The 144,179-nt window shown below is 39.8% G+C and overlaps 1 protein-coding gene across 1 annotated transcript; it reads left to right on the top strand.

Moving 5' to 3' along the window:
- The first annotated feature begins 52,614 nt into the window (after window positions 1-52,614).
- Window positions 52,615-129,106, top strand: ADGRL4 (adhesion G protein-coupled receptor L4). Its single transcript, XM_049808966.1, has 16 exons — window positions 52,615-53,294; window positions 54,805-54,954; window positions 92,396-92,548; window positions 98,896-99,051; window positions 99,577-99,647; window positions 101,255-101,422; window positions 101,515-101,698; window positions 103,944-104,060; window positions 105,179-105,372; window positions 106,565-106,735; window positions 108,251-108,454; window positions 109,490-109,710; window positions 109,805-109,871; window positions 125,018-125,109; window positions 126,682-126,850; window positions 127,374-129,106. Exons 1-16 carry the CDS (start codon window positions 53,273-53,275, stop codon window positions 127,434-127,436), a joined length of 2,202 nt encoding a protein of 733 aa, XP_049664923.1. The 5' UTR covers window positions 52,615-53,272; the 3' UTR covers window positions 127,437-129,106.
- Window positions 129,107-144,179: the final 15,073 nt, after the last annotated feature.

Below are 144,179 nucleotides of genomic sequence, written 5' to 3'. Positions count from 1 at the left end.
CCGACTCCCTTGATTTGTCACACTAGCTAGTGTGTGGCTGCTTGCATTAAAGTCCATTACCTTGTTCATTTATCCATGCCTCTGCTGCTCTGCTTCTGGAGGTCTGTGCTGTTGGCTGGTGCTCCTTGCGCAGCTGTTGGCAGTAACTCTGCCTGGATGTTGCCCACCTGCTTGTCTGTCCATAGATGCCTGATATTTCACCTGCTGTCACTCTGGCTATATCTTTTCTTTCTTCTGTGGCAGCTGGCCTGGTTGCGGGTTGATTTGTTGCATGCAGTGCTTTTCCTCCCCTGACTGCATACCTTAGGCTACAAATTACACTCTGAATTTTCCATTCCACAAGGGTGCAAAGCAAAGCCTGTTGAATGCAGCAGAAATCTCCTGCTGACTTCAATGAGACACCGAATCATATCCTAAATCACTGATGCTATGGAGTTCACCATAGAGTTTAGCTCTTTGCTCAAAATACTGCACGTCTGGGAATAGTTTCCAGAGAATTATATTTTCCTAGAAATGTCCCTGCTCCCTTATAGAAGTTTCTTAACATTTCTGCTTCTAGGCCGCTCCTTCTCTTCTTTTAAGTACCAGTCCCGAGAATGTGTCTTTAACAATTTCAGCCTGACGAATGTTCCTCATAAAGTGTCTTTGTCTGCATTTTGCTTTGCCATTTTTCCAGTGCAAACAGTTTCCTGCTGCTGAAGAAAGTGCTCTTCCAAGGAACACATCCTTCCTTTAGTCTCCTGGGAATGGATCCGATTTTATTGAAAGAGGGAAGTTCTCTGTTGGACCTTTTAAAAGAGTTGCTGGAGTTTCCAGACATCCCTGGGGCTCCTTGGTCCTCCCAGTAGATTTCACAAATCAATGAGGCACTCAGCATTTTTTACTCTCTCCTCTTTATTTCACTGCTTCACAGAAGAGCTTGAGATACTGGGACAGTGTCCACAACTAAGCCCCTAGTGGGTAGAGGTCCATTAACAGTATTTCTTAAATAATTACAGTGTTCTATTACGCAGTCTTGTACCATGTGTGCCTTTGTAGTGGCTGCCTTGTGAAATTCTTTCCGCTTTAATTAGTGGAGTGTCAACATTTGTCTTCTAACCATGGCTGTAGAAGAAGTTTAACACTGTTATAAAACATCATCTGAAAACTGACAGGTATTTTAGTCTAGAACTGTGTTTCTCAACTTCATTGTGATGAGTTTGCTGTGATTAGGTTAGAGGAGAAAGCAAGAGGGACATCATACAGATTCAGGTATTTGTTTTCTATTTCAATAAAGAAAAGAATATATGACCAAAGTTAATCCATTACAACATCAGCCTTGGAGCTTTTGGGATGTGTCCCATCAAGGCTGGAGGAAGGCAGAAATAGGATGCCAGGATGGAGCCTCAGGACATGTGTTGGGGGCTATCCGGCCAAATAGGTGGGGTAGAACAGCTTTGTGATGCTGATGCCGTGCACACACCCCAGCTCCTCCTGCATTGCAGCACCACAGGCCACGCAGAAAGCAACACCACTTACATTGCACTCTCAATTTTGAGGATGTTGCTTCCCAGCAGTCTCCATTTTCAGACCACCTAAGCAATAAAATAACTTGCCTAAATAGAAAAGGGCAAGTCTCACTTGCAAATAATTGTAATGAAGTTTGAGACTTTCAGTTCTTACAAGTAAGAAAATTTCTAGCAATTGAATATAAACAGAGGTGATCTATGCTAAATCAATTTTATGTTCGTAAAAGTCACGCATCATTAAACTTCCAGCAAAAAATGACATGGGTTTTTGGCTTCTGCTCTGCTATCTGCTTCATTTCTTTTGGGGGACACACCTTGCCTCAAGGTCATGACTTATAGAGATTTTTCAAGGGACTGGTGCTGATTCTCATTCTTGAGGTCTGGTGGCCAAAATGTTCCCAATGTGTCAATATTAATTATGATGCTGAAATAGATGAGGTTTGGTTTGGGGTTTTTTTCTGGTTGAGTGGTTGGTTTGGGTTTTTTTTTTTGCACTGCGAGGTTTTGCTGGTATGTTTACTAATTTAAAAAATGTGATGATGAATATAGTGTCAGATAACAGCCTCAACTGATACCCTCTTTTTAAGATAGGAAGCACATAAAAAAATGAAGCTTCTACAGGTATGCTATTGAAAAGCTGATCTAGAGAGTAAAGTACCTACAGGATGGATTAACTGTTGCTCCGTATCTAAAAACAGGCTTGCACTGTTCCTAATTACAGGAGGTTCTGCAGAGTGTGTGACTTCCTTCACAGGTTAAACAGTTTGAATATATTGCCTCAGGAGCAAAGGGTCAGTTCTGCCAGTTTTGTGAAAGACAGTTGTTGGGAATCCTGTGGACACAAGCTCTAGTTCATCCATGCCAGTCAGGAGAGAAATTTGGTGGTATACTCCCAAGACTACACTAAGGAATTAGGATGAAGATGAAGGAGTTAAAAACAGAATTTATGAAGCTAAAAACAACAACAAAAACCCCAAACAGGTTAAGTTGGACCTATTCCTTTTCAAAGAGCTCCTAAAATGGGTGATTGAGGGATAGAAAACCAAAGTCCTTTTCTTCAGCTATAGATTGACTTTATCACTGGAAAAACATACAAAGTTCACTGTAACTGGAGTCAGGTTAAAAATAATTGATATGTGTATGCTAATATGGAAATCAGGCTTTCTGAAACTATTCTTTTTAAAAAACAAAACTCCTCCAAAAATATTTATTCAATACTTTAGGAAAAATATGGGATTCTAAATTCTAAAATATGGAATTCTAAAAAAAAAAATATTCTAATGTAAACAGCTTCAAAGGCTGTTTTAACCAGTAAGGTTAGATATCCCCCTTGTTTTCTAGATATTCCCCCAATAACAAGAGAAGAAAACAGAGGTCCAGTACAATGGCTGATGAATGAGAAAGAAAATCAAAAGTAGGGCAACAAGACTTATGCACAATTGATGAAAAATTTACCTGCTTCACCTGACACTTCGCTATTGACTTTTTATAATGTGGAAAACAATCATAACAGAAATAGTAATATACAGTATCAGTAACTGAAAGCAGCACAAATTGAGTGCAAACAACATGAAAAGAGAAAGTCACCAGTCCAGTTAGTCAATAAAGATCAAAATTTTCAAGGACCATGCTTGAATCACTGTTATTAATCAGGCTCCCAATTTACAACAGATGATATTGTGCAGCCAGTGATTGATAATCCTTTCGGGCGTAATGTCGGTTCTTCCTTGAACCATGAAGACACAGTTTGTGTGTGTTTGAGAACTCATAGATTGGTGAGCTCCACAGTTCACCAGCTGCCCAAATTACTTTCTGTTGAAAAAAGTGCTTTTATTTGGGGGAGGGGAGAAGAGGAACCAATTTGTAAAATTTCTCTGTGTTTTTTTTTTTTTGTTAAGGTATGGAGGTGAATTTGCAACACTTTGAACATAAACATAAAAGCTATTAGAAGCAATTGTTCTGTAATAAAACATGATGTTGCTAGAGCACAAACATCTGCCACTCATGCAGACATCATCCTGTAAACCCATCTAACTCCATTTTCCTTTCTGATTGTATCAGGGTAGCTTGCGGCATGACAGTGATTTGAGTGACAGACGTCCAACCTGGAACAGTGCTATGCATACTTATGTTTGTTTACAGGGCCTCATCAGTCCTGAAAGATGTAAATTTTAAAATTTGCTTTTACTGAGAAAAAGAACCATGAGGAAAAGGTGGTTACCTTGGAACACAGAGTCAAAGTTATTGTAGGGCTCTGGTTTTCATAAAAATTTTACCAAGTTTTGAAATTGACTTTTTGATTTTCTAATGAAAAAGAGCATGAATAATTTAAATGTAGAGCGTGTTTTCTGTATTAGAACCATACTATAACAATACAACGGAAGAGACAACACTCAAGACACAGCTTAACTTAATCCTCTTCTTCCTAGACTTTGATTACAATCTTCAAAACAGCTATAGAACCTCTATATTAAATGCAGAATTTCCCTATCTTCCTATTTAAATTATTGTTAGATTTCTGGAATGCAAACTTAATAAATTTAATCGATGAGATTTTAATTTTTGTATGTGTCCTTAGCACTGTAATGAAAATTGGCTAATTATTTAACACTTCTGGATGCAGAGCACTGGAGACTTTTGCATTTCAAGATATTAAAAACCCTTTCTATGTAAAATGTTTTTCAGTTTTTCTGTTACGCGTCTACTATAACAAATCAATTCCCAATTCTGACATGCTTGTGAAGAATCAGACAGTTTTGTTTATGGTATGGGCATGACAATCTGAATACTTACACTTCCATTTCAGTCCTGTTTGACCATATCTGTAGTTTCTTTGCAGTGTACCAGATGTAATGGGTCACGTATCCTGTACAAACAAAGCTTTCTGCCCTGAGATCTGCGATGTAGGCGAAATATGGTCCCTCGCCAATAAAACCATGCTCTCTCTTTAATGATACCAATCTGTAAGTTGGCATTTTGCATTATGTGCTTATTTGTCAAGCAGTAAATTGATTTGTTCGAGTGAGAAGGAGAATAATGTGCAACCTAATAATCTTGAACTACTGTAGTGTATGACAGAAAGGTTTAGGTGCTTATTTTCCAAAGGCCATGCTCTCATTTCAAATCTGTGCTCCTTGACCTGAAATAAAAAAGAAGGGGAAAGAAAGGTAATTTCTACCCAATCATTGTTTCCCTATCCTGGGTCCTCTGATCTGATGTCCATCAGGCAATCAGCACAGTCAGCTGACTTCTTTCAAAACTGCATCCATTTTCTCTTTCTTGTTCATGGCTTTCTGCAGACGTAACCTGTGAAGACCAAAGAAAGGTAGGTGAAGTGTTGGTGAATATCTTGGGAAGGATCTCTGGATGGAGTTTTCTACAAGGCGGGAGAGAAAACTGTCTTGATTAAAGTTACTAGGGAAAAAGTTAACTGAATGATAGTAATATTCAATTGGGTTTTAACTGTCAGTTTTAAAGAAGAGATGCAATCTTTATACACTGAGGCAGAATATTTCATCATAAACATTTGTCCAGGATACTGGACCAACAAATATTCATAACTGACTATACTTTTTTCTGATAACCACTGATTCTGTGATAACAATGTTCCTTTTCACAGAAATAAAAAGCTTCTGTCTTGAACAGTTTTTCATTGTGAAGCCTGTGTTACCTTAAATCAGGTACTAAATGACTAGTGTCTGAACTTTCCATAGTAATAATAAAACAGCCTTCCCCAGTGGCTTCCTCCTCCCCAGATCTCCCTGATTTATGGCCAATTCTGGAGTGCAGGTTTCTGTCATGTCTATTACTTATTTTATTTCTTTTATGTTATTGTTACTGTTGTGATAGAGCACGGAGTATCTTGTTGGGAACCCTATGAGCACTGGTTAAAAAAAGAAAAGACTGTCCTTTCATTGGCAAGCTTAACATTTTTCCATCCAAAGATAGAAACTGCGTGAGGAAAACTAAAACCATTTCAAGAAATAACAACATAATAGTGAAATGATTATGCTTCCCATCAGAGAGGTAGCCCAAAATGTGAAAATGTCATCAAGTATCTTGGGAAGGACATTTTTTTGAAATTACAGCCACATCTGCACTTCAGCCAACAGAACTGGCAAAATGAGAGGTACTCTGACTCTGTACAGAGAAAAATGGAGGTCTGTTAAATATCTTCTAGTCTGAGGGGGGAACTATGGAACTGCAATTTCGTGATTGAATTAAACTGTTCCATTTCCTAATTTTATCACGGGCTTTGTCAGAGGAATGGCTAAATGTCTGCTTATTAGTCCTGATCTCAAGCTTTATCTCAGGAGACTTTTATCATAATGAGTGTTAATTCTATGAAATTAATTGAGAGGTTGTTATTTTCATCTCTAAATGGTGTGTATTTTTGATTGACTGGTCAATGACAAGTCTCTTCTCATTTTCCACTATAATAAGGCTATACAAAGGAAAAGAAGTGGAATAGTTGGCCAATTAAGTTATACAATAATGACAAGGTCAGGCCAAAGAGAGTACATTGTGGTAGTTTACAAATTACTAAGACATTTGGGTTTTTCATGTTCCTGACAGAAATTGTAATGAAAATAGAAAGTGACACATGAATCCATTAATGTGACAGCACAATAAAAGGGAGGAGAAATAATTTTAAGCATACAAGTATACATCAAAATAATTTGAAGGGATCAGAGACAAACCCACAAGAGAATTCTAACTCTTCCAAAATAAGATGATAAACCACAGAAAATATATATTTCCCATTTTCTCCTAAATCCATGTCTTTTGCAGTTAGTTTCCTGTATTTCAGGAAAGTTTTCCCTTGCTTTATCTCTTCGATCTGCCCTATCTCTGAGTAAGAGCTTTGAGTCATGCAAAGATGATTGTATTCATTGAAATCTTGTGATGTTGGTGTAATGAATTTGTGTTGCTTTGCCAAGGAAAAAGCAGCTCTCATCATCAAAAATGTGTGAAGCTGTGCCAGTAAAAAGTGACATGTTTATAAATAAGGAACAATGTAGTCATATTGAACCTATGCCTGCGAACATCCTGCATATTACATCATTCTGGTTGAACTGCTTTACCCAATAGTCTTATGGGACTCATTTGTTCAAAAAGAAAGAGCAGGGCTCCTATCTTAAAGTTTAGCAGAAATAAAAAAGCTTGGAGGAGATTTTTACCACTAGCTGTTTCCAGTGTTTCCTGTGGCTAAGGTACAATCATACATTCTGTTAAACAACAATCATGAAGGGTTTGTTCTGTTCTACCTTTATAAAACCAGAAAATAAGATATTTCATCTGAACATGTTATTCAAATTATGTATATGACCTCTTCAAACATTGTGGGTACTCTGGGTTTTCTAACAATAGAATTAGTATTGTCCACTATCCTGTACCATACCTGCATAGAAAGCTCATGTGAACAGATGACAATGATCTAGCCATAATGTATTAAGTGCATGGTCAAAGAAGGAAGAAAGTGGGCTTCATGCTGACTTTCCCCGAGATCCTTGCTTCAAATGAAGATGATCCCTAAACCACATAGGAAACAGATCTTTTAAAGTACGCTGCATGGGAGAGATCCTTCTGAGCCTGCTCTGCTATACCAGCACAATTCACTCTGCACCTGCCCAAAGCCTTTCTTTTGGGCCCACCCTGCAATGTTCCCAATGACTGTGGGCGGCATAGCACTGCCTACATCAAAGAAATCTCCAGCTGTCCTGTTAAAATAGCTCTTCATTCTCTTGGCACTGATGGCACAGTACAAAGGAGACAGCCAGGGTCAAACTTCAATACTGTGTTGAAGAATATTCTCACACTGATGCTCAGCTTATACAAGTACAGCAGCCTTATCCAAGGACCTTAGATTATTTTCCAAAACCAGAGCAAAACAAACTTTTTCATTTGCAGATCTTGACTCCATCTGATGCAACTAGGTGCTGGCCAAGGTCGAGTTCCCAAAGAAGGGATCTCTTACGTCTGTTCTTGCCAGGGAATCTGCATGGTCTTGCACACCACATGGCCACTGTGCCAACAGCCAGTTGTTTTCTGAATACTCTAGACTGATATAACCATTTTCACAGCATCATTGCTCTCTTTTGATGCCTTATGTAAATGTGATGAATTAGGCTTGCTGCTACTGTTGCAGTGGTTTAAAATAATAGAATACACAGCTTTCTGCAAGCTGAGTCTGTAACACATCCCATGGAAACTGACACATTAGGGTGTCAGGGTTCAGACTGTTCAGTTATCTCCTGTTCTTGTGATAGCAAATTTTGTGGGATTTTGACACCTTGCCTTTCAGTCTCTCTCTCACTCTCATCCTTTCTTGCCTTGTGGGAATGAAGAAGAAACTTTCCATCCTATGTCTCTGAGCAGATCACAGCAGATCTCTGAGTGGTTCCCTCAAGACAGCTCGTGAGTTCTCTGGTAAAGGAAGAATGACATAATGTGCATTTTTTCCCTCGTTTAATATTAAAAAAGCAATACATCTCTTTATATATCATCAGCAAAATTCATTGTCTTCATCCAAATTTTGTGTGTCTTTTCACAGAAGGCAGTTGGTACCCTCAGTATTTGATAAATCTGTTCTTTTAGAAAATGGTGTCTTTGTCTTTCATTATGAATTTTAGGACCTGATCAGGGTAAAGTTCATCAAGCATCAGAAAAGTTTACAGCTGCAATAAGTCTAATTTTTTTCACCTAGGAAATTTCTGGGAGGTTTTAAAAGATGCATGGTAAGTTCTGGTCTCTGGACCATAGAATAGTTGAGGTGGGCAGGGACCTCTGGAGATCATCTAGTGCAAACACCTGCCCAAAGGAGGGTCAGCTAGAGCTGGTAGCTCAGGGCATCATCAGTTAGATTTTGAATATCTGTAAGGATGGAGACCCCCTAACCCTTTCTGAGCAACCTGTTCCTACATTTGATCGCCTGCACAGGAAATAGAGGGGTTTTCTTATGTTTGAATGGAATTTCCAGTATTTCAGTTTATGCCCATCACCTCTTGTCCTGTCGTTGGGGACCACGGAGAACAGTCGTCTTTACTCCCTCCCATCAGGTATTTACACACATTGGTTAAGTCCCCCAAGTCCACTTTTCTCCAGGCTGAACAGCCCCAGCTCTCAGTGTATATTCATACAGCAGGTGCCCCAGTCCATCAATCAACTTCATGGCTCTTTGCTGATATTTATTAATGTTAGGGATCTATGTGTTGCCAAATTAGAGACCAGTTAAGATCACATCCCAGGCATGTTTGTCTTTGGAGAGAAACGGACATCCCTGGAGCTTTTTAGATTGCAGAGGATGGAATTTCTACATTGGAATGGGAAAATTTTTCTGCGAACAATTTCCATGTAAATGCTGTTCTCAGAAAACCACGATCTATACTCTCATAAATGAATTCACCCATGCTTTCCCCAGAGTAGAGAGGCACAGATCAGGTAATATTTTTACCAATAGCTTATTTGTTTGTATTTTAGAAGAAAGCACTTTCCCCTCCAAACAGTAGAAGAATAAAAGATGGATCGCAAAGTCAGCCTGCAGGGGTAAAGTAAGCTTCAGCTGACAAAAGAGTTGGTTTGCAGTGTTCCTAAGCCATATACTGATGGCAATAATGATCTGTCACAACTTATATCTTCAGAGTAATTTCCCCCATACTCATCCAGATGTCAGGAACCTAACACAGAAAAAGAAGGTGTGAGTAGAACAGTAGATGGCAGAATCACTTACACAACCCAAGTTTTCAAACCCTTAAGTCTTCCTGCTGAACACTGCCCTCTTGTAAGCATTCTTTGAATTATTTTTTCATAAATAATCTTAGATGCTTACTGAATACTCAGTTGTGTTTTCACATCTAAAGGACTGCAGTAAAGAATATTTTTCTCCCAGGCAAGGTTGATAAAGAATACAAAAAGGCAGCGCATCTCAAGTCTCTGTCACTGCTGGCTTCTTGAGCATGAGCTGATGCAAACCATGGACTTTGAAGATACAGTGGTTGAATCTGTGCAGAGTGGAGGGAAAAGATGCTGGAATTCTATAGCCTAACATTGTCCTTCACAGTGACTAACACAGGACGTAAAAATTCACCATGAATGAGAACTCATGGTTAAATGTGTTAAAGTTGTTTTTTTCTCTGAAATGTGTTTTATTGGATTTTGTTTATAAATAATAACATAATACAGCATAAAACAATGTTGCAAGCCAGTGTCACTGTATAGTGTGAAGTATAATTGATGCACTGTGACAGAGAAGGCAAAAAGTATGCCCAAGGATAAATTTCTCACTATATTGACTAACAGGACAGGAAAAGCCATGGAAAAAACTGGAAACACTGCTTACAATAGATATTTTATTTATATTCAAATATGCTGCCATTTTTGTACTCTCACTAAGCCTAACACACACAATATTTGCGAAAACATCTGTTTCTCCCATCCTTCAGCTTAGTATTCTTCATTGCTATTTTCTTGTCCCCTGTACAATCAGTAATTTTAATTATTTCCATTATCATGTACTCAGCTAAGAGTTTAGTTTCAGTAGATTAGACTGAATCCAGTTTGCCTTCATTATTTTCTATTTGTTCCACTTATTGCAAATTGTTCTCTTTGGCTGTTATTATTTTCCATTAAGTTCTTTGAATTCTATGAATCCTTTCTTGGAATACCCAGCAATGCACGTATTTAAACTAAGTTTGTTTTCACTAGTTATTCTATGCCTTTAGTTTTCACTGAAAAAAACACAGCCCAAATGACAACGTGGTTTAATTCCTCTATTCTGAAAACTAATACCCAGTAGCTATTTTCCTTAAACATCACTGGGGGGAGGGAGTTGCCTACCTTCCTCATGCAACTGTTCCAATATCTTTTTTTTTTTTCCTCCTCTGCCACAATAGAATTTCTTAACATTGGAGACAATGCCTTTTTTTTTTTTTGACATCCTTATGCAAAGTTTACATATGCATTACCTACCTCTTGCTTACAAAGGGGCATAAGCCTGAAGAAATTCATCTGGTTCCCTTAGCAGGCAAAAGCAGATGTGGGGCTCAGCCATAAGCCCTGCTCCAAAAGGCAACAGAAGACCCTCAAGCAAAGCAATATCCCTTTTGAGCCCACCACGTGGCATGCCCAATAAACAATGTAAAAACAGCTGTGGATCTTCTACTTTTCCCCAGGTATGTGAGATACACAAACCTTTGATCCTGTCTGTGGTTGTCCTCTTCCCTTACGTGACTGTTTTCTGAGTGCTGGTAGCTGAATTGCTGTGTCTATACAGCCTGTTCCGTCTGCTCTTGAAGTACAGTGGGCCTCTATGCACCTGCTGCCTACCTGCAAAAGTCTCTGTCTCGGCAAACTTTCTAGATTTCTAGATCTTGATGTCTCACCCTCTTGAACTAGTCTAAGACAAGGGTCCTGGCAGTCCCCCTGCATCATAAAATGTAGCCATAACTCACAGCCTAAGCAGGAGTCTCTCCAGACCAGGTTGCATTCACATGAGAGCTGGTTCCTCAAATCAGACTTCTATAAACAAATTACTCCACGAACTATTGCAACTCCCTTGCCAATCCTATAAAAGATCAAAATTCCCAGCTTAGCTGCCATGTTTTTTTCTTAGCATAACTGACTTCTTTCAGTCTCTTTATCACAAGCTTTACATCTACTATTTAAAACAGAATTTCAACTACACAGGTTGTTTGCTTATAAAATACATTTTCCAAAGATGGATCCAGGAAGGCTTTGGTGATTAAATACTGGGTCATTGCTTATTCTTGTTCTCTAAGCACTGAAACTTTCTGTGAGGTACAGCACCCGTTGTCATAGCTGTCGTGGATTTCTTGCATCCCATATAATAGTAATTTAATCTCTGTAATAAGAAATAACAGGAAAAGATGCAATATATGTACACTCAGTCTAAGAAACTCCTCAGGAATAATCGGTTTCAGTGATTAAAGGAGTTGAAAGAGTGCAATAGCAATTCGTAGCTTTGCATTGCTTTGCAGTAAAGACAGCATTGATTGGCTGGGGTTAGCACTGCACAAGTCATCTCGGGTAGATAAATAATGAATGTCACCATTAAAAAAATATCTTCTGTGTGACAGTCAACAAAGTATGAATGGAAATTCAGTGTAATAAAAATGGAAGAGAGCAGATTCAAGAGCAGAGAGGCATTTCCATGCAGATATTGCTAATCTTTTGATGTGAGGTAATTTCAAGCAACACGTACTGGGTGTGCCAGTAATGATTCAACTCAGTCCTTTTCCTGTCACACTGCAGAATGAGGTCATTGGAAGCAAGGAATGGACAAATGACAAAACTTCCCTGCAAATACCAGTGAATCTTGATTATACTTTCAGCTCAAGGCACATTCAAACTTGTCAATGGGCTGAGTCCTTGAAGGCGGGTTGGCTGCTGCAGACACATGCAGAACTGCCCAGTGGTTGCTGTGAGGTGTGCAGGGGAAAGCACCAAATGCCACACATCAGCATCTTGTTCATACATATGTAGAGTAAATATACACGTTTTTATGCCTGTTTGAGATATCTTAGCATCGCATTGACATTCAGTAATTAACGTTAAGAAGAATCTCTAAAATTTGGAAACAGTGTTCTTTTTCAGATATAATACTTTGCTGGTTCAAAAGCACACGACGGTCATTTTTTCTGATCCTACTCTTCCTCCTTGAAGGTCCGCTGTTACTGTTTCTTTTTAATCATCTGCATCTATTGGCTTAAAAGCTAAACATTGGTCTTTAATATATAATATCTAACATCAAAATTCATAACTAATTGCAACATTACAACATAATCATAACGTAGCAAGAACTGGCAAATTTGCATTAATCAGATCAGGTCAGTGTTGTATAGCTGTAAGCAAAACTCACATCACTTCTCGCAGGAATTACTGCTTTGTTGGCAGCAGCTTGCACGCAAGAAAAACTGATCGGTACATGTTTGTTTTAGCCAGGCATGCCGTCGCACTGCAATCAAGCGTGCTGCTAAAAAGAAGTAGATGGGTCAGTGTTGTCTGAAGGACCAGGCATAAACATTAACCTGCAAATTTCCTAAGTGAGTCAAAACAGCTTGTGATGGGCTAATTTACAAATGTGAGTTTCTGACAAGACATTCAATTTATGTCCCATAAACCGTGCCACTTGGCAAGAAGAGAAATAGATGAGAAAGGGCAGGAGGGAGTGTTTAAGTTTCCATGTCTCTTTAAAGGGGAGGAAAGGGCAATTTAACTTTGAGAGTGTGCTAAGAGGGTTAATTCAGGAGAAGTTCTGCAATTTATTCTCGTTCTCTGTAATGTTGGACCTTAGGGCTTAATGTAATGGAATGTGATTTAGAGTTCTGAATGTGCTAATTTTGTAATTCAGGTGTCCTGTGGAGAGGCTGTGTTCATGCCAGCTGTCTGGGGAATTAAATGCAGCTGATTTGTGTTGGGGAAAATGTGTGGTTTGCTTCAGGCCAAAATTGTTGTAAAATTTAAACCAATGTATTTTTCTCTCTCCTTAATTTAAAGTATGGGATACAGGTGGGCCTGAGGGAATTACCAAGGGCTCCCATGTACTTCCTGGTGTTTAGTATAGAAAATTCTCATATTGTTAAATTATAGAACTTGATAACCAGCGTAAACCAGTTTTATTTACAATATTGCTTTTCTGTTTTCCTTTGCTTTTTCCTTGCTTTGTGTGTTCCATGTTCATCAAACACTAATTACAGTAGGATTTTAAGTTTCATGCTCTCTGCAAGCATGAGATGTCGATCTAATGGCCAATTTCTTCAGAAGAAATTCTTGTGTTAAGTATCAGTTTGATTTTCTACCGTCATAGGGATCTGGGGTGGGAAAATGGTTTCCATAATATTCTCGAGTCAAACTGAAGCTTTGTCAATATTGCTGTGAAATTGTGAGCTAACAGCGCCTGCCTACCATAAGGGGTATGCTCAAGTGTTAGCTCAACAAAGCAAGCCAAGTTTGCCAGGTGAATAACACAGACCTGAATTATTTATTTATTTCAAAACATATCCTCGGGATATTACAAAATGTGGTTCTGAGAAATAAAGGACCATGTCTTCAGCTTATGTAAATCAGAGCTGCTCCGTTTGCTTCAGTGAAACCGCGCTGATTTATGCCAGCTAAAGAGCTGGACCACTGTTCCTTAGGCTATAAAAATGCTTGTTGCTTTACAAATGGCTCTGCATCTAAATGGCATTATCACACCATAACACCTGACCTGAGAGGTGAAATTGGTTACTTTTATTGAAATAAAAACAATTATATTTCTATCTTTACTGGTTTCCTTCAGCTGCCTTGGGAAAACATTTTAAGAAACCAGGAAGGTGAAGTTGTCTTTTCATACATTCTTGCAAGAGTACTGCCTTTTTGAAATACAGTGAAGACTTCTTAAATAGAAATGCTGGTGGTTAGCAAATGAAAGGTGCCTGGTTTGTTTTTTCCTCCACCTCCATCTTAGTCCCTTTACCATGTCCTTTTGGAGATAAATGTAGGTCAGTTACTTCAGGTCTCTTAATATTAAAAACAAAATGCTGGGAGGACAGAAAACTCAAAGATGCTAAAAGCAAAGCACAGTGAATAAAAGGATTTACCCAAACCAGCTTGTGGAAGTATGCCAATTCAGCCATTCCACACGTGATACCTACGTACATCAGCACAACGTTTTCAGATCCATGTGCTTTTGGGTATGAATATTCTGTATTTGATGGTTTTGCTAGAGGGGAGATGGAGTCTGCAGAAAATCTAAAGGAAGCAGTGTGCAGAAGTGAAGTATGTGCTTCAAAGTAAAATTAAAATCAGTTTCTGTTATACACAGAATAGATACAAGCTGATGTTATTTTGTTCTGTTTAAGCATGGCTTAAAATATTTTCCTCACAAAATCATTTTGAGAATGCTAGTGTATATGTGGTGTGAAAATGTGGGTACACACTAATATTCCGCTAATATCTGATAGATAAAATTTCATTTCTAAAAGGGCAATGCCTGACCCCATGATACAAACAGCTTGTTTCAGAGTGGATAAAATGGAAGATGAAAGTTGCCCTTAATGGAAATCAAAATTGTTTAAACTTGCAAAATGATCATGCTCTGACTTGACCATACTTCAAAGCTTTGCATGTTGATACATTTAGTTCCTGCCTTTATTTTTATTCAAAGTTCAACAACCTTGTGATAATTCATCTACTTCCTTCTATATTGCCCATGAATGTTGAACTTAGTTTTGGTTTAAAGTAATCTGGATGTAATCCTCTTGTTGCCGCTTCCTAGTTAAATTATCTAGTTAATAGATAAAGCAGGTAACTGGTGCAAGCCTTGCTCATCCTTATGGGCACTTCTTTCGCAACTTGGAGCCTCACACTTTTTTTTTTTTTTTTGGCTGAAACGTTTTTCTTCCAAAGCTGCAGATTCAACCCAAATATTTGGCAAACTCATTTTTTGTATTCAGAGAAGAGGAGAATTCTAAGAAAGCTGTATAATTTCACTTTGAAAATAAAATATTCTAGTGTTCTGTAGGGGAAAAAATCTTTATTTTAAAAAAAAAAAAAGAAAATTCAGAATAAGAAATGCTATTTCAATAGAAACAAAATGCTTTGTTCACTCTCTAGTGATTTATTTGACTTTTTTACTCATAAATATACAGGCTTGGCCAATAAAATAAGAATTTCGGTGGGTTTTTTTTAAATCAATAAGAAAAAGCAGTTCTTTCCAAAGCTTAAACATAACCAAACTCTCTTCACATGTCACATTTGTAATGAAGTGAGAAGTGAGAAGACTGTCAATCAACTGCTATTGGATAAAAGCTTACCTACATGATTACGGGAAAATTAGCCATTAAAATAGTAACGCTAAATCACTTTAAGAATGTATTGTGGATACTTGTATTAAAAATTAAATTGGAGTTAATTTTATTTGATTTCCTTCATAATATGATAACACTTTGTTATGCCACTTTCTACTGTAATCCTAACAGACCTTCTAAATGGGCAAAGAAATATGCTGTAGGAAGTGGTACTGGTTATTCAATGAGCATCACTTCAGTATTTGGTTATCATTAAATTAAAGACACAGGAAAGTATTTGGGATAATAAGTTATTGAATGTGAATCAATGCAAAATGTGTGAAATTGAGGTCTTGACCACTTTGCATGAAAGTATGTCCAGACTATATCTCCTAACTGCTATTGCCGTTTCCACTGGAGAATAATCTTCCCACCAGATTACCTTTTAGCAGGTTGTTCCTGCGTTTCACACCAGGGACAGTTTTATTTCAGTTTGTAATTATCCATTCCTTGTTTGTTTGAATAAGTGAAGTAATGTTTGTAAGTCATTCAGGTGCCTTCAGGGGAAAGTAGCTACAGAAGTACAAACTCTTATTTATCTTCTTCCAAGATGGACACTGGGTGTCATGACAAAACAATCCGATAAAAGAAAAAAATGGCCATTCTGGCATGTGAGTTCATCAGAATATAATTGTGTTAGATGCTTCATCTGCAAATCAGATCATAAACTTAATCCAAGCCTTTTTATAAGAGCTAAAACATTTTGCCTTGAGTCAGAAATTTGCTGTTGCTACCATTGGTTATGCCCAAGGATTATTAATGTTTGGCATCAAGTTCAATTTCATTCAGTGACTGTAACAGAGATCAACCTTGTTTGATCCCTTGCTTTTTCTTTGGGGAAATTAATTCCAAATGATGCAGCTGGATTGAAGAACTGAGAATTTAAATTTATCTTCTCTGCTGGGTGAAGGAGGATGCATATTTATAACACAAATAGCAAACTCTCTACATTCTGGCTTCCTGTATTTTATTACTTGCTACCAGTAGCAAAACTTCATGCTCTCAGCAACATCATTTCTAAAGGGTTTTTGCATTTTTTTTGAACTCTCATATCCAAGAGTTAATAGTCCAGCCACAGAATTTGATAAAGGCATATTCTCCTGCTTTTTATAAATGAATTTAATTTTTATCTTGAATTGTGTCATAAATGGGTAAAAGAGAAATGCGTCATCTGTTCCCCATTATTTCTCTCTGTTCTTCCTGGCTTGTTCAAAGAGTGTCCAGGCTCTTCAAGTGTATAGTTGTTGTACTGTTTCTTTGCTTTGTCTGTATGTCAGATACTGATAGAGACCGCCTTTGTAAATCTCCTTGAAAGCTACTAATGAAAAAAGACAACAATGAAAATTAGTTGGCAATATTAACATCACCTCATTTGGCCTGAAACATCAAGGCTAATTTGTTGAAGGCTTTGTACAACCTGCCCCACCAAAGAATTTTTTCTTCTGGTGAGCTGCATCAATTTCCTTTGGGTCAGCCTGGTAGACTTTTCCACTCATTGCCTTCTTCAGCCCCAGAGAGTCACCACCTTTGCTTGCCTGTTAGACTGAACAGTATAGAGCAGAGTGTATATTCTCAGCCTCCTATGCCAAGCTAAGTAGCTACCTTAGTTGCTTTTTTGCTTCTCTTTCATAAATGTTTTTCCATTCATCCCCTAGTCCCTGGTTAGGCATACAATAAGCATCACTCTCTTACCTTTTATGCCACCTCTCCTACAAACAGAGCTTCTGGAAATGCACCTAATAAGGGGAAATCAGGAGACAACTGTCCTGCAACTCAGGTGGGAATATGGAAAGAATGCAGAAAAGCCCTTCCTTCTGGTCCATCTAGACTTGTATTTTCTTTCCCACAGTGACTCCCAGGTTCAAAGTAGGATTAGCTGTAGAGGTATATAGCAGAAGGCAAAGTTCCTCAGCACAACAGGACAGGGGTGCCTTGAGCATCTCCTGGGCATGACGGTTCTGCATAGGTCCCCTATCCTGCCCATGTAGCTGGATAGATAGAGCTGGACAGATCTGCGCTAGCGCAGAGAGGACGTAATTCCTGCAGGAAAGTTTATCTACCTGGAAAGGAGAAAGCCATCGCCCTGGTGTGTGCTGGAGGTTGATGAAGGGATTGTGTTCACCACCAGCTCCCTTAGCATGCTCCCTTTGCTTTCATCCTAAATACAACAAATGCAACATTCTGTCCCGACTCACCATAATTAGCTGGGCCAGCAATGAATACCACTAATGAATTTAGGGACAAGATTGTTACTATTGATTAGAGTACTTTCTGCCACCTTCCCTCTCTTGGCAGCATCATGGGGAGAAATATATGGTTATTTTGAGGTCTTTTGATGGTGGGCTTCTACAAAACATTCAGGCATTCTGAGCAGCTGACCCCTATTGTACTTTCTTGTTCTTACAGGGCCTGTTTTGGTCAGAATTACAAAACATTTTAAAAGTCTATAAAATTGATAGGACATTAAAATGACATGTTTCCAGGGTGTCTTTTTATTACTGCTCTGTGTCGGCCATGGCCATGCCCACTGTGTTATGGAACTGTTCAGCAGATCTGCCCGGATGATGATGATGCTTTTACAAAAAGCACTTTGGATTTAGAATAATAACCACAATCTGCTACAAGACAAATGTTGATGAAAAGAGGATGCCAGCAACAGAAAATGTGACAGAGCTGGAATTTCTAACAGCAAAGCTGTGTGCAGCAATGTTATTCACACTTCGAAATGCATTCTCCCTCAGATAGCACTGCCTTCTGATATGCAATATGGGCCTGATCCAAAGCCTATTTAAGTCAGTGGACTGATTCCCAATGACTTTAATGGGCTTTGGATTACACCCTAATTGCACTGATGTTCCCTTTACTAAAGCTCTTAGTTATAATGAAGCTCAACAATGCTCTGTTTGTTTTTCCCTCATTTCCAGGTGTTAATATTTTCTCTCTCTCTACCTAAGTCAAGCCTCAATTATCAGGGAGGAGAGGAAAAAGCCCACACCTTCCACCGACTGCAGTGATCTGCTGCACATAGATTCCTAATGCTCAGTGCTGAGTCACAGCGACCAAGATGATGATCATCATGTAAAGGCAGTTAATAAAAGCAAAAGCGCAGTGGCATTTCAAGCCTGATTTGGCAATAAATGTCTCCATGCATGAATGGCCCGCTCTAGTGAGAGAACCAAAAGTACCTATGAAATAGGAAACTATGGAATATCAAATGGGACCAGAGTTCAGCAGGAGGAAAGGTCTTAGGGGAAGCAATGAGGGAATTTCTCTTTTGATGTAAAAACAGAAAGAAAACAACTCAGTTCATAGGGACGTTGACAATTTCTAGAACTTTTCTCTAAAAAGTATAAACAGCAAAAAAAACCTGCCCAGGTATGCCTTTTTGAGCGTGCCTTGTAAAACGGTGGAGTAAACTGCCCTTCCCCTCTCTGGTGGGCAGCTCCCATGAGGACATGACTGTCTATCCTTTCACTATAAGCAAAACGTAGATACAATGTCCTGTGCCTATTCCCATGATGTAAAGCAGGATTTCTGACAAAACACCAACATTTACGTCATTAAATTCTCATCTTGTGTGAGAACTAAAAATTATCTTCCCACTAGTCCCTGGCTGCCTTGCCTTCTTTAGTAAGATGGGATACTCCTGTGACAGTTACTTGCTAACTAAACAGATTGACAGAAGCTGCTTATAAATTAATTAACTGCTTAAGCAAATTAAACAGATGGAAAATGGGGAATCAGCTATGAGGGAGAGATGGATGGACAGTCAGGGGGACACACACTGCTGATGACGGCGTCCCCTTTCTCTCCCTACCGTTTTCTCCTTTTTAAGCAGAGAAAATAGAGGATCCTAAGTTTTGCTTATTTGATAAACACTGTGGTCCAGCTGAAGTAAAGTGATAGAATCCAGTGAAAGTGAATGGACCATAGTATTTATTTCAGGTTCTGACTATAACTGAGTATGCCACAGATTTAACAGCAAACTAAAAATTACAGAAAAAGTATAGGCCCAGGAATACTGAAAACATTCCTTTTATTTCTTTAAGACAAGCAAAAAATTTCTTTTTTTTTTTTTACCCCAAGAAAAATATTCGCTCCCCCCCCCCCTTCCAGTTTATTTAATCCCTTTCCATTTTAGACTGTTTCAAATGAAAAATTAATTTTGGAATAAAAATTCAGAAAGGTTCACTTGAAAAATGTCAAAGTGAAAGATTTTGGCATTTCCAAAATGGAACATTTCAGTTTCAGAAGATGTCAAAACAAAATGTTTCATTTTTTGGCTGAAACTGTTTGCGCAAGTCAGCCTGAATTTGCTAATAGGTTCTCTCCTCCCACTCAAAGAGGGTTTTTTGTTTAGTTCATTTTTTTTTTAGCAAATTTATTATTTGACATATTTTTTTCAACTCCAGATTTTATTCCATGTGTGTGTTTTTTGGTGAGGAAAATATTATTTTACTTAACAAGGCAAAAATAAGCTATCACAAGGTAGAAAGCTTGATTTGAAAAAGACAATAGGTGAGATGGGCTAACAGAATGATTTGATTATTTGATTATGAGCAGAAGCTATCTTACACATACGGCCAGACAACTAGCTCTTCGACAAGTTTGAATTTCCATCTCTCAGTAGTTAAAAATTTGCCCATAAAAGATATATATATATTTTGTACACAATTTCTACCCTATAGATTTTATAGCATGCTAAGGTTTCTGTGCACAAAAGAAAAACAAAAGTTCCAGAATTTGGAAAACATTAGAAAAATTTAAAACTCTTTTTAAAGTAAACATTACTCAAAAATCCCTGGGAGGTAAAAAGTTTCATGAAGATTTACATCTTCAAAACCTTTATGGGACAAAAAATAGCAGTAAAGCATGTTTCAGCAGCTGAGCATCTCTCTGCATGATGATGTGATGCCTTGAATAAAGGCATGAGAAGGAAAACTTCACTGTATCGCTGTAGTGATTAACTTTTGCTTGCTTGAGCAACTTTGAAACTTCGGTATGTACGAACAAGATAAGAAAACCTCGAGCTCTGTCAATGGTATGCGCCAACAGACAAGAGGCCTTGGGCCCTGATGATAAGCCTTGGGTCCTGCTGAGTTTTTGTAATTAAAACCTGCCAGGTCCAGCTAACTAGGAAGAAGAGATGAACCACCTGGAATGACCTGCACTGCGCATGCCCTAAGAGAGTTCAGTTAGTGGACACCAAGAAAATGATCATCAGAGGGTTTCAAAGACCCCAAAAGACCACTGACCTATATAATAGCACATGCTCAAAAGGGTGGACACTATGTAAATGATTTCTGGGAAATAACATGAATATGTATGACAGTTTTGAGAAATGTAATGAATATGTATATTATTAGAACAATATAAGCTTTGTTTGCTGTAGGTAACGGTATGCATTCTAGGAGGAATTATCCCCCATGCATCCAGCGCTGCAATAAAGAATGCCTGTTTTCTAAAACTCCACAATCGAGTCTTAGAGAGTTTCTTCGACCAGCTTTTTCGGTAACAGATGAACCGCTGGTATTATTTTGTTATTGTTGCTCTTATTGAGGGAAGATGCAATATCTGATGCAAAGTCCTTTCCAGTATTTTGGGATTTCCACCTACCTGTTTTTAGCTGTGTGAAATTCCTGTATTTAACTGACAGTTTTTCTGGTTCAGCTCAGGAATTGTGTAATATTGATTATTTAATAGTAACTTTTTCAGGTTACAGGTTAACACAGTTGTTCCTATAAGACAAACAAAATGTTTATTTATCAGTAATGTTTTATAAGACTACGAAAAATTATATTTAAAAATTTGTTTAGTTTTTAGGTACTTTAGAAGAGACACTGACTGTCTCTTTTCCCACTTTTCATAGGGAATTTCCCATCTCCTAACCTCTACTTCTTTGCTGTACATACTCTGCAATAGCTGGGTAAGCTACACAAATCTCAGTGAAATGTTCTTCAGGCTGTAAAATCCGACATATAACTCACCTTGATCTCTTAAATTTGTATCATTTAGCTCCTTGTGTATGCCACACCCTTTATGGCCCTAATCCTTCAAATATTAAGACAACTATGCACCATCTATTCATTTTAGTTTTCTCTTTGGTATGTCATGCTGGACAGGAATTAAATTGTGAGCTCTTAACTAAATAAAGGCTTCAAGACAAACCTATAGTGCCATTTTTGTGGCAGCCATAATAATTTTCAAATGTTTCCATTAAAAAAATTTTAAATTGTTACCATGGAAATATTTTTTTACAGCCCTGGGTCTAAATATTCACTGCTTCGGTTGTCTAACACTTTGTCTATACTATATTATCGGGCTCTTTTCTGAGAGTCACTTGCTTTCCCTTCCATGACCTGCAGCACTTCATTGTCACTTGTGCTCATATGAAGTGCACCAGCAGTGTCTCTTTTGCAGCCAATTAGGGTTCCCGGATGGATAATTTACATGTGTTACTCATTTGCTTGGCCTGGTAGCTTTTCTCTTTAAATGTTGTTGTATCAGTGGAAGCAATGATAAATAATCAAAGGCTTTCTAGATTAGAGATAGCTGATATCTTAAAATTTCTATTTGATTTTAAAAGCACAAAAATATTTAGGTTAGTTAACATTGATAAGCTATATTTCCAGTAACACTGAAATGAGTAAAGGGCCCATGGTGAATCATACACTGATAGTATGTTTTGTGTTTGATCTTGGTCATAGATGTATTATTTTCTTCTGAAGTCTGAGTGTAATTTATTTGACAGGTTCAATGGTCAGAGAGAAAGTTGTTCATTGACCTGAAGAAATGTATGGTGTCTTCATGATGATGAAGAACATAAAAGAGTCTCCTTCTTGGGAAATACTAGAGTTGATAGGGAGTGTTTGAAGAAGAATGTGTCAAAGAGACTGACAGCAACATGAACAAAAGGAGGAAGGGAAATAGAAGATGAGAGGCTGAATTTGTTCTCTTTGGGATTTCACTTTTAGGAATTTTAACAAAGAAAGGGTCATTATCTGGGCAGCATAACTTCCTGAAGCCAGCTTTTATCTCTTCTTGTCCTTTTATGTAGTTGAAAAAAAGGGCCTTTCACACAGAAGAACAGTGGAGGAACTGGAGGACACATAATGGACACAGGAGAAAATCCCTCCGGCACATGGCTTTTCAGTGCTGCTTCTCACAGGGCAGTATGCGGCAACCTCTCACTTGCACCCTATGTTCACTGCTCTTTGGGGGCTGGCTGTCTCCCTCTCCCTCTGAAGTCAGGAACTATATGTTGTGCTCTTTCAATGTTCTTCTCTCATGTTTTGCTCGTTGCTATGCTTCTCAAGAACTGCGTTAATTCTTTCCGCAAGCTGTTTGATCTGAGTCTACTTCTTTACTAATCCAGCTCTACTTAATCAAAGAGAAATTCCAACCTTCATTCCTAATCCAACTGTAATATTATACATTAAGCCAAATATTTGCTATACTGTATGAAGTCCACACAGGTCTGTTGTTTGTTTTCTTTTCCATAGATGGGGTTATTAGATTGTACATCCCAGTAATGCAAGCTGTGAAAGGCAAATAAGCTCTGAAGTTACCTAATATTCTACTGTCATCCGATTTATTATTTCTCTCCTTGGCCTCATGCTTAACCCTCCCCACCTTAAACCTTAGATTTCTTAACCTAGCCTAACACAAATCCTCACCTCTTGCCTGGCTTGTGTCTGGTGAATCTCTTCCGGCTTAGTACATGGGAAACAACTCACGTCGGAGTGATGAAGCCCACTGGATAGGGGCTGTCCTGCAGCGGGGAGTTTGGCCATTGGGCTAAAAAAGGGGAATAAGTGAAGGAGATACAAGGCTAGCGGTCGGTCTGCAAAGAAAAGCTTCAGAGCAGGAATGATGAACTACATGATTGACTCAGATTCTATCCAATTTCACAACGCACTTTTCCAGTCCTTATGATTAGCTGGGGGTCAGTTCCCTAATACTGTCACCTTGCTATGCATCTCTACAACAAAACAGAGTGTTATTTTCCCATAACTCTTATGATTGCACCATTTTTTTGTGGATCAAAGTACACAATCATAAAAATCCATGCTTGTAACAGCAAGCTTTAATAAAAAAATAGTAATATTATATATCTGATGAGCTGCCTGGCTCCACACAGAAAAAAAGGACTAATGAACCCAAGGGACAAGGGCCTTATCTTCATCAGAACAAGAGCCTGGATGAAGGGTCTCGTCTACATACAGCTCCAGTAATTTGGTTAGTTTAGCAGTTTGTGCTTAATTCAGGATTTCTAGAATGGTCTATGTTGACGGTCAGTTATCAGGTAAAAGATACGTGAAGGGATGCAAGGTGTGTATGTGCACATATATGCATTTACATATTTGGGAGGTTTGCTGGGCTTGAGGACTGTAAAACCCAAGAAAATGAGACACAAAAGAAAAGCTGTTTCCTTTGCAACTCTCCTTTGCAAATATTTAATAACTATGTAGTAAATATTTACTAAAGAAAATAACGAGGAAAATTCTCCTCTGAAGTTTACTGTGCCAAATTTAGAGGATACTCAACCATTAAAGTGTGAAACAAGGGGATTTCAGCCTTGATTTAAATGCAAATCTCAACCCAATCTTAACTTGGAGTCATTAGCAACATGCCATTATAAAAGAAACGATTCAGTGTATTTACAGTGCTCATTTTTCCTGCCATCCTTCCTCCTTCAGTGTACCATTCACCAGGAAGGAGAGCTTTCTACTTGATAAGGCACTGGATACAAGATGCTACTGGCCAAAATCCAATCCTATCGTTTATACAGGTTTTACATGAAATTCTCCTGTTTCTTCTGTTAGATATCTTTTTAACTGTTATATATATATGATAGCATAATTCATGCTGGCACGTATGTAGTATTTATATATACTGTGTACCTTTAGAATTGCCAATATTTATGCAAAAACTAATACACTTTGTGTGAAATGCAAGCTGGTTTTGCTATGACATGTTAACAGTTCAGAAATGGTCATGACAGTCAGATGCTTAGCTCTTTCTTTTGTCTGAAGTTTTGGCTACAGGTTGTTTTAGGGCAGTATTTCAATGATTTGCTGAATATTTAAACTCAGCTCCACAGTGTTGAGGAATCAAGACACTTTAGTTTCTACTCCAGGTAAACAAGATGTGTAAGAATTCCCCTGACTTTCAGAATTGCACTTACAGATCTTTTTACTCATCTTAGCTGAGCAATGAAGTGCAAACTCTTCTGATTGATTGCAAGTTTCCATTCATACGATGGACCATCATACCATTTCTGAGGGTCTTGACTATTTGCTATAGGTCAGACCAGGTGTAAAACCAGCTGGCATGAAGGCAAGACTTTAAACATAGATTTTTCAGTTTAATGCCCAATCAATTTCATATGACAGTCTAATGGACTCTGCTATAGTTTTTAGTGGACAGAGGAGCAGTTTCAAGGATTGTTCATGAAATAAAAAAGAAATACTTTAATGTTACGACAGAATGGGACTTGATCATCAAGCTACACATTCCAGCCCTGATCTGATGTACATGAATGCTCCAAGGTCTTCCAGGAAAGTGCTTTTAGGGCTTAATTATCTCTTATAAGGAGCTAAATTTGGTATCAAAGCAGGATGGTCACAGTCAAGACAGGTGTAAGCACTTAACCTCACTCTCAGTTTAATTCCTGGGATTCAGCTCTTGTGAGCACAGAAATACCATTCATTGAAAACACTGAGATGAGGTAATTCAGTCTCCCATGCTGCTGGGTTGAGGTTTGAATCAGAGTTAAGTTTTCAGAAAAAACACCAGTACTAGTATCTATCTGTCATATAACACATATACGTATGCACATGTATAAGGTAAAAAGAATGAAAGGGGGTATCATTATTTCAATGTAACTGAGAATAGCTGTCAGTAGAGTTAAATAGAATCTTAAGGTAAATGTTTGTGTTCCTCATACATTGCCTGCACTGGAATATAAATTTTGGCTTCTTTTATAGTCAGATTCATTATTTGAACATATTTATTCATTTTTAATCAGTGTGCTTCCATTTTAAAATAGTTTGAACTTTCCTTCCATGCTAACACTTTATACTTTATTTAAAAGTGAATGATAGACGTGAATATCTGATCATGGAAACTCACTGCAAAACTCTGCCCGCCTACTCATTGTAAAAACAAAGCAAACATCCAAACATGATTTTTAATACAGCTTTGAGATCAAAGGACAGAGTAGTTATGTTCTTTGGAAAACAGCAAAGAATCCTTATTTTAATGTATTTGAATAGGGCAGGTGGCACTAGCAAATTACATTACAGTCCCTGGGTAATGCAACAAGGAAAATAAGCAGTAAGATACACCTTATTTGAACTCGCTGCTACAGTGAATAGTTGGTTTTGTTTTAAAAAGCTCTGTCCTTGTCACTGTACTGTCATTAAAGACAAAAATTGCTTGGCACCTGCTCACATTTTATGACCTTTTCTTTTCAAAGAAGGATCCTGTTTCTCTGATCCCAACCTTAGTTTCTTCAAGGAACAAACACACAGCTGTATCTTAGCTAAATCGTATTTAAACTGTTGTATGCAGGAGGCTGCCCATTTAGCAAGGCTTCCAGGTAGTAAGTAGATAATAGGTACTGGTTTCTTATGGGCCCCTGAATTGATTTAGGGTGTGAATTTTGATTTGTAGAGCTCCAGAGAGTTTGGAATATTTCTAATGTGATGCATGATCCACCACAGCTATCGCTGTGGTCAGTGACATTTCACCACCTGCATCCCCAAAAGTTTCAAGAGGGGTGGATGCGAGTGGAATAGGCTTCCGAAAACCAGCCAGAAGAAGGTGAAGTACCCACCACGTCAAAAATTGCCCAAGTTGTTGGTCTTCACAGCGTGCGAGTAGGAAGTCTGGGGAAAGAAGGGAAGATAGGGTAGTGTCTGCAGAGAGATAAATATACTAGGGGTTAAATTCATGATGGGGAAGGAAATCGTGTTCATTTTGTTGTAGGCAGAGTTCTTCTGGGAGACTGAAGTAAAAGACTAAATTATTTTTGATCATTGCTTGTGCCAGGACTTCAGACTCTTTATGCATTGGAGAGACAATGGTTCCAAATAATTGCCATAAATTACTTCTGGCTTGGGGTGCGGGGTGGGGAAGGGGAGGAAGGCATGTCAGAGTTTCATGGCATTTCTATAGTTATTAGTGGAAATATTAATGCATATTACTTATATAAAATTCCCCCACATATGCCAGATAAAAATGTGCTACAAAAACACTGGGCCATAAAACTAAATAAATAAAAAAATAGAAGTCAGTAAAATTGTGCTTGATAAAAATGAACTAAAGCCAGAAAAATCTAACTTGACTGAGAGCCAAAACACTTCTTTTCTTTGGATTTGGCTCCTAATTGAAGATGAAAATAAAACAGATGCTAGAAATGTCAATTAAACACATTTTTCAATCTGTTTTATATAATCTCTAGCTCTTTATACACAGATAGACTTCTGCTTTTCAAATCATTACTAGTCCTTATTTTTATTTATTTGGGAAAGGAATTATGTTGCTTTGATGGAGCATGACTCAGTGTATCTATGGCTAGCATGTTCTTATAAGCCTGTTTTGCATGCCACTTTCCAGCATTTAAAAATTTATTTTATTTAATAATAAGAGAACATTGAAATTAAAATGTGGAAGTATTTCCACAATGGTTAGTGCAAATTATTATAACCTCTACTGATCACCTACTTGCTCCTGTTTTATAAATATGAATTATAGAGTTGGATGCTGTAATATCTGCTACGCAGACTCATTGGAAGATGACAACCTGAGGAAGTTATACCTGAGAAACTTCAAAAATTTCATTTACTTTTCCCTGTTTATTCTGTCAGTTTCCAGTTTTCTTGCACTAAACAATATGACCTGAGAAGTCTGGTTTGTTGTTTACTTCCCTCACAGGTCTTGTGAGAAAGTTTTGCCAGAGTTTTCTCAGGAATTTATACATCAAAACCTTAGAAAATATATACAAATTGCTCTTTTATTTTTTGGTTGGGTCTTTTTTGTTGTTTTTTTTTTTTTTCTAAAAAAGGACTCTTACAAAGTGTCAATCAGGAACTGTATTTGATCTTTTCATTTTCCTAAAGGAAAAGTTTACTTCTTTGGTAGAATGGTTTGCAAGGTTTGACGTTCAACATTTTTACAATCTGGCAGCTGTTTGTGTAAACACGCGGCTGAATTTGGCACTTCCCTGCCATGTGATGGGAACTATGCGTGGTCTGGGGTGCTAAAGAGAGGGAGGAGAGGCTGCACCTCCTTCCTTCCACCACTCCTGTGGGGAAAATGTATTGCAGAGCCACACAGCAATCCACTACAATATGTTGTAGCTCTGGGGAAAATTGGCCTGGACCTTCAAACTATTATTTGCAACTTGACTATTCACAGCTGGAATAGCTATGGGTTTGTTATTTGTAAAACATCCATGAATTTCACCACAGGCCTTTCTAGCAATATTGAAGCATCTGTGAATCAAACTGTTCCCCAGCTGTTCATTCACTACCTGCCGACTCCTCCAGCACCACAGCCCTATTAATGCTGATGGTTACACCGCGCTCCTAGTGAGCTCCTGCCACACGGCCTCTCTCTTACTGCAGCTACAGGCGTTAATTCCCAACAAGAAGATGAGTGTTATTTCTTTCAATAAAAAGTTCTTGCCAACGGTCGGAGACCTTGCCTATGTTTACTGGCAGCTATTGATATTTAAATTTCAACCATTTTTTGGTCTAGTCTTTGCAAACCAGGCAGAAACCCTCAAGTTGATTTTCTACCTTAAAAAAAAAAAAAAAAAAAAAAAAAGAAAAAAAGAAAGAAAGAAAATGAAAAAGAAAAAGTATTTCCATTAGGAAGGGGAAAAATGAGCTAGAGGCTGTGAAGAATATAATGAATATCCAACAAATGTTGTTCAGAGCTTATCTTCAAAAGAGCAAATCAGCTCAGAAGGCCTTAATAAATGGCCTTATCAATAAACCTCAGAAACTAATTTCTTTTTACAATGAGGATATATTTTAGGTTTTATTTAAAAGCTTTTAGTGGGAGCTAAATCATCATAATCAGTTACTTATTTTTAAGAAACACATCACATTTACAGATTGGTGAAAACTGTTTGAACCTTTATTTGGTTGTTTCTTTGTTAGATGAGGGCACTGGAAAAAGAGATTAGAGACTAACCAGTGTCTTCACACTTGGAGAGAATTCCTTGGCTTTTCAAGAGTACATAGTGTTATTTAAAACTACTAACACATGATATCTGAAGATTGTGGTGCTCAGATAGGAATTCAGAGGCTTAGGAGCTTTCCCAAGTTTCATCTGAGTATCCCTAAGGCCAAATCTTACTGCAAAATGCCCATGACTTTTGTATGCTTGATCCTGAAAGACACAGGGAAGTTCTATTTTTAGAAAGCTTAAACAAAAATAGTCTGTGCTGTTGATCAGGTAAATATATGGCCTTCCTCTATGTGATGGAGAAGTTCTAGTGCCTCCATGCATTGGAGCAGAAACTTGTAATTTTATGAGGAGAACGGCCATGCCTGAAATGTAATGCGTTCTTACTGACTTTAAGGGAAGTTTGGCATTTGACCATGATGGAGTTGTCATTTTCTTTATTCCTAAGAGATCTGCAGACTTTTTTCAAGGAAGGAGCTCATACCCTATATGCTAATTCATGATTTAAGCTACCTTAGACTTCTCAGGTGGCAGTGAAAGTGTAAAAGCAATTAGTGAATTGCAATAAGGTGGGATTGCTTTTTCATATTTCTTTTTTTTTTTAATCTTGTTTTCTATCAAGGTAGTTTTGTCATGGGAGGTAGCAGCATCCTCTTGCTCTTCATCTGTCTACCTGGGTGAGGAGGAAAGGGGGGAAGCTGAGATGACATATACATCTTGTCTGATACAGCCTTTGAAGACAGCCATCAAACAGTAGTGACATGCACCCTCTGGCAGACATGGTTGCCTGGAATCTGAAGCAAAATGGGGTGAATACATGCCCAAACACTTCACAGGGACTTAGCTGAGAAAGATCTTTTAGCTCTGTTTTACAAAGAAACTGTGCCACTGATATGAAAAGTTAGAATTTCCTAGATTAAGGTGTGTGATTTTTTTTCTTTTTTGTATGCGACCAAATCAATTTTTTATTATTATGATTATTGTTATTACTACTGACAATGATGATGACAAAGACATTTTTTACTACCACTCGGGGGGGATACGTTCACAAAAATATTATGCTAATCATTTTATTCTGGGCAGTGAGCTTCAAGCTCTCGTTAAGGGAACCTCACACAGTCTTCACAGATTACACTAAAAGCGTTGGTTCTTTACTTAAGATATGTCCCCAAGTATTTTCTCTATGAACATTTAATATCTTCAGGAAGGACCATGCTTTAAAAAAAAAAAAATAATCCTCTGTGTCACTTTTTGGAACTTCCTTTCTGATAGCATATGACCCAAGAAGAGGTTTCAGTCCTTAAAATTCATAGAGAAAGAACTGACCAGCTGTGCAAAATCTGCTATTTTGGTTTGAATTATTAAAAAAACCCCAAACCCAAACCTCACTTAATGATTACTATTTTATTCCAGTTTTGCTGTAATTTGTCTTTGGTATTAGGATATCTAGATTGATTGGATCATCTCAGATCATCTAACAGTGAAGCAGATCTATTTATTTATTTTGAAGTGGTCACTTATTTCTTTTTCTTTTCCATTCTTCAGGTTTGTGTTCTGGCCTTCCACAGCTAAAGGTGCTGCATAGTTTAGCTTCAGTTCTCTGAGGAAGTTTTTATATCAGTTTGTTTATCAGAGGCAATATCAGAGAATTCAAATCACTTCATTTTCATTTCAAAGATTTTTAGCAAGCTAAAATGTTACAGACATGTGAGAACATTTGGCATTCATGTGGATTTTTCCCCTCTGTAACATCTCTGCTATACTGATATAAATGAAGATATACTGTAAACAAGGGAAGATATTTTTTTTTGTCCCATTGTCTTGCAATGCACTTTGATGTATAGATTTAGTAGAGAAAATAGCAACAGAATAGCTAAGTGGTAGCCATGCTTTCTACCATTAGCAAAGTATATTTGTGCAGGTTTTATCCATGGCTGCCCAGCGTCCCAGCTCTGATGCAGCACCCCCATCCACAAACTGCTGCTGGACCAGCTCTGATTCCTGCAACAGTCCGCTCATACGCCAAAGCCCCTCTCCAGGTTCAGCTAACAATTATTAATGACTATGCTCAGCTGTGTGTCTGCAGTTCTTGTCTTAACATAATATCTTGGAAAAGTTTTTCTTTTTTCTGAATGAATTAGTAAGCATTTCTGCTCACTCCATTTAGAAGCTGAAGATTAAGAGGAACATCATACTGCAGGTATTATTAGACAAAAACAATGGATATTAAGCCATTATTTGTACATTAGCAAGTTTTCCCCAGGTAGGTTTTATCATTTCAAGACATTTTGTTTTGTGTTGTTCTTCTTTTTTTTGTCTAATCACCTCTAAAATTATGAACACTCCAAGAATAAAACATCCTGAATAGCAAAGCAGCTTGAAATATTCATAACTAAGAATGCAACTGGTAATACTCATAAACAAAGTTGTTTGGAGACCCCTTTATTAATTTTTAATTTATTTTCAGTCAATTCCTTATTACTTCCAAATTCCTGTAGGGGATTCTGTTAATTAGTCATGTGTAAAATATTCATTAAAAACAGCTTCCTATTTTCTTCTTTTATTGCAAATTTACATTTCTAATCTTATAACCAAAATAAATGCCATTGGGTAGAGAGACCACATTAATTTTGATGAACCCCTTGAAATAGAAACCCAGAGACAAAAGATATGGTAATAAAATCAGAGTTACATTGTGATTCCAACTCACTAGAAACAGGTATGCATATTTCAAACTGTCGTTTACTTGAGATATAAACAACAGATATTTTAGATTATTTTACGAATTATTTTTAGGGGAGGAAAAAAAACCCCAAAATCAAGCAGAAATCACAGTCTTCCATTGGCACTTTCCATGGTCATTTACCCTTCTGAATTTGATGCATGTAGGTATAAAAAAAAGATAATACTTTTGAAATCTGGCCCAAAAATGGATGCAAAAATTATTCCAAACAAATTGAAGTTAAGTTTTTCTTCAATCTCGCTTTTTATCTGATGATTAAATAGAGGAAATGTGCTCTTGTGATTTAGTTGGATGACTGGGTCTCAGAGGTCTGAATTCAATTTTACTTCTGATATATAGTCACTTCCTGGCAACTCACTTAATCCCTCTGGACCTCAGTTCTCTCTGTGTAAACCCTGACTCATATTTCTGGCCTTGTGAATTCTTTGGTCTTATACTCAACTTTAAATATGTGATGAGGCCAGTGGAAAGGATTGATTACTCTTAGTAGTAGAAGTTAAACATGTGCACAACTGCTTCTGGGGTCGGAATCTTTGGATTGTCTATTCTCATGGGTAGGAAAAGGAGATGTTTCTGTCTTTCAGCTGTATCAAGAAATGTGGAACATTACCTTGGTTTGGACCATAAACTTGTAATATTATGTTCATATTATGTTTTTCCATTTTTATTGTACTATATTATATAATGTGTCAGTTCTATGGAGGTAAGGCTCAAGCAACGTTTCTTCTTTTTCTCATCTGCTTTGGTATTTATCAGCATAAGCAGAGAGGAAAAGTTCCGACAAAGCTGTAAGCATCGATAAAAGTTCTGTGTGCAGATCAGAAGCCAAGCCCATAGACTGGCAAAGTTCTCCATAAAATCAGGGGCTATTCTTTTCTCTCAACAGGGCGCATCTCCCACTGATGTCAGGCATATGGTTAATTTGCTAAAATAAAGCCAGCTTGGTTTCTTTCTTTTGTTGTCAGGATGGCAGACACTCCAAAACAAAATGTTATTCTTCTTCATTTTCCTGGAGAAAAGACACTAAAAAAGCAGGGAGAAATACTCTGGAAATGGTACCTACTGTCGAGTAGCAACCTCTGAGAATGTAAGTCATGGCAAAATATTGGCTAAAGTCACAGTCTTTACTCCTTAATCTCTTTTTACACTAAATACAGAGAGGTTGATGTGGTTTCCTGCCAGGCAGAGGAGACTGGAAAAAGTAAAACCACATCCTGTTAGAAGAATGGGAATACAAAAATTTGTGTATACAAAGGAAGAATCAAGACATCAGGCAACAAAAATTAGTATTCAAGTTCCATATGGACTGGAACCATAATGACTGATTTCTGAATGAGCATATTGAGGCAAATCAGCATAACTTTGCTACTGCCAGTATTTCTGGTTTTGAAAGGGTTTTTTTCCCCCCATCAAACTGATCCAGTCGTAAGAAAGCAGGGCTGGTTCAGAGTATCCATGTGGCGATCGGTGTCTCCTATGAGCTGTTATCTGCTCTGCAGGGGGTACTCTGCGCACCAGAAAGGTGACCAGCATGGGAAACGATAAGACCAACAGCCCAGAAGGCAGTTTCCTACCTGGGGAGAAGCATCTAAAGCCCACCGCAGCAGTAACAACATCAGGGTGTTGCAAGAGGCGCTGTTGAACCTTCCCCCTACACAAGTGCAAATTAATTATTTCACTCTCCAAGTAGTGATACACTTTGTTCTTCTCTAACTCCCAGCCTGGGCATTATAGTGGGGGATAAAGGATAGGGCTATGTGGTATGGTGTTATTGGCAGGCAAAGCAGAGCTTTTGCAGGGCTGTTGTGGAGACGGAAGGCTCGATTCCATCTCGACTAGGGAAATCTGTATTTCATGTTAAATTTCCATTTCATGAACCGCTTCTCCCTTTGTGATATCACTTACAAAAAAATCCACTTGGACATAAAATGCATAGTTTGTGGTATTCTAAATATAATTGAGGCAATTTAGAATTGCTTTGAAGCTTCTCTCTGGATCAGGAATGTTGCTGACCTGAATTCTCCCACTCGGTATCACAAGCAGTCTGTCACGCTCCTGAAAGTGGTGAGAAACTGCAGGCATTCCTGCTTGGTAGCGTTTTGTACTCAGCTCGTGCAGGTACACATTACTATGCAATAAGCATAGCTTATGTCCCCATGTATTCATCCCACTAGAAAACTGGCTTTTCAATGGCCTTTTTATGTGCATTCTTCCCCTACTTTATCCACTGCTTTCTCCCCATCATTATCTTTGTAATCATTTTCTAAATAACACTTAAAAAACGGATTTATAAATTGTGACTCACCACCTCTTCCATTCTTTGACATAAGACCTCATAACTGGTGCTCGGTCAAGACCCAGAATCCTTCTCAGATGTATTTAATGTATGTAACATCAACTCTAAGGAAATAATTATTTATTGCTGCTCCCGATTCCAACAACAGATTTGATCAAGACCAAATTAATCACTGCCTTAAAAACATTAGAGATTGTGTAATACAGTGCTGGCTGAGCTGAACCATGACTCAGCCCGATAATACTCTGTCTGAAAACTAATCACCATCCACCATATCATCATCTTGAGCCAGCAATTCATCTCCATTATCTCAGTGGTTCCTCTGATTGCAACTAGATCACAACATCTTGCTGAAGTCTAGATTAATTTTACCTCATCCTTTTTTGCCCAATTTAGTATGTGGAAAAAGTCGATCGGTAATGTTAGCCTGGGTTCAGCAAACCCAGGCCAACTCCGCTGAGATGCTTTCCACTCCATCAGTTCTCATAAGTTAATTCCTCCGTGATCCTTTCAGGTTCTTCACCTGGAACACAAGCCAGGTTAAAAGTTTATGTGTCCCGGGCACTCATCCTTTCCTCTCTGTTTAAATTCGAGCACTACATTTTGTTCAACGTTTGGGTAGTGGAGCCTGGTCTGCAAAATCTGTCAGATGCTACCTGCTAATGTCCCTGCTCATTCCTTGTCCCCAAGGAGCAAAGCCCTTCAGATCCTGAAGTCCTCTTTGGTTAACTTTTCTTAACTGTATGTTTACATTCCCTTTACTCAAGATCAGTTTTACATTTTCCCTTTGGTTTCTTAGATTTTGTTCCCAATACATCTCTGCTTCTGATTCTTTCCTATTAAAAGTACGAAGAGAAGTATTTACACAGGAATTTTGCCACGCCTATGTCCTTGGTGGTTGTTTCCCTTTCTACGTTATTCAGAAATCTTACTTAGTATTTCGTCTTTCTTTCCCCTGGACATTTTTGAAAATTCTGTTCTTTTTATTTTTCTTTATTACTACAACATACAGGAGTTCATTATATTTTTAAGCATCTGAATTTCCTCTTTTAGTTTTTGACTTCTAGCATGTATTTCAGGTGTGTTAGGGGCATTTTTAATCACACACTCTCTCCTTCTGAAGGAGTCTTATGCAAATCTGTTCTGTACTTAACACACTTCTGTTCTGAAGAAGGGTTTTAATGTTTTAGTCAAAATTCTTCAAATACAAAATCCACAATACTAAAATGTTAAATAATGAAAAGTGTGACTTCACATCAGAGCAAAAGTTTTAACAGGGGACTTTCATAGGTCTCAATGAAAGAATTAAGAAAGGAACCGTGAAATATATTATTCCTATGGCAAACTTACAAAGTACATCTCTTTTGAGGCATTGTGTATGTGTTTGTACAGGGACTGAGATCATTTCCAAGTAGGCTTATATTTTGATTCTTTTGCCTCATTAATCCTGTCAACCAGTACAGGGACAAGTTGGTAGGGTTGAGTGCAGGAATGGCTGCTTTAATTCTCTGATTGGGGTTTAGTGAAGATTTTCCATTTTAAATGTTTCCTTAGTATTGCTCATTCCTTTTACCTACCTCTTCATTTACTATTGATTTCATGCTAGTTTACTAAGAGGATAATTGTGCTAGGAATTGTATACAAAATACATGTTAATTTTTTTCAAGGATATTGTGCGTACGCTGTAGGCTATAATTGTTTTGGAAGATTGCACTGAATTAGACAGAGTACTTAGATTCAAAATGAGACGATATTGTGCCCCCTAGGACTCTCAAAATGTATATTTAGATCCTGCCTTGACAAAGACTTCCTGCGTAACCTTGGCATGTCCCCTCATCTCTCTGTTCTTCAGGTTCCCAGCTACCCAGCCGAGACAGGAATACTCCCCATCTTTCATCTTTTTGGGATAGATTGTAACATGCTTATGTGTTTTCCTTGATTTTTTTTTCCCCCAGAACAGTCACCTTGATTTTAATGGGATAACTTCAGTACATGAAAACTCTGTCAAAGGCAATTTTTTTTCTAGCACTAGAGCTCATCAGCTGTTTAAGAGATATATAAAGCTTTAACCAAAATAATTGTAATGCTATATGAATTACGTTGTCTTCAAAAAAACACTAAACATTTTTCTAACTAGTACATCCAAATTACAAAGCTGGAATTGAATAGCATTATGTTCTGAAAAGAAAACTAGCTAATAATTTCATTATACTTTGTACCAAAGGCATAAATTTTGAAGTTTTCCCCTGTAAGCTTAATTCCCTTCATTTAGCCCATAAGACCACTGCCCGGTTGTTTTCTTTCAAAAGAGTATTTCCCTGTTATGAGAAGACATGTTATTTTTATCTGAAGAGCTTAATATACCATATTGTAGAATATTTCCCAAAAGAATCAATCTTCAGCCTTAAAGGTTATTTCACTTTAGTGCACAATATACCACAGTTTCTGCTGTGTTTGATCCATTTGAGCTGTGGAGTTGGTAAGATTATACATGGTTTATATTGCATGGATTTTTAATGTTTCACACATAGCTTTTAAAAATTGCCTTCATATTCCCTATATTGATTTTTGTGGGTCCCAACGCACAGCACCCGCTGCGTGGCTTTGCCAAACACTGTTGCTGAAAAGATGGTACAGGAATCCTCAGCAGGGGCAAAGACAACCACGGATTAAAAAAACTAGCACCCAACTGACCATTTTTCTTAAGCCTCATTGTATTGTAAGCCTTTTTTTTTTTTTTTTTTTTCTTTTTATGATGGCATGCACAGTATAGCTGCCTAAGGGCATGCTTATTATAGACTGTATTTTAAAGCTGATTAAAAAATACATTCTCCATGCCTGTCTGAAACTTATTCCACAGAGAATCTTGTTTCATATCGGACGAGTAAAAGGATCTGTTGCTTAGTTAACTAAGTTCACCTTTTACCTCAGCACACATTTAAAAACTGATATCAAATTTCCATTACACTTCATTTATTATCCAGCCTTTCTGCTTTCATCAGAGAAAGCATTATAATGACTATGACTTTGAAAAGTTTTATAACTAATGTGTGCATGTGTATATATATATTTATATATTATTATATTTTATTTATACTCCATATAAAAATTAGGCTATCAAGTCTGACAGAAAGATCTTGATACCATAATAAACAGCCTTGTCTTCACAATCACTCTGCAGCACACAGGACTTGGCAAACTGTCAGATGGCAGGATGAAGAGGTAAAGTGCAGAATCTGCAAATTCTGGCCGTGCACGTGGGAATAGGTTCTGGGCTTTCCAAGAACTTGTGGAGAAAATGAAACTTGGCAGGATCCGTGCGGAAATTCATTTCATCTGTTTTCATTTTACACTGTCTGTCATCTAGTTTTTGATCACTAAATGAAAAAGAAAAATGAAATTCTGCCATATGCATTCTATAAATTTCAATTTAGCTATCAGGTGTCACACCTGCCACAATTTTACTTTTTTCTGCATTTCAGACAACAGACATAATCGTTTGTTTGTGTTACCGATGTTGGTTTGGGAAAGTTTATTTATGGTAGTATTTGCAGTAAATCTGCTCATTTCCAACCATTGCTGTATAAACCTACCACTTGAAATATAGACAGTTATGTCAGCTTGTATAGGAAACATATTGTATAATGTTAATTAAATGGCAATATTTATGCTCTCTGCTCCTCTACTGAAATGTTCTGAGCCCTGAAACTGGCTGTTATGACATTTTAAACAAAGTCACACTACACAAGTTTCAGGCCCTGATTCCCCTAAACAGGGAGGGATGGGTTACGTTTCACATTTCTGGTTCGTCTGGCCCCACCGAGCATGTGTCGCCCTGCAAGGACGGGTCGGCAGCCAGGTATGCTGCCCAGCACATCCCCGTGGGACTCATTTTCCCCAACCATGAAGGGTTCCTTTGGGTGAGGTCAGTGATGGGCTGTTGGGTGCGTGGCCGTTCAGAAATTTCGTGTTGCTGCCATCGTTTTGGCCGTGAAGTGGGGGCGGGTCCAGCCCCTCACCACCCACCCACCATGGCTTTGGGCTTTGGTCCCCAAGACGTTGCCCGCACCTTCCCCACTCCCACAGAGCCTCACTGCACCTGTATGGTAACAAGTCACTCCCTTTTTGCTTAGTCTCTCCAAACCTAACCGTTCATACCCTCAGAAGGAGGACTCTGTGCAGGGTAAATTTATGCTGTTATTAGCCAGCAGGATTAATGGCAGCAAGTTATCTCTCCATGAGCTGTCAAATATGCTTATGCTGGCACTTCTTTCCCAATTGTGGGGGCTTTTTTCTAGAAAAACAAAAAACAAACTTGAAAAATTCATAAATAAATTAATCTCCTTGCCAAGTATCAGGAGAAAGCTAGAGGTAGGTCAAATTTGGTTGGAAAACAGTGATTGGGTGGCAATGAATTTTTCCTTGTTTCCATTTCAATTTCTCTGAATTGTTTGTGTCAAGAAGAGATGGATGGAAATTTAAATAAAAACTGAAACAGAAGTCAAAATGCTTTGCTCTGATTCAATATCATGATATTTCAGTATTTTAAATTGAAAGGATTTTTCCATTTGAAGATTTTTTTCTTTACCGTTTTAATTTTTAAAATGACATGTTTTCAGGCTGTTCATGCTTTCTCATTTTGACTCAGTCTTTTTGGAACTGTTTCAGGCTTTTTGGATGTGTTGGAAAATCAGAAAAGCTTCATGTGGTTATACACAGAGTAGAAACATAAGCCTATTGATTTACCTTTTTTATTTCCTCTTTTCATATTCTCTTCTTTAAAGAATAAATCTCTGAGCTATGATGTGAGACCGGGTATGCAACACAAAATGAAAGCATAATCTATTAAATATTATTCCAGCAATAAAACACAAGTCGTATAGCAGTCATATTAATGAAACAACATGATACCATACATCATCCTAGATACCTGAGTTTTGTTATTTTGGATTACAGGATCATGAAGTCTTTTTTTTTTTTTTTTTTTTTTAATTGGGCATTGAAGGGAAGATTAGCAAATGCATTCTAGTTCAGCTTTAATTTATACCATAATTTTTAATGACACTTCATTGCAGGATTTTATACTTGCCCTTGGATAGGTAAGGATTTTACAGGCTTTCCATTAATTACAGTAATTTTGGAAAGTTCCGATTCGTGCTCTGCTAAATGTTGGTCCGGGATTTGAGAAAAATATAATTCACTTTGAGGAAATAAGGGAGTGGATTCATAGGGTGAAAGTGAACATCTGTAGAGTGACTTACTGGATATATGATTTTTGAAACTAACCCACCTGAGTTATAATGAGAAAGCAGCTGTGGGGGAAGTTGTCACGTCGCATACTGATAAGCATTGTGCAGATGGGCCAACATTCTACTTGCACACATATACCCATACACTCTGTCACACCCACCAAAGGTGAGTGCATCACTCAGTATGTGATTCATAAATCTGTTAGCTTCTTAGAGCAGAAAAATTGGAAAAATATCATCATATTAGTGCTAAAATTTATTTGGCAATGAAATTTAAACAACAATTAGCTTACGGTAGTGCTTTTTTTTTTTCCTTTCTCTTTGATTTCCTGGTATTTCACAAGCTTACGTATAATACATTTTATTGTAATTTCTTTCATGGAACAATGGCAAACCTCAGTACTTCAAGGATATTCAGTTGCTGCCAGCCCCACCTCTTGCTACCTCAACAGTTCGGCTGGTGATGGCAGTGCCAGCGCCCCATTGCCAGGCACGTTCCAGCTCACCTTATGAATCAGACTCTCTCTTGTGTGCCTTCCACAGGAAATCCACTTAAGTGTAAAGATATACAGTGTATTATACCTGCATCTCTAAGGAAGCTGAAGCACCACATACCTATTAATAAAACTCTTGAGAGTCAAGTATATCAGAGCACGTATCTCCTGCTTTTTTAGAAACTGACAGATTTAATCAATTAAACTCCAATGCTCTATTCATAGCTCAGGTTTTTTATGGTACAAAGATTTGCATTCCAATTAGCACTCGCAAAGGAAGTTTTCATGTTAACCTGATCAGTAGTATTTCTCCCTCCTCGGTGTCTATCTTATTCCATTGAGACTGCAGCAATGTGTCAGGAAGAGCATCTCTGTTACCTTCTGGTTGAACAAAACTCTCTGAGGCTTCCTTTGAAATCTTGAGGTCTTGTCACTTGAGGTGTTATTTTTCTAAGCATGAACAAATCTTGTCAGCCTAAGCTGAGAAATCAGCTGTATTTTATCAGCACTTTGGGATCAAACTTCACATTCAGTATTCAGCACTGGGTGCTATATGTGCGACAAAACTAGAGGTTACAGTCTGCTTTCGGAAAAGCATTTCTGGTGGCAGTGGTGATCAGTTTCTTACTGTTTACAGAGTACATTTACAAAAAAATAACTCGGATACTTCCATTTGTGTGATATATAAAGCGCTTAATATCTTGCAACACTTGCTTATTTACGTAGGCACATTATGTTGAATTAACTACAGCTTCTTTGACTTAAAGTGCCTCGAAACCACACACAACTTTTTAAAGAGAATTAATTGGCGTCATAGGTCTTTTGTAATTAATCCTCCTTAAGGCTGAGGTAATGCTGCTTTGCAGCAGGTCTATCACTTACCCAATTACACACTGATTGCTGCGCTCCCTAGTCTTCCATCTGGACATCTGTAGAGCTCTGGGACTCAAAGAGCTGCATGCTCAGTCCCATCTGGAGGAGTGTCACAAAAGCAAACGTCTACAAGATGTAGTTGGAGTAAATAAAATCAAGATGGTAATTCTGCTCCTACTCCTGGTGCCAAGTCAAAGGAAAAATTCTCTGCGATAGCGACTGAAGACGGGACAGGACCAAGCCTGCTCCCAACACCTGCCTGTTTTCTTGGGAAACAGAGAGTACTTTGGCAAGCTGTTCTACCAATGCACATGTACAGTGTTTTTACCAACACACTGGAAAGTTTCTCAGGCACCCAAGAAAAGGTGACAGGCTCCCAGGATACCATAAAGGAAAAAACCCCACCCTTTCTACATACATGCAGAGGTCTGACCGGGAGGAGACTTTTAACAGTGATCATAAATTATATCACCTGGCAGAGAAGTGAGAGTGCTTTGTGCACAGTCATTTCTGAGTCTGTGCTGTGGAGCTTGTAAAAGCCAGGAATCCAACCTTGGTCCCAAGTCAGTGCTGTAGTGCGGAGAGAATGTCAGGACTGAAACACTGTGTGGCATCCACAAATCAGAATGTACAGGTGTGGGCATTGATGGGCTAATGTTTGAACTAGGAACACTTCTTAAAGAAATTTTAATAATTTTTAAAACATTCCTTGTACTGTGGGTGCAAAGTGAGATGTGTGGGTGTGGGAGTCATAAAGGACATCTCATGGCAAAGCAGATGGTTTGGTTTAGCATGCTCATTTCAAGACAGGTTTTATCCTTAGAATTGTCCTTGTAACCAGGTCTTCTTCCATTTCTGAGGCAGTCATTTCTCACCCAGTGGCACCACTGTATATTGCAGGCCTAGCTGAATTTGCTTAACGCCTGTAGGGAACATCAGAACTACCCAGTCCTGCCTTTCAAGTTTTTCCTTCTTTGTATTGTAGGCAACAAGGGTATCCCACCGCTTTAAATTCTGGGGAGAAAAAAGGGCTTTCATGTGGATATCCTGTCACTTCAAATGAGCACCAAACAGCTTAGTAGGATCATCACCTTCTCCAGCATAAAATTCTTCAGCGCAGCCTTTCCTCCCAGGACTGCATCCTACCAGGCATTCTCAGCTCACCAAGTAAAGCAGCAATGTTGCACTTCATGAAAGCGTTTGCAGAGAAATGCCTCAAAGGGGGGAAAAAAAAAAAAAAAACCCACAACAAAAAAAAACCACCACACAATGCTTTTTACTTCATCCTCCAGATATCCTTCTCCTGAAACCATAATGCTACTCCTCCAAAGCTACACAGCCAAATCCATCTGACTGTGTGAGTGCCAATACAAGACATTATCCTGTTTATATTAAAGACTGCTGTAAGTGAGCAGTGTGTCTTCCAGGCTGCTCTCATGGCAGTTTAGAAATGGAGCTGGCAAAACACAGCTGAGTTATAGGAGAAGCATCATGGCAGTTTAACACAGCCTGAGACGGCCTCCTGCCAGTTCTGGGAGGCATCTCGTAAAGCACGGTGAGAAAAATCACAGAGCTGACATGCAAAAGTTTGCACTGGGTTCCTTGCCAAAATTGCCAACTATGAAGTCAAACAAACAGAATCTGTAAATGAAATGGTTAACATGGGAATTTCTGTAAATCAGCTTTAGGAAGTGGTGTGGAAGCCCTTGGTTCCGTTTAACATAGTATAGCACTGACTTCTTTTCCTCATTTTAAAATCCCCATGTAGACAAGCCTAATATGCTAATAAAATATCAATATAGCTTAAAGTTTAGAAGACTTTATTTTTATCCAGAGTAGCTTAAATCATCTTCTTTTGGCCTCTTACATCTTACATCAGAGAGCAGGAAATATTAAACATTTCTTATTTCATCTAGCATCTTGAGCACACACAATATATATTTTAAAGAATATATATTTTAAAGAAATGTTTAAAACATCTTTTTGTTATAATATAGACCAGCGCAAGAACCCTGAGAAAAGAATAAACTACAAGCATGCATAACAACCACACATCGGGTTAAAAACCGTGCAATAGCTAAGCATGAAGGGGAGAGTTAAAGGATTATATGTGGAAACTGTAACTCTAAAATTTGTATTATTCTAGGTTTAAGTCCTACCATTATCATTGTTTGGTGTTTTTACAGGCTGTTGAGTAATAGTTTGTCCACAGCCTGGCTTTTATTGAAGGAACTGCTTGTGCAGCAGTCGTGCTGGCAATAACCTCTAATACAGTTATGGTCACTTAATTAAACAATTTGGAAGTTTACTTTAGGTGACATTTAAAATTGAAATTTCAAGTACGTTATTCTACCGTGTTCTCTCTTGTTATTGTTCAGTAAAATGCTGTATTCAAGGAAATCCATGAAATTACAATTCAAAGACTGTGATAAGAATGGATTAGTTTTGTACCATTTTTAGCTCTCATTACAATTTTTGTTGCAAGACTAAGTCTACAGATTGAGTATAAAGTATATCAGGCTTTAAATTCAGTGATAAGTCATTGTTAGGACAGAGAATTTTGTGATAACACAGGCAGAAGATTAATCCACTCTGATGACAGCCTTGCAAGTCTATGAGGAACAGAACACAGAGCAAGATTTATCCATCGCATTGACAAGGACGGTAAGGGAAATGGGAAATAGAACAAAATGAGTCCATTTGCATGACAACCTAAGACTATAATCATATGGTTCTACTCAAATCCTACAGTAATGGACCATAAAGAAAAAAGCATAAACAAGGCACATCATTTAAAACTATATTGTACTCATCAACCGTTCCAGTGTCTGCAGAAAACATAATCAGGGAAGAAAAATTAATTTCAGTCTGCTAAATTACACTGTAAATGCAGAGGGGATACAACAGAATTGTTCAAACAAAGTTATTCATGTGGCTTTCATAAGTTTGAATAAATTCATTCTGCTCTGTATTCACAAAGATGAGACTATCAGACTAGATCCTCAGCTTGCATAAAGCAGCATAGTTCCCTTGACTTCAGTGAGCTTAAAATCTTCTCAAAATCTCCAAGGAAACCCTCTTCTTGATGGGGAGGCTTTGAAAATACTGAAATAAAAGATAATTTGAGATACCTAGGGGAGAATTTTAAAGAATGGAGATTGGCAAACAATGTGAAAAATAGAATAGTAAATGTACATGTGCAGCTTCCACATCCCTGTAGTTCCCTGAAACACACTGGAACTTCTCACACACATCTATTTGTGTGCCCAGATGTTTCTAGGATCATGGCTGTAATGCGGTAGAGAAGGGATTTGTGAGCTGAAGTCCAGCATATCATCACTTGAATTAAAGCAACTGTGATGAGTGTTAGGGTTATAACATATATAGTATATCATGCATATACTATAAACCTATAGTTGTTTTATTCTTTAAGTAATTAAAACAATGCAAACTAAGGCATATGCACCAAGTAAATATGATGTCATCATTGGAAAGCTCTTAAAAGCTTTGTCTAAAGGTCAAAATCAGAATTACATTAATTTAGTCATGAACCGTTGCACTTTCTCATCTAAACAATGGAATCTCATTTTAATTTCCTTTCATTTTAAATACAGGCATTTCTGTGAAGGAAGTTGTATATGAATATCTGCACGTCCCCTTTCCTGCAACCTTATGAAAAAAACAGTATCATGTTGTACAATCAGCACTGACCATGCCGCATATGTATAGCAGCAGTGTATTTCGAAGATATTTAAAATAATTTATCTGAAAACATCTGAATTAGTAAGTGAAGACTTCAGTGTACCAGTTCAAGCAGCACATGAATAGACTTATTGTATTCAGTTCTTTTAAAGACGAAGTCCTATAGCCATGCGTAAGCAAAATTTCCACTAACTTTAACTTGCAGGAATTTATTCAGGAGCCACCTGCCGTACCTGGGTGTTCACATACTGAACTATATGTGACTGAGGCAAATACATATTTCTTGCTGCTTTTTGAGCATTGCAGACTATATTCCATTCTGTTTTCGTCATTATACTAATGTGCAGAACAGACCTTAAAACAATTTAGGCTAATCATCCAAAAGGCCAAATGGTCCTCTCTGAGCATGTGTGTGAGAACTTTGACATGGTGTTCACATGGAGCTTAATGTGGAGCATAGGTCTGAATTTACTGAAGCGACTGAAGAGGCTCTTGTCCTTCTATGCACACTTAGTATTAACGCTACTTAAAAATAAGGAAAAAAAGGATAGGGGAAATCAAATTAAACTGCTCGCCAGCTACCGCCATTCAACCACTTCTCGGCCTACGGAAGTCAAATCAATTTAATCTCTCTGCTACAGCTTTCTCATGCATTGTGTCACAGTATTGCAGATTCCCTGCCTCATTCACAGGCTTTGCTTCTCTGTTTTCCCTTTCTAGCATCTACGTGGATTTCAAAGACAACCTTGATCTAGGTTGATGCTGCCGCACAATGCATAACAGAAGTGGTAACAGACTGGATGGGTTCTTAACCGCTATTATAATATCTCATTCTTTTATGATCTTGATTTGTGGCATATGATCTTGTTTTAGAAACACACAGGGCGAGGTTTAAAAAGAAGCCGTGCCTCATGTAAGCAGTGTGATCTCTGCTGTACGGGTGAGGGAGACTGTCGCTTCTTGAAACGGCCAAGGTCGGCAGCGTCCTACAAAGTCCGGTTCCCGGCCCGGGGCTTCGTCTGGGTGTGTAGCTGCAGAGGCAGCAGAGATGTTGTGGCCGGCAGCCTGTTAGCAGGAGCTGCAAATGGCTCAGCTGACCAATACCAGGTAGCACCTGTACAACCAAACCTGCTGGGAGTCCACAATCCCCTACCAGATGGGACTGAACCAGAATGCCAGGAGGCATGCAACAGCCGATCCATAAGCCAAAACAGTTGGAAGTAGGGGCTTGGTCAGGAGCCAGTGCAGATGGCAACGGAGGGCTGGTCAGGACTGCAAGTCTTTGCTTGGCATTGGGTGGGCGCGGATACAGATGGCGAATGGGATGTGTCAGAAGTGCAGTTCTGTCCTTACTTGTCTTGTGTCAGATTGTCTTCGCATGAGAAAGGGAGGGCTCTTCCAAAATAGAAGCTTAGCTTCTGGGACTCTGTCCCCTCTCTAGAGATATCTCCTCTACCCCTGAAATGGGAGATTTGCCTAGAAACATGCAGGCTGAATTTTATTTGGAGGGATTATTTGTATATGGGAGTAAAATGTGAATTTCCTGCATGCATTTGCACTAGTAAATCTTTAGCAGTCAATTGTTTGCAGAAAGTGAACAAGGACTAGTCACGAATGCTGTCAAAATGGAATTTGCTTTTAACTTCAAATGAATATTCATGAATAATTTCCTCCACTATTTGCTCACTACTCATATTTAATGATATGGCAAATGGGATGAATAACAAGGTGCTGAAATTTGCTGACAATACACCATTATTTAAGTTAATATAAACCAAGGAGCAAAGTAAGGAATTTCAGGAGGAGCTAATAAAACCTGAGTGACTGAATAACAAGATACCAGATGAAGTTCAGTGCAGACAAGTACAAGATAATGAACATTGGAAGAAATCATTTGAACTACTTGTACATATTGATGGGGTGTGAATTAGCTCTAGCCTCTCTGGGTTAGGATGGACGTATTGTCCAGCGGCAGTGAGGAAGGAAAAAAGGCTGCAAACCATTCCTGGGAAAGGTGAGTCCAGATCAGAAAGATCTCTTCAGTCCTACTTCAGCCGTAAGCAGGTCTAATGTAAGATAGAAATAGTGACCTCTAGACCTCTGTGCAGGAGTCCAAGCTGGGGGAAAAAATCACTAGCTTTATTTATTTATAATTAATTTCTCATACCGGGGATGGAATTACACTAATTTAAGCTAAAAGGCAACTCTGAAAGGACATAGTCAAAATAAACAACTCCAGGGGAAAGGACAGACGCATGTGAAAAGTGGTCTGAAGGATGCGAGTTAAACCGTTTACTTTCAGAGTCAAAAGAGCATCAGCATCATGCAAAATAATATGCAACTCTATGATGGGCATATTTTGAGTTTCTTCAAGACATGCCACAATCCAGCAGCTAGCATTAGAGAACAAACAGCAAGGTTTAGCCATGAGTAATTAGGTTTAAATTAAGATGCTAAGCTTTTCATGGAAGAAATTGAGATAAGTTGTCGTAGTGGTGGTCTCTAGCAGAGGGTCCAAGCAGCATACTACAGGTTTCAGTTTTACACTGCTTCAACAGGACTTGCCAGAGCTCAGCCATCAGTGCCCTGACACCACAGGAACATGAGCCGCTAGCATGAAGAAGTGAGTGAGAATATGGCTCTAAGTCACTGTCCCAGGCAGCAACAAAGCCTGAACTTTTCTGTAGCTGCTATGAACTCTCTGCTGTGTAGTTCTGGGGTCCAGAGGAAGCTCTTTCTGGAGTCAGTCCACATGAACAACATGGTTTGCCAAGTGACTGGGATGCTAGAAAAGCAATTGGAGAATAGCGGGGATGCCTGAGGACCTGTCCCTCCTGTTCCTTCTGCTCTTCTCTCTGTCCCTGCTGTCATTGAGTGGAGGGACTTCACTTGTGCTCTGGTGGCTTCTGCCAACTTTTCTCCAAACTTTATAACTTCCCAGTGAACCGCCACGTTCCTGAAACCTCGAATGAAGGAATGAAGATCTTTCTGCCTAGGAAGGGATAATGCAAAAAGTCAGTGATGATAGAACTGTTGTTTTTAATGCAGGTGTTTTGTTGTGACTTATAGCACTCTTGGCAGTTCATAGGATGAACTTTCTACTCCCAAGTCCTAAATGATCGTCCAATATTTTCCTCTTCTGAGTATTATTTTTTTCCCCTCCACGGACCTCAAGCATTTTTCCTTCTGCAAGAGTTCTCAGATAGGAAATGCACAAATTCCTGAGGAGTCACTGGGAGGAAGGAGGAGTCACTGGGAGGAAGAAGGAAGGGATGCAGCTGGGGGAAGTGGTGAGGAAGGATTGGGGGCAGGGGAAGAGGGCTCTGGCTATGGCAGGACAGTGAGAAGGGGGGTAGAGCACAAAAGCAGCAGAGAGCCGGCACTTCTAGGAGCTGTTAACTGGGTCATTTGTAACTGTGAGGGACTGAGAGGATGGAAAAGAGCATCTTCTATTCCAGCACTGTGTATACCTCATCTGACCACAGTCCTCTCCATCTCTGTGGCCACATTTAGGTGGTCACACCTCCTCCTTTGCTCCCTTTGGGCCTTCATCTCTGCAAAATAGAACCCCATGGCAGCTGGAGGTTCCTGGGAAGTGTAGGACCAAATCCCGAGATCGTCACTTAGGATCTAGTCATTCCTCAACAGACATGGAAGTTAATTCAATGAGGACCCAAACCTATGTTGTAATTTAACCATTTTTCAGCCTGTTACCTGAGGAGAAAAAAAATCCAGGAAGGCTTTGTGGGATATTAGCCTGCTGGAATATTGACTGGAGTGTTGTGAGGGTAAACACCTGGGCAGGTTGGGACAGTGACTGCCACTACTTCAAGTCTAAGACTGTATGACAGACAAATGAGAAGTGTCAGAACTCTTCTCCCATGGAAGTAAAAAAAAAAAAAAAAAAAAAAAAAAAAAAGGCAATTGCGGTCTTCTAGGAGCTAGTCTGGTTATCTGGTGGTTAACATATTAGCACTGCACTGTAAGAGCCCTTCACTTCTAATCTTCTGGTATAAAATGAATGTGGATTAAAAGCAACTGGTAATCTGGCATTTCATTGGTGTAATTATTCATGGGGTTCACTCTATCCCTCCTGCAGAGATGTGACTATCATTACAACTACCGTAGCATGACCAGTCCCAGGAGAACATAAACAGACATGGAAACTGAATTACTTTATCCCTTTTAGCTGTGAGGATCTTTATACTCAGCCTCTACATCTCTTCTGTATTATAACAGATGTGGAAACAGAGCCCAATTTCAGGGCAGTTAATCCGGCTTTCAGAAACATTGCATTCACTTTAAATTCCCTCATTTCATTACTTCATCCAAGGTAAAGCAAAGAGCAGAAAGAAACTGGCTCTGAACACTGAAATGTGCAATTTCTTTCAGATGGACATAGCTACGCAGATTTACTAGGATGTGTGCATGCATATGTTTATGCGTGTTTGTGTGTTTATTGCTTCAGAATTGCCTAGAGTTACATCATCCCAAGAGATATATTCAGCCCTGTATGCTCAGATGGAATATGATGTTTGCACATAAAATGATAAGGATTCATGAGACACTCAGACAGGAAGGTGAGGTGAGGCCGTTATAAAACAGATGCTAACACTACTTTGGGGTTGAGTCCTCTGAGGTAGGCTGCTCTGTGATAGACTAGTCTGTGTTTGAAAAATGTTTTCCCTGGATTTTTTATTTGAAAATAATTTTAACCAAGCATGGAAATTCATTATTTTGATCTGACATTTAAGTACATTTTCAATTGTATCCAGATTTTATTGACTAGGAAAAAAAGCTATAATTGCTCTAGTGACTAGGATAAATGAAACATTTCTGAAGTAGTATAAAGATCATCTAAATTCTTGAAGTGATAAGATTTGGCTTGAAACCAATAAATTAATTTGATATTTAGAAAATAAAAAAAGCCAGCAAGCATCAGACAAAAAGCTTTATCCAAGGTATTTGTGCATCCTCAGTCTGTTTTACATCCCATTTTCCATTTGGCAGCAAACCTGGCGATTCAAGTGAACAGTCATTTGTCAAAAAAAGCAAAGGCTGAAAGGAAAGATCATGATGATCTTTTTATTATTGGCATTAAATATTTATCAGCCCAATTCAGTAACAGATACATATATGTGCTTGTGTGATAGAGATAAACGTGTGAGTATGTGCATGTACATGCATGTGGCTGTTCTGTACATACAGAGTGGATTATATTGGAGCACACTGTTGAAGGGTTAGATACCGGAGTCTGAGGGTGCTGAATATATGTGGAACTCAACAGGAAGGAAGCTGAAGATGTGTGAACCCTACCTGGAGTGCTCAGGATCTCTCAGTCTGATACACACTCTCACCATCCCCTCTCACGATGATCCATAGTGGTCTGAAAGTGGGGTCCACAACCTATGGCAGATACATTTGTAAGATGACCATCAGATGACATCTTTTGGCTCTTACTAAGTATCTACTGGCATACTTAACTTGTAATTTGAGAAAGAAATATATATCCTGATTTACCACACTTGTTTTTCCCCACTGTAATGTAAAACTGCAAATGTGGTGAGGCTCTTTGGTATATATCCAGCTAGCAGTCCAGATTTGATCACACCAAAGCAATAAATATCTTTAATAGAGTAGTTCATTTAAAAGAAACACACCTAATATCAGCTCTGTTCAGTTTTTGCTCCTTTGTTGGTACTATAGGCAGTTTCTGGAATGAAAGCAGTCCCTCTATATTTATCTGTATTTATCTTTTGAAAGCTACCTAAGACAGCTCTAGGAAGTGTTAACTTCCCTCCTTCATCAGCTGTGAGTGTTAGTTTCATAGCATTGTCAGCACAATCAGCACCCCAATTACCTTTAAAACCACTGTGAATACATTTCTTCATGATGCAAAGCTTGGAAAATATCCAGTAATTTCTAAAAGCAAACTGATGTCTTCCTATCAGTTTACCAGCAAAAAAATCAACTTGAGAATTCTACAGTCACACATAAGGTATTGTAATCACAGTGATCAGTAATCAAAAATGTGTGGTTTGAAGTCAAGCATGTTAACCTGTGTATATTCATTTACTTATGCCCTCCAAACTCAGTCTTGCAAAGATAAATAAGCCCATTTATAAAACCAACAACATATTTAAGTATAGAATTGGGGCTTTGCTTCCCATCTGTAAGAATTGAGAGGCTATCTTGTGGAGTGTTTCCACAAACCATTTATTTTTAATGCTTCTTTATTTTGAGGCAAGTAGGGATGGATTCTGCAGTACTGACACTCCACATTCTTGTACCCTTTTTATTTAGTTCAGACATATTCTCCACTCTCCCAGGAATATACATGTTTGTGCATGTCCCTCGTCCCTGCCTATAAAGACAGGCAGCCATCAATACTTCAGTTTTATGACACCTCAGTATTTTTTCTCAGCATATTTTGAAAATTTTGACAGCACAAATTTGAAAGTGTCTGCTTTCTCATGTGTTCACCTGCTCATCTCCACTTGTTTAACTCCTTATCCCTATATGCCAATAGATATTATCAGTAAATCCTCCTGGTTTAATCTCCAAAATGTCTCAGAAATCTCCCCTTTCCTCTTCATTCTCCCCATAAAATCTTTGTCAAGTCCATCCTTCTCCACATCCATGCCTACTGCGACCTTGCTGTCTTCAGCCTCTAAATGACACTCACATTAGCCAGTTTTTAAAGTAGTCTAATGCAAAAGTAATCCACTGCTCCCAGTATTGAGATCTCATTAAGATATTCCTAAATCCCTCTTCTTCACTGTCTCCCTATTGCCTTCTAAATCTGATCGAAGCTCCTTTTATCACCCAGAGTTCCTCTTGACCTAACCTTCCTTCTTCTGTCCTTGCTCTGTTCTTCCACATTTTTCTTCTTTATGTACTCCCTCCTCACCTACTGCTGCTCACAATGTAAACCATTTGCCAATTAGACCTACGCACTGCCTTTGATATTGTCTACTACACCTGTGAGTGGAGTAAGTAGTTCAGCAATACTATTCCAGATGGGAAGTATCCTGATGTGATTGGCATAGTCCCCTTGATAAGTTTGAACTATTGACTACCAAAAAGCAAGTCTTCACGTGCTTTTCTAGCAAAAAGGGAAGGAGGCATTTGTCTTCTTATAGTGAGATTATGGGTTTTTTCTGTGTCATCCACAATTTCTCCTGTGTCCTCAGGCCTCCAATCAGAAAAGGAACTAAAGTTTTTGCTATAAATTCACTATTACTATGATTCATGAAATTGGTCTCCAAACAGTCTACCTGAACACCCCTTGCAGAAAACTGATGTCTAGATGAAATTGAAATGTACATCTCTGGCTTTTCCAAAATATGTTTCCAGCTCTTAAGATCTGAATTTTAGGTTGTAACTTCTTGCTCTCTCCACTTACTTATTATTAAACATCTCTTAGCTTGATTTGGGGGAGTAAAAAGACACAGAGCAATAAGATATAATTTCTGCATTATAGGCTATCCAGACCCAGCCCTTATTAGTCCGCTGAAATTTAGCAGCAGGATCTGTAAGTTAGTTCAGACAAGCCAAGCTTGCAATACGGCGCACATCAGCACAAAGGACAGGACATGCAGATCAAAACTCCCCTCAGTTCATCTGACTTTCTGTTCCTCTGTGTCTCTGTGCATTAGATTACGGGAAAACTTAACAAAACAAACTAACTCCTAGTCCCTTCCTCTCTTCCCCTTTAAGTCCTTCCCCCCCCCCACCCCCCTCACAAAATCAAACGGGAGAAAAACAGTCTTCCTACACCTGGACCCTTTGTTCATTATTCTGCGGTTCATCGAAAATTAACATCCGGTTACTGGAGCTTCCTCTCTCTTTGCCAAGGTGCTACAGAAGTATTTTATGCCAACTGGACACCTACGTGCTATATCTACATGCCTCACACCTCCCTGGCCTGACTAGAGTTTAACCCGTTGAACTCCAGCTAGCAGCAATCATGAAGCTGGAAAGTGATAGTGAGCAAATAGTTCCTAACAAGTTTAGAAAAAATGTTGCTGCATCCACATCCACAGGTAATTCCTAAGAGCAGGCCGATGCTTTCCTATCCATTCCCTACCAAAGTCCCAACCTCAAAACTTTCTAGTCAGACATGAGGTATTCGACAGCCTCGTGTCCTTTTTATTTTGTTTAGAGAGATTCTCCACTCTTCCAGCAGCATGCCTGTTTGTGCATGTCCCTCTTCTTCCATCTATAAAGACAGGCATACATCAATGCTTCAGTTTTACAGTGCTTCAGTGTGTGAGTCATCATCTCCAGGAAGCTGGGAAATGATGATATGCACATCATCCGTAACAAGATTAGAGAATACATTGCCATGTTGGTGCATAATACAGGTATATGCTGAAGTCTCGTCAATTAGGGTACTATAACCAGGATAGAACTGCTCTCATGTTTAACACAAAGACATGCCAAATCCTTTACCAAATTGCCTATATTGAATATGTCCTCTTACACAACACCCTGTTTCAGTCCCATGAACTCATAGAAACTTTGGCTCCTTCGGCTCCTGAGATTCCCAGCCATACAATTGCCTTCCTGCCTCTTTCCTCCCTGCCTATACGTCTTTGTTTTGCTCACAAAGCAGAGTTCAGTGGATTTCCTGTGCCCCCTCACAGGCCACTACCCTTAAAGCAACATTGTTTGGCTGCAGTAAGGATCTATCTCAAAACCGAAGAAAGCAATAGGAAGAACGATTGCAGTCAGCCAAGACTACAAGTCTCCAAAAAATGGGTCTTGGGGCTCACATATACTCGGCTCACCAGGAAAAGGTGGAAGGAAGCATGTAGACCGTTACCTCTGAGCTTATAAACTCTGACCTAGTTACTAATCTCCTTCACCTCTTCCTCACCCTCCCTGATCTGCTCCACCATTCTGCGGTTGCTTCTTTACTCCTCCTGCCAGCAGGCTGCAGCTCACCCCTTCCATCCTCATCTCCCCTTGTCCCAGGCACTCTCCCAAGCAGCTCCTTTAACGCGTGCTCCTCTAACCCACTCGCCCCCGAATCTTCTCAGATATCCCCTGCAAAACCCAGGCTCCTACTTCTCTTTTACTTTCTCGTTTATTCCCTTCTCATTGATTGCCTACTTGCCAGAAGACCAGGTCCTCAGCCCCTCCTGACCCTTCCTGCCCTGCCTGCGAGTCTCAAGAGTTTTGGAAACGTGAAGCGTGGGACAAAGGGCAGTGTCAGGGCTGTGCCTGCACCAGGACGTTGCTTTCCTGATAAGCATGTGTGCGTATTTGGCACATGGTCATACATTTTAAGGCAGGGAGGTTTTTTCTGTGACACAGGGGATCTGCACCGGGCACCACACAGCAACAGCATCACCAATGAAACTGCTTCCATTCCTAGGTAAGTGAAATCTCCTTCCCCGGGGAGCGAGTGGCAGGTGGGAAAGGGAGCGGGGTCTGGCAAGGAGAAATGAGTGGGTTGGAGATGGTGAAGAGCTGCTGGGTTCGCGGGACTGAAAGTCCCCGTAGCTTTGATCAGTGCTGCTACCAGATTCGGTAATTGCATGGCTAAGATCATCCCAAAAACAAATCCCAAAAATGCCAGTCTTTATATCACTGTGGGTTTTGTTCTGTAAAAACCAGAAATATTGTGGATTTCCATGGGTTTGGTTTTGGTTGGGGTTTTTTTTGTCTCCATCTGCTTGGGAGATTTTTAGATTTCACATGCTATGAACAGTAAAATGACAACAGAATCCCACAGGTTTCTGTTTTAATCTCTGGAAGATGGTCTCCTTTCTCAAAAACAGAGGGAAAGATTAAACTTGGTGATACCTAAATTGATTTAGATTATATATAATTGTGGAAAAATCGTGTGTAATTTTTAGTCTTTTGAATTTTTCATGAAATTTTAATTTGTCCTAGAAAACAACACCTCAGTGAGATTTCCTGAAACAATGTAACCTGTAATTGTAACGCTAGGCTAGCAAATATCCAGAATAATATTTGGGTGGGGAAAAGCAAAACTCCAGGGGAAGAGAGCATACAAAACGGTCTTCGTGTTCTGTGACTTTTGTTACGTCCTGCTAACAATTTATAAAGTAGAAAGTAGAAAACTTACTGTCCCTTCCAAGTTAACTGCCTCATTTCTAACCTATTACAGGGTGTGTATAATTATTCAATGAGTTGTTAGTTTTCTCAAAGGGAGAGATTCCTTTTTTCTTTGTGTTAAAAACCATATGCAGTCATATAATGGGAAAGCAGTTAGATCATTTAGGAATCATCCAGTGGGTGGAAAAAAGTAGACAATACTTTCCTAACATGGAAGCAGTATTTTAAGAGATTAATTTTAAATAGTTTGGATAAGTTTTTAAACCCTAACGTCATAGTGCTGTAAATACTGTGACATGTAATTTTCATGTCTCATACCATGCACATGTGTTAGCTATGCAAGTATGGAAGTGCTTATAAAAATAAAAACTCTGATCAGGGGAACCCTCTTTGGTACTTTTCACTTGATATGTGTAGGGCAGTTTGGATTACGCTCAATACATAATTCAGAGTGCAAATTCCAGTCTGTGCCTTACTGGAAAGTAGTAGAGAGCTTTGAAAGCCTTTCAAATGTTTTCCCCAGATCACTGAGTAACTTCTATGTTGTTTACCAATTTTATACCAGTTGAGCACACATACAAGTTCTTAATCTAGAGTGTGTCCTGTTTCTGGCCCCTGGGTTTAACAAAGAAATCCCTGTAGTCGGTGGTCCTTGCCCCATCATGCGATATAGCTGAGACTGTGATGATGTTTAGTTCACTGGAATACAGCAATTTTGTGGATACCTTTTGCCAAAATCTGGTTCTAGAGTTTGGAATGAAGTTTTGGGGTAAAGAAACAAGTCTGATTTTCCTTTGTTCCAGTTCTGATTTCCAGTCTGCTGGACTATGGCTGCACTTCTGCAAGCTGCAACATAACATGCCACAAAGATGCCAGGTGTGAAGTTCGGGGTGGGACAACAGGCTGCTATTGCTCCCAAGGATACACAGGAGATGGCATAAGATTCTGTTACGGTAAACAGATTTTACCTGTATGCATTTCTGTTATGTGCTTGCTTGAAAAACTTACTCAAGAGCCCATTAACTCAGGGATTAAACTTTGTGTCGCAACACCTTACACTAATGTGTTCTCAAAGCCAAAAACTTCAGCAGTTTCTGAGAAATTCTACAACTTACTCTCAGCCTAGCATTTTAATATAGCATACCATGCATCTCAGATGAGTATGACCTGTTTTCCAGCTTTCCTTTTCCATGAGAGATGCTGATGCATCTTCTCTGATTTACCGTCAGCAATTTCCCTTGTGACCCAGGACTTCCGAAGCTTGGAGCTGGCGTGACTGCTGCTTTACAGACCTCACATCTCATCCACACACCTGTAGTGCTAGGCTGCTCTTCCCAGCAGCTGATCATGATCAAATATTACAGCTCCTGGGCTACTCTAGAAGACTGAGGAGGAGGGGTACTCCACAGAGACGTGCCCGTGTGTGAGGCCAATGTTAATTTTTCCACTACAGCTGCTCGCAAGGGAAATATGCCAGAAATTCTACAGAGGGGTCTGCCGCTGGATACCTTTATCTTCCAGGATATTTTCCTTGTCTTCATTTTTTACTTGTCCTCCACTATGAATAGCTCTAGTACTTATTTCCACCATTAGATAAAGCAATGCCCAGCTGCAGGCACGCTGAAATTCATATGAATCTTGTCAGTTTTTCAGTGTCCTGAGAAGTAGTTATGAATATTAACCATCTGTTTGGTCAGGTTTTGTGTTTCATGCAACACGGGAAATTTAGAAGTAACAGAGGCACTTCAGTTTGATACGAGCACAGGTAAGCGGCCCACCTTTAGTTTGGGTGTTTATAGCTCATTTGCCATGGTGTACTTGGAAGTGTGCTTGTTTTAGGAAAATTTAGAATGCGAACACCTTTTTTGTAAGGAAGCTGCCTACCCTTTTATAAGCAGAGAATGCCTAGACAGAAATATAGCTGTCTAAAATAATAAACAATAAGGAATCACAAAAATCATAGAATAATTTAGTTCAGAAGAGACCTCTGGACATCATCTGGTCCAGCTCCCTACTCGGAGAAGGTCCTACTTAGACAAGGTTGCTCAGGTCCTTGTCCAGCCAAGTTTTGAGTATCTCCAAGAATGAAGACTGCACACCTCTCTGGGCCCCTGTTCCAGTGTCTGACTACCATAATTTTGAAAACTTTTTTCTGATATCTAGTTGAGGTTTCTCTTGTTGCAGCTTGTAAATTTTGCCTCTCATGTGCACTTACCACTGTACATTTCTAACAATAGTTTAGTTTCATCTCCTTTATAAACCCCCGTAGCCCCCATTAGGCAGCTGTAGACAACAGTGTGATTTCCCCTTTGCCTTCTCTTCTTAAGCCTGAACAAACACTGTTCTCTCAGCCTCTTCTTTGCAACGTGTGTCATGTAGTCACTAAACATATTTCTTGAATTTAATGCTAACCTTGCCCTAAATATAGGTCAATCGTTATTTGTCTATTGAGCTGGTCAAAAGAAAATAAGAAGAAATGACCTTCACCGCACTAGTATTGTATTTGCACTAATTCAATTTTACTACCATGAGTGAGCTGGTTGATTTGAAAGTTAAGTGCACATTACGTTTGCAGAGTCAAGGGCCTACACTTGTGAATAATGCAGAGAAAGAAGAAAACCAAGTCAATTTTTAGCAATACTACCTGGAACAAATGAAACTGCCACTTACTTGTCTGTACTTTTCTAGAAAGTTATGATTATGAATCATCAATTAAATTTTTGGTAAAGATACCTGTTGTTCTTCACTGACATTACTGATGTTCTTAAATCCATCCATTATATATGTATCCATTATGGCGTCATTAAATCCTTTTGTCTGAGGATGGATTTTTCTTACCTTCCATGTTCTTTTTTCTCATACAGTATCTTTCTCTTACTTTCTCTTTTGCCTGTATTTTCTTATGGAAATCTAAATTTTAAAGTCATAAAAACACTTATTGATCATTTAAAGAACACTCAATACAGTGAAATATACATTCACAAATCTTGTGAATCAATTAATTGTTCATTAAGAATTATACTAAGTGTTTGGAAACTCAATCTTTAAAATAAAATTTGCAATGTCATTCCAAACAAACCAGCTACTAGATATATTTGTGGTGCTTTGCAGTTACGTGGCAATGGTTTGAAGCAAGCCTCGTGTCAGGAGACCAATGTTTTCTCTGGTAAAACACCTCAACAACCACCAAAGTCACTCACCCTCCAGCTAAGCAGCAAAGCTTGTATCAGAACTATGTGGCTGTCGCCCCTGAAAGAGAGACAACGTTTCTCTAGGGCAGCATGTTACAGGGTGCATTATTAATATTGTGTAGTAGTCCTCTAATAGCATAAACAAGTAACCTGAATTTTAATTGGGTAGGCTCTAAAAGGATTAGAAATATAGGCTAAACCCCATCATAAATAGTTTAAAGCCACCAAAATGTAAAGCAAAGCCTCAGTTGTTTAATGATGTATTAGATCTTGCTCTTCTGTGTGGTGAAAGCGGCAGGTATATCTGCTGTTCTGGAGATAGCTACCCATTTTTCTTCAGTTAATAATCAGGCTTTTACAATGATAGTCCAGTCACCTTCAAAGGAGATCATCAATTATGTGCTAATACAGGCATTTTCCAAAAAGTATATATCGTACGTTGTGTTTACATATTTGCCCTTTTAGTTTGTGAGAGTTGTAATTACTGTCAACATTAGTAATTTCACATAGCGTAGAACCAACTTCTTCATTGTGCTTATCCTGGTAGACTATTAAACCAGAACAGTTGTTGTTTTGAGGGTTTATTCTGGAACAAGCAATTCAAATCCTTTTTTCCTTATAAAAATGTTGAACAACAACAAATGCCAGTTTTCAGGTTAGTCCTCTTAAGCTTGTATAGCTGGAAAACTGTCCCCTTTTATTTATAGGTACATTCTCTTTGTTTTTAAAAGGATTACATTTGTTTCTCTACTTTCACTTGCTTGTAACACCTCTTAAATACTTGTAAAAGTTATTTCTTTGCTAGCTCTGTCTTTTCAATGTGATACACTTAGACATTTTCCCTTGAGTTTACTGTGCTGCAAAAGGCAATAATGCCCTGTTACATTTATTTCCTAGCACCATTATTGATGAATCATGAATCACTGATGTCAGCATACCTTAGGAATGGGGTTTGTTAGTTTTTACTTTCCTCCCTGTGCCAGCTGGCTAAGTGACTGCAGAGAGCTCAAGATTATTGGATTTGTTGTGTATAGATAAAGACATATAGATATGAATTTAATTTCCTGGTGTCAAAGTCATGGCTTTTAAAATAATTATCCTCTTACAATCTTTCCCACAAGATTTCAACCACTTTAAATTAGGTCATGTTTTGGACTTTCCAAAGGCATACTTTGGCCAGTCTAACAAAAAACTAATCCTCTTCATAATCTCATTGTCTTCAGTAAGAATATGTGCAGGAATGCACACAGTCAGGAGAATAAGTGACTGTGGGATCTGGCCTCTTTTATATATTGGAATTATAACTTACATAGCAATAAATTCCTTCTGTACAGTATCTTCCAGAAAGCCATAAATGAGTCACCTTGTCAAGCTTTACACCTCTGAGGTACAAAATACTATCCCATTCTTCTTACTTCTTCTTTTGTATTTATATTCCTTGCTTTATGTAGTATTAGATGAGAGAGAACAGCCTCTGAAAATATAACTATTTGCCTTGTAGGACTCTCTTCTTGGGCAGATGTATATTCTGAATGTAACGCATGAGGCTTCAGCTTCACATTATCATATACCTAATTGAAGTAGCACAGCTAGAGCTCTTGGCATAAAAATAAACATATATCCAGATAAGACTGATTTACAGTCAAGTGAACTTCCTCTTGTGCAAAAATGCCATGGATTTTTTACAGATAAATAGTGTATATTTGCCACTTCTGTAAATCTATTTCTTTATATAAAAAGAGTCAGCCATATAAATTAGATGTTGCTCATAATCTCAGCTTTCTTCCAAATGAAAATTAAAGGAAACAAAGAAAATTTCAGATCCTTTAGAGAAGACTGTGGTGGAAGTAAAACTTCATAGAAGCCAATATTTTATTTTTAAAACAGGGAAAAATGAGTTGGCATCATCGATGCTTTCCTAAGCAGCTCTGCTGTTTCAATACTGGCTGCTTCTTGATTGCTGACTGCCAATTTGCTGCTTTGCTGGCACACTGCAGGAAATTAAAGTAAACAGTGTGATCACAGTGTTTACTTTAACTTTGTAAAATACGGAAGGAAAATGAAGCAGTGCTGTTTGTTCCAGGAGGGTAGGGAGGCAAGCAGGAAAAGTCTGAACACAATATCCCTCCCAGATATCCCCTCACAATATTCCCTTGTAAATGTCACTTGCAAATTATACTGCAAAATTAATCAGTCTTACTTGTAAAATAGTTACAGCTCTTCCAGAAATAGTGAGCAGGGACTTAGGCTATCAGGCAAACTTCGTACTGAAGTAAGGCACTGACTTTTTCTGAAGTGCAGTGTAGGAGGATTTATCATTTTCCAGAGGCAAAAAATACATCAGTGCAAAGTGGTATTTTATATCAAAATCCAGAATCCCTGTTAGAACACAAGGTAATTTGTGTAAACTCAGCTGAATCAAATTCAAAGCCTATTCAATGTCTGAACATAAACATATTTTCTTGTTTTACTGAGGGTCATACAACCAACTCCCTGGCTTTTGCCAGCTGTAAAAAGGACCTTTCCTGTAAGACATCAGCTCCTTGCTCTAAAGTGATGTCACTGTGTCCCATCATCAACTTTTACTGCAGTCACTGAATTTGTTTTGATTCACTGGTGTCACCATTGCCGTTCTGCAGCACCCAACTGGTGTATAGTTTTGAGGGAAATTTTACTTTTCAAATTAACATGACCCTGTAAAACCACTGTGTATAATAATTCCATTCTATCCAGAAGTGTCCTTCAATAGAAAATGATCTAATCCAAATTGCTGATTCACCAGAGGAGAATTTTTTTTTTTCTTTTTTTTTTTTTTTTTCCTTACCAGCAGGCATACATCACTGGATGTCACTTCTGTGTTTACCAAACAGTCTGAAATCACTGATACGGAAGATCCAATCCACACACTTCCTAAATTCATTTCACTGCTATCAGTTACCACAAGCTATAAAAAGGCAAATTGCAGCTGCTCTAGCATAGCACAGCAGGAGAAAGATATGCCTTAGCCAAACACAAATAACAGGGCTCAACACAGTGGGTGACAGCTTGGAAAACTTGGGATGTGCTACGCAGGAGGCCAAAGCAGACCACTGATTCTGAGATGCTTCTCATAGCCTCTGGGCTCATCTCTCACTCTTCCATACCCTTTTTCCTTTCCCTCCCTCCTCCTGTGTCTCTTACTCTCTGCCGCTTTGCCTTGAAATTCTGCTGGATCTTTTACATGGTTTCAGGGTGGAGCATGGTAAAACCAGAGTGTGGGCTGTGTGAAAGGGCAGAAGTCATCTTTGAATACAGAATTCCTACTCCAAGTTTACTCCAATTCCTACTCCAAGCCTCCTGGCTTTTTGGTGAGCCTAAGAAGAGGCACCATCCTGTTTGTTGCATATGTGGGTATTATATTTAATTAAGCCCATGCCCTCAGGGTTCCTCTCCAGGGGACAGAAAGTTTTCTTCCCTTCCATGTCTTCATCGGTCATAATATAGCTGAATGTTTTTCACCTTTTCTTGAAGTGCAGAGATCGACCCCTGAGCTGTGCGGTGTTACCCAGCTGAGGTACCTTGATGCCACTCCAAGATCAAACCTGTAGACAGGTCATGGAGTTGAAAAGCCTGGACAAATTAGCCAGGAGGATTTGATATTCTGGTGCATGACAGTCCCCTTGCCTGGGAAAGCGTGGGTGTTAAGGTACAGGTTAACATAGCATGTTCCTGGCCATTTGGGGACCGACAGCTTTATGTACAGCTTTTGCTTTTTCATGTGCAAGATGTTACACTCTTCTGTGAATTTGGGAAGGGTTTGATGTCTATGATGTGTGTAGACTACTGGGGACTAACCAGCTGTTGCATGGTTGCCTTCCAGTTGCAAAAGACGGAGATATGTTTATGTTTCTGGAAATAGCCATACCCTTGGCTAACATTGTTAGTCGAAACAGGTTTTGTAGACTTGACTTTACTTTTTATAAGTGAAATTGCTTATTGTAACTAGCTACTATTGGAAGTATATTTTAGTTGAAGCCTTAAGAGTAGATGGGGAACTTGAAAGGGGAGAACGTGTTATAACAGTGCCTGGTGATGTATGAGAACATTAGTCAGATGGAAAGCAGTGCAGGATGTTTGAAGTAACAATATGATCCTGCTGAATAAGACACAGTGGAGGCTGTCTTACTCCAATTGTCTTACCTCTGTAAATGGCTGAGTCCATAAAATTTTGACGTTTTACGCATTCAAAGTGCCAAATCCAGTTTTCTCACTCATATGAAAAAATCCCTCCCAGTTTCTCACTTGAATGAGACAGAGAGAAATCTTCAGAGGGTTAGCTCTCCTTCCTACTGCCAGAAAACACAGTTTGCCTGGGCCAGAGATACAGACCACTATAACCATTTGTAGGATTGACCCTGCCTTTGATAAGCCTTGGACCAAGCCCATGATAGACTCATTACATTCACAGATTTAAGCCCTCCCCCCCCCCCCCCAAAAAAAAAAAAACAAAAAAACAGCTCTATCTTTTTTTCCATGGTTTTTGTTTACATTTTCTTGAAATGTCACTTTGAGCATGACTAAAATGCAGTAATGCATTTTTTGAATGGGCCAGGAAGAAACAAAACTTCCTCTTGTTACATCTTTAATTGTATCCAGTCTCTTTTTTAAGTTAGTCCTGTTTGCATCTAAAAAGAGTTTTAAAAATGTGTGTAGATGATGTGGTAGAAAAGAGTTATTTGTCTCTCTCAAAAATGTACCCAAATGTTCAAGCTGATCAGCTGCACATGGATGGTTTCTATATGTTTAATTCAAAATGTGTTTTAACCCTTGCCAAGTAATGCTAATTTCCTTTCTTGAGAAAATACTCTTTTCATCCTGCTTTATGGTACTAAGAATCAATCAACATGTTACATGTTTAGAGGATATGGGAAAATTCATTTAAGAAGCTTTAAACTTATTATTTCAGAGTCTGCTTATTTTGTGTTTACTAGAGATATGATTCACTTCCTGTATCTCTAGTATCTGAAGCGGTCCCAAAAGGTCCATCAGTAACAATGCATTCTTCTCACTTGCTGGTTTAAAGTAAAAGGGTGGAAGAGATTTCCAGAACAGTTATACATGTATATTAAATGTACACAATTGTGTACACAGGGACCTATGTAAAGTAGGTATGTGAATAAAAAGTAACCTTTTCCATGAAAAAAATGCAAAGCAATCTCAAAATTGTCAGTTTTACTCATTCTGTGGTTGTATAGTTGAAATTAGCTTTTGCTAAGGAAAGACCGGGATTTATTGGAAAGAAATTGCTTCCATAAATTCCATTTCCTTGAGACATCTTCTGTACCTAGGTTTGCACACGCTAGAGCCCGCCATCAGATTCTGCAGCTGCCCTGGGGGCTATGAAGTTAGTGTTACCCACATAACAAGGAATATATCATAAGGCATTACACACATAAGAGACCATGATGTAATTTCTGCACCGCTACTTTGATTTACATACACTATCCCACCAATGTGACACACTCATTTTACTTTTGTCTCTGTTCAATATCCATAGAGTTGAATAGTAGAAAAGTGTTCTCTTTAGGATTGCTTTTGCTTTTTTTGTTTGTTTGTTTTCCTCTTCTAGAATAAACTGGCCAGGAGTGGTGAAGTTGTCTGTAACCTCATTTGAAATGTGTAATTTATCTAGGATGATATGCTGGTGCACAATTTTTCTGTGTATGACTGTGAAAAATTGCCAACTGAGCTGCTGGCAGACAGAATATCAAACCCCGCTCAGCCCTATGTGTATGAAAGACTTTAAGAAGGTAATTGACACTTTGGGCCTCTATTTGCCAAAGAAAGAGATAATGACGTTCTCCAAGAAGATTAGAATCTAACCAAACACTGTGCTCTAAATATAGACCACAAAGCCAGGTGATGTTTGTGAAAATGCTGCTGAGCTGCAGAAGGAGGAGGAGGGGGCTGAAGGACTGCAATTTTGCACTGTATATTTTTTAGGTACACAGATTTAATTTAGAGATTATGGCTTGAAAATGAAATTTACAGTATGTGTGTTTTTCGGCGATAAGAAATTGATTTTGTGACCTTGGTACACACTAATTGAAATATCTGGCACTGTGTTTTGCTGAGGTTAAAGGAAGCCCTATACGCCTGGAACCGCATTCTTCTTTCACCTTGAACTGCGCAGTTAATCACAACCACAATCACTGGCAGGAAGGAAGCCGCTGTTTTGCTGTGGTACAAGGAAGCTGAATAATCTCTGTTCATTGTCTACTGGATAGGTGGTTGTGCGATTACTTCGGGCTAAGTTTACGAGATTCGCGATAACTTCAAAATGGAGACTTCTGGTGGAATTAACGTTCGGAGAGCACCAGGGGCCGGAGCTTCACCCGCTGCCGTGCAGCGGACAGGGCGAGCAGGCAGGTCTGCAGGGCAGAGGCGCGGGGGATTCTCCTTTCATCTATCTGCCCACCGCAAGCCTGGCTGCTCGTTTAGGGCTGAGACAGCTCTGTCCCGCGCTCTTTGCCGCTGTGCCAGGAGATGATACAGGGAAAAGGCTCTCTGGTTGTGCTTTTCCGCACGCTGTTCAGTGGCGGGGAGGAGAGGGCAGCGCATGGGCTGCTCTGCCCTTGGACTGTTATTCCGGTGCATCCTCCCGCTCCAAAGGCCAGTTGTAGTGTTTAGGAACAGCAGCTATGCCCCAAGGGACTCTGCTGGTGTCTTTTTGATTTAATATGTCTGCTTTATTTAACCGCGTTTCTGTCTTAGCTGAGACTTGTACAACTGTGACAGTCTAAAGTTGTCTATAAACTAGTGTGGCAGGGTGTCCCATTATTTTGCTTATTACTTAATGTTGCGCATTTGTAACGTTGGCACAGGATCATGTTTTTCAAAAAGGAAAATGAAAGCTCCTGAAAAGCCTTGACAATAAATGGTTATTTGCTCAGAAACAGCTGAGTCCAATCTTTGTTTATGTTAGTAGGCTTCATGTAATGGTGTGGCAATAAAGAAAAATAGCTCTTCAGGATATGCGTTGGCTTTTATGTTTTATTTGTAATGAAAGCTATGCACATAGGCAGCAATCTACATAAGTTACAGTGAGGGAGAGCATAAGCATAGATGGTGACTTGCATGTTTATATATTTAATATTTATTTGTGGCAAAGCGTCTGAATCTCAATTTTAAAGAATGTGAAATTAGGCTGAGGTATTGCAGTTTTCATTCCCAGAAACTTACCAAAGGCAGACTAAGAGAAAAGGTGAATTTGTCCTGCACCTACAGGACGCCGCTGCTTCTCTCCCGCCCCATCTGCGCAGAGGAGCTGCAGGTCCATTCCCACGACTCTTGCCCTGTCTTCTCATGTTCAGTCCCACGTTGGGAGAGAAGCCAGTGACCCTCACTGCCCTCCTGGTGTTGTAATGGCTTTTGGGTATCCCCAAAGTTCAAATGGGCTGAGGGCAGCACAGCCCTGGCTCACAGCTTGCATCAGGAGTGTCATGGGGGGCAGGGAGTTATTGCAGCAGTGATCTCTGCGTCACATGAAAGTCTTCATCACTGTTCTCTGTACCATCAGAGGCCCTAAAAAAATGCCAGAGAAGCTCTTCAGGGTGTTGGCAAGAACTGAAAGAGAAGTTCAGCTAAGCTCTGCAGGGCCTAAATAGGAGCTCTGAGCCTTGCGTTAGTTCTTTGTGGTGACGGGAATGGAGTAGGTGGAAGTACGGTGGATTCCTTGCCTTACTTCTTGTCTTGAATAAATCATTTTGGTGGGTAGCATTGATCCTGAGGAAGCTCTGCCTTTTCAAACTCAGCCTGTAAAAAGTTCAGAAGGGAGATCAGTGGAAGCTGGAGGCACTCAGTTGGACAGGTTCAGGCCCTTTGTACCTATCCAAAATATTTCATTATTTAGAGCTCTGATAAAGCATGCATCAATTCATAAATATGGCCCACTGTGCAATACAAAAATATCAATATTTCTGTTCCATTGTGTCAGAGATATCTGGTGCATAAGAAAGAATTTCATCTGCTTTACTACAGAGAAAATGGGAGAAGCAAATAGCCTTCAAAAGTGTATTGGCTTGAAAGGAGAGATGGGGAGAAGTTTCTAAAACTTAACACAGCTTTTTGTCTGGGCCAATCAAAATAGAAACTATGCGGGGGAACAGTTGTAAACGATGCAGAGCTTCGATTTGGCTGCTTTTTTAGGGTTGTCATGAAAATCTTGGTATTTTGATTCCACAAATCTTTCATCATACTCAGCTCCATGGTTAAAATCTAGGAAATTTTTAGTAAAGCTGTCTTTAGAAAATGAGGTCGCTTCAGGGGTGCATCATACAGCATCACTGCTCTCACAGGAGAAGCTAGATATCCAGTCCTAGGTGTGTCAGGACACAGTGGTGGGCTGCAGAAGTGTCGAGCTCCATTTGTATCATTTTGCACAGGAGGGCTGAGGCTTAGAAGGATGTCAAAGGAGAGCCTGGGATAATATTTACACAGCTGTAGGCTGCAAAGAAAAGAACTGTTAACTGAACTTTTTGCACATCCTCTTGAATAAACAGGTAGTATGCTAATACCACCACATGCTTCTTGTTGGAGGGGAGGGTTGTGCTAAAAGGCCTCTGGGCTGTATTCTCTGTTCTCAGAGAAAGCTATTGCAGCTTTTATTAGCTGTAAAGTGCTCTTGAATTATTACTTAAGTTTTGGCCTTAGACTGATGAACAGTCAGAAAACTTTTAACCTGACAATGGCACATTACCCTCAAGGAATGCCATGCAGACAGCAGCATTCAAGTTTAAGCTTGATACTCAAACTAGTAAGGGGTCTGTGCTGCAGTAGCAGGTCTGGTTTTGAGTGCTGCAACAAAAATCCAAGTGCAGGGCTCTTGCTGCTTTAGCTGGCCGCGTGGTAAAAATAGTCTCTTGATAACCTGTTGCCTCTGTTCTTGTTGCAGTAAGCAATGGCGAGAGCACAGGTGAGTATGGTAATGTATTTTATTATAGTTTCCTGCAGAAGGGGTGACGCTGATGACTTTCCTCCGACAGGGAGGTGACTTGCGATTGACTCTTGCAAGCCACAACTGCTGTAGAACACAAAGCCACAGCTAGGGGTGGATTTTCCAAAGAAATCTATGTTAAGCACTTTTGAACTGTCTGGCTCTATCCTAGGTGCCTAAAGCAGGACTAAGTTGTTTCAAAAGAATAATCCCAGTTGTGGGTGCTGAGCAATTGAAAATCTGTCCCTGAAGTGCTTTTTTTTCCCCCTATCATCTGTTGGCAGTTTGGGCTTTTGATCGATTTATTACTTTATTTTTAACTGCAAAGACCCTTTAATTAGGGAGGGGAACTATGTGAATGAGCTGGAGCTGCTGGTGGTAGCAGCTCCTTGCCGTCGGAGATTTGGTAATTAAATAAGTAGATAATATCCTCCTTATTGAGAAGATTTAGAAAATCATAAGGACTTTGCATTATTACAGTGTTTAACGTCCGCAAATGGAGGGAAAAAAACCCATAATGGCAATTTTCATTAGCTGCAATGCATGCGGAGGGCTCTTTTTCTTTCTTTGAACAGCCAAACACTAAACAATTCCTAAATCCCTCCTTGTTACTTATGTTTTCTTCTTGGTGGTTAAAAACCCCATAAAGCAGAAATTGAAGACTTGCTATTAAAATACTTGCTGACAGCTCCATTCAAAACATCCTTTCAAACAGTGCTATCGCATCATGACTCATCTGCTATTCTGATGTAGTTGCTTTAACAACAAGCACCTTCCTTCTTGGTTAGGGCCCATCTCTTTTCATTGGAAAATTCTTCCTTTAGACGCTTTACTGAATCTCCGCTGTAAACAAGTCTTTCTGTGGTGTGGTACCGTTTGCGTTACAGAACACCTGTAACCCCGCAAAAAGCACAGGAACGGGCTCACTGGGGATGAAAAACGAGAGACGGCCACAGCCCGAGAGACAAACCCCAGCCTTTCTGACCTCCTCACCTGGAGCGTACGGGCGCGAGCGCCCTGTGCCGTTAGCGTAAGGAGTCGGGGTTTCGGGCTCAGTGTGATGACCCCGCATCCCTCTGTACCCGCCGTGGGCTGCAGGGCTAGGGTGCAGCACCGCGCTGCTGTGCGCTGACTCTGCCAGGGCCAGACCTTCGTGCGGTGTAAAGCAGCACAGCCCTGGCGACTACAGCAGAGTTATGCAGCTCCCACCAGCTGAAGACCAAACCCAGGGACGGGCTGGGGATTAAGTGGTCCCCAGCGAAGCAGGGTGAATTTCACTCTTGAAGCTTGAAGTTAGAATTATTTACAGTCACTTTAACAGGACAACAGCTGCTCTTTAGCTAGAGATGAGCCAACAGCACTGAAAGAATTTGGATCTGAATTGCAGATGGATGGATTTCAATTTGATTCAAGTAGCTGGACTGCGCGATTCTGTACTGTAAGCTCTCAAAGTCAGAGCTTGAGAGAAAAATCATTAATTTGGAAGCTGATACTCTGAAAGACTTTTATGAAGCAATATATTTTCAGAGCAGACACAGATCAATTTAAAAGTAGTAATCAAGGGCCATGTGCTACGTGTTCACGGACAGAAAATGTAGAGAATCCAGCCAGAGCCAGACACTTAACATTCAGAGCATTCAGACTAGCGGTGAGGATATTGCCTCTATGGAAAATAGTATGGTTCAGAATTAAAGTATTGTGAATTTGTGAGATAATCACAATGCTGTGCGGATATAAAGATGCTGCCCAACTGCTGCCAGAAACAAGCTCAACATAACTTTTCTAGGCAAATCTGGGTTTAACTTCTGTACAAATTTCCGTGGCAGGAAAAGTCTCTGCAAATATTCCACGGAAAAGATGTGTTCAATTCTTGAGACAAAAGAGAAAACTATAATATAATAGAACCCATTGAAATGACTTTTTATCATCTTCGAAAGGCATTCTCTAAATTCAAAGTAACTACACCAGTTTTCATCAAAGGAGATTCAGGCTCAGGAATTTTTCCCTTGCCAGTCCTAAGAATTTTATGAGATGTAACATTCCCTTAAAAAATAAAGCATCCACACGCTATTGTTTTATGTCATGCAAGTAATAGCATCGTATGAAAACGAATTTTATATTTACTTGGATACTACTACAGCTAAACTCCTCCTAGAAATTTTTAACCTTGCTCCCTTAGTAGTCTCTTTGGGGATGCTTATATGAAAAAACAGTGGCCACTGGCAATGATAGGTATTTCAAAAGGCTGAATCATTTCTTCTCTTACAGCAGTCATTGATGGACTCTGCTCTGTGCCACGCTGGTCTGAAATCAGATCCTCAAGCATTCAGGATTTATACTTGGAGCAAGACATGGTTCTCACTCCGTTGCTGAAGTTGTCCTCTGTCATAAATTGAAGCAACCTGAAGGCACCTCCATATGCATTACTTATGCCCTCTCAGGTTGATTTTTCTCCAGTTTTCCACATCAATTTTTACCGTCCAGGAAGGAAAGTAGGGAATAAAGAAGTCTTTAACGGATGGCTTTATTTTAGCTGGTGTGTTAAGGTTTTCTGTGGGAGTGACAGTGAAGTGTGGTTATCCTGAGTACCTTTTGAACTCTGTTGTCTTCCACTAAACAAAAGACATAAGGGGGGGGGGGGGGGGGGAGGGGAAAGTTTTTTTGAAGAGTTGAAAGTTTTGCGTAAATAACCTGATGTGAAAAGTTATACTGTAAACTCACATATACTGAAGAATCCACATGGAAGGGTAATTTTACTTTGGATTGAGCCATGAAAATAATTTGACCTTGAGCTTGCATTTCCCTAGCCACCAAAGTCAAGCAAACTCAAAAAGAAAAATAATAGGAAGCCAGCTCTCAACAGTTACAGGTCTTGTGGAATGTTTTGTTTGCTGCAACTATTCAAAAGCATTTTTATGTGAGATGTTCCTATCTATTTTGCTTGGCTTCATTTTGAGTAATATAATGCTTTCTTAAGAAGCAAAATTTTATTTGAACTGAAGAGTCTGGTTAGACCTACAGTCTATTTTGATTTTTCTACTCCTTGGGCTATAAAGTCGTAGGGAAAGATTCATTATAAATACACACACGTATATAGAGCATACTCTCTATGTACATTTAAAAGGCATTGAAACTATCTGAATTCCTTTAAACTATATAAAAATTCCAAAATCTTAATTCACAAAATTTAGATTCATATCCAATTCATCATACAAATGTGGTATACAAATGCATAAGAAAGAAATAAAAATATGCTGTAGTTAAGCACTCTGCATATAGTTTCACTGAAATAGATTACGACAATGGAATACTTTCACAGGTTTTGTCATAGCACGCAGAGTGTAGTGCTTGAAAAAAATCTTCTTTCTTTCATTCTGTAATGTGGTATCCATTAGGCAGCTGCTGCAGATAGCTAGAGAATTTATTTTTGCTTTTACACCTCTAAGCGGGTTCAAATGGGGGTGTGGGGTATGAGTTGTTCATGGAGAGTTAAATTCCTGAAAGAGCTTATTACCTCTGTGTCAGTTTTTACTACTTCTGTTCTCTTCATGTTAATAGTATAAGTAAACAAGGTATACAAAGAAAATGGCGAGATTTTTACCACTGATTTCTCCTAAGAAAAGCAACATAATATAGTGACGTGAAGACAGATGACTTTGTATTACATTGCTATATGCTACTCTATAGCCTGCAACCAGACAAAATCTTAGAAAATCCCAAATGCTGAAATTAGTTGAGACTAGAAAATGAGAGTGAAGCATTTCCTAGGATCTTTTGGGGAAATGTGATAATTAATAATTATCTCTTAGCTGATATTGTTGTTATTTCTCCGCTCCAGCCTTTGACAGACCAGATGTAAACTGCTTTTGGCTCGTCTGTCAGTGGGTTCCCATTATTATCAGTTGGGGCATAAAACCCTCCCTCACATATTTCTATAGGTAAATCCAGTTTCTGACTCTTCCCATTCCCACCCCCTCTGCTTTCCCTCTATATAATATCTCTGTCCTGATTGGTGTTAACAACATCTAGTAATTTAGTATCATCTGTGAATTTAATTCTCAGGCTGTTCATCTCTTTTTCCAGAGCATTAATAAATATGTAAAATAAAACTGGGCTTAACACCAACTCCTGTGGCAACCCAACTGGATACCTCTTCACAGCTCAGTGCAGTGCTGTTTGTCATGACTCATTATCCTTTGTTTACATTCCTTCAGCCAGTTTTCAATCCACATGACAGCACTCTTATCCAAGACATTATAAATTATTTTTCTAATAAGGTTTTGTGAGCCACTGTATCAAATGCTATATTACAGCCCAGATATATTGCAGCCACTCTGTTCCTTCTGTACTCTAACCCAGAAAATGGTGAAGAAGCAATTACCTTTGTCTGGCATGATCTGTTGTTTGAAAATACAAGCTATTTATTGGGCATGGTTGCCATGTTGTTCCAGATTATCTTTACACTCATAATATTTATTCCATTATTTTAGAAGAGATCGAGAGCAATCATACCAGAAGATAAACGCAGGTCCTCTCTCCCTCTCTTCCCCTTTTTCTTGGAAGACTTTCACCCAGCTATTGCTGAGATTCGTACCTAGGGTTTTAAGGCAAAGGGTGCAGTTGATTCCAAACATATACCCTTCAGCAATGGGGCATCACGTGAGGAGTACCGCCAGAGCACAAGGAACGGCAGAAAGATGGGGCTGGCTATAATCTAGGTGATACAGTCAGAGAGAAAGGACAGAAGGGAATGGCATGGCTGTTAGGAGCTGGAGGAGGACTGCCATGATGGTCTGAACAGAAGAAAGGAGCAGAGGAAGCCAAAGAGAGTGTCAAAACTGGGAGTCGATTTCACGGGGGAATTCTGGAGCTGCCAGCTCTAGAGGAGGATCCCCAAGGTGTCATTCATTCAGTGATTTTGTCTGGTGCTGTTCAAACGAGGAGCCATGCCTTGCTCTCTTTCATGGTAATTCTTGTGCTGCTTTTTGCTTCACATGCTACTTGGGGCTTCGGAAAACAATTTAAAAAAAATAATCCAGTTGCTCTGTATGAATTCAGATGTGGGCATCAGGTTTGTGCACTGTGCAGTTTGTATCTGTAGCCCATCTCTTCTCGTGCCATCTGGGCCATGTAGATTACTGGGGAGAGGAGCTTTTGCTCTCATGACCCCATGTTTGGGTCTTGTCCCTTACTCAAAACAGAAATACATGGACAGACCTCGCACTGGCTTTACCAAGAGCTATTCCTGCCTGAGAACGGCAGGATCACACCAAGGATCAAATCCTCTTTGTGGAGGGATTACATTTCCTGCCAAATATGTGACATGCTCAGTTTCAAGCACATACAGAATAAATCTGTGACAAGACAGACATTTAACAGTGGCTTAGTATCCAGGACTGTCATGGGAGACAGCTCTCAGCATCTGATCTAGCAAGATCTTCTGGTCAATGTCTGCATGACCTTGGGATCCACCTCTCCAAAATAATTTCTGGGGATGGTGTCTGATGAAGTTTTAGTACTAATTTATATATACTGCACAAGTGTGGATTCATACAGTTAAATTATATTGGGAGGTGACCCCTGAGAAACCACTTCTAAAGAAACTAGTTTTCCTTTCTGCCAGCTCTTGTCACTGCTCTGCAAGCCTTCACACTGTCTTCTTTGTGTCACTTACCCACGCTTATCCTTGGACTTTAAAACACATTCATCAAAGAGATAACAGGTTTCATTTTGTATATCACTAAGGATTATCCTGTGAAAACAATGCTACTGGAAATATGTGATGGCTGACTTGTAAGGAATGTGTGGACGCTTTGTACATATTGCAGAAATTTCAGTCCAGCTCCTGGAAAAAAACCAACATAAACTTGCTCAAGAGGTTCCTGTTTCTTGCCGTGCTGCGTGCCTGCTCTGAGAGCTCCCGAAAGCCAAACTTCCTGTGCTGTGGACAATCAGAGAGGCAGATGCTGTCACTTCCACCCTGGAAACTAACTGCCAGTGCAGTTAATACCCTGCTCAGACCGCTCTCTTAGGAAAGTATGGGTAACAGTGAAATGAGATATTTCCTTATGCAACTATGCAAAAACACAAGAGGAAAGGAAAATAAAAGGAAAAAAAAAAAAAAAAAAAAAAAAAGATAAGGAAGTTTTAAACCAGATATGACAGCCTTAAAGATTTTGCACCACCATCCTCCTCTGGAATTAAAGAATGTTTAAGGCAGACTAACTTGGGGTATGTCAGCATGACTATATGATCCCAGGATCCAACCCATGCTTCAAGATTGCACCGATTGGAATAATGCTTTCATGAATAACATAATGCAGGATAAAGTGTTGTTTATGATTTCTTTTCTCAGCAGATCAGCTATGTACATCTTGTAACACAGGCTGGCTCTGTGGAATATCAAGCACGGTGAGAGACCTGTTAGAAAATGAATTACATTATCCAGCCAAAGCAATATCAGAAATGTCCTGGAGTCTACACTATCTTAATGTTGATTTAAAATCATATATTCATATTACCTTTTTATGTCTAGTAAAGCAATGTGATGGAGCCTTTCTTTTGCCAAAGTTGTATTATCCCATTTCTCTGAGTTAGGTAAACTGTAATGTGTCTGCTTTACAGATGGGTAAACTTAGCATAAAGAGAGAGAAGCCATTGTTTTCAGTCAAGAATGCCTAAATGTAAGCACTTTCATCTATATCGGCCATCCATAGTGGCAGTGGCTCTGAAAATGATCCTTTTTCCATTCATTTATATGACAGATTATTTTGCTTTAAACGATTCTTGGATAAAATACATTAGGCATCCCTAGGGCAGGAACTTGAAATCAAGACTCCCACATGAAGACACTACCTGCCTGGCTAGAGAGATGCACTCATGGGCTCGGGGTGATTGAATTGCTTTTGGGAACTGCAGCAGTTCAGCAGGAGGGATGGGCTGTGTTCTGCGCAGGTACTGCCTGCAGCTGGGTCATTAGGATGCTTTTCAGGACCAGGGGAGAGCAGGTTTGGTTCGGACTGCTTTTAAACTCCTCCATGCTAAAATACTGCTTATGAAGAGGACATTACCACCACCTCCTTCTCTTGCTCCTTTTCTTCTTCCTGTGTTTGAATAAAAGTGACTGCAGCTGCACCGAGCATAGCACAGGTTCCCATAGGTGTGTTAGGCGTATTATGTTTATAGGACCCCATCCCCCTGGCAAAGAGTTCCCAGTGGAATTGAGGCATTGCTAAAAAATAGAGACTGGACTGATGATTGCTGGCAGGGTTGAGGCAGTCCTGAGCATATCAAGGAGCACACACAGGCATTTGTCAAAGTCCTGCTTTTGGTGCCAAAATCCTTTTGTCAAGTTGTGACTAAAGAAATAAGTAGCCACAGAACAAGGAATTAGAGTACCCCAGTCAGTAGCCAGTCTTTTCCAGCCGGCGTTTTGATAAATGTTGTATAAATTATAGTATAGTATAAATTACAGGCATATAAATTACAACTTGTAGCATGGAATATTGGACCTGCTGGGGATTTTAGCCTGCATGTATGGCATAGCCAACATACTGTTTCCATCATTTTAATAACCATTATAGAGCAGGTGGCTGATGCAGTTAATGCTGCTATCATTTTTCTTTCCTTGTGTGATTTGCTGTGATGACAGTTCCATCGTTTCATTTTGAGTATTTAAGGCTATTAGGAAGCATTTTTAGGCAATCATCTACTGTAGGTATTTTTAAGCATGCCTAAAGCATATAGGGAGTCACCCCCTTTCACACTACATATTTCTAAATAAGTATATGACATGTTCTATGTTAATCTGTGGAAAAACTATGGACAAGATCACCAGCTGTGATAAACTGCCTAGCTTAATATAGTTAGATGGAGTTATGCCCTTATATTCCAGATGGGGATCAAGCCCAACATCCTGCAACTGCAAAGATTTCAAAGATGTGAAACATTTCTAAGTTAATTGAAATATATATTTTGCATTTCAAAGATAAAATACAGAAACCAATATGTCATCAAACCATTTAATTTTCTTCCAAGTTTGAGAGTAAATTGACAAGAGATCAGCAATTGGCAGGAGAACAAATGAAACATATTGAAAGAGCCAATTTGCTGGTATCAAGGGAGGCAGATGTGTCAGTTTTACATCTGCTCAAGCAAAGTCCTTGTTGCTGGTTTTTTCCCTCCTTCTTTTAAATAATATTTCATTATCTAAAAGTTTAATTATTAGATAATTGAATAATCCTTTATAAGTGACCAAGGAGTACTCTGTTCATTGAAGAGCCCCTTTCATCACCGTTCTGTGATTCTGGCAGTTGCAGTTCATTTGTAGAAGTTTCTCATTTTTTCCCAGAACTCGTCACACCTGACATGCACCAGATTTCAATTGCAGCTGAGTAGTTTCCTGGGCCCCAATACTCCAGATGCCAATTTACTACCTCTTTCTTGAGCTAGCTATTAAAAGGGAAGGAAGTGGAAACAGCACTAAGATTTCTACTGACAGTCTGCTTCAGGATGTAGGCAGACATCATGGCAATGAGCAGCAGAAGGAAAAAAAAGCAGCTGAGGGTAAGCGCGTCCATATTTTTAACTGCAGGCAGCAAGGTGGGACCCTTACATAGTTACTTTGTGAAGCAGGTAGGCAGACAGGCAGGCAGGCAGGCATGAGCTAAGTCTGTCAATAGGTGTTAGTCAGAGCTGTAAGTCTGAAGTGTGGCAGCAGCTGTTATTTGAAGGAACATGTACAGATAACAAAATAAGTAATCCTCTGCCCTTGACTTTCCCAGTAACTATTTGTTAGTCTCCTTTCTCTTTATTGTTAGTTTATCATCTATCAAATTCTTGTGAGGAGAATTTTAAAAATGTGTCAGCAAAATGAGGTAGTACAATTATGTAATTCTTCATATTTTATTAATTTTTCAAGAGGTCTAATATGTGGTATACCCAGGGTGTGTATGCAAAACTGGAAAATCAAAGAATTTCATGAGAAGTGTTAGGGCCACTGGATTTGCAGAAGCTTTGTTGCCAAGCTATATATCTGTGAATCAGATCTTCTGTATGCATGTACCCTGAAAACCAGGAACCTGGAAATAGGAAAATACGTGGTTTTCTTTTATTTAAAATAGAAGTTTTCTGTTGCTAGGAGTTTGATAGTTTTGTTTTGTCTTGTATGAGCTTTGAGTATCAGAGTTGTTCATGTGACTTCAGGAGTTAAAGCTTTAATTAAAAAAATACTGAATATTGTAAAATTATTCATTTCATATACTGAAGGCATTTCTAAAGCACTGAGCACTGTAGCCTTGAGGTGCCCACTGATGCTTAAAAATTACAAGCAATTCCACTCAAAATAGACTATCATGACCCTCTTTTTTTGGCCACAATTTTTATTTTAAATTCCATGCTAGAAAACTTTTTGCACGGGAGAAGAAACTTTGCTTTAGGGAGGGTTTTGGTCTGCTTGAGAGAAAGTGTTACTGCAAGGGGGGCACCCGTTGACTGGGCTGGAGTACCTCCCCTCTGTGTCTCCAGACCATCTCCAGGGCTTAGAAACAAATAAGCGCAATATGTGACTTCTCTGCGATATCAAAAGGGTATTCAAGGTTAAATCTCCCAACTACTTGAACCCATGACAGAGCTTTCTTTTTATTCTGGTTGTTAGTGGGGAAAAAAGGTACCTTTCTAACTATGCAACTTATTCTTGCACCATCCTTCACTCAAAGTAAAAACATTCTGGAGAGCAGTGCTCAAAAGGAAGTTTCAGTTTGTTTCATTTCTTAGGATTCATTATTTGGTTTACACTTACCCAAACAAGATGAAGGTGCCAAAGGAGTTCATATTGTTATTGAAGCACATGTGACCTTTAGGAGTTTGAGTCTGTTTTGTTTAAATCAAAACAGACAAGGTAGAAGAAAGGATTTTGTAGATGGGCAACTGAGACAAAGGCAGGTTAAGTGATTCTCCCAGCTTCCACCCACAGTCTATAGCAAAGTCAATAAATGAAAATGAAACCTGTAAGTCTCTCAAGGTCACATCTTCAAGGGTGCATCGAGCTCACAACCTCCAGTTGTGGAGGTGGCTTCAGGAGTATGGATGGAGATGGAAAATCAGGAAAGGAGACTACCGTGTAAAGGAAGGAGCAGGATCTGCCTTCCAGGAGAAGGAAGAGCAACATAGACCTGGAAAAATGTGGCAAACCCACATTTCATATCTGGGAATTACTTGGGGGGGGGGGGGGGGGTGTCATTATGTCAGGGCTGTTGGATTTGGCACCAGTGAAAATGCCTTTTGACTCTCTAGAGGCATATTGTATCCATAGAACTATGAAAGTCAAGAGAGTTGCCTGTATTTGCCAGAACAGTTTACTCTTGCCTACTTTGCCCTTTGTTATCAGGGGCAACTTCTTGCCCAATAGCCACCAAAGATGAGATTTCCCGCTGGGCTGATGACTTCTAATTGTGCTGTTCCCATTATCATCCCAACAACATCCCTCAACAGAAATTGGTGTGCTAGAGCACTGCTGACATAAAAGAAGTGGACAGAATCTGTCATGCAGTCCACTGGAGAGTCCACAGCCCTTCCCCATGCTTAGTATAGATGGGAAGTCTTCAGTAGCAGCTGGCAAATGTTGAATTATTAAATTGTGTCTGCAGCACTTAATATAATTATTGCCCAAGTGATAGTACAGTGAGATAAGCCTGGTGTCGACAAGCAGACTTTTCCACCTTCGGAGTTTGGTTAACAGGCTTGCTGTTTTGAAATTCAGGAAAAGTCCACTCTGTCAGGAAGGATTTAAATAGAAAATTAAATGGGTTTGCATATTGCTCTGCATGACAGATTTCTTGTTAGCCTTCAAAGTCTGCATGATCTAAGCAAGCGTGTGGAAGTAAGATACATATTTGAGTGTTATAATAGTTGTAGTTATTGTGGAGAAGTGTTAAATATAAGCAGTTACCCCAAATGCTATTTTAATTCACTAAATATTCTGTGGATTAATAAAACTGTATGTGGAGGCAGGAGAACAGGGATGGCTGAAATAATTTTTGGGTGGCTTCTCAATTGGCTGTCCATTCGGAGGGAATTCACTCTCCAGTGATCTTTTCTTCCTCAAGGAAACAAATGTAGACAAGAGATGACTCCACAGTTATGTCTTGACTAGAAATAACTGTGGCAGAAACTCCATTTGCTCTTCCCATCCTTTTTCCAATAAAGTGCAATTGGTACACCCTTTGCCTCTTTCTGTGAGATGTTTGTAGGCAGTGTTATTGTGAAGGAACATAAACTGCCACCACAGCTGTTCTTTAAACATGCGGTTGAAAAGGACAGCTCTGCTATGGTGACAGAAAACATCAAAGCAACAAAACACACTATCTGATGGGGGTAACAATATCTCAGCTAATAAAATGGCTGTCATCCCTGCACATTGTATAGATAAGGAAGCTGAGGACGTTTCGATGCTCTTTGTTGGTATGCCAAGTTGCAATTATCCTATGACAGAGCCCTTCTGGGCTACGATTGATGAAACATTTTGAGGGGGGACACTTCAATAAGTGAATTTCTTTGGATTCAATGATGACATTGCTTGCACAATGGTTGGCGAAAATAAAAACATTTTAAGTAGAACTAGGAAAATGTGGCCTTATTTAATCTGCCTGGGATGTCCTTGCCACATTCATTTATTTGTATTGTATGTTGGATGTAAACAAGTCTAATTCTGAAGTTCTTGTGTTGACCTTCTCTGGCATTGAGATCAAAGTACTGTCTGCAGTAAAGATGAGAAAACTTTAAAGACTTCAGTGGCTTGTCAGAGTAGGGTATGTTCAAACATAAAATAACACAACAGTGCAGCCTTTGGCTAAAACAGGCACAAAATGAAGTTGTGAAGAAATTTGTTGCTCCTCAAAGCCCCATCGTTATCTTTCAGTTTAATGGCCTAAAAGTGGACCTCCTTAGAAAACAATTTTTCCTTTTTTCCTGGGCCTTAACTCACAGGGTGACTCTGCCCCTTGCCTTTAACAGATATAGCACGGATGTCACCAGTTAAGAGGAAAAGAATGCCCTTTCCTTGCTCAAATTCCTGGGTGGATTTGAGGACTGGTAAAGCCCTCCTCTGAACAACAGTCATCCCTCTGTAAAATGTCAGCCTTTCTAAAGCCTGGCATTATCCTCTTTGCAGCAGTGTGTGCTGCTGTCCCACCCCCAACATGTCCTCTTCCCTGGCTCCAGCTGTCCCCTATCCCAGATCTTTCACTGGGTCTCTGGAGGAGATCCTTGAGGTTGACTTTACAGTGCCTGATCTGGAGCCAAGGCAGCTGGAATAAGAATTTAACCTCTAATCCAGTATTTTCATATTTAACAGCTTGACCATTTGAAAATAATTGTCTTTTAAATGCCGCTTTTCTCTGTGCATACTCTGTATTTAGATGGGAGATGCAAACCTACTCCACTTGACTGAATAAACAAAAGAAATGTTTAATGCTTACTATAACACAAAGTTTGCAACAAATTCAGGCACAGGGAACCTTTCCCAACAAGCTATTCTGGGATCTTCAGTATCTTGACTGAGCTGGGACTTCTGGAGCAAAACCAAGGATATCCTACAGAACTGCCTGTGCTGGTACAGCCAGAGACAGGCGCAGAGGACAAAAGGCAATGACTTCTTTTAATGAACAAAACATTTGATACATGATGTAATAGTTTTCCTGAATTAAAAATAAAGTAACAGTCTTTACTTTTGCTTTTTGCCAAATCAGTTTCTTGTCCAACACTTTTAAATATGAAACTTGCAACACTCTTCCACATATCTAATAAATGGCCAAATTTTCAGGGATACATAACACATGCTGTAGAAATCTACCCAATGCTGCTGCAAGTTCAGTCTATATGATAATCAAGAGGTTATCTTGATTATGTTTGCTTGAACTTAGATTTGGGCGCTTACTTTGAGAAATTTATTTCAATAAATGAAGGGCAGCTACTATTTTATTTATTTATTTATTTGGAGTTATTTGCTTGGGAAACAAGTTTTTAGCATTTCCAACTGAGAACTCAGCAGCTGAGGAATACTTGGAAAACTACTGGTGAAGGTTTCTGCAGTGCCTCCCTCTCTGACAGATCCCCAGCATGGCAGTCTGTGGAAATCTGTTGGTTTACATGCATTTATTCAGTACCTTATGACAATCTTCCTTTTCTGTGGCTTCTGCCTTCTTAGTATGCAAGTTATACCTCTCATTTTAATCAGTGGCAGCAGTGTTTTCTCTGTGTTTTCTAATTGGGACTTTGTCTCAAAGGGTCCGCTGAGCTGACACTGTGCAGTACTGGATAAACCAAGTCAAGCAATAGTGTGGCTGTGCAGCACGGTGCTATGTCCAGGCTAATAGAGACTGTGTTTAAAGGGCTAATTGGCCTGGTTAGAGAGCGGCACTAACGTGGTATGGCTGCTTGCAGTATGACCTGCCTCTGAGCTCTGTGCAGCCCTCCATTGTGGCGTACAGGCGTATCTCCAGTTGCTGAAAGATACACAGTGTTTATACAACATATCTACACCCTCCTGCCTGTCAGTACTCCCAGGTATAAAATGCATATAATAACACTTCACGTGGCAGGTTATATTATGGTAGGCAAACTTGAAAGTGTTTTCAGTTCTGACTTGTGCTACGTTTCAACATTATTCCCTGTCATAAGTATTACTTCTGTCCAAACTGTAGATATTTTTCTAATGGAACTTCTATGTTTTTGCGTAAGTGTGTTTCATACCTTTGGGATAATAAAGTCCGTAGCCCCTGTACCTAAGGATAAACATGCTCACTAGAAAATGACAAAGTTATGTAGACAACAGTGATTATGAATAAGCAGAGTATTTCAACCTAGTGTGTAACAACTATTGAAGATCACAGTTGTTGGTGCAGTCAGCAAGGGAAAAGTCACTTTAGATTGAAATAGGATGCTATATACTACCCTCACATTCAAAATTCATTAAGGGACCTGAGTTGGGTTAACTCATTCTGCCATTTGACATGGAGCTAAAGTTTTCCAGATTGTGTGCCTTAGAAAGAAAGGTCCAGAAAGAGCTATCAAGACCATTTGGCATGAGACCATGGGCTCCATCACTTGACAGCTGTAGGGTTCAGGATGGAGAGATAAAAGAGGAAATCTGGCCTTTAGAGCAGTCTGGTTTTTGGAAGAGGTTGCTCCAGAAAGGAGGGCTACATACTTTTCAAATGAGCAAATTCCACTAAGATGATATTTGGCTATTATATGGGAAAATTACTATGATTACCCCAAAAACTGCAACTCTTTGACTGAGTCCAAGCAGTACCATAGACCTAACTTCTTCTGAGTTTTATAACCTCTAATTCCACTTGCACCATTATATTTAGCTTTAATTTCCATTGGAAGAAAAAGGCGGGGAGGGGGGAGACACATGGAATGGGACACCAAACACTATATGTTTTTATAGTGACCTTTGTTACCAGAAATGAACCACTGGGGTCAGTCTCTGAGAATATCACTGTCAGTACTTAAGAAATTTTCACCATGGAGTTAAATACTTATGCCATTAACAGTAGCTGGAAATACTTCAGTGGTTATTGTTGAAGTCATTAGTCTAGTTGAAGTAATGCTGGCATGTTTTCCCTCTGGGTAGAATTCCTCAGACTAATTGTCTCCTCCTTGCCAGACCATATTTGATATCTTCAGGTTTGGAGACTGGATGTTTTCCAGTAATTAATGGCTTTTCTCAGTTAAAGATTGAAATTATTTCCTTTTGTGATTTAGTCTATTATCCAGTAGTGAAGCTATTGAATTCCAGAGTGTTTAAATGGGATAACTTACAAATAGAGCTAATATAAAAAAGACACTGTCACCAAGCTACATGAAAGCTATGTGAGCCACTGTAGAAGATGCTTAGTTCACATGTAATTTTTGACAAGAATCAAACAGCATTGACTTTAAAAATAATAATAATTAAAAAAAGAATGTATTCTTTGCTATTGGTGTTATCTTCTTCTAATGACCTAACCTTAATATTAAATTAGAGCAATATAGGTCCATGCATCTCATAGACAAGCATGAGGTCAACCTCATCGAACCTCCTGAATAGTACTGGCAATCAAATTTCATCAAGCTATTCTTGAGTACTATAACTTGGGTTTGACAAAAGTACATCGTGAACTCAATGTCTCTGATGCCCAGACTAGAGTCCTTAAAGTACTTTGTCCACTTAGAGTGTAATTAGCCTGTGGTTTCAGAAATCAATGACTACTGTTCCACAATGGAAAAAAAATAGTTTCTGTAGTCACTGTTTTATGGCCTTCCATGTTATTTGAGCTATTACTTCTCTCAAAGCAATTTTACCACATCTTTTATTGTATTCTGCTTTTTAAATCCAAAATGGAACATAATACAGATCTCAAAGCTAAAAGCAAAAAATGTTTTTAATACTGTTTCAGATACGTTACAGCAGATTATTTTTCAAAGGACAAAATTTATTGAAGATAATGTAGTACAATGACACCTGCACTTCATAACATACCACCTATTTTTAAGTAGCAGGTTCAAAAGCATGAAGAGGGACTTATAGTTAAACACTGATGAGCCCAGTTGTCCTTTCTACATATGCATCTGTCCCTGTTGCCCAAATAAAGACTTCTTACAGAAGCTCTTAAATCTAGTTATATCATGATTTAGCAAAAACCTTTTCAGTAGAGTTCAGTTTTTCTTTTCCCTTCCAAAAATGCTGCTACAGTGGTAAATGTAAACCGACAGAGTTTATCTCCCCAGGGCCAGGAAGGTAGTCTGCAAGTGTGAGACGTAGGAACTTGTGTTCATCCTGACTTCCAGCCTTGTGTTTCACTTGCCATTAGATGGGGCATTGCTGAAGAAGCCAGTGAGATCACAACATCTAAGTGATGACCCTTGTGTAACTGGCTGTAGGAGACATCCATCTACTAGCTGTTGGGGATTAGATATGGACAGAGTAATCCTGATATGTTTATACTGCCTTTCTTTAGATGTATTTAACATCTGTTGGATGTAGTTCAGACGGATCCCAAGATTTGGTGCATGGTAGCATGCAATCTCTTTGCAGCTACTGAGGAACTATTTTCTCTACAAGACAGTTTACAGAATCTGATGTAATATGCAAAAGAAAGTTTGGATTTAGACAAATAACAGAATGTGCCATACTTCAGAAAGTTCTGCAAACAGAGTGTTCAGAACTTAGTGTTGGAAATAAGAACCAGGTGTACTGGGAATTGAACAACAACTTTGAGTCTTGTTTTCCTGAACGCTATTATACAGTGGCTACTGGAGTGTTGGGCGGATATGTGTACACAGCATAAATAAATCATGGCATTTATTTATATAAACTGAAAAAGGGGTTAAACAGTGTAAACAAGATGTCAGCCTCACATTCTGATACATCTACTTTTATGGTGCTGATTCTATTCCAGTGTTATGGTAAATGGAAAATGCAGTGGGAAGTCTGCGAAAAATTACAATGCAAATATTGTCTGGCTGGCTATAGGTTGTTTGGTTTTGTGTTTTTTTGCTTTGTTTCTTAAATACAGAAATACAGTTCTATTTGCAGCACTAAAACAGAACTTCTACTTGGGCTGCCCACTCGGTTCTGCAGGGGGCATAGTTATCCACTGGCAAACCCCTCTCAGTAAGGGACCACTGTGCTGCTCACTTTAAGCAGAAATATTCTGATTGTGCATGTGCGGCTTTACTTTTCAGTTAAAGGATGAGTTTCGGTGAAAACAAGCGAGTTAACAACAAAAGTGAAAGCTGGATTGGGAATGATGTATTTTAGTAACAGGGAGGTTTCTAAAACCCTTCTGCTGATAGCATTCAGTAAAACATTGCCACCTGCACACTGCTGGCAGTTTGAATCCAGCATATTCCCATTTGGCTACACTTCACCTTGTTTTAATTCCATGTTTTTGAAGGCGGTAAACCAAGAAACTGATGGTGTGTCTTAATTACATTCTGCCTAATTCTTGAGTAGTAAGCTTCACGCAGGGTGTCTGCCAGGATGTTGAGGTTGGGCCTTGGTAATTAGGTCTGGGTGGGGTGAGGAAAGGGAGAGCAACGTGGTCTTCATTCTTGACTTCTGCTCTTGGCAGGTTTTTCCCCTTTGCTTCTATAAAAGCAAAGATGTGGGTTAACGGGATCAACTCCTTGGACAGTAGTGAGTTTGAGGTCAGGCCCTGTTGTGGAAACAGACTTTTCACACACTGAAACCAAGCACGAGCATGTTCTGTTCACTTAGAAGTAAACACAGAAACATTCCTGCTATTTTGGAGCCTGCCGCAAGAAGGAGTGACGGAGTGGGTCAGCTGGGGGAAAGCCTCCTTCAGAATTAGAGATGAACCTGAGCTTGACCTTTAGTTCAAACACAGCCATCTGCCCATTCTAGGGAGGAATTCAGCAACTGGATCTTAATTTCTGCCTCCCAAATGTATAATATGAACCACCCCAAACAAAATGACAGTCAATCGTTTCCATCAACTCCAATTAAAAGTACCTTTAATGTACAAACAGCTCTGTGCCTGGATAGTTACTTTATAAATCATTACATAGCTCCATGTACTTTCTCATTTGTGTCCACCACCACATGCCATCTGTGCAATGAACTCGCATGCCTCACAGTGTCATTGGCATTAAATATTTGCAACCACCCGTTGCGTTCTGCAGAGGGCTCCCAGAGCAGCAGAACGAAGATCCTCCATGAGCATCTGGGTGCTTCCAGCCCCGGCTCCCCGGCATGGTGAAAACACAGTCCTACTGGTGCCACGTGGTGCTCAGGACCCCAGGACTTAGTCCTGTGTGACTGAAGGACAAGTCCATATCCTGACAGAGAAGACCGCTATTTCTTATGACAGCCTTTGCTGCAGGCTTGTAGTGAGTTTGATAAAGCTCATCGGATAACACTTAATGTTCCTCTGCCTCATTTAAGCTGTGTTGTCTCTCACTTACCCCCTTTCTCACATCTCGCTTACCCATACCAGGATGGTACCACAGTGGGTTTCATATATAAGCTGTAAAGTGGTGATGTGTTTCCCAGCTGCATTTTCTGAATAAATAGCTTTTTTGTTTGTTTGTTTTTGAAATTTGGGAAAGTGCTGCCTGGAAGTTTCTCTTCCCCCTTAATCAAAGTGTTTGCTAAGCTGTTTTCCTTCTGTTTTATCTCTTGCTTGGGACCGAAATGTTTAGATTTGAGTGGTGACATCTCACTTGTTCACATCCTGTCAGATGGGAGCCTTGGGTTGTTTGAGTTCACACTATGGCTAACCAGGACCTGCGTGTGACTGGAACTGAAAATGGAATTATTGTTTTAGCCCCTCCTATTTAGTGTCTATAATCCAGTTTTCCAGAGAATTCATCCGGTCGTCACTCCTCACCTCCAAATCCAGTCTGAGAACACCAGCAGACCATCTTCATCCTGGATTTTTTCCATCTTACTGTCTCTGACATTACTCTGCAACAATCTCCCTCCTTCTTTAGCTTTGCATTTTAACAGCTCATCAGGCCAGGTGCTCAGCTGGTGAATTAATGCCACGTTCCTGGGAGGAAGGCAGAAGGGGAGCCTGGAGTGCTCCCGGTGCAAGGAGGTCGTGGTCTGCTTCCCCAAAGAGTGAGCGGCAGCTCCCCGTCCCTTGTGCCCGAGCTGCAGTGTGGGTTGTGCTCCTCACCCGCACCCCGACCGGTACCCGGACACCCTGCTCGCCATATCAACAGGGGAGGCCCGACCAGCTCTGACTTTTGCCTGTAATAGAAGGGGTGAATCTTCATAGCGCTCATAGGTCTTTCCCTCTTGACCTGGTCACGGAAGGGGTGTCAGGCAGACAATAAATAACTAATTTGGGGTTTGGACACCCAAACTGAAGCTCCCCACTTGCAGCTGCACAGGTCTGAAGCTTTGTTGCTGAGTCTCTGCTGGTCAGTGCAGCTCTAAGTTCTCCTCTGGGGGCGTGGGGGGAGCGTTGCTGCTGTCTCCAGTGCCCATAGACCCCTGCTCTCCAGAGGAGGAGGGGAGCCAGTACTGCGGAGAAGGTGGGGCACAGCCATCCAACAGCTATTTATTCCCTCCTTTCCCTCTGTTTCAGTAATTTGAGCACCCTGTTCCTTTTTATTCTCAAATTCCTGCAGACGCTTGTCTCTGTAAATGGTTTCTTTCCAGAAAAGGACTAGCACTTTTAAAGATTCCCCCCCACCCCTTATTCTTCACACATGAGTGACCACAAATTATAGATTTTTCCTTTTGCGATACTTCACAAGTGTTGAAAAGGCAGGTTGTTCTGTGTGGCTAAACAAGTGACAATTTTATCACTGGCACTTACCCAATAATAAATGCTTTTCATGTTTAATTTGTAATGTCTGAAAATACCAGCAAGAGATGAGGGAAGCGGTTTAGATAATATATTAACCTCTCCGAACCTTGTCCATTCTCTGAGTGTGTTCTGAATATGTAGGAACATACCTTTCCTTTTTCTTTTAAACCGTTCTGCCCTGTCCCTTAAACTGGGACTAAGGGAATTTTTTGTTGTGAGGCCCTTTAGTTCAGCTAAACATGAAAGAACTGCTGATCTGAAATCATCTCTGCCTACACACGCAGCCTGTGAAGAATGCAAGAGAAAATATTTGTTTGCTCAACTAAGGACTTTTAGGAGTCCAGCAAGCTGCAGAGCCATCAGGTTCAAACCAGTTAAAAACACTGCCAAGCTATAAAAGCATCCTGAGAAGGCATTGTGGAAAGCTCTTGCAAGGAGGAAGAGAGTTACGAAATTTTAGCAAGACAGAGCTTGCAGTGGCAAGATTTCCTATGCGGCAACTGCATGGTCCCCTGCCCCAGTGTAGGACAGGGATGAATTGGGCCCATTATGAAAGCAATTCATATTTAAATGAGATTTCCAGCCCAGTTCTGCAGTCTCAAGTGGTTTTTCTAAGCATCTACTCTTTCATGCTGATTTAGACCAAACTGGAACGCTGAATCTTTGGAGAATCATAAACAAATTGTGTTAAATTACCATTAATGGAAACGCATCACAAGGAAGGAAAGGCAAGGTTGTTAATGGTATCGCTGTTCTTAACTCAGGCTGCGATGGCTGTAGATGCGCAGTCCTCCAGCACAGAAGTAATGTATGTAAGATCACCCACTGTTCTGAGACCTCCAGACAAGCTAAGCACAGCAGGGTGAGTAGCACTGGAATTTGTTTTACAGGAAGCCTTTCATTTCCTTGCTTTTGAGGGGTTAAGTGAGGCACTTCAAGTACTGTTCTCCCATGAGGGTTACACTAGGGAAGGGTAGTTTTAGTTTCCCCCAGGGGCTCCATAGCGGCTTTGGCAGCAGAGGCTGCTGTCGAAAGAGAACAGCCGGATGCAATGAATCAATGTATTCCCCAGCCGCTCTGGCTGCGTTTCCTTCCTACCCGGTGCTGTCCACTTTTCAGACTACTGTGTCCGATACTGGTCCCCAGCCCTGTGCTGCCACTGCTGTTCTTGACAGATGGGTATGCCCCAGAGGCCTCCAACCCTGGTTTCAAAAGGCCTGGAGTGGGGTGAAACTAATTGTTGATGTTTTAATGTCATCTGGGCAATGCACTGAAACAGAATGCGAATGCGTTGCAGTATACAGGAACGGCCTCGGTATGAGCTGCTTAGGGACCTTAGTAACGTTGAGCGTTCATTAAACTTCTGAAAATCACACCGTCGTGCCTGTGCTTGTTCAGGTGTGGCTTTGGGAAAACTCAGGGTATCGAACTGAAGCTCTGGCCAGGAGTTCTTCATTCATTAAAACCCTTCTCCGGAACATCAAGGTGTCAAAAGAGTTCACCTGCAACAGCCAGATTTCTGCTGCCCTGGGAAGCCTGTTGCCTCTCTGGCCAGCCTGGCTGGTTATCCAGCTCGGAGCCCGCAAAGCAGCCTGGCCGCAGCACAGATCACCCTGCGTGGGGAGCCAGGACGGTGGCCCCTGCCGGCGAAGCAGAGGAACCAGAGCCTCGAGCGCTCCGCCTGTAGCACGGCCTCAGCAGAAAGCCTTTGGAGATGTAGGTCTAACTGGCAAGTTTTGATCCAAGACTTTGCGAATTCCAGCTCTTCTGCAGAAAAGCTGGGAGCGTGGAAGTCAAGGGCTGAGCTCACAGGCTGTGCAGCTCCAGGGCAGGCTTTCCGTGCCGGGGGGGTCCCCGGGGGTAAGCTCCTGCAGCCACAGGTGGCTCTCACCAGTGACAAAACTCCAAGTCCACCATTGCTAGTGTTCCAGTCGGGTCACTTACCAATTAGGGAAGGCCATCAGCCTGGCTGATCTCGATTTAGTTCAGTGCCAGATAGTCCAGAATAGATTCTATAATACAAAGTTTCACTTCTACAAAAAAAATCTCATTTTGCACAGGTTGGTGAGGACTGAAAAATGCACAAATCAGTCTGTTTAACATGGGCGATTTCAACCTTGTTTGTTTGTTACTTGAAGTGAAGGGGGAAACAGTTTACTTCAAAATTTACAAAAAGAAAAAAAAAGAAAAAAATTCTGTGTAATCGTGAATCAATATGACAAGTTTCACCCCAAAACTAACTCTTCGTATTATATGTCATCATATCATTAGAAAGTCTATCATGGAGATGTGCCCAGTGCAATGGAAATCCTTCAAAGCTGTTTGGATAAATCTACTGCCATAAGACTTTCCCTCACAACATATTTCATGTAAAATATCTAAACAGCATTGCAAAAAACTTACACCTAAAATTGATAATTCAAGGCACTTTCTCATGCTCGCAATAATAACAAATTATGTCCTTTTGTAGCTGTAGTTGCCCTGGCATTTTCCTATTGTAGCTTACAATCTTATAACCACACTGTATTAAAACAGGATATATGACAGGATAAAACTTGCACTTTAGAAAGGATATGGAATATGATAGAAGAAATTTCCTCTATTCTTTTTTCCTAAAATCTTACCAGATTCCTCTAGCTTCCAACTGTATCATGGCCCTAAAATCCACAAATCATTCTTCCTTTCTGCATTCACATGTTTTAAAGTTTCTAAAAGAATTGATGTTCTTTATACAAAAATGTATTATATCACTACTAAACAAAATTCGTACATGCTTTACTTAACAATGAACAATATTACCTGATGTAAAAGAGTGATTGTTTGAACACTGGATTTTATTTATAGCCCTCTGTGATAGGGAAGACTTCCATCAATGCTCAAACTTCTTAGTGGGGCTACTCAATCCTAAACCAACGGTGTTCTCAATTAATGAACACAAGCACTTTTAATACAGAATTACCATCCTCAATTCAAAATGGAGTTTGAAAGGGGTGTATCAGCTTTTCAAATTTTTTTGCTTTTGAAGATCCTTATATTTTTTCAAGAGACTAGTAGAGAGATATGATTACATGCAGCTAGTAGCTGATTCCACCTAACCATAATTACATTTTTGTACAGTAAAATACATAGTAGCCGCATTTTTAGGGTGAAAATGGAGAATGGGTTTTATTTTACACCTGTACCATGTGAGCATCCTACAGGTATTCAGGTACACATACATAACCATCCCTATATCCACCCATCTTTGGGTTATTTAACACAAATTTCCTAGGAAACTATTTATAACCTTCCTTATATTGTGATTTTTAATAATGAGCTATTAGAGCAATCCAAATATTATAGAATTGCCATGTTAAAAAAGCAAAGCAAAACAACAACCAAAAAACAACCTGCTGCCCCCCACCCTGTCATTTCTCAAGACAGTTCAGCTATTCAGGAAATGTCTTGTGTATCAAACAGACTTGAATGCAGCATTACCATTTAGTTACACTAATTAACCTTTTCATTTGGCCAATCTTGTCTCTAAGAGTCTCCAAATTTTTCATCAGTTACTGGAAAAAAAAAAAAAATCTTTAAAGGGGTGTACATTCCTGAAATGCTGCCTGTAGTGTTCAGTGAGTATCTGTGCCAGCAGTGAATGCACATGCCATAATTAAATTAGGTAGCAACAAAGCAGGTGGATTATACACTTGCTGTCGTTTAAAGTATCTTCTTTGTATAGACAGAAAATTTTCTTAAACAACAACAACAAAAAAAACAACCAAACACTTTTCCATCTATAAATCCTGTTGTTTTTTCCTGACTTCCTTTAAATCACAAATCCAATAACATTATAAATCATGTAAAATTTGGAAAAATTACTTTAATCCCCTGGGATTTAGTTGAGCTGCTGTCTGAAGAAAAAAATCAAGTTGTTTATACAGAGAACTAGAAGATATTTTTGCCATCATTGTTGATCTTGTGAAATATTTTGTGTGAAATTAGGCAGATTAAACACATCTAGTCAAACTGTAGAGGAAACTCCTTTTTTTTTCTTGAAAACTTCTTCCTCACTTGCCTTTCTCATTAACCCAGTAGTTTTCCATAGCGAGCACCACCCTGGGCCTGCTTACGTCAGTGATTTTTATGCCATTAATTTCAATGGAATCAGGATGTGGTCCAGTAAATTATCCCCCAGCATGGTCTGCTCAGTATTACATTAGACCATGGGAATAGTGAAAAGAAATCTCCTTATGAATTTAACTCTTTAAAATATTCATTCTTGTGTTTGCAATGTAAGTTGCTGTTATTCTTCAGTGTTCTAAAGGTTTCTCAGATTATCCAAAAGGCGCTCCCAATAGGCAAGCCTCCTCAGGCAATACAGTCACCATTAAACCCCTTACAGACATCCTAAATATTCAGGAAAAACACCAATAATCCAGTAAAGTTTATTAGGCATAGTTGTAAGGAGTTTATTTAAGACCATTGCATGAATCGTTTTAATATTGCTTATAAACTCTTTGGACCACCTGAAAAAGGTAATATTGCTGGATTTTGAGGACTATAGTTGAGCTCCTAGAAAACAAATCCAAAAGAAAAGTTCTTGCATGTAGGCTGTAGCTCTGTAGCTTTTCTCTCCTTAACTCTGTTATTCCTCTACTTTGAATGAAGTCCTTGGTGTCCTACTTCTCATCTTCCGTGACTACTCTCCCATGAGCTTTCCAAAGCCAACACGTACTGTTTTCTAGGATCTATAATACTTTCCTTAGAGCAAGTTTACTTGGCAGCTAAAATAGGATGGTCCACTTCTTTTTGTCGTGAAATGCCAGGGTCCAGGAGCAAACTGGGATTGCAAGAGAGCCAGCCAGCCACACACAAATAATATTCAAAGAAGTGGACCTTGTTACCAAGATTTGTAAATTGTCCGGTGGCCTGGTCTCTGCAATGCCACCTGCCAAACTAGGTTTTTCATATTCTCATGCTTTGCTTTTGAACTTGGATCAACACCACATTTTTTTCCTCCCTATCGTAATTCCACTTAAACTAATTTGGTTTTACTTTGGCATTCTTTAAGATCCAAATCATACACCTTCTCTGCTGTATTCTCATGAATACCAAAGGAGTAGAATAAATATTGTTGATGTGTGTTGGCAAAGTGCTTTTCTACTTGGATTCCTTATTAAATTACATTCAATTTTAGTTATAATGAGTGTAATCCATTTGATACTGTTGACCCAAATTCCCCTGAGAAGGGCTGCAGTTCCAAATTGGTATTTGCATCTCTGAGTCAACTGGGTAACATTCAGAATCATGGCAGACTTCAAATCTGAAGAAAGTCCTGTGCCAGGGTTATGCTGGGGGGGGGGGTTGATCAAGTTATATTGCAGAAATGTATTCCTGCAAACACTTTATGGCTCTTGGTGTACTTTAATCTTGCCAATGCCCTAGCTTACATAACACTTTACTTATCTGTACACTATGTCTGTAAATACCTTATGAGAACACTGACCACCAGGAAAGAAGCAGCACCTTTCTGAAACTCATCCTTGGGAGTGTTTTCTGAAATCATATTTCTTCTCCCTGCCATACTCCTTAATCGTTCCTCTTCTGCAATAAGTTGTTACTTCTCTCCCTCTTAGAATTCTTTCCTGTCATTCATCATGTTATGAGAACATGAGAACATTCTCATGCTTGAGAACAGGAACAAAATCCCAGTAGACTTCAGGAAGCCTTTAACTCTTTTCCTTTCTCATGCTGTAGAAAATAGAGAACTCCACTCAGAGTGTCTTCTTCTTTGGAAGAGTTTCATTGATTTGTTTATTTCAGAGGTTTGGGGTGCTTTGGGAGAAATGGGCTATTTGGAAAGATGGAATTATCAGTATTGTGAGTGTTACTCTCAGTTTGATAAATAGAGCATCTGGGTGAGGAAGCTTTGGAAATTTTTCTCAAGTTTGGTCTGAAAGTTATTCAACAGAGAACAGGAACCTTGGAAGATTCTGGAGAGGAAACAGTTTTATTGAGTCATTGCACTGATCAACGATACAGTTCAAAGCATGAGCTTATTATTTCATTTGACCTTTGATCGAGCTAGCTGGATCCCCGTGCTCTCAATGACAGCACATGCAGAGGCTCTGTAGAGATGAAGTAGTCTTAAAACTTGTGTATATAGTTCCTTTTTCATGTATCATTGGAGGCATGGGATTAGCCCTGTAAAATAGATTATGTAAATTTGCAGGTACAAAAATGATGACTTGCACAGCAATTGCTAAGAGGTAAAGATCAAGCCATGAATCTTGCTCATCTGTTTGTTAAGATCTTTGGGATAACTAACAAAAAACAATATACTTGAAGACTCAGGTCAGTCGGTAGGCCAAACTTTCTAGGTTTGTTATCTGGGACTCCTGAGAAATATCACAGAAGGTCTTCAAAAAGAGACTGGGGAAAAAACTGTCAGTTTAGCTATATTGATCCTACTTTGGTGTTAGGAAACAAAGCGGGTGACTTCCTGATACCCTTTTGAGCTCTGTTTTCTCTAATTCTAAATTCCCAGATGCATCCTCAGGGTGACTCTCTACCTGTAGATTTTTGGGCAGCAAAAAAATGTTGTGACATACAACCATGGCAGAACATGTACTTGTCTCAATCCTTTATTCCAAGTGAAAATCCAATTCAACCATTCACTTCAGAATCCTGCTGCTTTTCTCATTTGTTGACTCACGCAGGATGAGGGCAGAAGAGTGCTGCTGAACACCTGATTACATCCCTAGCAATGGGAAAACTATATAGACAAACACCAAGAGTGCCAGCTCAGCATTCAAAACTTATATAAATAAAATTCCAGAGTCCAAATTAAGCTTTTACTTTACTGTTTTCTTCAATCGGCAAATGCAAATATATTTCTCCATAATTTATGTCTTGACAGATGATAATGAATGTGAAAATGTTACTCAGCCTTGTGGAGAGCATGCCAATTGCACAAACACTGTGGGAAGTTATTTCTGCATGTGTGTGCCTGGTTTCAAATCCAGCAATGGTCAACAAACTTTTGTACCTAATGATGGAACCTCCTGCGTGGGTAAGTTATTAATGTACGCCAGCTAGCTTTACATTGTCACTCTTCTCTTATTGCTTCTGTTAATTATAGAAACCTAGCAAGATGCTTTCAGATTTGTGAAGTTTGGAGTCAGGATATAAAATTCCCACAATTTGGACCAGTACAGACTTAATATTCCAGTTCAAGTCCACACTTCTCACTGATAGCACAGCAGCTGCCATTGCTTTCAGTAACATTTCAATCTTGAATCTGCTTGCAATATTTTTAACCCACGTCACAGTTTTAGAAAATTAATATATAGTTATGGTAACACAGAAATCCCCAATCCACCTATTTATGCCACTGTTTCACTGATCTGTGAGCAAAGTGGTCATATTCTTAAGACAAAGAGAGTGACAAAGTATTCTGCATTCAGGTCGCTCTGGACCAACAAAATTCCCTATATGTTTGACCTACTATGCTCCAAATATCTTTTGGTTTGGGGCTTTGGTTGGGATATTTTTGGTAATTTTTCAGGTCTGATCAAAAGCAATGAGCAAGATCAGTAGTTATCCTACATCCTGTGCCATCCATCAGCCTCTGTTTCTGAGACAGTTGGATGGAGCATGTTCAAGATTAGAGGGGAGGAAAAGTTCTCTGGAAAAATGTTATTTCTGAACAACTATGCAATCCTTTAGGATTTCCTTTGAATGGAAGAACTGTAACTATTTCTCTTTTTTCAAACTCCTGGTAATTTTCTCTGTATGTTGCAACAGTCCTCAGGGAATGGGAAAATGAGAAATAAATCTATTGCCCTTTACACCTTTATGCTGACTGTGCCTCATTCTAGATATGTCTCCTGTGAGCTTGTGAGTGCTGACAACCTCTCTTCTTACTGCTCTTAATATCAGCGGAATGACTGCATATTAAGCCAGAAAGTGATCTAATCAACATTTCTTGCCCATTGCTCACATCCATCTAAAAGAGCTCTGCTTTATCCAGCCGCTATGAATGGTTCTTAAATTAGCTGGGATTGAGACTGTTAGCACACTGAGCTGTAAATATTCTCACCATTTCTGGTCCAGGCTTTGATTCTTACATTATGACGTTTCCTCAGCTTCAGAAGTTTTGTCTTCAAAGTTACTTCCCTGACTGTTCTTGTGTCACTTTAGCTTTTTACCATTAGCTTGCTAATTTCTTTTTTTTTTTTTTTTTTTTCCCTTTTTTTTCTTTACTGGGCAGACATCTTTCTTTATCCTCTACTGGGAGTTAGTTTACCACTTTTCTTCTCCTTTTTGCATGTCCATGTGGGAGGAGCTGAGAGCTTCCAAAACTCACACGGAAACAAAAAATTACCTGTAGGCACCTTTTCTCATTAAACGAGTGTACCAATTACTTTACCAAGCAGTGAGTCCTAAAGACAACCTTTTGATCCACAATTAATTTTCTACTTTATCTGTCAGGGAAACCATAATAGGATATTTTGTACCCAGTGGATCTGCTGCTACGGGTAGTAGATATGACTTGCACAAAAGCAGCTGACAGTAGTGTATTGAGGGTGTACTACACACAGCTGAAGCAAACACCAAAGTTCTCACTGTAAATACAGTAAAAGTTAACCAGTACAAATTGGAGAACAGAGCTACCAAGTATCCATACTACCCAAGTTTTTAGGCCCCCCAAATATTTTCAGGTTCTGCAAAGTCTTACGTTTTCTCTTTAATATATGTATAATATATATGGCAGTAACTTTAAAAACATGGTGGTTGAATTTTGGAGAGTATGCCCTTATGCAACCCATTTGTTTATGCCATCAGACCTATCTGGAGTTCCAGTGGTGCAAGTGTGGTACATCACAGTGTGTGTGCGAGTGAGTCCATTTCAAAGTCCATGTGCATACGCATGTGTGTTCCTCCCCTCTTTGAATACTATACTAAACTTCTGAATACAAAGTGATTATAACTCTCAAGGTAGTGGATTAAAAGAAAACTTGGGACAACGGCCTTGGGAAATGTCAGTTCGCCCTTAATCCAATCAGAATGTTGAGTTTTGAGTTGAGAGTCAGCAGTATTTCATCCATGTTATCAGGCAGAATTGGTGAAGAGATGACAATGAAAAATGCAGATAGAGGAGGAACCGGAGGTTAGGAAGGGAGAGAGAGAAAAACAGATAGAGAAAGGAAATAGAGAAGAAAAAAAAGGAGTGCAGAGATGTGATGTTTCTGAAGATGATATTTTTCTGCTGTCCTGAACATGAGCTATTAAAATCTATTTACTGTGTAAAAGCCATGCTTTTTCCTCAGACTTCATATTTTATTGAATGTTTGGCTGCAGATAAAAAGGTGAAATATAAACCTACTTTTTTCACCCTCGTCAACAGAGTAAAAATGTGAAAATGGCCATCTGTAAAATGGAAGTGATATCCATGCCACTCTGCCTTTTCCAGGAACATACTATTAGTTTTCTTCAGGTATTTCTGAGAGCACTGGGAAGGCACCCATTCTCCATCACGTCCTTTTCTGCGACAGGGGAGTTGTACACTGGATGGGATATGGCATTGTGCCACACTGCTAACTTTTCTTTTACCCGTGCCATTTGTAGGCTTTTTCTTTTCTACTTTGTGTGCTGCTGCCTTCCACAGTATGGAGACACAGGGAGGGAACATCTAGTCCTTTGCAATTGAACTTTTCAATCACTTGCAAGCTACTAATAAGCAGAAGGTATAATGTAGACATCAAGCTGTCTTGACTGACTGGTGAAGAATCAAAGCGATGTAGGTACAATCCAGTAATTGGCAAGACCGAACATAATAACTGTTCTCAGTACTTTTAATTTAATTGGAATTTCCTTGCCTGCTGCAGTAAATGAGGAGTGACAAAGCACAGAAATAAAATAAAAGGTTATAAATCTATTTTCACACTAGCCTAAGTGGTGTTGGTGATATTATTTTTCTGATCGGAGCTATTATAAAAGCTTCAAAGTTCAGCTCCAGGATTTGTTTTGAATATTTACTAAAAGGCCAGGGCTTTTTGCAGAGCTATGGCAAATGCTCTTCTGTTTAAAAAGCTGCTGTTCTTCAACCTTTGCCCAGGAATGTTGTCTGTGAAGACTCCTCACGCAAGCCTTGGCAGCCCAGTCCCCCTCCCATAGCAGATCAAGGAGGATGGTTTGAGATCCTCACCCCAAAGCTCCAGTAAAATTGGACTGGTGAAAGCACTGACAAGCTGTTGTCCGTGTGTGGTCCAACAATTGCATATTCGGTTAACTACAAAACATAAAGAAACAAAAACCTGCAGCTACTGTACACAGTATTTCAAAGCAGGAACTTAAAAGCAGCATTCTTGCAACTGTCACAAATTGTTGGCTGCCCCTGACAATGTCATTGATTTAAAAGGGATACGAAGCCGATTAGTACCTTGCAAGATCAGGCATATTGCCTTTTAATTTTGTTATCCAGGAGATTTTTTTCCTCCAGGAAACTGTAAATTAGATAGGCGTGATAAGGATTCATTCCATATGGACAACTCAACTGCAGAAAGTCTATTTGCATATACTCGACAGGGTGTCTCTATCAGGCTTTAAATAGCCATCCTGTTGCCAGAGATGTGCCTTGATGCTTGAGTTTCTGCTGTTGTTTTGGATATTCCTGACTTCTCATTAAAATCTCCATTACACTTAATATCTGACATAATTACAAAAGGAAGGGTAATTTGTGTGACTGCCCAATAATGACAAATAAATGACTTACCAAACTAAAGGTTCATGAAAGCAAAATATCATAATAATTTTGAAATATTTGATCAGTAAATCACATGGAAACCTGATACTTAGCAATGGTAGTCTAGAAAGTATTCAAATATTTATTTATTTCTACGTCATTGTAAGCTTTAACAAAGCTCGTTGTCATTTGCTGGTGTTTTAGCACCGCATTACGTGCTGAATATCTTGTTAAGATGTACACGTCCTCCTCCGTGTAGCTGACAAGGCCAAAGAAATCTTTAGTATAAGGCTGATGTGTGTTCTTGCTGTACAAACGGGTATTGTCATGGTTTTCACCCTTGCCGCTTCAATTCATTCAAAGTTTGCCTGTCTTACACAGAGTCACACAACAGGGCACTGACAGGCACCCACTTGTTTCAGAAAGAGCTTCATAATTTACTGATGTGAGAGGTTATTTAAATGCCAAGAGTAAGAACTTTAGCCTTATGTCTTTAAATGACAGCATTTAATTATGAGGTAGCCTGTGTGTAGCACTATATCACGCTTTCCCCCCGCTTTTCTTCACTTGTGCCAGATTCACTGATGTATAACTCCATGAGTATATTAGCTCCATGAGTACGAATACTGAGGTCACAGAAACCAGACAAATATGGATAATGCAAAACTTGGCTCATGAAAGAGAAACATTTGCAGTTTGGGGCATTAAATATGGAAACAAACTATTGCCCTAATGCAGGTAATTATAATTTAACCTCACACTTTAAACTTCAGTGCTTGTGCCAACCCATTCAAACACGCAGCCTCCTTGGCAGCTCTCCCTGAAGAGCAGAGGTGGTTGTGCTGGGGAGGGCAAATGCGCCTGTAGCCTCCCCTGCCCTCCCCGTCTGTGCCATGCGAGAGTCTGGATGGCTTTTCGGTGGGAGCTTCTGAACCTCAGGCTTAAACCACAGCATTTCAGGTACAAATCGGAGCCACTGCTCAGTGAGGAAAATAGGGATATGAAAGTGAGGTGGGACCTCAACCATCTCCTTGAACCCCAGGAAGACCTCTAGGATTACAAGCAGAAGAAAGGGAGCTGGGGAATTAAGCACAAAGCAGCAAAAATTTTGTGAATGCAGAAACTGCTGGCATACTCCATTTAATGTTTAAATGCATTTTACAGTTGCCTTGTATAAAAAAAAAAAAAAAAAAAAAAAAAAAAAAAAGCATTCATCTAATTATTTATGGAGGCTCTCTTGCCATTAGAAAAAAATGTTCTACGAAGTTACCAATAATGCTGTCCAAATAAGCAGATGGCCCCCAAGTATCCTTCAGACATCTTTCTGCATTCCCTAGATATATCCACAGACGGGCAGTACATTTTTCCAGTTTTCCACAATTTCCGTTTCTCTAGCAACCTTATTTCACATACGTTATTGCTCATTTTTGTTCTACTCCTTTTTGAAAACCACCAACAATCTTGTATCAAAATAAGAGTGCAAAAATAGTTCCTAGATGCTAAGAGTGCGTTTCCAGCCCCCTATATCTGCTTTCTGTCTGTCTGTTCTTAACACCCATCTGGGTGCACAAAGGTCTCCTATCAACCCAGGTAGCTATTCTCCTCCACTAATCAGTTAATCGGTTCCCCTTTTTCACCAATTTCTTTCCCAAATTCAGTGTCATGCCAGTTCTTAACTTAGGTTGTCTTCCTCTCTGGTTCATCAGCTCCCCGCCCGCTTTACCTTTACTTTCCTTCAGTTCAGTTCTCAGGCTGTTCCTTTAAAATTGCTCACATATCGCTTCTTCATTTTTCAACTCTTTTTTGTCAGATATACCTGTCCCAAAGCTGTTCATTTTTTTCTCCTTTCCAGCACACCACTTCACAGTCCATTACTTCATTCTTCAGAATTATTTAGTATTGTTCCCAGTTTACTTTCTCCTTTGAGTTATTTGATCAGCCAACCAAATAATGCAAAATAATCCCTACTCCAGCCAGAAAGTTAGTACCCAGGTCTCCTAAATTGATCAATTTATGGGTTCCCTTACCGGAATTCATCGGTTTTACTCTTGGACTGTGCCCCACCCAGTTACTGAACCTGTCTGCCTAATGGCAAATTATTTAGATGCACAAAAGCCATTTTAGGCAAATATAATTTAAATGTGGATTAAAAAAAAAGACATGCCAAGCACTTTAAAGGGCACACAGTTTAAATCTTAGATTAACGAGATGGATAGAGTGATCTTTTGTAGCATCTTTTTAAAGCTGTGACTTAAAAGAAAAGGCTGCAGTTTTCTTTCTCTTTTCTAACTGAATCATAAGGCTGAGAAAATCTATTTAGTCTAATCTCTGGAAAATGGATTTCAGATGATTTGCATCATGCCGAGCATTTTGTTATGATAGAATTAATATTTACAGTCATGGTTTTAAAACATGAATGATGCAGTATTACATAGTAATAAAGGTGGTGGTATAAAAATATGATCAATTATGACTTATCCTTCTAATCCCGAAGTATTATAATTGGCAGGTGTTTTGCCATTAAGTTTGCCTTTTTAGCTTTTGCCTTTTTTTTATTCCATGAAATTTTATTATGAAACTGCTTGCAGTGTGCAGGGCTATTATCAACAAAGCAGCAAGGTGTTAGTCTGTAAATACTTAATAAAAAATTCAATTTCTCACGATATTTGCAGATGTAGATGAGTGCAGCAATGAAGGAACTGTTGCCTGTGGAGATCATGCAAAATGTGAAAACGTGGATGGAGGGTTTAACTGCTCCTGTAAGGAAGGTTATCAACCATCCACAGGAAAATTGCAGTTTAAGCCAAATGATGGCACTTCCTGCCAAGGTACATGATATTATAAAGGTTTATGTGTTATTATAGAGCTACATCTTCTGAGAAACCCACCAGTGCCTCTTTATCTTCAGTTAGATTAATCAGCAAGACATGAAAAAGAGGCTAGGCAGTGGCATCTACATTTCCTGAGAATAGTATCATTTCGTAAATGTATTTTTGCTAAACAGTGTGATGAAATCCATTTGAAATGATGGTTGCCTCCTCATAGTTGTCAGATCTGTACTCCTCTCTGTAAATTTAAGCTGTCTCTTAACTTCACCAGTGGAAGTCCCAAGGAAAGGGGCCAAACCTTCTACCTGAGTAAAATAGAAGCTCAGAGTCCAATCCAGCGCTGTAACTTTGGCCAAGATAAAGTCTTAGTAGCTGAAGCTTGAGAAGGCAGTGCTGCATCCTGTATGCACACATTCAGAATGCTGGTGGTTTGGGGAATTACTTAGACAAGAGCTCTTACAATGAGTATATACTGAATATTGAATAAACTGCAATATATAATTAGTTTCTTTTTAATTTCTACAGAAAATCCGAAGGCCAAGTGTGCATTATACAAAGACTGTATAACTGAACATATTAATAGAACTTTAGCTGGAGTAAGTAGCATTGGTTTATAGATTAATTTCCAAATCCTTTAATTGTTTCTGTTTGAAACTGTTATTTCAAATATAATAGTTCTTAAGGAGCTTTTAACAAATGCTTAAAGCACACAATTGAACTTAAGCATGTTTACAGAAGTCTTTTTAATAATTTCAAATTATTTGAACTGGGTTGTATGTTCAAATCATGATAATAACTTGCTGGGAATCTGTGTGTTCTGTTTCCAGCGAAGTGAGTCACGATGCATGAAAAATTCAGAAGTGTCGTAATCACTCAACTGTTTCTGTAATTTCTGAAGTTACACACTGCTGCATTTACTGATGTGCAACTGTTTGCTTGTTCAGAGTGAAAGGCAGCAAGATAGCTTACAAAAGTAATGTCAACAAGTGACAAAGTAGAAATTGGAGCAATAACATCCTGGTATACTAGTATATTTGTTCCTCAAAGCATAGTATGCCAACTGCTACAGAATTTATAGACTCAAAATCTCTGGACTCAAGCAGAGATTCCTGAAGCAAATTAAAAAAATATTAATGAATTCACTGTTCATTAGTCTGCAGCTATAGTATTGTCTAATTTAAAAGGATAAATGAAACATAAGCATAAATAAATTAAAACCAATTGTATATGTTTGCATTTTATATTAAGCAGTTTGCCAGTTACAAGATTCAGAAAGATATTAATTTAAAGGTTTTTATTAACCTAGCATAAGATATACATTGTATTAACATGCTTTCTATGTTAACCTGCAATGTAATACATTATATTAAATATAATACATGCTTACCACATTTATGTGCAAAGACATGGTAAATGCCACAGCAGAATCTTAGAGTGAGATTTTTTTTGTAAAATACGTAGTCAAACTAAACTTAAATCAAAGTAATAAGTCAAAATACTTCAATTTTCTGTAAATACCAGCACGTCAGATTTTAACCTAGTTTTTAGCCTGTGTTCTAGTTCTGTTCAGCTGCAGTCAAAGATGAAGCAAGTCCCATAAAAGTTGTTCAGCAGTACAGACTATGGATCTTACAAAATCAGGTGTTGGGGTTTCCTTGATGGATAAAATCTCACTAGATTTCAGTATTGTAAAGTAAGAATTCTTCTCTTGTTCAGCCATGAGACTGAAACTTGCAATCTTAATCTCCATCTCACCCTCTCTAGTCTATTGCTTTTTAAACTGGTTTACGTAGGTGCATTTAGCAGTTCATAAACTGAAGCAGTGAAGGTGAAATAGGCAGTACAGTTTCACTAAACTATGTGCTTTATAATCTGCATTTGAAGAAAACCAACCACAAAATGTACAAATACTGCCCATCTGCTCCCACCTCTTCAGCTAAAATTTCATAGAAAAGAATCAACGGAGTAACCATATGACTTTTTTTTTAAACATAGTTGCTTGTTAGGGTTATACCACACATATATAACACCATTACTTTATAGGTCAACCTGTTGATTTAAATAGCACCTCTTCTTATGCACAAGCATCTTAAAAGCCAGTATGTTAATTCACAGAAATCAGTCATTTGCACTGGGTTTACTTTCACTTGCAGAAATGTGACTTTACTTGTTTCATTAAGATGCGAGTTCTTGTATTTTTCAGATTAGTCATTTAAAAACACCCCTGGAGATGCTGCAAGAAATTAATAAAAATACTTTGGGACCGCTTTTACCTGTAGATGTGATTTCATATGTTGAAGCATTATCTTACTCATCGTTGAGTACCATGCATTACTCTGACAGTGAAGCACTTTGTAATACAACCATTAACGTGAGTGGATCAAGCCTTAAAGTTGTGGAGGTTTTTCTTATTTTACATATAGTGTATGACTCTTTCACTTAAACATACTCTTTTACTTACAGGTTTTGATTAACACTGTGAACAATTTTTTACAAAAAGACAAAATTGCAGTCTGGGAAGCTCTTCCTGTAGATAACCAAAGACGGAGCCTGACGAAGCTGCTGCATACTGCAGAACAAGCGATGCTTCTCATGTCACAGAACTTCAAAAAGACAACACAGCTAGATGTTAATGCAAGTGACATAGGTAAGATAAAGAAAATTAATCTAAGGTATACTTTAGATGTGGATTACACTGAGGAGCTTTTCAGCACAATTATGAAGATTAGAAATGGTGTTATGTGAAACACACAGGTGTTAATTTGTATGAGTTTCATAACTAACACCTGACTTTCAGTGTAGGTATCATAATTTTCAAAGACTGAACATTTGAGCCCAGAGCCCAGAAAAAACTCGAGAGGCTGTGGGAAGTTGTCCTTTCAGATTCTCTTTCAATCTCTCATTATAGTCACACTGTCACAGTGAATCTGGATTCACCTTCCATGCACAAAATTATCCTATGCATCTTGTATCCATAAAAACCACTAGTGGAATGAAATTTGGATTTGCTCTATACAGATTTTTTACTCTTTTTGGTTCAGTGAAGATATTGTAAATGAACTTGGAATAAGGATTGTACCTAGTGAGTCTGATCTTGAGTGGCTTTATTTTCAGAGAAATCTCTCATTTTAAGAGGAATTTCAGAGGAGGAGAATTGGTTAGTCTCAGCTGCACCATTTTGCTCTCCTACCTTCTCGCTGTGTGCTGGTGTCTTCACACCAACTCCTGCCAATTTTCCTGTGGTAATAATGGTTTTACCGTTCCTTCAATGGGAGCAGAGTAAGGCTATACCAGCCACTTTTGAAAATCCTAATAAAGCATTGCTGATTCCTTTGGCAATGGCCACTCTTTCATCTTTATTTTTCTGAACGTACCCAAACTGTATGTGACCTGACTTCTTATTTCAGATTCAGTACAGTCCTTCAGTGCCTCTTACTGGTTTGCCATTTTATAAAATGACTTGACGAGAAAGATTCCTCCTTTGGTCCCAAGGCAGGTGAAACCACCTGTTCTTCCCTCACCTTTCTGAACGTAAATCAGCAAGAGCGATGAAAAACTAGGGAGGGATTTGTTCCATGACATAAACTCCGTAGAAGCAGATTTATGTTAGTGCAAAGTACCTCTGGGTCTGCAGCAGATCCAGAGTGGAGCCAGGAGCTGGCCGTGAAGCCCCTGTTCCCCCGGCCACCTTGGCTGAAAGCAGAGGCTCTCGTGGCCAGAGAGCTGAAGCCATGCAGGTTGAGAAGAGAAGATTCGGGTGCAGCCTCCGGTGGCAGTGTAGACGTCAGTCAGAGCAAGGTGACAAAAAAAGCTGATAAAGAGAATGGGGAGGAATTGCCATGTTGAAAGGTCGATGATTTTTCGGCTTGCTTTTGTTCTAAAATGGGAAACTGTATGAGCTCTTTTCCAGATGGGCCCAAAACACTAAAATTTTTTGTTATTGTTTTTGAGCATGAGTATGTTTACAGGGCTCGTATGTGCCCCACACATCTATTTTGGGACAAGACCTACAACATTGCCCCTCTTTCTCCACTGCTTTTTATGGTGCAAATTCTTGAACTACAAGCTTTTCAAAACTTCAGCCACAGAAAAGTATTTCTTACATACTGACAAACATTTTTCTGACAGCTGGTCTATTGAATAGCTCATATTATTTTTGTGTGCTGTGCTATAAGCAATGCAGATGGTCTAGCTTAGTGATATTCCTCCATCAGTCAAGTTTTAGATTTGTTTGTTGTTGTTTTGTTTTGTTTTGTTTTTTAAAAAAGGCCTGATTGACTTTTTTTTGTTCCCATCCTGGGTGATTGAAACTCAGCACTATAATGAACCAAGTAAAGAGCTCAATGTCCTCTAATGTAGTTTTTGTCCTGAGGGGTGATGCTTGTTTGTTTGCTTTTGACAAGACACATCATTATTTCATGGTGCAATGTGCATTTGGTAGCGTGGATAGATAACTATAAAATATATACTCTTCAAAAATTGGCTTTTATCAAATGTTACTATTCAGTAGAGAATTTTATGCTTTGCTTTTTATAATTGTGATTTGTGGTTCCTTTCAGAAATGCATTTTTAATAAAGCAATAGCTCTTCCTAAAGTAACCTACATTGTTCTTTCCAGTGCCTAATTTAATGCAAGGTAAATAAAAGACTATATTTTTCATGGAAACAGTAAAAAGTATGAGAGCAAAATGAAGGCATGAAAATAACAAAACATAGAGGTTTAAGCAAACATGCTATATTAATAGAATTTTTCTTGAAATATTTGGCACAGTGATATATTCTTAAAATTCGCAGTAATTATGCAATCCAATAGCACATTTATTAACCCAACTGTAAATTATGGTAGACTGTAATGGAACTGTGATTTGTACAGTATTTTTCTTCTTTTGCAGCACTCAAGGTTTTTGCTTTTGATTCACACCACATGAAACACATTCACCCTCATGTATACACAGGGGGAGATTACATAAAGATCTCTCCAAAGAAGAGAGAGGAATCTCATCCTAATGGTAAGAAACAAAGGTTGGAGAGTAGGTGGGTTAATAAACACCTTGGATAGACTTGTTCCCGCTCGTAAATAACTATATATGCACTTTACCAAGACTGAGCTTCAGCCCTGCTAACTACAGAGAAGTCAAGGTATTTTTATCACCATCTCTCCTACCCCTTTATTGTCTCAGGACTGATATTTCTAACATCTCTAGTAGCACAGTGAGTATCCGGTGAGTTTTAATACTGGATATTGGTACCAGAGACCTGAGCCTCATCCTTTTTCTCAGCTATAGATCTGATGTGTGACTTTGAACTGGGCCCTTTAACTCTCTGTGTTGCTCCTCCTCCACAAATTGGTGCATCTTTACTCTGTTTGGAGAGTAGTTCACTGGGGCAAGAACATGGATTCTTCAGTACCAAAACCAGCAGGGACCAGATCTTGGCTTGGAACTCAGAGTGCTACAGAAATGGCTTACAAGTACTGTCATCACTTAAAATAAATAAATGTGTTTAAACAGCTCTGGAATTTAACCACCTAACCTAACAAACAGAAAAGATTTTTTTAAATCTTAATCTTCCAGCTAATCTGAATCTCACCACCTATCAGTACCTAAAAATATGGTTTATCTTGGTACCAAGGAGAAAAATCATGACATTTTTTCAGATCAGCATTGCATCCTAAAATACCTTTTGCTTTCTTTTTCCCTATGTGTCTTCCATCCTGGCTCCACTGTAATGGAAGTCAAAGCAAGACAGGTACTTCAGAGAGGCCCAGTATTTACCTCAAGCCTGAGCCATTTTAGTTTATGAGACCTGACACCACATGTGTAGCCAAATGCAGAACAGCAGCAAGCATACATTACTCTAGAAAAAATATATATGCATATATCTAATTAGAATTTCCAATGCGAATGCACATTTTTATTTCTAATGGCAGTTCTATTGTTTTAAATAAAGCTATATTTCATTGTCTCTAAAACATTTTTATAAGTATTCCACAAAGATTCCATCTGTTTTGCATATTTTATGCAATAGCAGTAATAATGTCTATTGTTTATTGTTTCCTTGATGTCTTCAATTTTGTTCTTCTATAAGAAACCCACAAACTACTAAACATGGTCTGTTTGATTGATAGGCACCGTTGCAGTTGTCTTTCTGCGGTATAGCAATATTGGTTCTTTGCTTTCATCGCCTAAAAACCGCTCCTCGAAAGATACTTCAGAGCAGAGACAGGCAGTAAGCTCATCAGTTATAGCTGTTGCAATTAGCTCAAATCCACCTACGCTCTATGAGCTTGAGAAAATAACATTTACCTTAAAGTATGCCAAGGTAAGGGGTTTTTTTATTATCAACTTCAAATAAAACAAAACAATAGATAATCATTTTATGTGATGCAACCCTACCTGTAGTGTATGATATATTGAGACGTAATTCTGTTGTTTGCTGATATGAATTTGTCATAGATTTCTCTAATAAGATTAATCTTAAATGTGACAGCCTAAGTGCAATATACTAAATACGATACAGCTGAAAATTTCTATGGCACTAAAGCAAGGGCAACAATGCCATCTTTGCTGGGTTGTAGTATGAATAAAATGTAGATGCCTCAACCAGAGAATATTACAGGATCTTGACTATTCTGTATTTTGGGGGGGTGGGGGGGTAGGGGGGTGGGTCTGAAAGCTTATCAGAAGCATGTAAATATGAAATATGAGCACATTTATTTAAAACTGGGAGGTTTACTTCCAGTATATACAGATGTTGCTGACTTCACTTGTATGTGAACAATCACCTTACATGGCACAAAGAATTATCAGAAACATAACAAGAAAGTAAATCTGCAGGGAGGTGGGCAGTAGGACAAGGTGTTAACCTTGGTTATGCAGCTTTTAAATTTGTTACTTGCCTTCTAATATTTGAGCTAGAGATCATCTTTATATAAATTTGCATATATTTATACAGCCTATAGTACAGGGGGGACCTTATTTTTGACTAGTGTTAGTAAGCACTAACTGTAATAAATAAGACTAGTGGTCTTATTCATTGCTGTCCTCACACCTGATACAGCAGGTGTGATATGACCCTGGCTTTATCCCAGATTACTTTGTAAAATACACAGAATAAGTCGCAGTTTTTACCTGCTCATTTGGAAGGGACTATGAGCAGGACGAGCAATGTGGCTGTAACCTTGGGGTTAGTCCATGTTCAGCAGGTGCAGGTGTATATATAACAATGTTTGCAGTAGGTAAAAATTCCAACACCTTTGCAAATGCCAGAAGGATTCAGTAATCTGATTAGCCTACATGTTTGGTGGGGTGTTAGCTGTGTGGATAAAATACTTCTATCCCCAGCTATGTTTTAATTGCTTGGAATAGGCCATGCAGAATGTGCTTTTTGTTTCCCAACCTTCCAATGGTAACAAGCAATTTTTAATGAATTGCGCTGGCTAACGTAAGAAAGGTCTCTTGATGGGAAATATCCTGCCTTTTGCCGTCAGTAAAACATCTTGTTTCTGTTCCAGACTGCAGATAAAGATATTAAATGTGCGTTTTGGAACTACTCGGCAGACACAATGAATGGCAACTGGGCTACAGAAGGCTGTGAGCTGACACATTCCAACTCCACTCATATCTCATGCAAATGTAATCATCTGACTCATTTTGCTGTTTTGATGTCCTCAGGTGGCTCTGTTGTAAGTGCTATTTTAATTTAGTGTTTTACCTGACACCTTCTCCTGTCTTTATTCCTTATGTTTTTATTTCAGTACGACTTAGGTACTTTTCCCCCTTTAGGTTGTCTCTTGTTTTTGTTCAGCAAACACACAATTTATTGTGCACAGAGCAAACAAAATTCCTCCCATATGTGTTTGAATTTCCTTATGTCCTTTCTGCAGTATTACAGAGCAGTGATGCAGCAAAGTATCTTGTTCCAAATACACAGTCTGTTGTGCTTATTTTTGGTGCATTGCTTTTAATTTTAAATCCCACTTTAAGGCTGCTATGGGATTTAACTGGCATTCATTGGTGGTCAGTAACCATATGGCCCTGAATTTCTCTCTCACAAAACTTTGCCACCCATTTGTCTAACCTTGGCATCTAAAAATCTGCTTTAAATTCTCTCCTGAGAGTTTGCAACAGCATAACCAATTTGATGGTTATGACTATTAAATACGGACACTTATGACCAGCACAAAAGTGAGAATGACCACTCAATTTACGTCCTTCTTATCTTAAGGAGGCCCATAGATTTCCAGGGTCTATGTGGGGATCTGCAGGAGCTCAGGTCCTGCCTCAGGAGGCAGCCTCATAAGGTATTGGAACTGACAGCAAGCAGAATATTAGCATGAATATACTGTATTGAGACAGTTCTCTCACACGGTGAATTTCATGCTGGTAGAGGCTGTTTCCTGGTTGCTAAATAGCAACCTAAGTATTCAGTTCAAATTTAAAACCTTTGCAGGTACTTATATAGTTATTTTGAAAAGGAAGGCTGGGAGGAGAATAGTCTCTTGTCCTTTATTTAGAAAAAAAAGTACTTAGATATATTTTGTGGTCAGATGAATACTATCCTTATGCTGAGGCACAGTCATGTATTTCAGAGATTCTTTGTGCAAATACCAAGCAGCAAATGTAACTGTATTCCTATACAGAGAATATGCACATCCAGTATTAAAATAGCCTGTGTTTCTTTGGAGAATGTTCATGTTACATATCTGGAATAGCGTGTGTTTGAAGTGATTGTTATTTCAGAGTCTTGTTTTGATCATGTTGCAAATTCAGTAAGACGGTTATTCAATTTTGCTTATCTAAGTCACTGCTGTGATAAGTCCTTTTATATTAGAAAATGTTCATATCATATTAATATATGTCCTACTGCCAGTGCATTTGTCATTTGCTAAAATGATCTGATTCTTAAAATCATATTAGGAGATACTGATGTTAATAAAAAGTTTTCTTAAGAAATATCAGAAAATGCAAAAGCAGGAATATATACAGTTCATTGCTAATTTCCCCTAGAATTATATCTGTCTCACAAAAAACCCAATACTTTTTAGATTATCCAAAGTGTACATTTGCAGTGAAATTCTACAAACAGTTTTGATTAATATTTTGTAGAAAAGAAGAAAAGAATTGTATTATAGAATGAGGTCTTTCTTGAGAAGGTACAAAGCTATTCTTTTAAATATTATATTATAATTTTCCCCCAGGGTGTTACAAACTATAACATTCTTACAAGAATCACTCAGCTAGGAATAATTATTTCGTTGATTTGCCTCTCCATGTGCATTTTTACATTCTGGTTCTTCAGTGAGATTCAAAGCACTAGAACGACAATTCACAAAAACCTCTGCTGCAGCCTTTTCCTGGCGGAACTTATTTTTCTGATTGGAATTAATATGAACAGTAATAAGGTGGGTAGTTTTCATTTGTGTCTCGATTTTGTGTTGTAAATATATAGTATAGGATACGATCTTCCATCTATTTCCAGCGTTTCCTACTATCAATATGAACATTCTAGTGATGCTGACTTCCCAGTCTAGTACCAGGAAATATAAAATGATCATTTAAAGAAGTAGGGCCTTCATCTGAGCTGGTCTATATTGACTTTGCTCCATGGGTTTCATTTAAACTTTGTCACCTTAACCAAAACTGCGGTCTCAATCTGTTTAGCATTTTCACTTTTCACATCTGTTTGGATGTTGTACGAAGCCACATTGGTGGCTCTCTGGGTGACAATTTTCCCTAAAAACCAGGCCAGAGCTTCAGTCCCAAGCTGGCATTTAAGATACTGTGCTGTTGGCTGGAGGACCCCTTTCCTTTCTACATGTAAGGTCTTGACCTGTCCCTGTTGCTTTTCATACAAGTTGGGCTGTTGATTTTTGCATCTCAGATTAGTTTTAGGAAATTAAATTATGCATAAACTATCAAAAAACACCTACTGTAAGTAGCTGAATAAGATACAAAATTACTTCAAAAAATACGAGCTGCTATCCCTGAGGCAGCACTCCAGTATTGATCAATTGAGAAATTTCATTTTACAAACACTTTTTAGTAACAAAAGTTATTTCGGAAATAATTCCTTGTGATGCCTAATTACATCATATCAAAATCATAAAAATGAACTTTGTCTAGATCAGAAAAGCATATAGACTACTCAGCTGTAACTATGGGATCAACCTTGTCAATTTGTTTATACAGTTTTTCTGGGAAGACGTGGACCAATTTTAAAAGTTGAATGTAGTCTCTTTATTTTACCAGCTGCTACAGAAAACACTAACGAACAAGTGTGCTCGTGGGTGCAGACCAAGTTCTTGTCAGTCAAGACATTACATCTGGGCTGCTGGACCACCACTTTAGAGTTACTACGTTGCTGTGCATATGCTGCTATATTAACAGAGATGTATTAATAAAATTATGACTCTTGCTTTCTCTGATTGAATTCCTAGCTCTTCTGTTCAATTACTGCTGGATTACTCCATTATTTCCTTCTAGCTGCTTTTGCGTGGATGTGCATCGAAGGTATTCACCTCTACCTTATAGTTGTGGGAGTCATCTACAACAAGGGTTTCTTGCACAAGAATTTCTATGTCTTTGGCTATGTCAGTCCAGCTGTGGTCGTTGGAATCTCCGCTGCACTGGGATACAAGTACTATGGCACCACAGAAGTGTAAGTCGCTGTTTCTGTGTCCAAATCACTGTACATAAGGATGCAATAGTCACAATGCCACATTTCAAGGCATTTTCTGCTGTTTACTTTTCAGATGTTGGCTCAGCACAAAGAATAACTTTATATGGAGTTTTATAGGACCAGCATGTCTAATAATTCTTGTAAGTATAATTTTCATTTTTTATTGTAGTACATAAAACTGATAATAAAAGGTGTTTAATAATCACCCACCCATTGCCAGCATAGCTGTGAGTGCTAATTATAGGGCAGAATTGGCTAATTTAGATCTTTTTATAGTGTCTCTAAATTATTTATATGCTGTACTTCTAAATACTTTACTAGCCTGAAAAATGGATGTTTGACAAAAAAAGCTCAATATAAGATCAGAGCCTTTTTTCTTACTTTCTTTCTTTTATCCCAATGGTTTGAGAAATTCTGTGAAGCATTTCTGCTTTTTAAGAAGTATGTTGTTGGCATCTCAGCATGGCTCAGCAGGAGGTGTACACAGACACTATCCTAGCAGACAGATAATCTGGTTTTTCAAATGTTGTGTGACTTAATCTCTTATCAGTGATCGGTCATCTTTGTGAGATTAGACTGTCATCTTTACGGTTTTATCACTCGCGTGTACCCTGTCATCATCAAAGCCATTTTAAACTAAATTGCGACGTCAGAGAAAAGAACCCACAATTTCACATGGGCAGACAAGTCGAGTATTGATAGCCCTATTTCAGCTGTGAAGAGGGCCTTTTTAATTCTTATTGGAAGTGGTTTCAAACCTGCAAATTTGGCAGGTATTATAAGTTCAATTCTGAATCAAGACATTTTTGGTGCCTCGGGAGCCTTTCTAAGTGCTATAAAGTTTAACAAACCATTCCAGCTGTAATGCAGCATTATGGGGTATGACTGGGTTGACAGTGATCTGGCAATAGCTGGAGCTAGCAGGAGGAGGAGGTACAATGGTGAGGCCTTGTGACATCTGTGGTCAAGTCACTTATAACCCTTTGTCGCTTCTGAAGCTATCTGGTGATAAATGTGAGGTTTTGTAGAAAAGAAGGAGCGGTAGTGCCTAACACACACGAGATGATAGTAAACCAGTTTTAATTCAATACATTAGCCATTTCAAAGCTGATTAAAGTATCAAGTATAATTCCGGTCAAATTCCACCCCAAATTGCTACTGCGGACTGGGGAGAGGCGGGGAGCAACCTGCCAGTGCAACTGCAGGGTGATGCCTCCCCGTCTCACCCTCCTGGTGGGGACAGCAGACTTCAAGAGAGGCAAGGCACCATAACCGCCCTCGGCTCGTTGCTTCTGGGGTCAGATGGCCCTCACGGCCGACAGGTTACTACGGTAAAATAAAATCATGGGGAGAGACCATCCCTTACTAAGACGTTCTTACAGTCCTTAGGTTTAAGTTGGCGATTTCCTATTTCCTCTACAGACCTTATCTCCTTCTTCCAAGAAGGCAGCAGGGCTGGGATTTTTTTGTTGTTGCTGTCATTCCTGTTCCTCATCTGCCTTCAGGGGAAGATTTATGGGCAGTGATGTATCATTGCACTGTTAGCACAGGAAAACCGCGTTCTCAAAATACACAAAATGCCCTAAATTTATGCTTCTGTAACCTTGTTTTCAGCTCCAGCTGAGCTGTGCCTGACGCGGGATCTTGGTACACAGTACAGAGGCAGAGCAGGTCTGCAGTGGCTTTGATACAAGTCTAGCTGGCCACAGAGGCAAATCCTGCAAGCTGGCTCAGGCCCGTAGCCATTCTTAGAGCACTCCAGATCTTCCAGCAATCCCTGCAAATTAAAAGAAAAAGAGGAGGTGATAGAAGTCCTTATGCACCAATGCAGTCCTCCTACGGATGAGGATAGCAGCCAGACAGTTTCTTTTTTTCTCCCACTCCTTTGCCTAAGTGAAGTCACACAAAGGAGCTGTAGCTGGACAGCAAATACCCTGTGATTGTTTTGCTATTTTTTGTGTGTTATCGAAGTATTTCGTGACGACTTGTTTTCACAGTATTTGCATACCTCTATTATTGTCTGTTCATAATCATGCACTACTAGACCTGGGAGGAAAGGCAACCCATTTTCAGCAAGCTGCTTCATCTGCTGTGTGATTTTTTTTTTTTTTGAACGTTTGGACAGCTTGTTTTCATGGGGTGATAGCAAACTGAAGCCTGAACTGCAGGAGGGGTGTTTTCAAAGAGTGCAGGAGCTAGGTAATTTGCTCGCACTCTATCCAGGTTATTGTCTAAGGAAAATATGAAAATAGGCACTGACTCTAGAAGGTGAAGGTGGTGTCGGATGTCTGCTCTGTGGAAGGCATCTTGGTGGTGGTAATTCTGTTTCCATTGTCCAGTCTTCCTGTTGAGCGTACTGCACGGGCACCACCATAACAAAGATTAAACCCTCTCTAAAGTAGTGCCACTCAGGAAGTCCTTTTAATTACAGAAGCTGATCTCTTTCCAAGATTTCCATTCTGCCCACAGCTAATTAAAGCAAAAAAAAAAAAAAAAAAAAAATCCTAATTAATTACTCTGAAAAGGAAATATAATTTTTGTTCTGGGACAACTAGATAGGGCACCAAAACCCTCATACAGAAAGCTGCAAAATCTGGCAGCTTCAGGCTTACCTTTAATCCTGGGCTTCGTCCACTAATAGCATTGAGTTTGCAGGCTTTCCAAGATAGCCTGGAGAGTTTGGATACCAAATCTCTTGAGATCTGCTCACTACAAATCTGATTCTTGCACAAAAACATTAAACTCATTGTCAGCACAAATGCCCATGTACGCAAATGGTGCCTTCAGTTTCTGTGAATGGGGACCCAGAATACTTGTGGTTTGGATTAACCTGTAATATGCTTTTGAGACAGCATGTAAATGACAAACAACAGAACTGGTTCTGTACCATTGGATTTTCTGTCTCAGGGAATGTTGTTTCAAACACATCCTTGGACTTTAAATCTGCAGTAATAGTGAAGCATAGGGAGCTCAAGTGTTTATCAGGACTACAAACTAAGTTCTCCTCTGATTGCCTAAGCAGAAAAACTACTTCTGAAGATGTTTGCTTATTAATACTAAGGTTCTATTAGAATTCCTAGGTGCAAAGCAATGGCCTTATTGATCCCATCTAAAAATTATTATTATTATTATTAGATTGGCGACTGTACATGAAAAGGAGTGGGTCAGAAGCTCTTTAGATGGAGTTAGCAAAGAAAGGGCATTTTAAACCTTTGTAAAGCAAGCTGCAAGCTGAAGATAATTTCTACAACTTATTTCTTCCTCCTAATACTTGTAATCTTTAGAACCACAACCATTTTAGCTAAAACTATGCAGTAGATTAGATCAAAGCATACAAGTATGGAGAAATTTTTTATAACAAGTATTTAAACTTTTTAATAGAAAAGTGAGTTTATCACAAGCTTTAAGGGACAAACATTCACACACACCACAACCCATGCCTGATTGAGGCAAATACAAATATAAGCTCCAGAGATAAAAGGTATGAAAATGGAAAAAAAAAAAAAAATCCCTAGAACATTTTCTTTTCTTTTGTAATACACTCTTACAATAATAATCTCCCTGTAATAAGAAGTGTGTAGAATGGAAATAACCGTTTGTCTGCAGGCTAATGTGGCTGCAGTTTTGATGAGCATGTAATGTCAGCCAATAACAAACTCCTTCCCTTTGTGGAGGACTTCTGCATGGCTTTTCCCACCTTTGGCTTCACTGCTCGCTCTGTGTTGAGTGGGAGCAGACCTATGTAAGGGCTTTATTCTGTATCACTGACATTTTTGGAAACTTCATCTTTTAAACTCTGTGGACACAGGATAAGTCCCTCCACTTGTACCTATTGTGAGGGACAGCTATATATTAGCTGTCCAACTGGCAGTAGAAATGACGTCGTTTGCAAGGGCTGGGCAAAGACTATTAACGCTGTACTTATGAAAGTCTACAAGCCATTAAAAGGAAAACTTGGAAGAGAATCGCTGCTACTCCAAGTGCAGCTATAGGAAACCCTTCTAATATACCTCTCTCCCACAACCTTCTCCCATTAAATCTATTCGGTTGAGCTTCACGCAGCAAGTTCAGAGTCACCCACGATAACATGGTTTGCACCTTTGCAGTATTGACAGAGCCATGCGGGCTTGACTATCGTACCGACTGTCAGTGCCGCAATGAATTGGCACACCTCTGTGAGGAACCAGCACTCAGAAGTGTGACGTGTAACATTAACAGGTGCAATTTGCTGTTTAACAGTATAAATCTCTCAGTATCATTTGCTGAGATCACCTCTGTAATAACAAAATACAGACTTGCTCTTTGAGGTTGGACCATTTCCAAAATTGAACATCATCCAAATAATTCTCTCTGTGGCTTTTATCCAAACATCCTAGCAGTGTTCAGTGAGAAGGTGGCTCCTGTACGCTCTTCCGTGGTTTACTCCTCTAACGTGTGTTTTCAGGGACCTTGAAGGTGTCTGGCTTGGCTTCAAGCTCCAGTTTCTTGAAACAATTGGTAATTGTTTTGTCTGCAACTACAAAAATGGCTTATAAATGGACTCTGCAATTTTCAGAGCATCCTTGTAAACTTGACTTGGAACGTATAAGCCAAGAATAGTTCTTGGGAGAGGTGTCGTCAGAAAAGCCAAGTTCTTTTTATTAAGCATTCCTGTATGTATTAAATGTAATGAATAATCAACTGTAAAGCAAATATATTCTAAGAATTGCAGTGATTGATTAACCATACTGTTTTGAACTTCCCCTGTATAAATGAATGGGTAAATGAATAAAATATACAGATTGCAGTTGCAAAATACAAAAAAAGTGACATATGAGTGATGAAAGCAGGCTAACAGTAGAGTAATGCTTTTCATTAAGGAACTGCCTGCATATTCATTAGAGCTAGTCGATTACTTAAAAAATATATTCATCAGATAATTTATTTGATGAATTTTACCATTATTTGTCAAATAATTTATTCAACAAAAAAGGTAAAATTAATGGAATAGTGCATTCATCAGATCTTATTGGACAGCTCTAATACTTGCTCAGTTCTGTACATTTAGGTTGATTCAGGATTAGTAATACTGCTGCAATCAATGCAGAAGAATTTCCTGGCAAATCCATTACTCTGCTGTTTTCTCATACACTCACAAATTTCATGGACTTAATCTAGGCCATTCAAACTGAACATCTTTCCTGTAGAAAAGTAAATATTCAGAGTTTAAAATTTTACATTTTCCCAGACTTCAATATTGACCATGATCTGACAGTCCATTGCTTCCACTTAAAAAAAAAAAAAAAAAGGGGGGGGGGGGGGGGAAGGAAAAAAAAAACAACATACCCTCTGAGGTCAATCACACCACACTGGCGTAATCAAGTACACTGCCTCTTCAGGCTTCTTCACATTATTACTCCTTCAGTGAAGCAGCTCATGTTCATTACTCTTGATGTTTCTTGATATTCTAAGGATTAATATCAAAAAAGTCGTCTGACTTCTGACCTCCATCACAACAAACCATACCACCATCTCACATTTTTTTAGTGAATATTTGTGCTTTGGAAATTCTGAGGGGTTTTTTGTCCGAAGGGTTATTTGTGATAAATGCCTAGTTATACTTTTTATAGATGAGAAAAGTATACTCTGTATCGTTTACTGTTCATTTTTCAGAAAATAGCTGTTTTAAACATTTTTTTATCTACTCTTGTTCCTCAGTCTGCCTTTTTAGTGGAAATAAATTTCCTAGAGGGACTAGCAATGGCTTTATTATTCTTTATAAAGGAATATAGTCCCCTTTTCATTAGCCCCTCTGTGACTTCAGTTAAAGGTGTGTCCATTGCATTTCTTATGCCATTGTGGATACAGTGGAGATAATGAATTATGTAGTGACATTAAAGACCAAGTATGCAACTTTGGTTGAAACAGAATAGTTCAAACCTCAGTGTTGTTCGGCAACAACAATACTTGTTGTGCTAAATAATCACTGAGTCGGAAAGTACTTGCCCTGTTCAGTGGACAGGCCCAGCTTTAATCTCCAAGCCACAGCTTCCATACTGCCATGCACAATGGGAGCAGTTTCTCAGGAAGACCAGGGCTTTCATGTGAAATCAAGTTTTTTTCCTTCCTCCCCTCTGTCATTAAAGCCTCTGTTCTAAAGTCCCTGGAAAGACTTGTAAAAAGAGGCTGTGGCCATTAGTCTACAACATGAAAATTAGTTGCTTTTATGTTGTTACATAAGAACAAATTCAACACAGAAGGCTCTAAGGTCCTTGAGGGATGTTCCATATAAAAGTTGTTTGGTTTGGGTTTGGGGTTTTTTTTTAATCAACTTAGCTAGTAGTGTTACAAGAAAAAGCATGTGAAGAAGTTCCCCCTCACATTCACTGAAGGACCTTAGACTTGAAGAGTCAAGCGTGACTGCTCCCGTCAATAGTGAAGCAAGCAGAAACAGCAGGTGAGGGAGTACAGGTGGGTGCCAAAGGGGACAAGAAGAGCACCCGCAGTAGCCAGCTGGCTGTGCAGATTTCCTGACATGTCCCACAGCTTGGTGCAGGTTAACGTCCCAAGTGTCCCAAGCATCCTTCTTTTCTAGTGAGATAAACTGTGCCCACTGTTTTAAAGGATCCATGTATATTAAGCCTCAGTGGATTTTTTTTTTTTTTTTTTTTCAGGAAAGCCACACTGTCTGAACTGGTCTTTTTTTTTTTTTTTTCCCCAGTTGCTTAATATTCTCTTCGTGATTCTTTACATTGCCTTGCTATAAGCACAATTGCTATAAACACATATGCTTACCCTAATTTGTTCATTGAAAAGACACCGTAGGTTGGCTTTAGATGCTTGACATAGACTGATGATGCCTTTTGGACTTTCTTAGTAATTACGTAATGACTACATCCACACTACATATTTTCTCACTCAGATCATATTTTCTTCCACTATTCTACTGTCCCTTTGATTCATCACTTGCAGGCATTCAGAGAAGCAAATTTAAATTCACAGTAGTAATTGCATGTGAATACTCTGTTCAGAAATCTCACTTGGTCATTGAAAGAGCTTTTTGTGGCTTTGGGTAAGATGGTAAACCACAGCATGGGATTTTGTGAACACATCCACAGCAGAATTGTGAATATTTCTAAAAAGCAAAGGGCCAAATTCTTCAGAGGATTTGGCAAGCTGTAGAAGGCATGGACAGCTTTCTGCCAACTACCGACATCTCCAAAATGGCAAATATAGCCTGTTGTCAGACTCAACATCTCAGTCGTGCTCCTGATGCTGCCTCCCTCCTGGTAGCTCATCCATTCACTGAAGCTAGCTGTGCTAAAGGATGATATACAACTATTTCACTCCTCTTTGCCAGGTAAAAATACTCCTGTAGGGCTCCTGCATAAGGCTCCAGATGCAGCCTAATGCAGGTTTGCATTTATGCAAAGAAACCATGGGAGGGGTGTAACAGGTGGTCCGAAGTCTTTGGTGCACCCAGAGTCAGTTTATTAAACAGCCTGATTTATGTCATTACCAACTCCCAAGTAAATGGACCTTCTCAAAATCTTCTTGGAAAAGGAGAGGAGTAAATCTAGTAACTAATTACACTGCAACCAGGACAGACCCCAGTCCTACCACTCGATCTAGTTGGGCTAACGTTTATGGCTGAGGTCAGATACAAATCTACTGGTTCATCCCTCCTGCCCTTGGCTGCAAAACTGAGGTTAAAGAAAAATATTTAGGTCAGTATGTGTTTAGCTTTGCAATCCAATAAGGAACAGCATTGAATCCAGAAGTCTGAGAAGCTGTTTGATGAAAAATATAGAAACCCCATTTATTTATTTATATACTTATTTACAGCTTGCTATAATTGTTCTAGAAATATAAAGGAACCATTTAATTGAGTCTAAATCTACAGCCTGAGGTATGTAAAAGAACAACTTTGAAGTATTCATATATAAAGAGCAACCCTATGTAAAAATTATGTATTTCCTGATACAGGGTTTGAAATAAACTCATTTAGCTATGTTTTAATTTTTAAAATAAGTGAAATAATTAAAATCTTAGAATCATAAAATTCTAATCCCGTATGATTGAAAATATTTCCCCAAAATATAGACTAAAGGGGTTTGTTAATGTTTTTGCTACATTTTCTATTCTCAGATAAGACTGCTGTTGTATACCTAAAGCATTCAAGAAGGTATATTCACTGGGGACATGATAATGAGATAAATCAGTCAGGAGCAAAACCCAGACTGTTTGACTGCCAGCTTGTGTCCAATTTTATGCAATTAATATGGCATACATTTTCATTTTGAAGCTTAAACTGTTGTATTGTTAATAGCTTAATTCCGCTCTCCCCTGACTGAAGTAACGATGACCCACTGAATGTTGTCATTTTACCCAGCCATTAGCTATACAGCCAGAAAGACAGAAATGTATTGCTCTCTGTGGCAGAATTCAGACCATCACAAGCTCATTAATTCAAACACTCATAATGAGGGTCATTGTAAAGAATGATACAGATACAGCTGCTCTGAACTTCAGACATTTTTTGAAAGAGCCAAATTCAATATGATATATGTAAAAAATTCAAGTATATGCCTAAGAGAGCAGCAGGAGAAATTTTCTCATTCTTTTTTGTGAGATCTGACATCAGCATATAGATGGTTTCATCAATTATTGAGACAGAGACTAAGAAAGGAAAAGGGAATGATTTGGGGGTTTCGTTTTTGAAGTTTGAATGTAAAGTGCTCAGACTGAATCAGAACTAGTATGTCTGAATCTTTAGAATTAGCTGCCTCTTTCTTATACCTTCTCCTCTTTGTAACACTAGAGAGCCTTAAAAGGCTGGTATTTAAAGTGTTTTAATAAGTTTTGAAAGGCTGGAGTGTATCTTTTACACAGGGATATCTCATATGAAATTACCAATTCCTTTTTAATTCTGTAAATACATGTGTATTGGAAATAGCCTCAAAAACTCAGTCTCATATTAAACAATTACTCCACTGTTAAAAAACCAACTGTCTTTAGATAGGCCTGGATGAGGAACTGGGGAGTGAGGGAGATCCAGGTCTCCCTGCTCCAGTGAATATTTAATTATTTATATGGCACGGAATAGATCCAGCAAGGCTGACAGAGCAATAGCAGCGAATAGCTGCTACAGGGGCTGGAGAAACTAAGGGTCATAGCCTAGTCTGAATATTAAGTACAAGAGAAAATTGTGCCCCTGTCTCCAACATCCTGGATAAATGCCCTGTCCACGGGGATTTTCATTGTTCAGGAGTGTCCTTTCTGGTTTTAATCAGAAAAACTATCCTATTCAGGAAGCCTTTCCTGGTGAAAGTATAGTCTAAACCAGTAAATGTCTTTTAGTGCTAATGAACTGACATTTTTCAACACAAAAATGTCGGACAAAATTTTCTTGAATGCCTCTCATCCTGATCTGTTTCATTTTAGCAGATGTCCAGGTGCTAACTGAGCTGCCGCCATGAAAGATGGGCCATTTCCCTCCGAGCTTTCAAGTGCTCTTTTGCTTTCTTAAAAAGAGGGAGGAGGGGAGGAAGAAAAAAAAGATTTCTTAGTTGCCAAATTTGACAGCTGTCAGCTACCATGATGGGGCAAAATGATGATATATCACTTCACTCAGTATCTTACAGTTTAATTGTAATTAATTATGAAAGAAACTACAACTCTTCAACATGAGTGCAAATATTTTTATTTGCAGGCAGATGTTTTGCATGCTTTATTAAATTGTGTGTATTTCATACCATTCAGTGCTCAACTAAAAATAGCTATCGTTCTGTACCTACACAGAGAGGGTTTCATGCAGTGTGAAGCACTAACATCATATTTACTTGAGGATAGAACATTATGTTACTCTTCCAGTATGTAAAATACGTACATTTAACAGTGGAATTAAGGACCTATTTTAAATATAGCAGTTGCTAAGCAATATGCTATTAGCAGAACTCCAACAGCTTGGAACATGTAGCATCTTAGGACCTACGTGCTCATTTTTATATTATTACTTAGTTTGCAAAATACGGTTAGTAATCAACAGAGAAGTTTGTAATTTGCTTAGACAATAGATGAGATTGTTTCTCAGTGCTCTTCTGGATCTTCATCTTAGGAAAAAGAAATGAGTAAATATTACCATGTCTGGATATGCATACAACTCTATTATTTTCTTCTACAAGCTGCGGATGGGTGAAATTCTGCTGGGGGGGTCCCAGAGCTGCTAGGAGTAGAAGACAAAGCAGCAGCATCTTGCTCTACCCATGCCCACTGTTGGGCAGGTTTCCTTCATTACGGAAGCCTATGCCAGTTAGCCGTAGTAGCATTGAGACGGAGGGAGGGATGCAAATCTGCAAACAGATTTACCAAGCCATCCTAGCTCTAGGTGGAGGTAGGTTAACACCACACACAGTTTTTCCCATCCTATCCTAAAATACATGTGATTGATCGAACAGAGCTCCCCAGGCCAATTCCTTTGGCAAAACCTCCTTATTGTTGACAAAATGATTAGGAAAGCACCAGGAAATTTCTCTGAATTTGCAATCGCTTTTTCTCTCCTGTGAATTTCTTTACAAGAGGAAATTATCCAGGCAGCTGCTGCAGCTGTGGGTCAGATCTGATCCTAGGACTTGTACCGCTCCAGGCAGCTCTGAACTCTTCCTTGTGTGCCTGCTGTATCTTGCCCACCAGCGTCACAGCTGTGAGCATGGCAACTGTACCACGGACATCCCCAAAACGCAGCTGCAGGAAAAATTTCACTATGCTGCTCTATTCCACAGTGTGCGTCCATGATACATGCAAGCGCTAATCTGCAGAGTGAAACCCACAGCAGTGTCCGCTGTTGCCTGTGAATCCCTTGAGACTGCCACTCTCTATGATGTGTAGAGGTAAAGCCTTGACAATGCTGGAGGCAATGGGAGTTTTACCATTTAACAGGAGTTCTGCCATCGGTTTAATGGGGCCAGAAGTCACTCCAAAGTCCTAAATCCTTGTGACCCTTCACACAGGTCATCTCCCCAAGAGGGATGCACCAAACACTTACCATCCTCCCTTTAAACTAAGTCATGGGTGTACAATAAAACCTAGCTCATCCAGATTTGTGGCTCCTTGGAGACTATCCTGGGTTGTACAGATACATAAATGTGTTGCCCATATCTACAGAATCCTGATTTCATGAGATCCTAATAATTGCCTTTATTTAATATCTATTTCACATAAATGTATTTTAAGTTTCCTACCATTTGTTCGTAAATATACCACAACGTTTGTAGAATTTAATAAAGCTAAAAACACTTTTTACAAATATCTTTAAGGAGAAATGATTCCCTGAAGATGCTGTGAGCACGGGCTGTTCCTATATAAGCCCTTGTCTTTGATTAACCACTTAAAAAAAAAAAAAAAAAAAAAAAAAAAAAAAAAGGAATAGTTTAATTATTAAAATTAGTCTTGTACTGTACCTGAGCTTGCTGAGTGAAACCTGATTCCCATGGAAGCTCGGGGAGGGGCAGGGCTGAGGATGCTCAGCATCTCACAGAATTGGGCTTGCAGGAAGAAAGTCAGAGGTTTCCTTCGTGAAATAGTAAGGACTGAGTGCACTGTTTGCCCAACAGCAGTTTGGGGTCATTTGTTAAATAAAAAAAAAAAAAAAAAAAAAATCATTTCTGGTCTTGGAATCAATGCAATTCCCCTTTAGCCTATTAGACTTGCCGAGAATCCCCTCTCAGGACACGCAGCAGTTTCTCTGACTGCTCAGCCATGTAATAGCACTGAAAACAAAGGCACAAGAACTTGCCGTGTCACACTGTAACGTCGTTATTCACTTGACAGAACTGTGGCCATGCCACAACACTTCACGCTTTGGGTCTGCCCAAAGCTGCAGAGCAGCTCTCCTCATTATACCGGTACCTTCTCCCCAAAGCTGGCACGTGGCAGCGGCAGTCCCCAGGCCGGCCCTTCCCAGGCCGGCGCAAAGCCCGTCCTGAGCTCGGTTTCACAGCTGCCTGCGCACCTCGCTCTCTCTGGAGACAGCGTGCCTTCCGTTTGCCATGTCACTCTCATTCACCTTGCCCGTCACCTTAAGGCAGCCTTAATTATAAACGTCATCGCAGGTTTATTCGACGAGGTCTGAAGATTGTGCTTTAGTTACAAAAACGAAAACACGCAATTACAACCAAAGTAAGTATAAAACACAATGTTTGGCTATAAGTAGCAGCTGAAGCAGATGTTTCAGTGTCTCTCATGCGGAAGCTCCTCAGTTTGTCCCAGCTGGAAGATTTGGGGATCCAGGATTCCTTCTGCCTTTCTGTATTTTGGATGACTTTTACAGCCTACTGCCTCTGTTTCTGCTCATTTGAGGCTCAGTTTTGGATACAGATTCAAATGTCCTAAGTGGTTGTATCTTTGGCCAGGCATTTTGGGTGATTTGACTTCCCATCCCATTTGTTGAAATACCTATGGCTCTTTGGGGATATCGGTTATTTAAAGGCCATTTCCCCTTTAGTCCTACTCAGTCCAACTTCTCAGTATTCCTACTCAGTCCAACCGTCCAACGTGAACTTTTTACTTTACATCTCCCAGAAATAGCTGAGGCTACTGGTATGTTCATAGTAAAGAATATGCAGAGCATCAGGTTGGAGCAGAATATGTTCAGGTTAGGATACCTGTTGGATTACCAGTTTCCCCCAAAAGCCACACTTGAACCATTATTAACATTGGCTAGTTTTTTCTCCTAGATTTACCCTTGAGTTCACATTATTGTTTTCCCTCAAGTTTTGCTGCATTTCTGTGTCTGTCACAGGACAGTTACAACTATTTTGTTGTTACCTATTTTGTCCCCCAAAGGACAAAATGCAGTTCCAGAGGACTTTAACTTAGCCTGAAAAGAAAAAAAATAAATAAAAATGCAATTTTGCCTAAAAGCTACTGTTTTGAGACACTGGACATTGTGTAAAGGCAGTCTATGTACTTTGCTATAGATATTTTTTAATAATGGAGTGCTTCAAAATGGGGCAAAAACTGACTTAAGACTTTCATAAATCTTGGAAATGACCGGGTATTTCAGAAGTTAAGCTCACCCTCATTACCCTGTAACACTACCTCCTGCGAGGCTACCTGAGACGTATTGTACAATAATTGTGTTCTGGCAGCTGACTCCGAGAAGCCAGTGTTAACCTCTCCCATTCCCCCGATATGTACGGATTATTCCCATTAGAATGGATTGATGAATGAAAAGATCATAGTTAATGGGTATTACTTTAATGCAGAGGGCCAAATCCTATTATCCTGTGCAACAGACAGTGTAAATAGTATTTGTGTAAAGAAGCCCCGCTGGGACAAAGAGAAATGGAGTCCGGTGCCGCGAGGTCCCACATCTGCCTGTTGCCCGCCCCATCCTTGCTCAGCAAAACCTCTCCAGTCCTACAGCTGGTTTACGTGGCCGAAGGACGGGGCGGGGGGGGGGGAGGGGGGTCGGCCCACAGAGCTCCTTGCAGAGCCTATTAATGGCAAAACGCAGGCTCTCATTGACTTTAGTGATCCTGGTGATGGGCTGGCAGAGGGGAAGGTTGGTCGCGTGGTTTGTGCTGCAACCTTGATAGCAGTTTCTGAAGAAGTAGCGGTGCGTATTCTCTGTGCTCGTGGTACTTTGATCACATTTCACCCGACCTTTTTCAGATTAATAAGTATATTACGTGGGTTATGCAGATTACAGTGTGCGCACTAAGTTATTTGATATATTATTCACCAACAAATATAAGATAAAAAGTAAGTCTGTGTATAATTACCCACAACTGCTGACTGACTTATAATTAACTTTGAAAAATTGCTGGTTTAGGAGGTATTATAGATTACAATTTTAAATATAAGGAGCTTCAGAATAGCTCTCACGATCGGCGCAAATACAAGGTATTCAGTGAAGGATTAATTCCCTAAACTGCTAATCAGCTCTATCTCCTGTCTTATCAAATTGTAAATACATTATGCTGTATTAAAGTATGAGCATGCAGCTAATTAAAGCAGAGCCTGCATTTAATATCAGATACTCCCCCCTTGACACAACAAAAATGTTCTGAGGACATACATAACAAGCGTTAACAAATGAAAGTGATTCTTTTTAAAGTGATGCTGTGCTCCTACAGCAGCCTTTTGTTTTCATTTTGGAGGATTTTTTTTTTAAAGGAAAAGAAGGAGGGAAGAAAACCACACAGCCTTTCTGGAGAAACAAGTTGGGGAAGACATTAATTCTATTCATTCTACAGCTGGAAGCCCACAGGAACCCACCAAGGGATTCCAACCAAGGATCTACAAAGAGTATCTGGATGACATCCAGCTAAAACTTGGTTCATTTACTAACATTTTTAATAGATTCTGATGTTAAATGCTGCAAAGCAAAATAAGAATTTTTTTAAAAGTGAGAAAGCAAACTCATCTACATTGTTAAAGGAATGCAGTATAAATTTAAATGAAATATCAGTGAAGCCTAGCCGAGCAAACAGAGGTTCAGAACCATAATTGAGCATCATTTGCAAAACTGCTTCTTTTAGTTGCTTTTTTCTGTTTCAAACTCAAATAAAGTGATGCCATTATAAAGAAGGCAAGAAAAAAACATACTGAAATTTTTCACCAATGAAACAAACATAAAATACAAGAGAGAATGTGCAGCAAGGAGCCTTTCAACCAAAGTTAGTTTTTTAAAAAATTCTTTGTGTAAACCTCAAAGTTTTTTTGTGCCACTTGAAAGTTTTCACACCCCAAAGACCTCAGAACATATAATGTTATTAATGTTATTCAGCAACAAAAGACATACATTTTGTCAAGATCTACACGATACAGTTCAATAGGAAATCCGGGGGGGGCGGGGGGGGGGGGGGGGCTTTTTTGGTTTTCTCCATTTCCCTTTTCTTTTCTTTTCTTGTCTTGTCTTGTCTTGTCTTGTCTTTTGTTTTCTTTTTTATTTTCTTCTTCTCTTCTTTTCTTAAACATCTCTACTTAGAGAAATAAAATCTCAGCAGGAAATTGAAGAGATTTACCAATAAAATCAATAAACATTTGCAGACTGTTGGTGGTGATACTGTTGAGATAAGGTAGAGTTACAGCTCTGTTTGATCAATGTTTATTACAGAGCTCATATTTTTTTAATAGAAGTGGATCAGAATAGGGTGGGGGGGTTCCCCTCCCGGCACTGGGTTCTGTAGGTTTCAAATACACAGAAACTTTATCTGACTTGTTTCATTTAAATGTGTAACGGTTACTGAAATTCAAAAGCATCCTGGTTTGAACTAAAAGTTCCTTTCTTCACTCCCCTCAGGTTAATTTGTTGGCTTTCGGAGTGATTATTTATAAAGTATTTCGACACACTGCAATGTTAAAGCCAGAAGTTAGTTGTTATGAAAACATAAGGTAAGTTTGCCATTTAATACAAATTCTACTTTCTGTAAGTTTAAATACAGCCAGAAATGAAAGTGAGTATTCAAAAATAATAGTTAAATCTTCTGGAAGATTTGGAGAAAAAGATTTTATTTTTTTTTCTGTTATCCCCTCATATAGATTTGGAGGTAGATTTTGCAGTCTTTATTCCCATTGAGCAATACCTTGTAGAGTAACACGGGGGTTGTGTGGGAGGTGTATGAGGAATACAAGTGGCCCATAATGACCAGAGGGTAAAGGCTGATGGCAAGGTTAAAGAATTGTCCTTTTTTCTTAAGTACTTTCCACAGCCTCTATGCAAGCCAAACCAGATTTCAAAACTTATGCCTGAATTGGGACCAAAATATTTGCCTTGAAGTAACAAGTAATTCAGTGATAAGAAAATCAAGCCATTCATGTTATTTGTAAAAAGTCTACAGTAGGACATTGTGCTTCTGGGGTGCTGGGGGGGGGACGTGGAGGATTCTCTCCAGGATTTTTACTTTGCATGCTGCTATGATTTTTCCATCAACTCACTCTCTTTAAAACTGATTTATATGGACCTTGAAAACCGTTTGTGCAGGAAAAGCTGAAGTGTACTACAGGGAACATTGAAAACAACTTACTGTTTGTGTTGCTTAGGAACACTCCTGCAGTTTCAATGCAATGCACTAGATTTATAGTTAGGATTTAGCAATTGTTTGATTGATTACTTTCTCTTATTCCTCACCCTTCATAGCTTCATGTGGTGCGCTGGTTTTAATGAAGTTGAAAATTATTCATTTCAGAGGAATGCTGCTAAAAATGTCTGTTGTTCAAAGGAAGTCCTGCAATGACTGGGCTGAGAATGAATAAGAAAGTAATCAGTGGCTTCATTTCCAAGACAACATGCTGTAATTTGCTCAAGTCTGCGAGCAGGGCTCTACAGCATGTTGGAAGAAAAAAATCATAGCCAATCAGTTCCTATAATTTTAAAGCATCAATATGCTGACCCAGGAACTATTTAAGACTATTTGTGTTCTAAAACCAAAATTTTTTTGTTTTTTAAAGAGAGAGAAAGAAAGAAAGTCTAGGTTTACAACTGGCACCATCTTCTGCAGTGAACCTGAGAGGCAGCCTGGGCACCCTTTGATGTCACGCATATGTACTGACCTAAGAGCATACTGTACATTTTTCTGGGTTATTTTTAAGGAAGATAAGGGGGGGGGAGGAAAAGTGGGGGAATGCTTCATAACAGACATATGTTTTTCCTTGGGGAATTACACTAACAGTGGATTTAAATCAAATCATATGGTGCTGCAGTACACCAGAGAAAACATATCTGAAGATTAAAGAAGCCAGTGTTTCAAGGCCCTCCAGTTTTACTCCTTTGCCCTTCTGCAGTGATTAGGTCAGCTTATTCGTGCCACAGTGCTACAGCACACCCTAAAGAGCAGCCCATGCATTTGCACTTCTCAGGGCTTTGCAGCTGGGAAAAAATTGCCCAGGCAGCGTTCACCATCCAAAGCGGTGAAGGAAGGAAAATGGCAGGTGACCGCACGTTGTTGACATGTCCTTGCTGTCTAGGTCCTGTGCCCGAGGTGCTCTTGCTCTCCTGTTCCTCCTTGGGGCTACCTGGATCTTCGGGGTCCTCCACGTCGTCCAGGGATCTGTGGTTACTGCATATCTTTTTACAATCTTCAACGCATTCCAGGGGATGTTCATCTTCATATTTCTTTGCGTGTTGTCTAGGAAGGTAAGTGTTCCATTCCTCGTGGGAAGTGACTCAGGCAGCCTCGTGTACCTACACAGGCAGGTCCCCAGCCCTGAAGCAGAGTTGTGGTGCAAATGTTTTGTCAGAGCAAGGGAGGAAATCCTTGTGCCACTGATGGGGGAGAGGAGGGAAGAGGGGAAATTTTACCATCGCCTTCAGCAGAGACAGAACCTCTGCCCAGTTTTTACCTTCTCACATATTTCGTCCCCGTTTTAATACCAATATATGAAACATGGAAACATGTTTTTCCAAAACTGGTTACAGTGCCATTAACCTGACAAAATAACGCAATGTGTGCAACAAAACTCACTTCCAGTCTTTCCAGTCAGCAGCAGCATTCACTCACACTAGCCTGACATGATACTTTCTTCAGTATTCTGTCCTAAAGTCAAGAGCAGCCCCACCTTAAAACTTCTGGTGACAGCAGCAGTACAAAATGAGTTTAAAGACCTATAGACCTATTAATAAATCTATTTCATATTTTAATTCAATATTTTTATTTCAGATTCAGGAAGAGTATTACAGGTTGTTCAAAAATGTTCCTTGCTGTTTCGGCTGCTTGAGATAAATGGAAGGAAAACATGCATGAACATCTCAGTGGAAGAAGGGAGCAACCTAGATGATGTTGTTATGGATATTACATAAAAATATGGTATTGTGAAAGTATGAAATGACCCAGTGAGGTGGCATCTCTCTTAACTGAATTACTGACTCGTTTTGTACATACGTGTGCACTCAAACAGAGCATTTATATTATGCTGTATACAAACAGTACACAAAACAAACCAGATTATTGCAAAACAAATATTAATGAAGACCAGGGAAAGAAGCAAATTTCTAAAGAAGCTCAGGACTTTTCATGACTTGGGTTTTGTTTCTAATATTAGAAATTACTGCAGTTCTTGAAAGCAAGATACCAAAAACCAACTGGCACGCTGGATTTAATGAATTGCTTTGCTAGTGGAAACATGTTCGCTGTCTTTTTGTAGTAATGAGTTCTTAAATTAAGTTGTATGTGGCCATCTGCAGGGAATGGGTTCCATTAAAGAGTCAATAGATAAAGATCTGCTTCAGCCCAGACTTTTGAAAACATTTCTTTTAATTTAAAGTAGATTAAAAAAGGAATTTGTTTAATATTTTTCTCTTATCACTCTGAAATATATGTTTGTATATTAATCAATTCTTTATTTTTATAACTTTTAAAGAACTGTTTAGACCTAAAAAGCTGAGGTCAGGTCTGATACAAGAATGGTGGGACAGCCATTTTATAAGTGAAAGATTATTTTGTGAATATTTTGACAAAGATCTGGTTCTTATTTTATTTAATTGCCAAAAACACTGAGATCTGCTAAACTGGCACTATGATTTTGGAGGCTGTGGGAAGAAGACGCTTTCACAAGTTTGTCACTTGATAGAGATATTTGGAATCCAGACCTCGTAGGATCAGATTAAAAGTAAAATGGTAGAAATCACTCATGCAGAAGAATATGGATTTAAATTCAAGGTTGTGTGCCTCCATACCACATAAAATTGTAATTACAGCAGTTTTCTCTACTCATAGTATCTTTGAGTCAAGCAGTTGTCTTCCTCTGAGGCTCCTGGTTTTGAAACACTTATCCTGCATTTAAACTTAGGAGCATACATAGATCTACTGAAATCAAAGGGAGTACTTGAGGTGCAAGTTTTGCCAGATCAGGGCATAAACACGATGCATCAGCAGTTCCACCTTTGCCATCTTACTTATTTTAAAAGCATGCTTTTATTTCACCCTTTTAGCACCTAGCTTCTGTGACGTGCTGACCAATCCTCAGCCCACGTTGCCTTCTCAGGAGGTGTCTAGGATCTCAGATGAAGCCCGGTATTTTTACCAGTGAGGCACTGTAAATACGTGGTTGTTAATAAATCCCACTATTGTGTGGTCTGTTAAAATAAAGCACTACTCTGAATTTTATTTATATTAAAGGAAAAGTTCTTTTGGTAATGGTGAAATTTGTTTGGTTTTTATCTTTTTCCCATAAACACAAGGCTTTCATTGTATGCATTGCAGTGGCGTGCTTCATTAAGTATATTCCATGTCTCTCTAAAAATTTTGGAAACCAGAACAGGATTCTTTTTTTTCTTGGGGGGAAAAAAAAAAAATATCTGTTAGTCCTTTGAATGTAAAATATGTGAATAAACTGAAGTGCCTAGCTTTCACATTTTGACATTTCCCTTCATTTAAATAAATACAGTGGTAAAAGTTCTCATAGTTATATACTATTTGCCCTGAATTATTTGCTGTATTTCCTTTGTTGTTGTATAGGTTCTTCCAGGTTTGGGAAGATGCAGATACATGTTACTTAAAAGAGTATTTTTAGAAGGATATCCACTAATACATCATTTTTAATCTCCTGCAGAAATGTAACCTGTAGTAAGTCTGTATGGACAGAGAAGCATCTCTAGTAACTATATAATGACTTCAGCATGCTCAGTGAGATTGAAGGAGTTCCTTGGAAAGAAAATATATCATAAAGTGTTTAGGTTACAATAGTCTTTTTAATGAAAGAACATCTTCTATAGGAAAACTGTGTTCTCCAGTCTCTGGGTCAGATCTTCATTGAAACTCTGTTTTCCTTACATGCAAGAATGTGTTTCCATCTTTTAATACAGCACATAAGGAGCAGAAAAAAAATTCTTTAGATTCATTGCCTTAGAGCCTGAAGGATATTGAATTGTCCTCCCTAATGCATGCAGAAATACTGACGAGAAATAAAAGGGGGGTGGGGGGGGTGGGGGGGTCCGCAGCCCTTAGTAACACTAGCCCAAATCCAGCAGAGAGAGAGGAGGAGAGACAATGGACATAAACTGAAAAAAGAGAGGTTTCAGCAAGATATGAGGAAAAACCTTTTCACCATGAGGATAGTCAAGCATTGGAAACAGTTGCCCACAGAGGTTGTACAGTTGTGTTAAAATCTTGGGAGATTTTAAAGACTGGATAAAGCCCCCAGCAACCTGATCTCATACCTGACCCTGCTTTGAGCAGGAAGGTGGATATGATGACCCTCTGAGGTCCCTTCCAGCCTGAACTTTTCTATGAGTCTATGATAGGAAATATCAAATCAGAAAAATAAGTTGGGCATTAGTTATGATTTTGTTAAGCAAACTTGCACTCAAGTGCCGTGCATCAGCTGAGGAAACATTTTTTCCAAAGACAAATTTGTGTGACATATTTGTCAGATCAACTGGTAACTAGTTGACTGGTTTGAAAAATAAAAACTTTGTTCCGCATCTTTTCAGATTACGTGCTTTTGAGAGGTATATGACATCTCCAGGTGGAGCCAACAGGAAAAAAAAAAAAAATCAATGATTGACAAGACAGAAAAAAAGTAAAATGTTAAGGTTTCACTCTGAGAGCAAGTTCTTGCTGAAGAGAGAAATTGTTTCCATTAAACCAATCAAAGAGAAATTTGTGTTCAGTGTTGCATTTCAAGGTGTGCTTCAGAATATAATAAATAAGGTCTGGATTAAGAAAGACTGGTTTATTCTGAAATAATTATTTCCTCAAAGAATTGGAAGTGTATTTCAAAGAACCCACAACATTTGGGAGTTAATTATCATCACAGCCTTTGGGAGGTTCAATGTGCCAGAGCTGTACTGATGAACAGATCGTCTACGCTCTTTACCTACTGGATTGAAGTAGGTAGGCATTGAAAATACCATAAATACTGTTCAAATTTATTTCAGACTTTCCTCCACTCTCCAGTTCTCACAGTCCTTCAACTCAGAACATGGTGGTACCCCAAAGCCAGGCATTTGCAAACTTGTGCATCCTATTGACGAGCCATATAAAGCAATGTTGCACATGGTGAGGTTAGGCAGAATGAACAAAGATTTGCAGGGCTGATTCTTCCTGCTGCTACATCTCCAGCATCACTTTTCTCATCAATAATACCACCGTTTGTATCTTTGTCATGATAATCCCTTAAAGCCAGGTTCAGAATCACGCTCCTGCCAGATGCCAGTTAGTCACAGAAGTCCTACCTCCTTCTTTGAAACCTGTATAGATGAGAGAAAAAAGCCAAAACGTAACTCATGAAGAAAGATAAAACTTTCTATCCTTTGGGAAAAGAGCTAGTGACAGGAGGGCTCCTGGCCAACAAGCTGCTCCAGCCTGTGTTACTCTTTTCACTTTGTTCTCATACATTCAGGACATGCAGCATTACTGTGCTGTGAGATTGCAGAAGTGAAGCTGCTACCTCACCAGAGTCATCCCCCAAAGCTATTTTTATATAAAATTCAGCCTTTAAAATGGATGCAGACTTGAAAACAGCTGGCCATCAATGCACTGATACTCCATTTAACCACAACCAAAATGTCAAGTGCAAATGTGCTAAAGCATTTTCACAAGTTGCCTGGCTCCCTGCCAGCTCAGCTCTCACCGCCATTGCTGTGGGCCTCACGTCCATATAGACTGCAGCCGCGTGAAAGACCATAGTGCCTTTTTCAGACCCTGTATCTCCATGACAACCCTCCCAAACAAACCCTATGGACAACCAAGAGCCCTTGCAATATGCGGACTTCACCAGGAGGCAGATACACAGCCAAGCATGGGACCCAGAGGTCCTGGAACTGCCGCTTTGAAACAAGCTGCAAGATGTGACTAACAAAAAGTATCATAATTCCGTCAACTTTATTGTTACACAGCAAAATTGACAGCAGCAATGGTACTGGGTGAAAAGAACAGAAAGTATGGAAAAAAACACCACAAAATAAAAAGTAGCAGTAAAATTGACTGCTGAGAATGTACTAAATTTTTTTCAAACAAAAAAAAAAAAAGAAGCTTAAAAAGCACACAGAAATTATCATGATACATAAACATGACTTTTGACTGATTCTATTTATGATAACAAGACCTTATTTTTTGTAGAGGCCTTATTTTTACATCTTCCCAATGCAGGGTTGGACTTTTCCCAGAATTCCTTTTCCAGAGCTATCCCTTTAAATTTGGCAGAAGTTTTATTTCTACAGACCTTGTTTTACAGCTCTTTGTTTTTTCTTGTCTTGCTGGTAGGTACTCAAATTTTATTGTATTTACTCTTTTGGATTCCCAAGGAAATAGCATATTTTTGTCAGGTTTCATAACATAAGGGAGCTCTTCTGTTTCCTGAAGCATTGCCGAATACTCTAATTAAAACTAGCTCTAAGACTAGCCATCAGTCTTCACTGCGGCGCAATAGGCACCTCCCTCCCATGTCAGCCTTTGTATCTAACTATTTATATAAATGCTGCAGTCAGCTCTGAATCCACATAAACCTAATACCACTTAAATTAATTTCGTAAGACTTGTGTGAAACACTGCTGAATAACATAGTCAAATCCAAGTTGATTATAAACAGTTCTTCTTTACAATAACTAAGTTCGAAATCAGTGTTTTTAAGAGGCAGTCCAGTTTATCTTGTAAAATGTGATGCGAAATACTATGTCTCCAATACCCATAATCAGTTATATTTTAATCTGGGCAGGGATGTTTTCCTCCTGTGTTTGGCCCACCATTATTGGGCCTAATGGATTGAGTTAAAGGCAGCAATCTTCAAAATCCCACTCCTCTCTCTCTTTGAATGTTTCTACACTAAACAGACTTCTGGCACCACCTTGGCTTCTGATGGGTTTCAGAAATAATTGTTGATGATACAGTAAATTTGTTTTCCATCCCTTGTGTTTAAATCCCAGTCTTACAAACACTCATGCATTTGCTCAGTTTTATGCACGACTAAGTCTTTGGCGTTAATGAGATTGCTCATGTGCATAAAGTTAAGCATATGTGCAAGTGTTGGATCAGGGTCTTAGGATGCCAATTTGCAGTAATAACAGATTTGCATAAACTCATGATCCCAAGCACTGGGTTTCCTGCTCATTATCAACAGTGAAATTTGTTTAGCTGTTTTTCATTCACTGATGTTATGAGCTTTTTTCTTTTTTTAAAGTGAACTTAAAGTTGCTTTTCTTGCCACTCCCGAGCCATTGTTGATTTCATCTCTGTCTTCCTTAACATACGTGAGGTTTTTCCCTCCTGTTGCCACACTTACAAATGCCCACCTTAACCATGTTAGTATCAGCTCATTTATGTTAGTGATGAAAGATCAGGCCACACTTAAGCTGAAAATATGTTCCTTGCTGTTTAAGAGAGCTGCAGTAATACCATGTGCAAATACCCAGCTAGGACTCATCAAACTCCTGTGCAGGAGTCACGGCTTCTGTCGTCAAGGGGTTAGGCCCTAAATGAAATTAGTAGCAGCTGTAACCCATTTAGTATAGATGTCAGCTAAGGGAGAGGCAGCTTGTGCACCTCTTCAGCAGGTGGGTCGCATGGAAGCAAAGAAAAGCAAAGTATATCCTTGCTGAAATTATAGTGCACGTCCTAGTGAAGGATAATCTTCCTCCTTATGCTCAGCTCTGGTTTATCTCTGTTACGATCAGCACTTAATGCCTGTAACACAACTCCTTTCTCTCCTTATTCTCAGAAGCAGTGGTGCCTACAGTCCCTCTCTAATTGGATGGGGCAGAGCCATGTATCCACCCTCCTCCGGCAGGTACTAATGAGGACATACCTATGGAGAGACCCTCCCCTCCGTGGTGTACCCAGCACCCACAGCCTACCTGCAGTTGCTATCCAGCCCCCAGTCTAACAGGACAAGTGAGGAGGCTGGAGTGCAACTTTTGGCTTTGCAGAGAGTAAGGGATCTCAGCACTGCAACAGGGAGGCAGAAAGGGAGAGAACTGGGATATAAAGGTAAGAACAGTGATACTTGGTGGGTAACAAAACAAAGGCATGAGTGTCTTCTAACCCAAATGTGTGAAGTTTTCAAAGAGGGGAAAAAAAAAGTAAAAATAAATTCTGGGACAAGATGGATAGTTGAGAGCTATCATCTAGAGAACCACATGCTTCCCTGTCTGAATAACTGAACTTGACAAAAGAAAAGGGGAATAGTGGTGGGGAAGAGGAGGCAGTAGCATTTAAAGGAGGGTGGGGGGAAATGCAAACAGATTTATGGATTATTGGGAAAATGAGAGAAGCATCAAATGGTAACAGTTTGCAAGGATGTCTCCCCTAAAGCTAAACAAAAGTGGGGGGGAGGGGGGAAATCAGCTGAATCTTAAAGCAACTCCCAATGATAGCCTATATGCTACCTTTTTAATGAATGACTTGTATGCAACATTTCAAGGCTAAAAATGTTACAGGCTAGTGAATCAGACAGCACAATCCTGCAGAAACAGCAGGGAAAAGTTTACAATAAGAGAGGAAAAGGGAAAGATCCTGTGGTTCTGCTCAGCCTATGAGATCTGCTTGTACTGTCACATGGCTTGAATGGTCTTGTTTGTTTGGCTTTTGTCCTTTAAAACTATAGCTTTCTTCAGAAAGTTGTTGTGCGTGTGGAATACGTATGCTGTAAGCTACAAATGAGTAGCATCCTTCTGGATCTGACAACCTTAGGGTGCATCCATCTCAGAGATATTCTTCTCTGCACGTGTTGTATGTCTGTGCTGACAAGGATGAACAAAAATATACTCTTTAATTGCATATAGTGTATGACAGTTACATAAACCCATTTTTTCAAATTAACATTGACCACTTGGAAGGACAGCTTATCTTAACCACTTGAATGACCAAAAAGTTAGATTATCTCTACTACGTACCATCTACTTCAAGCCCATTCTGAAATGATCACGTCGCATGGCTATGTTAGGCCTCCTCCCCCAGATCGATGAGCAATACTAATGGAGGATGTTACAGGTGACGGTTGTACCGTGTCTCTTCTGCGTACGAGAGCTGCTGGTGAAGGGCTGTATGTAATGACAAGCAATAGTATCTTTTCGAGGCCTTGTACAGTGCCAATGCAGGCTGACCTCAGAGGCTTTACCTGTCAGGTTCTGCAGATGAGGGTTATGGGCCGGTTGCCAAAGCAAACATCCTCTCCAGGAGCACGGCCACGTTTCAGATCTCCCCTTTCTATAGCAGGAAGAAAGGAAGGGAATTTGTAAGGAAAGCATGCTCTGGATGTGGTTCTCGAGCATGCTGCATGAAGGTAATGAAAAAATCTGTCTGTTTTTGCGACAAAAGCGGTGGTCGAGATGGGTTCTGGTTCAGGTTGCTTTAGGTGCCGGTTGAAATAAATGTACTGAAATAGCAGGGCCGATGCCAATATACAATTAGCGCGTGGCTCCGGCTGTATGAGGAAGCCAGCGTCTGAGGCAGGAGGCCCGCGCTGCGCCGCCGGGAATGGGGCGGCGGGAGGCACGCACGACTCGGCCCGGCAGAAAGCGCTGCCAGGCCCGTCACCGGTGTGCCCACCGCGGTGAGCCGCCACGCCGCAGGGCTCTGGGGCTGCCGCTTCGGGGGAGCGGCAAAAAGCCAAGCGGGAGGCTCCCAGGGAAGGCTGCACTGGAAGGCTGAGATAAAGCGGAGGGGGGAAAGGGAAATGATGTTCTTTGGTAGTAAAGTCTCTTGTTCAGCGTTACGTGAGAGCGTGTTCTCTGTGATCTGTACCACTGGCGCATTTAAGAGTGCGTCTGCGGGTTCCTGGGATTTCACAACGCTTTGCTTTAGTGAACCTAAATTTCAAATTATAACTCCCACATCTGTCACTAATGCGGGCAGCAAAACTTTAGAGATATCTGAAAGCCATCTGGAGCCACAGAGAGCAAAATCTCTGGAGGCCAGCCCAGGGGGAAGGTTTTAACCCCCTTAGTGCTGGTAGAAAAGCAGGAAAGCCAGTTAAGATTACTAAATAAATGAGTCTGCGTGTATCCCAAAGCCTTACTGCACTTATTTCCAGTACAGCACGCTTTCTTTACCAGCTTAGGGCCCTGGAAAGCATAATCATAAGGGAAGCACCCAAAGAGGCTTCTTTGTCTCTTTGCAGCTGTTGCAGGCCGGAGCGACCTGAGGGTATCAGGTCCAGGTCTGCGAGGGGTGGTAAACGGCCAAGGGGACCGTCCGTCCCGTCACGGCAGGAACTCCCCTGTCTCCAGCAGCTCTCCTCTGCTACCAGAGGCTGCTCTCGGAGGCTGCATCTGATCGTAGCTTCCAAGCTCTGGCTTGGCTCTTCCCCATGATATTCCTGTGACAGACAAGCCTGCTCCTCTGCCACTTATTTGTTTAAATGGGTTCAAAAGTTCTCAGCTTCCTCACAACATTTTTTTTTTCCCCCCTTTTGTTTTATACCACTCAGTTAATTTGCTAACATCACCCTCCTTATCTTGTGATCTTAGGCAAGCTGGCTGGGTTTACTGGTGCCTTTATCGCCACATTACAGCCAGCAAAGAGGAATGCAGGTCAGAAGGGAAATAAGGAGGGACGGCTCTTTTGAAATGGGGAGGAACAAGGTCAGGGCCGTGGGGCAGATGGGAGAGGGTGGAAGTGCAGAAAAGGGATGTACTTTAAAAACAAACTCATGCTGCACTAATCCAACTGCTATTCAGCTTTATCCTGCTTTGCTTATACATTGCTAGAAATCTCTTTTTATCTTCCTTTCTTTTTTTCTCTTTCTCTATCTTATTCTGCCTGTTACAAAGTCTTCAGGACACAACCCTATTTTTCTTACATGTTTTATAAAGTGCTCTGTGTATTTCACATGACATGCTTCTATTAACGTCTGATCAAGGAATCTGTTTCAAACGGAAACATGAGAACTGATCAGAAATGGGAACATTTTTCACAAAAGATGATGCTGGTTGTTTTGAGACTGCTTTACTTTTTAGTCAGAATTTCTGTCCTAACCAACCACAGAGCTTTTTTAGCTCTCTTCCAGCTACTCCAGATTTACGGGAGTGTGAATGAAAGCAGACTGCAACTTTTGTCTTCATCAAAATAGGGACAGAGATTTAGAAGAAAAAGATTCATTGAGCAGTTTTATTAGAATAAAATGTTGCTATTTGGCTTTGGTTGCTTTGTGCTTGTTTATATCAGTAGAATGATCAGAGATCATCATATTTGTTTTTTCCACTGGTCTGTATGTCCTAGGTGAACAGGACAGGCCTGCTTTATCTCTCACAATGTTCTTCCAGATCATGGTTAAGCACAGAGGCATGACTATGAAGAAACTTGCCTTTACTTCTGCCAGCCATATACCAGTCGATAAAGAGAGATCCATTTTCTTTCTACCTAGCACTAAAGTGGAAGAAGAAAGGGTCTCTCTTTTTTTTTTTTGTTTTGGTTTTTTTTGCTTTTTGTGTGTGCATGCAGCAAAGCAAACAAAAGTTTAAGTAAACTTTTTCAAATAACTCTTTTTCCTGGCAGAACTTTCTCTGCCTTCTGCTGGCTGAAGGGCATTGTAATTCATGCAATAAAAGGGGAAAAGATCTGCTGGTAGAGACTGTTTACTTTAAACTTCTGTTTGTTTTGCCTCCGCTCCAGGAAGGAATGCAATATTTCTATGAAGCTCTGTTAATTTTTTTTTTTTCCCTCCCTTTGACTGACTTGAGCACTGGTGAAAGCACCCAATCGACAAACAGGAAACCAAAGGACTTTCAATCCCTGTAGGACAGAGATACCATGAACTGTTGCACTGCAGGCTGCTCTTAACTGATCCTCTTTGTGAGTGAACGGCTGTTACCTGGTAATAAGCCATGTACTTTGGCCAAAATTTTGAAACCCGTCTCCTAAGCTCAAAGACTGGTGCTGAAATCAATGGTGGACTTACTAAACCACTTCAGACACTAATTTTAAACTAGAACAAGGTATGGAAGTGCCAAACTACGGGTTTAATCAGCTGGTCACCATTCATGGAAATACTGCCACTTTGAAGAGCTGTGTTTCAGATCCAGTTTCCAGACCGATAGATCAGATGTGCTGATCTGGGAGCTGGTCTCCACATGGGGACGGAGGTCCCTGGGAGGTGAAAGTCTCACAGTTGTTGCAGGCCAGTAGCACCCATTTGTGGTGCCTCATCACCTTGTGGGCAGTGGCTCATGAATTGCCCACCATAAAGCAGCTGGAAACTGAGTTTCCAATACCAAGTTTCCCTTGTCACCCGCTGTGCATTCTCTGTGTGTCTGAGCGTGTGTGCTTTTCTCCTTACTGAAAGAGCCTGAAGATGAGAACATGGAAAGGGTCATACACATAAAATGTGTGGTCCAGAGTGATGTTTTTCAGGGTGGTGAGGTATCTGACCTTTTGTACTGTTTTCCTATATATAAGAACAAGCTTGAAAAAGGAGCAACATGGGGATAGTCTGTCCTCTCAACACAGAGGTGATTGCTAGGAAGGCAACTGCCATCATATGTGCTGGATCCAGCAATTCTGGGAGCTGGTACCTACATCCAGTTGCTTAATAACACAGCAAGGGTTGGGTTTTCCCCTCAATTCATAGCCAACAGCAATGGTGACGCTGATCCACTTATACCTAAGTGCCTAGTAGCCGGGAGCAGTGGACCTGGGTAGAGCATGCTCCAGCTCTTGTAAGGGATCAGATCTACATCTCTTATTTGTTGGGAGCATTTGCCAAACACCTGCCCATGAGCTGGAACTCAGCAGGGTAGGGGCATGTTTTGCTCACAAATCTCAGCTACTGAAAGCAAAAAAATTAAGGGGCCAAGAGGGGCCTGAATGTCTCTCCCTTTGGAAGAGCACTAAGCCAGGGGGTGGAAGCCCGTGCTCTGACAGCTCCTTCCAAGACTTTTTTTACCCACCCCCATTTATATTGTCCAGCTGCTAGGGATGAGCAGGAAAAGAGCAGGAAGAGCAAGAGGACAGAAATAGCCCTGAAACTAGAGACCAGAAGTCAGGACTCCTCCCTGCCACTGACTCAACTGCCTGGTTTACTGCCAGAGTCAAGTGCTCCAGCTTTCTTATCCACAAAGATGTGTCAGGGAAGGGACAAGCAACTCTTCGCTTTCCCTCTGTCTTTATGTTAGGAGAGTAAAGTTGACACTGTGGTGTTTTTGAGGCACTGTGCCCTGATGGTCACAAGTGTTCACCAACCTCCCCCTTTAAACGATGCCACGCAGAGGGCTCGGGTACCACTCAGGCACTGTATTGCCGCAGATCCCCATGTACCAGCTCCGCTCTGCGCAAAGGCGCAGGCAGAGCTGGAGGCACCTGTGCAGCTTGGGGTCAGGCAGGGAGATATCTGGGGTTGCAACAGAGATGCTGAGAGCAGATTCAGGGGTCCTGGGTTGGGTGGTTGGCCTTTAAAGAGCTCCTTGATGCGCCTTGAGCTTCTATAAGATCTGACCCTAAATATTGATCTAGAAAGCGTTAGATTTATTTTGGCAATATGAGCTCCATTCCCAGGATGTTCAGGAACATAGATCTTCAGAGCCAGAAGGGATTAAAAACTTCACCTCTCATGTAACAAAAAACTAAGAACCTTATCCGAAAATGTCTGCCTCAAGCTCGTAGCTTGTGAGGAGATATCGCAAGACTGTTAAAATTCCAGGATCTTGAGAATTTTTGCCCATTCAGCCCCTTTCCCTTTCTTGAGTCTGCCGCAGTTCTTGAATAAAAAGCTCCTGAAAATATGTATGTAAATGCAGGGCATTTTACAACATGCTTGCAAGGCACGCAAATGGGTTAGGCCTTTGAGGAAGCATGAATAGGTTAGGATTATAATTCATTGTAATGTCATGGCATGCTGCAATTTCAAAGGTATAAGTCCTCCATTTTGTAGCCAATAAAAAATTTAAAGGGACAAAAACCCGATTTGCTTTATAATCAATAAAATGTACAACTTCTTTATCTTATTAGAAGAGGCTGTCGGTTGCAGTCAACCATTGTCAACAGGCCGTTTGATCTATCAGTGAAACAAATCATTACAAGGAACATAGCGCTGCTGCTGTGGCTTTTGCGGTGTTTTTAATGAGGACTGGCAATACTTCTGTTCCACGACAAGATTCAAAAGTAAATTTGTTGGAGTCACACCCAGGCTTAAAGTAGGAGAGTGGGGTTTAGAAATAATTAACTGTGCTATTCCAAACAACTCAATAGATTAAGGAATCATTCAGAATAAAGCAACTGCCTGTCTCTGTGAATGGTGTTTAAATCAGGCATGGTGTTATGTGCAGGTCTGCTTCAGCCTAACCTTGGGACAGCACAGGATGAAAGGGCACACACGACTGCTCTCAGGTGGGCTAATCAAGGCGAGTGAAGAGTCTGGGCACTGATAGGAAGAGAGACAGGAAGAAGGAGAAAATATGACAGAGTAGCAGGGGGTGAGGGGCTGTTTGGGCAGGTGTCTGCCACATGGTTGTGGCAGTCCCTATACACAGCGGCCCTGAGGCTCATGCTGGCACGCAGCACTATTGCATCCCTGGGGCATGCAAGACGGACACTCCTGGAAAGGGGACACCTCCCTGCCATGCACGCACTGCTGGCTTAGGCCCTCCACGCCTGCCCTCCATGCTTTCATGTCCCTTTAGGTGTTGGGCACTATAATAAGGTGATGAAGGTGACATAGGGAGGGCAGGCTGAAGCCACGGCCTCTTTAGACATGTTTCCCCCTTAGGAGCCCACCTCAACCCCATGGCATCCCTCCTGCAGTGCTACGACTACTCAGCCAAGGCAGCTGCTGACAGATGAGGGTCAGGACAGGGTTTCCTTCCTCCCAGCCCTGAGGGAAAATGTGCAGCCTTGAGAGGAGGGATACCCTGGGATTAAATCTGATCTGAGGTTGAGATGATAAACGTGGGACAAAAGCTCCTGTGAAAGGCATCTTCCTAATTCAAAGGTGATGCTAATGGAAGGCAATAGCCTTAGGTCACATAATTCCTGAAATAAACTACAGGGTAGCCCAGTAAATCAAGGAGAACTGATTTGCAGCTCCTCCTCCACCTCAGACTGTGTCTTAGGCACTTAGCTCATAAGAAAAAAATCTCATCCACCTGGCAAAATACAGGGGGCTGGGAACAGCAGCACCTCTGCCGAGTCTCGCCTATCGTTTGCGCTTTGGAGCGGGGATATGCTCAGCAGAACGGGTAGCTCTGCCCCTGGGAAAGGGTTGTCCTGGGAAGCAGCTGTGGATAGTCAGCCCTGCCCTGGCCAGGTCTCCCTGAGGAGCTGGGTTTGGGAATCCCCTCTGTGGTGGCCTTTGGAGCCGCTTCAGAAGCTGCTTGAAGCTGGATGGGACCCAGAATTGTCAACAATCTGAGTAGCCTCTTGCAGTCCTGCTGTGAACTGATTATCACATCTAACAAAATAATTTGCTGGAACAAATAACACTTCGGGCTCTGTTGTTTCAGGTGAAACTTAGTCCTAGTAAGTATAAATTTATAATAACAACCGCAGCATTATGAGTTTCCCGACAGTCAGGCTTAATTCAAATGCATATTTCAGACCCTTACGGGGACACTCTCATCTTTGTACACTGGGATTTGGGGATTTACACACATAATTCCCATTAACACTAATAGGAGTTACAGTATGCACATATATTCCCCTCTCGATGCAGAGATTTCCCCCTGAGGATAATAACTGCATTTGAAATTCTCCTTCCCCGACGCTTCGCTGTGGTGTTACATACGCTCAGACACAAGCCCCGACTCCCTCCAGGAGGGGGGCACCTTGCAGCCCCCGGCCGCGGCCGCACACCCACCCACCCACGCAGCTCGGGCCGTCCCTGGCAGCGCGGCGTGACTTCCCCTGCGCGACCCCAACGCCCACCCACCCCCGTGCCCTCCCGAGAGAGGCTGCTCCTAACCGAAGCACAGAAAGCGCCCGTTCGCCCCTACCCCAGGGCTGAAGGACGTGTCTGCGGCCGCCCCTTCCTCGCTGCCGGCCAGCCCGGCGCCCTGCTGCCTGCCTGCCCTGCCTGCCTGCCCTGCCTGCCTGCCGGCCGGGCTGGGGCAGCGGAGCCGGCGGCGGAGCCCGAGTGCCACCTGCCGGGGGACGCGACCGCAGAGCCGGCCCCGGGGTGGGGGGGGGGGGGGAGCGGGGGGCAGCGGCTGGCACAGCTGGAAACAGCTGGACACGGCGAGTCCCGGCAGAAGGGCCCAGCTCAAGGTGAAGGGGGAGGCGGAGGGGGCAGGAGGGTTGGGGTCGGGGCAGCCGGAGGCAGCGAAAGGCGTACGAGTCAGTGGGGGTGGTGCAGCAGCGGGGGACGTGACGCTGAGTGGGAGAGGGAGAATGTTCCCCTCTAGGTCCACGCAGAACTCATGTGTCTGGAAAAAAATGAGAGTAAGGTTTCTTAGGGTGGTTAGCTGAAACAGGGAAAGAAAATGAGAACTGACTTCATTCTGTTCCCTGACATTTTTTTCACAGCCATTAAGAGCACTGCTGAAAAACTTCTATAAGGCACTTCACTTTAGCAGGGTTTAACCTGATGTTTAAATGAGCTGCCCAATCAAGGCCTGGAGGGTACTAGAATATCCTCTCTGGAAGTGTACTCATTATACTCTGTTGCATTCGTAATGTTATACAAACGCCTGCTTGTCTAACGAGAACTGCTCACATAAAATGCATTTGTAGCATAACTGTAGTGGGGAAAAAAAGGTCATAAATACTGTACCGTGCCCGACCAAAAGCTATTCATTGCGTCCCGGTCCCTTTCTAGTGAGTGTGAAGTTGACCCTTGTTGAAATTAATGGGTTGATGCTTTTACAAAGCGTGTGTGACAGATAAATCAGATTATGTAGAGGTTGACAGGGCAGTTGCTTTTGAGAGAGATTTTGGGGGTTGGTTTTTTGATGCTGATAGCTTCAATGATATTCAACGCAGCGGTAGCTGCAGTGCTCCTCTGACAGACCCACTATGTCGTTAGGGTCGGAGTAGGCTGGTCCCCAGCTTGCACAGCATGGAAGAGCTGAAGGCAGAGTCTCACTGATCCAGACAGTCCTCTGTTGCACCTAGAGATGAGATGCTGACATACCCCTCCTATTTCTCTGATTGCTGAAATGGTCTTAGCCACAATTCTTCCACGAACTCAGTACTGTAATTCTGTTGTATGTATGAATTACTAATAAGAATTTGCCATCACACTGTATGTAAAATGCAGGACCGAAATTTATGTCACAACAGAAAGTGGAATGTCCAAATCACTTTTTTTTAATAGTTCTGGTTTAGCCTAAACTGGACTGTAAAGCCACAACCATTTTGTTAGGTTTTCCCAGCTCCTTCACAGATCTGTCCTCCTAGAACTACCAAGCGGTATATGGAAACGGTGTGACCCCATGCATGCACACACACGCCAGAGTTCATCCCTTCTTCATACATTAAGCTTCACTGCTTCACGCAAGCTAAGAATTTGGCCTTCTGTGTATTTCTGTATCTGCAAACAGAAATCTTTGTTAATAAATCTCTTCTATATGCTGTGAAATGCTGGAGGATCTCCCAGCTCATTGCAACTATGTGTATTTTAGATCAGAGAGGTGATGGCTTATACTTGGAGGCTCTGCAGAGAGTGTTGCATGTTATGCTAGCGACACAGCTTTGGCTACAGGCCCTGATCCAAAGCCAGTTGCAATCAAATAGTCAGAGGTCATGTCTACACAGCATAAAGAAATTGTAATTGTAGCTTGTCCTAGAACTACCCTTGGTAGTTTAAGCCAGCTAGCATGAGAAATAATAACACAAGCAAATGTATAGTTGAGAGCTACCAGAACACAAAGGTCTCTAGTGTGGGTTGGTGGTGCCTCCTAGAACCCATCTCCATACACACGCAGAAACGGACCGAGTCCGTGTCACATTCGTGGCCAGCACTGGTCCATCGGTGCTCCCTGACACCTCCGCTCCCCACATGGCAGCCCTGGTTGGAGGGGCAGCGGGACCTCCAGCAACCACCCTGCTCCCAAGACGCTGCGGCCAGGAACCGCCTCTTCCCTGCCCCAGCTCCCGCTGCAATCCCCCATGAATCACACGAGGCCATGAGTGCCAGAGCAGGTGTCCCAACTGTCCCTTGTCCCCAGATCGGGATAAGGCTTTCCACATACGAGCTAAAAAGGGCCAGCTGCTGGAAATCGGTGATTGCAGCATGGCGCCAGCTGCCATTAGAGGGGAGAAAAGTCTAATCTTCATAGCTTGGGGGAGGACAAAAGCTTGAGAACATGAATGAATTTTCAGAAAAAGAGACAGGAGGTACTTAAAAAGAATGAAAAAATGTATTATTCATATAAAGATATATATGTAACATATTTAGATGTCTCTATAAATATTTTGCAGTATTTGCATGATTTTTTTAAGCTACCCTCCATATTGTAGGGCTCTGAATTATTATTTCAAAGCATGTGCCTTGTTTTAACAGCACAGGATCTCTTCTTGCAATAGAGAAGCAGAAAGAAAATTTGGTGAACTGGACTTCCATTCCAGTGTCCAAACTTTTTGTCTTAGAGGAAAGTTACTTGT

This window comes from Accipiter gentilis, chromosome 8, assembly GCF_929443795.1.
Source record: "Accipiter gentilis chromosome 8, bAccGen1.1, whole genome shotgun sequence".
NCBI lineage: Eukaryota > Metazoa > Chordata > Aves > Accipitriformes > Accipitridae > Astur > Astur gentilis.
This window is presented reverse-complemented; position numbering and strand designations above follow the sequence as displayed.

Bases quoted from the DNA above. Each gene is read 5' to 3' on its own strand.
- ADGRL4 (XM_049808966.1), top strand. From the start codon at position 53,273: ATGAAACTGCTTCCATTCCTAG. The intron at 101,423-101,514 runs GTGAGTGGATCA...TTTTACTTACAG, and splicing joins TTTGTAATACAACCATTAAC to GTTTTGATTAACACTGTGAA. The intron at 104,061-105,178 runs GTAAGAAACAAA...TTTGATTGATAG, and splicing joins AGAGGAATCTCATCCTAATG to GCACCGTTGCAGTTGTCTTT.